The 118822-nt window shown below is 33.5% G+C and overlaps 13 protein-coding genes and 1 non-coding gene across 20 annotated transcripts; 8 read left to right on the forward strand and 6 right to left on the reverse strand.

Annotated features, from left to right (window-relative positions):
- Positions 1 to 1887: 1887 nt before the first annotated feature.
- On the forward strand, positions 1888 to 3954 carry LOC133693432 (cytochrome P450 78A7-like). Its single transcript, XM_062114654.1, has 2 exons — positions 1888 to 2971; positions 3063 to 3954. Exons 1-2 carry the CDS (start codon positions 1982 to 1984, stop codon positions 3672 to 3674), a joined length of 1602 nt encoding a protein of 533 aa, XP_061970638.1. The 5' UTR covers positions 1888 to 1981; the 3' UTR covers positions 3675 to 3954.
- A 13425-nt stretch (positions 3955 to 17379) lies between these two features.
- TRNAL-AAG (transfer RNA leucine (anticodon AAG)) lies at positions 17380 to 17460 on the forward strand. The gene has a single exon. It is a non-coding gene; the product is annotated as a tRNA-Leu (tRNA).
- Positions 17461 to 17573: 113 nt separating this feature from the next.
- LOC133693972 (uncharacterized) lies at positions 17574 to 20524 on the forward strand. Of its 2 annotated transcripts, none has more exons than XM_062115367.1 (10): positions 17574 to 17811; positions 18127 to 18239; positions 18392 to 18466; positions 18817 to 18885; positions 19057 to 19133; positions 19307 to 19395; positions 19485 to 19614; positions 19796 to 19886; positions 19976 to 20041; positions 20294 to 20524. In XM_062115367.1, exons 2-10 carry the CDS (start codon positions 18189 to 18191, stop codon positions 20411 to 20413), a joined length of 768 nt encoding a protein of 255 aa, XP_061971351.1. In that variant the 5' UTR covers positions 17574 to 17811; positions 18127 to 18188; the 3' UTR covers positions 20414 to 20524. The 2 variants fall into 2 exon arrangements, with proteins under 2 accessions (XP_061971351.1, XP_061971350.1); XM_062115366.1 differs by having other exon boundaries at positions 17576 to 17811; positions 18127 to 18222.
- Positions 20525 to 22952: 2428 nt separating this feature from the next.
- On the reverse strand, positions 22953 to 24664 carry LOC133693397 (stress enhanced protein 2, chloroplastic). Its single transcript, XM_062114603.1, has 2 exons — positions 24249 to 24664; positions 22953 to 23520 (listed from the first exon to the last, which is right to left on the reverse strand). Exons 1-2 carry the CDS (start codon positions 24585 to 24587, stop codon positions 23251 to 23253), a joined length of 609 nt encoding a protein of 202 aa, XP_061970587.1. The 5' UTR covers positions 24588 to 24664; the 3' UTR covers positions 22953 to 23250.
- Positions 24665 to 25581: 917 nt separating this feature from the next.
- On the reverse strand, positions 25582 to 26391 carry LOC133693398 (uncharacterized). Its single transcript, XM_062114604.1, has 3 exons — positions 26157 to 26391; positions 26023 to 26063; positions 25582 to 25907 (listed from the first exon to the last, which is right to left on the reverse strand). The coding sequence occupies exons 1-3, from the start codon at positions 26350 to 26352 to the stop codon at positions 25815 to 25817; spliced, it is 330 nt and encodes a 109-aa protein (XP_061970588.1). The 5' UTR covers positions 26353 to 26391; the 3' UTR covers positions 25582 to 25814.
- A 2275-nt stretch (positions 26392 to 28666) lies between these two features.
- Positions 28667 to 29748, reverse strand: LOC133693310 (protein MIZU-KUSSEI 1). Its single transcript, XM_062114500.1, has one exon. It carries the CDS (start codon positions 29634 to 29636, stop codon positions 28875 to 28877), a length of 762 nt encoding a protein of 253 aa, XP_061970484.1. The 5' UTR covers positions 29637 to 29748; the 3' UTR covers positions 28667 to 28874.
- Positions 29749 to 32497: 2749 nt separating this feature from the next.
- On the forward strand, positions 32498 to 35678 carry LOC133694057 (uncharacterized). Its single transcript, XM_062115479.1, has 2 exons — positions 32498 to 33063; positions 34926 to 35678. Exons 1-2 carry the CDS (start codon positions 32794 to 32796, stop codon positions 35133 to 35135), a joined length of 480 nt encoding a protein of 159 aa, XP_061971463.1. The 5' UTR covers positions 32498 to 32793; the 3' UTR covers positions 35136 to 35678.
- Positions 35679 to 37588: 1910 nt separating this feature from the next.
- On the reverse strand, positions 37589 to 50043 carry LOC133693586 (E3 ubiquitin-protein ligase RKP). 2 transcript variants are annotated; one of them, XM_062114821.1, is made up of 11 exons: positions 49664 to 50043; positions 47668 to 49323; positions 46070 to 46894; positions 44646 to 44806; positions 43481 to 43619; positions 42766 to 42849; positions 40772 to 41056; positions 40539 to 40670; positions 39990 to 40189; positions 39278 to 39482; positions 37589 to 38219 (listed from the first exon to the last, which is right to left on the reverse strand). In XM_062114821.1, exons 2-11 carry the CDS (start codon positions 49168 to 49170, stop codon positions 37917 to 37919), a joined length of 3837 nt encoding a protein of 1278 aa, XP_061970805.1. In that variant the 5' UTR covers positions 49171 to 49323; positions 49664 to 50043; the 3' UTR covers positions 37589 to 37916. The 2 variants fall into 2 exon arrangements, with proteins under 2 accessions (XP_061970805.1, XP_061970806.1); XM_062114822.1 differs by having other exon boundaries at positions 47668 to 49329.
- A 12855-nt stretch (positions 50044 to 62898) lies between these two features.
- Positions 62899 to 69025, forward strand: LOC133693966 (protein HEAT INTOLERANT 4-like). Its single transcript, XM_062115359.1, has 14 exons — positions 62899 to 63323; positions 63772 to 63810; positions 63895 to 63948; positions 64037 to 64100; positions 64261 to 64319; positions 65085 to 65209; positions 65334 to 65393; positions 66459 to 66517; positions 66808 to 66887; positions 67089 to 67127; positions 67483 to 67545; positions 67631 to 67678; positions 67761 to 67889; positions 68629 to 69025. The coding sequence occupies exons 1-14, from the start codon at positions 63147 to 63149 to the stop codon at positions 68674 to 68676; spliced, it is 1044 nt and encodes a 347-aa protein (XP_061971343.1). The 5' UTR covers positions 62899 to 63146; the 3' UTR covers positions 68677 to 69025.
- A 210-nt stretch (positions 69026 to 69235) lies between these two features.
- Positions 69236 to 75332, reverse strand: LOC133693965 (protein CPR-5-like). The gene is made up of 5 exons (XM_062115358.1): positions 74591 to 75332; positions 72654 to 72710; positions 72228 to 72263; positions 71365 to 72084; positions 69236 to 70064 (listed from the first exon to the last, which is right to left on the reverse strand). Exons 1-5 carry the CDS (start codon positions 74942 to 74944, stop codon positions 69525 to 69527), a joined length of 1707 nt encoding a protein of 568 aa, XP_061971342.1. The 5' UTR covers positions 74945 to 75332; the 3' UTR covers positions 69236 to 69524.
- A 2475-nt stretch (positions 75333 to 77807) lies between these two features.
- On the forward strand, positions 77808 to 81960 carry LOC133695322 (cytoplasmic tRNA 2-thiolation protein 1). 2 transcript variants are annotated; one of them, XR_009842430.1, is made up of 11 exons: positions 77808 to 78144; positions 78259 to 78373; positions 78464 to 78606; positions 78724 to 78843; positions 79445 to 79557; positions 79644 to 79736; positions 79850 to 79890; positions 80069 to 80135; positions 80524 to 80635; positions 81139 to 81390; positions 81499 to 81960. XR_009842430.1 is itself a non-coding variant. In XM_062117255.1 (10 exons), exons 1-10 carry the CDS (start codon positions 78052 to 78054, stop codon positions 81301 to 81303), a joined length of 1062 nt encoding a protein of 353 aa, XP_061973239.1. In that variant the 5' UTR covers positions 77809 to 78051; the 3' UTR covers positions 81304 to 81960. The 2 variants fall into 2 exon arrangements, 1 of the variants encoding a protein (XP_061973239.1); XM_062117255.1 differs by having other exon boundaries at positions 77809 to 78144; positions 81139 to 81960.
- A 1988-nt stretch (positions 81961 to 83948) lies between these two features.
- LOC133695323 (nuclear transcription factor Y subunit B-3-like) lies at positions 83949 to 84925 on the reverse strand. The gene has a single exon (XM_062117256.1). It carries the CDS (start codon positions 84763 to 84765, stop codon positions 84091 to 84093), a length of 675 nt encoding a protein of 224 aa, XP_061973240.1. The 5' UTR covers positions 84766 to 84925; the 3' UTR covers positions 83949 to 84090.
- A 6515-nt stretch (positions 84926 to 91440) lies between these two features.
- LOC133695321 (somatic embryogenesis receptor kinase 1-like) lies at positions 91441 to 98615 on the forward strand. The gene is made up of 11 exons (XM_062117253.1): positions 91441 to 91945; positions 92829 to 92961; positions 93058 to 93129; positions 94013 to 94156; positions 94991 to 95062; positions 95147 to 95218; positions 95308 to 95420; positions 95787 to 95918; positions 95997 to 96338; positions 96598 to 96992; positions 98020 to 98615. Exons 1-11 carry the CDS (start codon positions 91852 to 91854, stop codon positions 98332 to 98334), a joined length of 1884 nt encoding a protein of 627 aa, XP_061973237.1. The 5' UTR covers positions 91441 to 91851; the 3' UTR covers positions 98335 to 98615.
- A 1529-nt stretch (positions 98616 to 100144) lies between these two features.
- Positions 100145 to 110009, forward strand: LOC133695319 (protein ACTIVITY OF BC1 COMPLEX KINASE 8, chloroplastic-like). 4 transcript variants are annotated; one of them, XM_062117250.1, is made up of 21 exons: positions 100145 to 100782; positions 101606 to 101741; positions 102006 to 102172; positions 102519 to 102639; positions 102799 to 102899; positions 103009 to 103107; positions 103837 to 103947; positions 104047 to 104126; positions 104477 to 104546; positions 105633 to 105706; positions 105807 to 105876; positions 105990 to 106078; positions 106988 to 107112; positions 107616 to 107696; positions 107782 to 107842; positions 107955 to 108009; positions 108131 to 108229; positions 108354 to 108443; positions 109038 to 109097; positions 109197 to 109318; positions 109538 to 110009. In XM_062117250.1, the coding sequence occupies exons 1-20, from the start codon at positions 100294 to 100296 to the stop codon at positions 109311 to 109313; spliced, it is 2295 nt and encodes a 764-aa protein (XP_061973234.1). In that variant the 5' UTR covers positions 100145 to 100293; the 3' UTR covers positions 109314 to 109318; positions 109538 to 110009. The 4 variants fall into 4 exon arrangements, with proteins under 4 accessions (XP_061973234.1, XP_061973235.1, XP_061973233.1 ...); XM_062117251.1 differs by having other exon boundaries at positions 109608 to 110009; XM_062117249.1 differs by having other exon boundaries at positions 109620 to 110009.
- Positions 110010 to 118822: the final 8813 nt, after the last annotated feature.

The following is a 118822-nucleotide window of genomic DNA, read 5'->3' on the forward strand; positions in this document are numbered from 1 at the left end:
AATATGCCAAAATTGAAAATGAAGGACTAAATTAAAAATAAATAAAATTTATATAAAAAGATTAAAGAGAAAAAATCACAGATCAAAAGAATAAAAAATAGAACAAACTTGCAACTTTTTAGGAGAAGAGAGAAAAGAATAACAATAAGAATAAACTGCCACACCTATGATCATAAGCCCCACACCTACTGGAAGTGAATATGACGATGCATCCAATGAGACAACGAGAGGGCTTGTTCGGTTACTAGGAGACACCACACGTATCGTTTAAAAGGTGCGGCGCTTCTTACGCGCTGACTTGTAATTATCGTGCGTCATCATTTTTATTAAAAAAATATATATTTTGAGATAAAAAGATAAAATTACTTCCTGTATTTCAAATTCATCATAAAACCCATTTAAAAAAACTCGAGTACAATTCATCTCTCCTCGAGTGCAATGGTATAGATTGTTTTCACTATATAAAGAAAAAGAAAAGGAAAAGAAAAAAACCCTTGGTTAATTGTTTTAATTTCATTTGAAATTAGAGATGATTAAGTAATTTAATTATTTAAAAATTATAAAAAAATATCAATACCCCGTACAATTATTAATTGACTAAAAAGCCGTATGTAAAAACCAAAATACCTCTACAAAATCAAGGTTTATTATTTTTATTTTAAGCATAAAAGCATCATTTCATTATAGTGCTGGATAGACAGTGAATTTCCTTTGCGTTTTAGCTGTCTTCTATTTTTTTTTCTTGAATGACACATACACTATCGTATCTAGAATTGATTTAACTCTTCCATCATCTATTTGGACGTAAAATCCATTTGGTATTTGATCCTTCAACCCGTATCCATATCGAAGCAAGTTGGAAAGAGTCCCCACCGCCACACCTACCTTTTCTTCCCCCAAAGGAGTCCAAAATAACCATAGCCATTTTTCTAATGGGAGACAACCACCACCAGTCCTTGAGGAAGGTGCATGCACAAAGAAGATGGCATGCAGTAGGTTCAACGCTTCTATAGCGGCTAATAACTAGTAGTCATTAGTCAATTGGCTAAATACAAATTTTTTGCAGTCTTAGATCAATAATATGAGCACCAATCTACCCTGGAGTCCTTCTCACCTTCTCCATGCGCACAATAAATTCAAGCCATCACAGTTCTCAATGCCTTCCTTCAACAGCAAGTATTTACCTCCACTTTTCTTTCCCATTTCGCTCATCGTTTGTAAATAAATCTATGGTCCATCTGTTAATAAAAAAAGAAAAAAAAAAGAGAAGAAACTATGGTCCATTAAATGCCCCTCTCTCTCAAACAATAACTCACCCTCTCCCCACCCCATCCCCATGCTCTTGCCATTGCTTGCTGCAAGCCCACTATCCCCTCTCTCTCTTTCACTCCACGTGAATCCCGCACCGTCCTCTTAAAGAAATTATATTTGGGTTATTTTAGTGTTTTTTATTTATAAATATGTTAAAATAATAATTTTTTTAAAGAAATCAATTTTAAAAAAATAAAAAATTTTACAATATTTTTAAAATAAAAAACAAATATATAGAGTAAATAAAACATTATTTTATTTAAAAAAAACAAACAAAGCACAGTCCCATCAAATTCTTTGGTGGATTTGTTTCTATATTTTAAAACTATTTTAAAAAAATTTAAAATTTTTTATTTAAAATTAATATTTTTTAAATATTTTTAAATTATTTAGATACTAGTATTAAAAATAATTTTTAAAATATATAAAATATATATTTTTAATATTCTTTTAAATAAAAAACAACCACAACACCTCTAAACAGTTCCTCGTCTCTATAACCCAACCACCTCTTCATCTATTTATACCTTCTCCACCCTGCTACCTCACTCATCCTTCCCTAAGACTTCCCCATTGTTTACCCGTAGCTGTCTTAAGAATCTCCTTCTTGATTGCGGTAGGAAACCCCCTCTTCTTCCGTTCTTAGATTCTAGATTCTCTTCTTTACAAAATGGAACTCGATTTGGTGACTAAAGACACGAGTTGGTGGGTGTACACCCTTCCAGCATTTCTAGGTTCCGAAATTCTAATAGATGGATATGTTTTGTTCTCTCTTGTGTTGGCCTTTGTGACACTAGCTATTCTTACATGGGCTTTCGCTGTTGGTGGTGTTGCATGGAAAAATGGAAGAAACCGAAAAGGTCACCGCCTCATTCCTGGACCTCGAGGCTTACCCGTCTTCGGTAGCCTTCTCACCTTGTGCCGTGGCCTAGCTCACCGCACTCTAGCTTCCATGGCTTGTAGCCGAGACAACACTCAGCTCATGGCTTTTAGCCTCGGCTCCACCCCTGTTGTTGTGGCTTCTGACCCTCATACTGCCCGAGAGATCTTGACCTCCATCCACTTTGCTGACCGGCCCATTAAACTGTCGGCTAAGAGTCTCATGTTTAGCCGGGCCATAGGCTTTGCGCCGAGTGGCACTTACTGGCGGCTTCTAAGGAGAATAGCTTCCGGACACTTGTTTTCCCCGCGGCGTATTGCAGCCCATGAATCCCTCCGACAGCTAGAATGCTCAACCATGTTGCGTGACATAACCAACGAACAAGAACTAAACGGTTTTGTTTGTCTAAGAAAACACCTACAGTTTGCCTCCTTGAATAACATCATGGGAAGTGTTTTTGGAAAGAGGTACGACATGGAGCACGATAGTCAAGACCTTGAGGAGCTTAGAGGCATGGTTCGAGAAGGGTTTGAGCTGTTGGGTGCATTCAATTGGTGTGACTATCTGCCATGGCTCAGCTATTTGTATGACCCATTTCGTATAAATGAACGTTGCTTGAAACTCGTTCCTAGAGTTAGGAAACTCGTCAAGGGCATCATTGAAGAGCACAAAATCAGCGAGTCAAGAAAAGTTGGCGACAGTTGTGATTTTGTTGATGTTTTACTGTCTTTGGATGGTGAAGAGAAGCTCCAAGACGATGACATGGTCGCGGTCTTATGGGTACGAGTATTTTTTTATTCATTTACAACTATACCATCTCATTTACTTATTCTTATGGAAACTAAACGACTCGTAGAATTTGGTCTTGCAGGAAATGATTTTTAGAGGGACAGATACAACTGCTCTGTTAACGGAGTGGGTTATCGCAGAGTTGGTCTTGCACCCAGAAATTCAAGAAAAGCTTCATAGTGAGCTAGACATGGCCGTGAAAGACGGAAGCTTGGCTGTCTTGACAGATGCTGACGTAGAAAAATTGCCTTATTTGCAGGCAGTGGTGAAGGAGACTCTACGGGTCCACCCACCGGGTCCGCTATTGTCCTGGGCCAGGCTGTCCACGTCAGACGTCCAGCTCAACAATGGAATGGTCATCCCTGCCAACACTACTGCCATGGTCAACATGTGGGCCATCACTCATGACCCTAACGTGTGGGAAGACCCGTTGGAGTTCAAGCCAGAGAGATTCATAGAAGCTGACGTGGATGTGAGGGGTAATGATCTGAGGCTTGCACCCTTTGGGGCGGGACGGAGGGTGTGCCCTGGCAAGAAGTTAGGGTTAGTGACTGTGACACTTTGGGTGGCCAAGTTAGTGCACTGTTTCAAGTGGAATCAAGATGTGGATCACCCAGTTGACCTAAGTGAAGTCCTGAAGCTGTCTTGTGAGATGAAGTACCCCCTCCACGCCGTGGCTGTGGAAAGGAAATAAGTCAAGGTCTGTAGGGTTTTTATTGGTTATAGGGTCTGTTGTTTGTTGCTTTTCCTATACTAATTTTCCTTTTCATCTACCATATATCCTCCGCAATATGGCTGGTTTGGTATTTCATAGCGCCATTGGAAGGGCTCCAATTTTGTTATTGTCTTTAGAACTAGGAGTCTTTCTTGTACGTGTATCATTATGGTTTTTACTACCCGCTTAATTTGGTGTTTCTTGTATTATCACTCCCCAACTGTTTTGAATGACAAGGGCTCCGAACGTCCGATGCTTAGATCGATACATAATTACCGGGGAACATCTTTAATTGGGCCAACTTAATAGGGTTGCTCTGAAGAAACTTTTTGACTTGCCCGAACACGCGTTGGGGATGTTGTCTCTCACGCCTTCGCCTTCCTTCATATACATGTCAGGTAGTGTAAACAAGTTGCCTGAGTTACCCCTTCGCCTTCCATCAAGGATAGATTTTAAAAAATTTATAGATCAAGTTGGATGGAATATAAAGTTAAATTTATATATATTGTTTTCGTTGAGATCTATATATGACGAATTAATTTACATGGGAATGAAAGCAATTTGTTTCTGTTCATGCTGCTCGCACAAAATTATGTCACGCCTTCGCATGCTTCGAAGTTGGCAGGTGTAATAACTGTTTGAACGACATGGGTTGACCCTAGGGTTCCAAGCAAATTTTCCGTAACGAAGCATCTGATGACATAAATTGTAGATTGTCCATTGCAATTCTTCGAGATAGCTTTCTGTAGACCATATAGTTTGGCGTATTTAGGAAGATAGTTCGTGCCCTCTAAACTTTCATGATAAAGATACTAGAGTTAAGGTTAAAAACAAACCCTGGAATCGTCGATCTGTACTGAATTTGTTAATTAATTACAGAAAGACGGTTGGTTATTTCTCTCCTTGCGTACCTCTCTTTCCAATTTCGTCTCTGTTAGTTTACAAGATTGAATGGCCAATTCTCCTCCGATTCGATTGTCTTCCAAGAATGTCACGCCTTGGATATTACAGTGAAAACTCAACGAGGTTCAAAAAATCTGGAATCGTCGATCTACTGAATTTGGTAAAGACAGGGAATATTTCTTTGTGAGGGGCGTCGTGTGAAACATGTTTCAATTTGAATGTCCTTAACCTAGGGACCCAATAGAGTTGTCTGGCCACAGATTGAGTTTATTTTTGTGTTAAAAAAGTAATGAATTTTTTTATTTTAATTTAATTTTGTTTATAATTTTTAATCTATATATTTGAAAAATGTTTTTGAAAATTATAATTTATTTTTGAAAATATATTTTTAGATTAATAAACTTGTGTTAAAAATAAATTCTAAAAAAATAAAAAATATTCTAATTAGATATATTTATAAAAAATACATTTTAAAAATCAATAGAAATATAATCTCAAATACTACTCTGATGGAAATCACAACCGTAACCATACTCATATCTAAATTGTAGATAAACATGGAATCATGCAACCGCGTCTGTCCGGAACTAGAAAACAAGCTTTTCTGGTGCTCAAAAAGCTTGATAAGAGTTGGTTAGTTAAACCACCTATGCAAGGAAAAGACTCAACGGGGGGTGTTTGTCATCAGTGTTTATCCAACATTTAAATTTTTTATGTTATTGTTAAACTAATAAGTGCCCCACACATAATATTTTACCATAAAAGAACCCTCATTGAATTAATATTCGGAATCCATGTTGGAATATATTTCTTTAAGCTGAAGTTTTATGTCTTTAGAAATTTATTTTTTTTAGTTTAACGTGGGTATTCCGAGTCAGTTTGTATACAACTCAACTAAGTATATGAAATTAGAATATTAATAAATAAGAGAAGGAAGGTTCAAATACCTTGTGTGTTTTAGTTTTAGAAAAAGAAGAGGTAAGTGAATAATTGTAAGAAATTGAAAAGAAACCATGTCCCCTTTGGTGTAAGAGTTTTGGCCCAGGGAATATAGGAAGGATGGATTTACTTGGTTTAAATTGATATAAAATTTGTGCTTGGTTATGTTATATGTTGTATTTAATGAATGAGCATGAGGTCCATTGCTCGAGAAATTGTTCAAAAAAATCCATCTTGTCCTTGATAGGAAGTTTGGCCTATGTTCAAAAAACTAAGTATAAGAAAGAATGGACTGATTGCTTTGGATTAATGTGGTATTTGTGTTATTTTAGAAAGTGTTGTCATGTTACATTAATAATAATAACACTTGAATTATATTTAAAAACATCGAAGAATATAACTTTGAATGATGCATGAAAAACATGTTGTAATACTGAAATTATATGATTTTTTTCATAAACGCTATAGTTTTATATCTTTGACTTTCTAAAAAACAAACCACGCTTAAAATTGAATTCTAAAACTCCAGTTATAATTAAAATATTAAATTTTTAATTCTTGAAATTGTTGTTAATTGAGGGTCTTAACATTAGAAAATATAAGAATGAAAATGAACATAAAAAAAATAAGAGAAAATGTACATGTGTATGAAATTTCAAGGATTTTATTTACTATATGTTGAAATAATAGTTGAATGTTAAAATGAAATGTTGATTATGGCTATGTTTTTTTTTATATATATAATGATTGAATTCCTGGAGATATAGGGGGAGGCTTAAAGATATGGCAATACTAGGAGGAACAACATGTGTACATACTCGAGGTAGATGTTTGGTACGTTGTACTACTTTTAAAGTTTTGTGTACTTTACAACTATAAACTTTTTAATTTATTATTAGATTTTCAATGATGGAAGTTAAAGAGAAGGAAAAAAAAAACAAGTGTCATGGAATAATATTGACATCCTTGTGTAGATGGTCGAGTTTATTGGCATTTATAAGAAATAATTGAATTTATTGGCATCCTAGTGAGGGATGACTGAATTTATTGGCATTCTTGTGAGGGATGGTCGAGTTTATTGGCTCCCATGAAAAATGGTTGAATTTATTAGCTCCCTTTTGAGGGATGATCATATTTAATAGCCTCCTTGTGTGGAATGGCCAGAGATTGTAAGCATCTATACGGGATGGCCGAGAATGATTTGATCTTATAATCATATTTAATGTGAGTATTCAGATTAAATTACACTTGTTTTTACTAATTTTATAGATTATAAAGTTTATAATTATATAATTTCAGTAATTCTAAAAAAACTCAATAAAAAATAAAGTTAAAACTTCATTAGTTAAGCTTTTATCAATTGCTTTATTAACAATCGGGGGTGGTGGGTGCCCACGGGAGACCTATTCCCACTTATTACAACTGAAAGGGAATAGGTCATATTTAATGTGACCTATTCCCATTTATTAGCTCCCTTTTGAGGGATGATCATATTTAATAGCCTCCTTGTGTGGAATGGCCAGAGATTATAAGCATCTATACGGGATGGGCGAGAATGATTTGATCTTATAATCATATTTAATGCGAGTATTCAGATTAAATTACATTTTTTTTACTATTATGAAATTTATAATTATATAATTTCAGTAATTTTAAAAAAACTCAATAAAAAATAAATATGTTGAAAAATAGAAGCTAAAAACCTTTGGAAGATGCACAACGTTTTTAAAAAATTTAATTTTTTTAAGTAAAAATTATTTTTTTATGTATTTTAAATAGTTTTGGAATGACATGCCAGTATAAAAAATAGAATTGCCTGTAAGTTTCATCATGCAATATTTGATGAATTTATTATGGAGATTTTACATAGAACATTGTATTTTTTTTTAAGTAATCCGAGGTGTCCGGGTCAGCTTACGCACCACAACTAATTCCTGGACCTACTGAACACCCTGCAAGCCCAGTAGACAGGTAAAATACCGCGGGGATAACAGGCATGCGCGCTGAGTCTCGAACCCAGATAACAGAAGTAAGAAAACCTTGCCTCTACCACTGGACCAGAAGGCTCGGTGCACATTGTATTTTTTTCTATATAGATTTCCGAGTATCTCTTCCATGGATATTTAGGTTCACTATACAGTGAGCAAGCACTACAACAAATTTTTTCTTGATAGTTGTAATAGCTAGAAGTATGTACATATATATTTAATACATTGAATGCAATAATATGACATGGTTTTAAAGAACATAGCGTGATGGTAAAGAGTTTAGAATTTATATAATATATTTCAAATTTAAATCAAAATATACATCCCTTGTAAAAATCTAGAATAGCTGTGATTTTACTCATTTATCTAGAGTTATAAAATATACATTTTAGGTATAGGTTTCCTCAAATAAAAGAAATAATGACATGGTAATATGAATAAATATAATTAAATAAAACTTTTAACTACGTAAATTATTCTTTTGATTGTGTGGCGTGAGGCCCAACTTTAATACTGATAGCTGTGATGTGAGAAAAGAGAATTCTATTCTACTAAAATTATCGGAATACATTATTTTATATGGGATCATTCTGAACTCATCCTGCCATATCATCATCTGTTATTTTATTTTATTTATTTTTATTTATTTTACCCCTCTCTCCTCAATTCTTTGCACCATGATTTGTTTTCCCCTTTTTGTGTCCCTAGTCAACATGCTTTTATCTTACATTTATCAGCCTTTCCAGTGGAGTTCCCTCATGTTTCTTTCCTGCCCTAATCAACTTTATTGTCGTCGTCTCTGCGCTGCAGGACTAGTTTTCCCTTTCATATCATGCCTAGCTAGTTGCTTTTTACAGGTTTCTAGCAGATGAGTGGCCTTTTCTTGACGATGCTTGCGAATCTAAACTTATTACTTCATCAACCACCATCTCGGCACCATCTTTCCGATGAACTCCTCTTGACATCTCCCTTTTTTTTTCCCAAGCTATTTAATGTTTAGACTTGCCAAAGCAGCATCATTTATGTTTATATACTGCTACTGTTGCTTCTGGACACCATGATTGCTATGCCTTTTAATAAATTTCTCTTTGCTGTTTTTCAATGCGACCCTTGCCTCCCACCCTCATCTTTGGGGGGTTTTTAAAACTTGTGTATTTTTTGTATTTTTTATTTCTCATCTCTTGAGTTCGAATTACTAAATAAATCGATAGCTAGGACTCAACTAACATTAACTTTATATTATTATATAATATGCTAAAAAAAAAAGAAGATAAAACACTGTAAAAAAGGCAATTTTATAATTCTTTTCAATCTTTTTTACGTGGACATTATTTTTTTAATAATAGGTACTGTAGAGGTAGTAAAATTATAGTTTTTTTATTCTTTTACTATAATGGTAAAACATTTATAACTTCTTTTATTTCTTTGAAATTTTTTTGCGTTAGATTTGGTGTATTTATCGTTTTATATTTAGTCTATTTATTATTATATTCTTTGTTCTTATTTTTATTTTATTGTGATTCTTTCAATTTTTTTAAGTTATTTTTTAAAATATTATTTTTTATTTTCAATACTTCAAATATTTATCATTTTATCCTTGTCGGCCGTGTGCATTGATTTTTATTTATATTTCTTTATTAATAGGATGGATGACACTCTATACACAAGCTTGGATCCTTATTTTCTTTATTAATGGAGGCAGATTGCATATCATCCGCTGCTTTACAAATTAGGTCAGGTTGTGGACCCGACTTGGCAGTTAAAGTGGCATTTGATTATTTTTTAAAATTTTTTAATTGATATTTTTTTAATTGTGTTTTTTAAAATATATTTTTAAAATTAATATTAATATCAGTATCTATTCTCCTTTTGTTTTAGATTGTTTATTTATTTTTTAAATTGCAATTATTTTTTAACAAGTATGTATTTAATGTTTTGAATAAATTATTTTAATTAATCAATGATATTCTTATGTTTTATATCAAAATACAAATTATAGGTAATAAAGAACGACCTTATGATAAAAAAAACTTATGGCTATTAAAGGAAAAAATTAGGGTTAAATATCATGGTTTAAATATCCTACATAACTATCTCTTATTTTTATAAAAATAATTATTTTTTTATTTTAGAATTTCATTACTTGATATATTTTAAGATTCATTCTGTTTTGTGTAAATAACACTGTTACTTTTCCTGATATAATAAACATATTTATAATATTATCTTGTTTTTTCATAATTATATTTTTCACTATGTTAAAAGACATGTATATTAATTTTTTTATGACTAACCACAAGTAGAGTTAAATAAATACATTGATATTTTTTTATTAATATAGATAATTTTATATTTATTAAATTAAATATATACTTCAGATTTTATGATTTATAATAAGATTCTTTTAGTCAAAAGATTTATTGAAAAAAGATATATCTCTTTTCTGCAGAAAATTTATTTTATCAGTTCATGGTAAAGCACAGTTTAAACGGCTAGGACAATAACTATACTAGAGAGGAATGGTGGTAGGATATAGGTGCGCTGTCAATCAGAAGCCCAAATTAAAATATTTTTTGATGTTTTTTTAATTATTTTTTTTATATTTTTTATTTTGCTGATATTAAAAAATAATTTTTAAAAATATATATATTATTCTAAATAAAAAAACTTTAAAAATTAATCATTATCATAATACCAATAATATAATTTTATTTATATTTTCTTATTATGATATTTTTCAATTAGAGACTCGTCGTCATCCTAAATCTATGCAGTGAATCTAAAGTCTAAAAAAAATATCTTTCTGAATATTATCAATGCATAGTCAAGAAGCAAATCCTAGAGGGTACGAAGGTCGGTAGGGCACCACCTAGCGCTCAACTCGCAGTCCTACCCTATAAAGGTAATGTTCTCCTACTGCCGCTGCTTGGGGAAATGCCACTTGTATATATTTACTATGTTTATTCATATATATTTCTTATTTAAACTGATAATAGAGCCACATGATTCATATACTATATATATTCGGATATAAAAAATTGGCATATCCTCGAATATTTTCATACAGATACACTTCAGTTAGCAGCATTAGAACACAGCTGGTGTAGTTGAAATCGAACCAGGCGAGACCAAATAGGCTCCAGCTAGCTAGCGGAGGTCAGCACAACATTAATGAGTGGTTTGAAATCGAACTACTTTGTTGGCTGGCTCGCTCTCAAGTAAAAGTAAAAAGATCTTTCCCCTACGTACACATATTCGTCAGTACATAAAAGAATCAAAGATTCGTCAACAGTGACCGTACGATCTCATCAGTACTCTCTCCATGAAAATATCGCAGTTGATGCAGGCGTATCTGTGCTTGGAGAAAACCTGGGTGAAAAGCCTAGACGGCATGAGCTAGTAGTAGAGGACGTACGTTTACATCAGGACTCAGACAGACAGACAGAGACCAGTTAAGCTCAGGCATCAAGAAGGAGCAAAACCACGTGAAAATGGCAATTATTTGCTGAACCCATTTATATCTATCTAGTCATGATAACTGCTGTATCTCTCTTTCGTATATGTTTTCGTTCTGAAATCAAGCAAAAATTTTGCACGTCATATCCTTCGGATTTGTCACAGATTGGGAGTGGTAGTAGCTGTGTCGCATTGCCATTTAAGCAGCAAGTAGTTATTGGTTTGTAGATTTTACGCGTGGTTCTTGATGGGGGCTTGTCTACACTGTGTACAGTAAGATACCCGTTGCAATGTCAGCTAGTGCAATCATACTCTGCCACTTTTGACTGGAGAAAGTTCTAAGCACTCGAGGATGACCACTAATTGATGGCGAGACGAAGTGGGTGCCCAAAGGTTGGGTTTTCCGGTGCATGCTTGCATTTCTTGATTGGTCAAACGGGTGGCAGGACATTGCAGCGGGTACCGGTTTGTGTTTTCCATGGAAGAGCGAGGAAGCAGTAATATGATGATGAACCGTGCTTCGTAAATTTCACACGAGTTGGGTGGCGAATGATTCCCAGTATTCGACACTCCTCGGTCCTGACTCCTGAAAGCGAAACGACACCGGAATGACAACGTTCCTTGGGTGCTTTCCTTCGGTGATATGTGATGGTGAGCCGACCTCTAAGCCAGGTTCCGTTTTGGTATGGGTTCATCCTCTTTTTTAAATTATTTTATAATTGAAAATATATTATATTAATAGAATATATTTTTTAAATAATTTTAATGTATTAATATTAATATTATTATTTTAATATATTACTGTTAAAAAAATGACAATTAGAATAAAATTTAAAATAGAAATTCATATTTTTTTTTATATTTTTTAATTTTAGAATATAAGACACGAATAAAAGTTAAAATAGAAAGAATATCATGACGTGAAGATAAAGTTATAAAGTTTAATTTTAAATCGATTTATTGTTGAAAAATAAAATTGAAAAAAAATTAATAAAAAAATAAAATTAAAAAAAGCTTAAATTACCTTGAGTTATCTTACTAAATCCACAAGACTGGAATAACCCTATAACAAATAAATTGAAAGAAATTATGAAATTTAATTTTAATTCAACCTAATATTAAAGGATAAAATTAAAAAAGTTAATTAAAAAAACACAAAAAATAATCTGAGTTAATTTATCAAACTTATAATTCATGTTGTGTAATTGAGATAATCTTATAGAAATCAAATAAAAATATAACTTAATTCAATTCGGGTTACCTTACTAAACCTGTGACTCGAGTTTTAAAATTATGATAGTCCTATATAGAATAAATTAAAACAAATTATAAAATATAATTCTCAATTAATCTATTATTGAAGAATAAAATTTTAAAAAAATTCAACAAAAAAAAGGACCCAATATAACGATTCAGGTTAATATATAAAACTTGTGATTCGAGTTGATCGAGATTTAATAAAAAGTAAATTAAAACAAATCATGAAATTTAATTTCTAATCAATCTATATTGAATGATAAAATTAAAAAAAAATCGAGGCAACCAAATTAACCCATAATACAAAAGTTATGAGATTGAGATAACTGTATAAAAATTAAACTATAACAAATCATGAGAATTAACTTCTAATAAATCAAGTATTGAAAGGTAAAAAAATATCTAAAAAAAATATTATTATAAATTAATTGGATTAATTTGCTAAACTTGTAATATAAATTATAAAACAAATAATCATATCAAAAATAAACCGTAACAAATCAATGAAAATTAATATTTAATAAATTAAATGTTAGGAATAAAATAAAAAAAATATAGATATAAAAAACCAAAAAAAAATGTACAGAAAAGTGTTTTGTGAGGGGAGTTAAAGTTAAACATATTTTCTTTTAATTTTTTTAAAATTTTATCACTTGTATATAAAGAAGAAAAAAGAAGCAAGAGACTTGGCTACGCATACGACTTAATTATTATTCTGCAAGCAGCATTTCTTTCCTGCCTGTACGACACTTTGCAGACTTGATCGGTGAGATTTTGAGTGGTTTGTTTTTTCTGTGTAAAACTGTTTTTAAAAAATATTTTGTTATATTTTAATATTATTTTGATATTTTAATTTAAAAATAATAAATATTTTAATAAATATTATTAAATAAAAACACTACCGTAATAATAAAATAACACGGGTAAATTTATTTTTAACAAAAAATTTATATCATGTTTTGAAGATGACATGTTTAAGATGACCGTGACATTAGAGCATTTATAATCATAACATGGGGCTCTTTTTGCATGTTCATACATGCAAACGTGTAATGCAAGCATGTGAAGGACAGAATAGGGTGGGGGATTGTATGCACAGGTTTTACGGTGTACACGAGTTTTTCTGTATAACAACATCGTTTGAAAATAAAGGTTACTAATTACTAAATTATTTTTTATACAGCTCTACATCTACACGTGTAGCGCAGGCCCTGTTTATTTGTTTTGTTTAAGTGTTTTTCTGAAAAATAAATTAATTTTTTTATATTTAATAATAGTAATTAAAAATAAGTTAAAAAATATTTAATAGTGTTTAATCTTGCCATGAAAAATAAATTATTAACGTTTATTTTTTTTTCAAGTTTATTAAAAGAAAAAGAAACATGTATTAAAAATTAAAAAGTTGAATGAGAATAAAATTAAAAAAAATTTAATTTTATATATTATCTCAAATAAAATAAATAATAATTAAAATAATGTAGGTCAAATTTGATAGATAAACAAGTTGAAAGATAGATGAAATAAAAATAATAATTACAATTTTATAAATTATTTTAAATAAAATAAATAGCAATAAAAAGAATTAGCATAAAATATGATAGATAAAAAAATTAATTAAAAAAAGATAGGAGAAAAGAAAATAACAATAAAAAAAAATGAACCAAAGTTTATATAAAAATCAAATTTTAATAAATAAAATTGAAAAAAAAAAGATTCAAAACAAAATATATAGCAATCAAAAGTTGAGAACCAAATTTGATATAATTAATAAATAACATGATATTTTAAATTTCATAACTTCTATAAAGTGTTTTCGATTAAAATAAAAAGAAAACACATTTCTGAAAACGAAGTGAAATTTTTTTTAATTGAAAACAAACACAAAAAAATTTAGAAAGTAATTTTTAAAAAATCACTTAACGAAGTTTAAGATAGATATATAATAATAATAATTGTATTATAACACCATTAGAGTCCATGAAATATAATAATAATAATAATTACATAAAACTAAATTACATTATATCATTAAAATAAAATACACTTTGCAGCCTAATAAAAATAATTAAACTACCACTTTAAACAACAGCCTACTATTTTATCATAATAAAAGTGGTAGTTTAATTATTTTTAAAGTAAAAATATGTATTATAGATTGCATTGTCGATATTGTAATGGGTATTTTGGACTCTTTATTTTGAGGATATTTTGATAGATGCTTTACTAATTTGCACAATGGACAATGATACAACCAATGCGCTGTCTGCCATTAGTCATTAATGTAAAAATGGTGATTATAATTGGTTGAGCCGCCACCAAAATTATATGTCACGAAAGTTGAGATCATGAATAACATGTTACTGATATATTCTCTTTTAAATTGATTATAATTTGAAATTTTTTTATTTTAAATTAATATTTTTTAATATTTTTGAATCATTATTTTGATATGCTATATCAAAAATAATTTTAAAAAATAAAAAATTATTATTTTAATATATTTTTAAATAAAAATCACTTAAAAATAAACAACCACAACCACAATTACACCACAGGTAGAATACTTACAATTTCTGCAGCAAAGTAGCAGGAGCATGTTCCTTTAATGGGTTTTTCTAATTTTTCACTACCACGTTTTTATCTAAAGAATTATTTGGAAGGATTTAAACAAACTCCTATTTGTGTATTTTATTTTGGGTGATTGGTTTCGATTATTAGCTCCATTTCAATGATTTCAACGGGTGATCATTGAAGTTTTATAAGCTAGAAACAGACAGACAGATTGCAATTTTTCTCTCTTGTGATTTTCCATCTATTTCACTCTCTTTGTTAGAGGTAAATAAAACATGTTTCTCTCAATTTTATAAAACTGAACTAAATTTTTAAAATTAAATCCTAATTTACTTAGGATTTTGGTTTAATTGTTTGAGGCTCAAAGTCTAGTTTATCATTTTCTAGGAGAAGGTATTGGATCTCTTTCTCTTTAAGAATCTTTTTCTCTATTTATTTTCTATCATTTTATGGGTTTGATGTTGCTAACTTAGAAATTCAGCAAGTATTATTTATTCTAGATGATTGCCGAGATGAAAGGCATGTGAAGAAGTAAATACAGTGGTCTGGCAAGTTCGCTCAACTCAGTCAATCAATCAATAAATCAACTTCTTGTGCTTTGCGTCTCTTTACTCTCTGTTGGGTCAATAAAGAGCATGATTCGTCAGACCAATGATATATTTTTTTGGATTTGTTGTAAACAGTTATTGTATTGTCCCCCCCCCCCCCCCCCCCACCGTCGTTTGGATATCCCATTTGCTTAGTCAATCCCTCCTTTCCCAGTTGCCATGGAAAGGAAGCTCGTCCCAAGTTTTTCTCCAGGTTGCCTTCCTCACGTAGTTTTAAAAAGAGTGGTGAAATAATGAAGAACACGTATAGATACTTCATGTACTTCTTCGTGTTTAGTGAATAAAAATAAGTTATTAATAGCTATATTTTTTATTCGTGGAGAGAGGTTGATGCTCCCTATTATTGTGATAATTCATATTGGTAATTAGCGTTTCTTATGAGATGACATGTGATCATGATATGATATTATTATCGGTGAAGAAAGTGATGTCTTTGTTTGAGTTATTTATGTGTATTTTAATTAATTTTTATGAATTTTAAAATTAATAATTAAATAAATTTCCAGTGAATATCTATATTAATAACCATGGTATAATTCATTCATCTAAAAAAAAGATAAAGATTTACTTTATTATAGAGTGCTCAAACCTCTTAAAATCCATCAGTTTCTTTCATAACAATAAGTTTGTACAAGTTAAATGCAATGTGAAATTTTTTGTTTAATTATACTTACAATCATTTTCCATTCCAAGTCAATAATCTCATGATTTGTTAGTTTTTCCAAACTTTTAACCAGAACAAACGATGAAATAAACCTAAAATATCTTGGTCAGATTTTGAACGAGAAATCCAAAATCATCTAAGATCATGGGTGAAATGAAACTTATTTTATTTTATTTTGTTTTTTAAAATGGTACAAGGTATAACGATTATTCTAGTAGGAAGATAATGAAATTGACAATCTTAATCCTAAGAACATACAATTTTTTTTTTTTTGAATTTGTTGCTCTATCAATTATCTTATTTTTGAAACCTCTGTATGGTCAATATTCGTTACAAAACGATATGTTTTTGTTTTTCTGGGAAACGTTTCCTCATGTTCTGGTTCTATAGAAAATTGTCAAATTTAACATGGATTTAATTTGTGAAAAGAAAAGGTTTATGTGTTTTAGATGACCGAGACCATTTTTAACTAACCTCAAGTCAAGGAGACTTGATCACAAGCTGGGTTTGTTATGGCCTGGTTCAATCCGGGCCCAACCTTTGTTTTCCTATATATGGGCCGGGCCGATCTATTTTAACTGCTATTTAGGCTCTTGCCAGGCCGTAAATTGTCTTGGGCTTTTTGACTAGGTTTCGAGCCGCTATAACATAATCTTAGATGCTTATCTAAGGAAGGAGCTCTTCTTCTGTTCCAAGTGCAGGAAGCTATTGGGAATATGATTGGCCACCTGTTTTTAAAGATTTTATTTTTTTATTTAAAATATATTTTTTAAATTTCTAGATTATTTTGATGTGTTGATATTAAAAATAAATTTTAAAAAATAAAAAATATTATTTATATGCTTTTCCAAACAAAAAAACCACTTCAAAAAACAACCCTCATAATACTTTGAAAAATAATTTAATCAAAAAATTGGGCTCTCCTTTTGGCAGAATCCAAAATCATTAGTTTCAAAATTCAGAAATTCAAGTTAGTGGGGGTGGACATTTTCTTTTCTATGAATGAAGTTAAATTTTATATTTTAAGAATATGATGCATTATATTACTAGTAATTAGAGCATAGACAAATCATTTAATAAAAGAACTATGAGCAATGTTTAATTAAGAGATATTGTTATGATTGAACCAAATAGGTTTCCCCCATTAATTCATGATATTATATGAAAAGGTTGTAACTTCACTTGAATTTAATAATACACAGCTTCTCTGTTCTAAGTAGCCGGTGGCCTCTTAAAAAAAAGGTGATTGATTCAAATAGAACATAGATATAAATAAATTATGAAGGTGGGTAACATGTGTTGAGATGGCCGAGTTGGTCTAAGGCGCCAGATTAAGGTTCTGGTCCGAAAGGGCGTGGGTTCAAATCCCACTCTCAACATGATTAAAATGCTTTTGTGTTTTTCAAATTGTTAAGTTTTAGCCTGAAACTCGTGACGTGTCCGAAACTGATCCGCGTGCGCCAAGCCTAATCAACCTTATCTTCAGTTTTCGAATTTTATCTTCAAGAACACCAACGGCTTGCTTAGTTTCTGCAACTTTAATAATAATAATAATAAGAGCCAAAAAAATAAAAAAAATGCTAACTTCAATGGTTTCTCTGTCAAATACTACTGCATCAACATACACTGCATTTCAGTGCTGTAATCATCACCACAAGCTGCTGCAAATAAGAGCTTCTTCTGCTGCACCTGGTGTTGACCTCAAGACCCTTGAGTCTGCACTTGCTAAGGTTCTATCGATAAGATTTTCATCTAGTTAAAGTAACGAAACTAGGTGCTTCTATTATTTTTGTGAATTTTCAATTATATGTTTACACTATTTTTTAACAACCATGGCAAATTTAGTTCAGGCAATTGATCACCAGTAATCATATTATAGGAGATGAACATGAATGTCGTTGTCACTCTAATCTGACAACTATGAACCAACCCCTTCAGCTTTCAAGAACAAATCCCGATTGACGTACCATAATGGATGCCAGCTTTATTACACGCCTCTTTCCTGTTGCTATATTGGAGCATTGACAAATATGTGTTTGCTGCAGAAAGACAGCGATGCTGTTAAAGAGGCACTTGATCAACTAAGGGAGGTTGGTTGGGCTAAGAGATGGAGCTCTCAGCCATATGTCTCTCGCCGTACGGTCAGTCTCCATCACAAGTATGAAGTTCTGGGATTGTGCTGCTCAAAATATTAGCAAATACTTGCAAAACCATTCATTCATGTACATGAATTATGTATATGTTTTCCTGAATACTGTGTCTTTTTTGTCTTCATGGAACAAATTTCTTGACTGGTCAACCCTGTGCCAGACATCTCTGCGGGAGCTGACGACTCTTGGAATTAAGAATGCAGAGAACCTGGCAATTCCAAGTGTTAGAAATGATGTAAGTGTTGATAATTGTTATGCTGCTACACTAGATGGATTTACTTGGAGGGAGAAAGCATTAACGTAGGCACTGTGCGCTAGCATTAATTACAGCACATCTGCTAAAATCGAATGGAACGAAAACAGGTTGAGAAACTTATAGTGCGACTTGCTTTAATATTGGGCTTCGTTAGCTTCAACTTAAGCATCTGAACCCCTCCTAACTAATTAAATTGCAGTCTATATACTGCTGGAATTTGATTACTATTTTTTTTTAATACTATTTTTGTTACAAATATCACCTTCTGCACAGCGTAAACATGAGGTTCAAACCACCATTCATGTAGTTAATATCTTTCAGCAATACAGGCAGCTTTTCTTTTCACAGTGGTGGGAACAACAGGCTTTTTGGGAGTCCTTGCTGGCCAGCTTCCTGGGGTAAATTCTAAACGTTTCTCGGTGTTATTTTGTGTGATTTGCATGCAAAAGCATATGTTAGGCAGTGTTTGTGTGTCTTCCTGCAGTCTTATGAACAGTCTTTTGTGCGTGTAACATATACAAGAAAAAATTGAGTAGTCTTGCTTCTGATGATATTTATATTTTCTGTAGGATTGGGGTTTCTTTGTGCCATACTTGATAGGGAGCATTTCTCTAGTTGTCCTGGCTGTGGGGAGTATTTCTCCTGGGTAAGATCTTGCTATACAGATATAACTTCACAAGTCACCTGGAATCTTCTAAAGTGCTTTTCTGATGCACTGATATTGCAACGAGTCTATTTTCCTTTTTCTTTAGAAGAGATTTGACAGAGAACTCATGGATGCATATGTTATGGCTGATACTTTTTATCTGTTAATTGTAGGCTTCTTCAAGCTGCTATTAGTGGCTTCTCTGCAGTTTTTCCTGACTATCAGGAGAGGATAGCTAGACATGAAGCAGCTCATTTTTTAAGTACTCTCTCTATTTTATACATCTACCAAATGAATTGAAATGCCTGATTCAGTAGCTGATTGATGAAACAATGATCTTTTGTATTTCAGTTGGATACTTGATTGGCCTTCCTATCCTGGACTACTCATTAGATATCGGGAAAGAGCATGTCAATCTCATTGATGAAAAGCTGGAAAAGCTGATATATAGTGGGCAGCTTGATGCTAAGGAGCTAGATAGGTATCTGCTTTAAAGCATCGACCCCCGAAAACATAAACAATAAGTTGTTCAATGTATTTTCCTGATATTGGGCTAATCTATGTTGCTGCTGGAATATATGGGAAGTTAATTCGGTGTAAGATACTTCAAAAATACATAATGTTCCACCATACACTGATAAAGCTGAACCATGTTTTATCAGGTTGGCGGTTGTAGCAATGGCTGGACTAGCCGCAGAGGGTCTGCAATATGACAAAGTGGTTGGCCAATCTGCTGACCTTTTCACTCTTCAGGTTTGCTATCGCATAGTGCTTGCGCTACTGTGTTTTAGAAACGTTGCAGTAAACTGAAAGTCAGAGGATTTTCTTTCCATTTAATGCAGAGATTTATAAATAGAAGCAAACCACTGATCAGCAAAGACCAGCAACAGAATCTTACTAGATGGGCTGTAAGTAATTATCAACTGACTTGCATGGTCCTTTCATTTCCTTTCCATACGTACTTGTGTATAAATACATGTACGTGTATATATTTGGAATATATCGGTTAGATCACTAATAAATTATAAAAGCTACACAACTGGGACTTTCTGTAGTTTCATTATGGAGTGATACATGACTAAGGTAGGAAACATTGAAGCAATAAAACACCTGTGAAGTCTTTTAATGGTGTATACTGATTCTGGGAGAAAGTAATGCAGGTTTTATTTGGCGGATCTCTTATTAAAAATAACAAGTCACTCCATGAAGCCCTAATGACAGCAATGTCGAATAAGGCGACTGTATTAGAATGCATTCAAGCGATCGAGAAAGCTGCATAATTCTATCGCCTGTACCTTCTTAGACCATCGTATTTACTTCCAACTTTGCTGTTTATTCTCCCTTTTCCTCTTTTCCATGCAAATTCTTAATGAAAGATGATTTTTGAGCAATTCTAGTTCAGCTACCGAGCCATGAATCATTGGTTCAGGGAACTAGATTCGTAGAATATCTTGTGTTTGTATCGCATCGTACACGATTCATTTTCCAGAGCAAAGGACAAAAGTTTAGAAAGAGGAACTTAATCATAGAGAGTTCTACAAGCAAACTGGTCCTATCAGCAGATGGTGGCGACGAATTATGAAGCCAAAACATGTCATTTGCAATGGACGTGGAAAAACAGAATGTGCAGAAACCTTTTTATTCGTTTGAAATTAAATTAACTCTGCATCCGACTTCAAGTCAGACTTGTCTATTAATACTGCAACCAATGTGTAGATTCCATTTGTTCATTTGGATCAGAATATTTCATCCTGCAAAATGAACCTCCGATCCTCAAGTGTAGCCTCTATTTCATCCGTATCAGAAAAAAATCGTACAACAGACTGAATCACTCATCTATGACTTAGGTCTAGCCTCCCTCAAGAAAAAGATCTTATCTCTCCCATGTACAATTGACCATACATTGAAAGAAAATCCTGGAGACTTGTCACTCCATTCTCCAAGTGATCAGAGCTCACGCAGCTAGGTATCCAGTTTCCTAACTGTACACAGCAATTGGAAAGGTATTAACAGAAACGGCCAGCTTATAGAAATCTTTCTTGAATACCTTCTGACACATGTTGTCTGCACCAACTGACCTAAAACCAATACCTTCATCACCAAATATTACAGCATCATCCCACACTCGGCCCAACAAGTTCCATGACAACATCCAGCCCAACCCCACAACTTCCTCTTCACCAAGTAACACCATCTCGTCACCGCTTTTTATGTAACAACCACCTCCTGAAGCCATAATCGACACACTCATGTCATCAACAGTAATTACTTCATATGTAGTTCCATGATGTAGTCAATGAACACCACCCACTGCCACACCTCTAAAATTACCACTACTTCAACGCCATCATGCTTCCCCCCGGTTCATCGTCTTCTAATCGTGGTACTCATCACCTTTTATCTATTTTTTTTAAAAAAAATTTATGATCTCTTATCTTCATCTCACTATTGTTTTATCATTAGTCTTTCTCCTCATTGCAAACCAAAATTCTTTGCACAGATTGATTCCGATCCAAGATGGAGGGAGCTTATGCAGGCAAAATTGACAGCTTTTGAACAAAACAAAACAAAACGTGGACTTTAAGCTCCTTACCACTAGAAACACTAGAAAAACGAGTCAATAAAAAAGTAAATGAGTATATAAAATTAAATACCGCTCTGATGGCATAATTAAAAGATACAAAGCTTATCTTATCGCTGAGGGTTATGCATAAATGGAAGGTCTTGAGTATACCGAAACCTTTTCACCCATAGCAAAATTAATCACTCTCAAATACTTACTTCTTGTTGATGTTGTTTGACATTGGTCCTTGTATCAACTCAATGTTTAAAATGCCTTTTTTCATAGTGATTTGGATGAAAATGTTTATGTACTCTGGCCTTCATTATTAGGAAGTGAATATGATATGTTGACTTCAGAATTCACTATATGATTTAAAGCAAGTATCACACGAATGGTTTTCAAAGTTCTCAACAACCATCAAACAAGTGAATCTCAACAATCTAAGGCAAACTATTCCTTATTTATCAAGATACGAGGTGCATCTTTCACAATAATATTATTTTATGTCAGTGATATGATCATCGCAATAAACAATAACATCATAATCAAAGAGTTTAAGAGATTTTTACATAATATTTTTTGGATCAAAGACTTGATTCATCTCATGTGCTTACTTGGAGTTGTGGTTGCTTACTCAAAGTAAGGTATAGCTATTTTGCAGTGTAAATACACTCTGGATATACTTTAGAAAGCAAATATGATTAGGGAAAAACCAACTAAATTCCCAATAGAACAAAATAAAAGGCTCACATCTTAGATGATGAACTACTCAAATCACAATATAGATCCCAACAATTAGATGATCAGTTACTAGATTTCATGTCTTTTTTGGAGGAGCACCCATATCTTGGAAAAGAGAAACAATCAATCATGTCATGCTCCTCGGCAAAAATAAGAACACAAATTCAACAAGAACAAGTCGTTGCTGCTTGTAATTAAAAAAATTGATAATGCAGAAAAGAACGAGATAGGTTTCTCTATGTTTTCTTGGGTGTCATCACATTGTCACATCCTTCTTGTTGATGGGAGCCATGTATTTATACCATCATCCAAAAACAAGGCAGGTAAAAGCTGAAATTCATAAGAAAAACAGAAATTTGCTGACAATCGTTGGGACAATAGGCAATAAGGACCAAACTAAGGTTATTAGATGCAGTATATGCTCATACCCCTGCTACATAGTATATAATTCCAAGTCGTAAAATGGATATGGTAATGAAAATAATAAGACAGTTGCATGGGAAATTCAATCCCAGTAAACACAAAAGAAATGAGTAAATTTCATTTTACGTGCAGGACAGACGACTTTACGGAAGACTTAAGCACGTGTTTATGTGTAGTATACACTGAAAGTTACTATAGGTATCATTGTAATCGAGGATAAACCACGATCAACTCTTCGTGTACTTGTCAAAGAAAATACAACATGATGAAAATCAAAATCCATAATTTTACAGAGATTCCTGAGATATGTATACACCAATCTGCAAAATAGAAGCACAATTTCCTTAGATGCTCAACTTCTTCTGCATAATGCACTGACACTTCGTATGCTTAAATCTCATCAGACCAGTCACTGGGTTCAGTATCATAGAAAAGGCCATCGACAATCTCATCTATCAGTGAATCAATAAACGTGTTGCAGCCAATCGTGAAGATACGGCCTACTCTGTTGCGAGCGCTAGAGAACCAAGCAAATATTGCAGCACAAGTAACAGCTCCCAGACATACTCCTACTGCTTCTTCAATCCCAACTAAATCCATCTTTCTAAACACAGAATTCCCAGTAACCACCTCTGTTGTTACTGTTGCTGCAAACACAATCTGCAGGAAACATTCATTCCATGAAAAAAGTGATTCTTAGTGAAAGGCTTACAAATTTGCATCAATTGTTCTTATTGCACTAAGGTGACAAGGATCAAACTGAGTGAACAGATTGAGTTTATGTTCTGTAAGTTTCTCTCTGTCTTGGGTGGAATAGGAAAACTGGGGATTTTAAGGTTTTGATCAAAGAAGAGAGGAGCTGGATAGTGTTTTTTTTCTAGCAGGTGATTTGTTCGGCTATATCTGGAGACTCTTCAAACTCAAAATCGCAATAATTTGCACTATAAATAAGAAAACGCAATACTTATTACCATTTAGAATAAGAAAACATCTTAAGGGAGAAGATCAATCTTCCTAAGTTGAATGATCGATATGCTTTATATCTTCAACTCTAGCTAGAAAAAAAAAATGGAAGAGATTAAATCAAGTTGATAAATATTGATTTTGTGAAGGGATTCCTAACTACTGATCCAATATCCAATTACAGGAGATTAAATCCGAGCACAGATTAATTCATGGGATCGATTTGTTTTTTCTCAAGCAACTTGATTCTTTTAAATTATTTCCTTAAATTATGGGATATGGCTACAAATCATATCTTAAATTTCTTTTATTGTTGATTATTACTAGTACTATTAAAGGTTATCATAATCACTCATCAAACAAAATAAAAGGGGTTAATAACTGCGTTAAAAATCAGAGAGACGTATAGAGATGAATTGACTTACCATAGCAAGTCGACCAGAAATGATCTCGAAATCTCGACTTTTCTTAGAGCTTTCAATATACTCAGATAAAGTTTCAAAAAACGGAGACACCACCTGATCATCATGATCTCCACTGTCCTTTCTTGAGCTAGTCTTCACTACCCCAAATCCATCCTGGCCGTACGACCTCAGTGTGCACAGCCTTGGTTGCAACACTATCTTCCCATTCTCGGCTATATTAGCCTTGATTTTTGGAACCGGAACCTGAACTGGAATAGCTGCACCAACTTCTCTGCTGAAAACATCTGGTTTTTTATCTACGAGCTGGCAGTTGATAGCACGCGCTGCCACCCTTGCCATATTAGAGAGACAAGAGCAGGGTTGGTCTACTGATTCCTGGAACCTTGGGGTTACTGTGCTTTTGAGGTTGCCTTGGTGGTGGTAGCTTATGTAGACACGTCAGGACTTTTCTTTGTGAAGTCCAGCGATGACGTGGTGAGCTTTTGGTTCGGTGACGTCGTTTTCAAATGGTAGAAGTGGGTGGGTGGGCTAGTGTAAAGACGACATGTAGTTTTGTTATTAAAAAAGAAAATGGAATATATGACAGGCTGCTTTATGGTTTACGTGTCAAAATGAGCGAAGCATGCCTCTAGGCTTTCATTAATGTTAAGTGACCGAGTCCGGTGGCTAGTGAATAGCCTGTCCAAAACAAGAACCACGTGTCAGAGAGATTATTTTTTAAAATATTTTTTTAAAAAATATATTAAAATAATTTTTTTTATTTTTAATAAATTATTTTTAATATATAAAAATAAAAATATATATAATTTGAAGGAAATAAAAATATAAAAAATAATTTATTTTTTAAAAAAAATATTTTTTAAACATAAAAATAAATAGCCAGAAATGAAGTGTCCAGTTCAGGTTCCGGTTCCACTTTTAAATGACTTTTCAGAAATGAAGTGTCCAGAAAAGATTATTTTCTGGGAACTTGTTCAAGTAGATATCAGAAAAGAGGTTCTGAACTTGTTTTTATCATTTGCAAGCTGTTTGTGCAGCAATATAGAATTTGACCCCTGTTGTGTACAGCTCGGATGGTACCACCCAGGGGCGCTGGCTCTGCAAAGATTTGACTCTGGCTCCGCCCCTAGCACCACCATCGCCCCTTACAGCAGGAAGACTTCAAAGCGGTGGCCATCCACACTGAACAAGCTAGCTAGCTCAAGGTGCAAACCTGCCTTCCTACTCGTTCAACTTTCCCATTCATTATGATTTCTATTTCGTTAACTTGCTGTATTGAATTTATATGATGACTGATAGTGACAATAACTTAATATCATGATGACATGCCGTGGGATTTAAGAGTTTTTCACGTGTAGCAAGAAATCGGCCATAATACATAATTGTGCCCATGATCTTAGGAAGACATTTCCTACAGGGCTAAAACAAAGAGGAGAAGATGAATCCCACCAAATGAAATACAAGTGAACATGGATGATTGATTACAGCACAAGTAACCTCAAAGAAATTATTTGGAGCAGAAATCAAGATTGGGTACAAGGCTTGTGAATTTGAGTAGCAGACTCTTCAAGCATTCTTCGGGGGTGGACCTTTGGGCACCCCTGGGCGTTTTGGACCCCTGGCTGTGACTTTGACGCCTCTGTCTTGTACAGTTACTTCCTGCAGATCAACATTATTGGCAAATCTCTACTTCAAAAGTCTCTTGACAGTATTCTACTCCTAATGACAAATCAGATGATTTCAAGAAGAAAAGAAAACGAAAGAAAAAGTAAACCTCCACTGATTCTGACGCGGCTTCATCCCCGTTTTCATTTCCTGAAAACAGAAAAGAAATGGGATTTACTGGATTTTGCCATGAAAATGCAGTATTACTGTTTTCAATTAATTGATATTAGATGTTGGGCTCACCTTGAGAGGTTCTGCTACCTCTGATAGCTTCAAATAGATTGAGGAATCCTCTCTTCAGATCTTGTGCAAGTTTCTCCATTACACGCACTTTCTTGGTTTCAGCAGTCAAAGATGACCCATAGGAGCTTTTATATATAGCTTGTGCCTGCCAACTTTCTGCAGTCCCTAGACGAGTCAATGGATGATCCAGCACCATTCCATGTGCTTTGGTTATAATTTGACTGATAATTGTATTTTATTGCATGGCATTTCATTGTTTTTGGCTGGAAGGTTCCCAGTAATCAGTACTACTTAATAGAAAATTGATGGATATGGGCTAAATTCACAATCATTGCGAATTTTAGTGCTCGACTTCTTGATGGTGTTAACTTAGTAAAAGTCATTTGAGTGACTTGAAATCTGTCAATAAATTTATAATTCAATCAATAATTATGTTCCTTGAGAAATCTAAAATTTAAATCTCCTTTCTTAACCAAAAAAAAGAGGCTATTTCCCTGTAGATGCATTATTGTGTGTGTCTGATAATATAATGCAATGTTATTTTTTAAAATGATTTTTCATTGAAAATATATTAAAATTATGTTTTTTTATATTTAACATCAGCATATCAAAATCATAAAAAAAACTCTTAAAAAATTAATTTAATATTTTTTAAATGAAATAAAATTAAAAAATAAAATTTACCACAATATCAAATTGACATGAAGCAAGATACATAATATTATGGATTCATATAATATTTCTGTTTATTTAATTTTTTTTATCATTTGAAATTTTTTCACTTTAGTTACCAAAGAATTAGTTTTTTTAATTTAATATTTTTATATTAATCGCTAATTTAGATTTGAGTTTGATGATGATTTGTTTTTATAGGATTATATATGTAACAAAAAAGCCCCAGTGTTCAGTTAACTTTTAATTTTGAAAAATAAAATTTAATTTTTTTGTGTAAAAAAATTAAGACTCGAGAAATCAAATATAAGCAACAAAAAAAGTATTTTTTTAAAAAAAAATTTAGTTTTTATTCCATCCTTTTTAAAAGTTTTAGGCCCATGGAGTTTTTCATCATTTAGAACAACAGAAAAAAAATAGTTTGAGGCTTGAGTTTTTTTTTTTCAAGTTGATCTTAGGGTTTTTTTTTTCAAATTAAAGTTTGTATTGAGGTTATATATATTTAAGTTTGTGGAGTGTTTATTTTGTGCTTTTAAGTAAAAATAGATTGAAAAATAATTTTTTAAATAAACAAATACTCTTACCTCAACTTTTCAACTACTCTCTTGTCATTAAAAACTAAATTAGCAAATAACAGGTTATCTGTAGCTACAAACAAAATATCATCTGTTTTTTAAATAAAAAAAAGATGAATAATATATCTTCTATCCTTTATCATAGAGAGAGAAAAAAAAGGAAGGCCTAGCACGCCGGCCGATCAATGTGTCTAGCTTTTTTTTTTACTATATTTTTAATGTAGATTAATTATAAATTAATTTGAGATTTTTTTATTGAATAAAATTAAATTTTGACTTTTTTTTACTAAGATATAGCCTTTTTCAATTATATATATACATATATATATATATATATATATATATACATATATATATGATGTTGTCGCTAAATTTTTTTATATTATTTGATTAAATATCATTTAATTTTTTATTTATTTTAAAATAAGGTGGTAAAAAAACTTTATAACATTTGCAAGTTTTTTCTGTGCATCCTTCAAGATGATTTTTTTTCTTAAATTTTAATTGTTTGGTTTTTTATGGATATTAATTTTTATTGTCGTATAATTAAATAAAAATTAAATTACAAAAAAAAAAATTAAACCCAGCCTGGATCATGATCCCCATAGTAAATTTGACAAGTTAAATCGAGTCAATCTAAAATATTATCATTTCAATATATATATATATATATTCTTGAAATAAATCAGGTTTTAATTGTGTCTTATTTGAAATCGTTATATTATATTGCTGGGTCATAACAGTTCATCTCATTTCCAATTCAATTTGAAATTCAAAATAGGTAAGAGGATATGTCAAGGAGTTTCTTCATTGACCCACCAGGCAACAAAAAAGCATCCCCTAGCAACATTTACGCGGTGTATTGTTCTTATATTTTTCAATGCAATTGTGTCAAAATTATTAGAAATTTTCTTGAAAAAAAAACAGAAGAAGAAATTTTGTCGTTATAAAACACTTGGCAACGATTGCACATTCTTTTCTTATGTTAAGTTTGTTTTATCCGATGTAAGGTGTAGTTCGGGGCAATTAGCCAGTGACTGGTTTCTTAGAACAGAGCATTCTAAGCTTTAAATTTGGCTTTCATACTCCTTTTCCCCCCACCAAGTTCAAGCTATTACTAGTAGACTCTAGGAGTCCAATCCATGGACAAATTATGAATCCCATCTAAGTAAAAAAGAAAGAAAGAGGAGGGGTTAAAAACAAAGTGAACGAGTGCATGATCACCTCTCAATCTGATCCAAAAAAACATAAGAAAGGGGTAAATGAGCACAAAACAGAACATCATGGCAATTGCTATAAGGTGTTTTTAGAGGTTTTAGTCTTTTTCCTGGAGGAGACTTTACATTTGTACAAATAAAAGATAATGAAAAAATAGCTAGAAACGAAGAAGATTTCGCCAGTCATCTCTTTCGTTAGCAAGAAAACGTCAGTTCATGAAAAGAACAGCAAAACCCCGTTTCAGTAATCTTAGTCAAACCCTCACGAAGAATATACTAAGTTCAGGCCCAGTATCACCCTCTGGGCTTATCATGTATAGTGTCTCGGAATCCTTTGAGCCCACAAGACGTTCAAAATGGGCTCTCATGTAGGCCACCTCCCCATCTGGGCCCTCGACCACAGAATTCCCTGGAAGTACCCCAGCCCCCATGGATACTGCCTTGAGAAGCTCCATGACATTCAAATCCTCCTCCGAGGCATCTCTTTTAACACCATAGCCACCCATTCTGCCATTGCAAAACATTGTCCACAATGGCTCATCTAACACCCTAATCTTATCTTTATCAGATCTCTTTTCACATTCTAGGGCAATCCTTAACATCCCTGTGCTCATTTCTTTCTGTAACACGCTGGTTTGCATTGATAACTCAACAACTAATGAAGGGAGGCACCTGGGGTTTTCTTGCATGGACAAGCTTACCCTACCTTTACGATACCCAAATAAAGTCCCTGTAACTTTACTTCCCGAAATCCCCCGAGCACTCTCTAACAATCCCCCCGAGAGGACAGGAATCTTGCATGCTGGGGACGTTATAATGGGGAAAGTTCGAAAAACCGAGCGTAAGATACGAAAAACTTTGGGTTTGTGTTTCTTTTTTTGGGGTGGTTGGACAAGAGATAATTGTTGGTGCTGTGTTGGGGGAAGTGGTGGTGATGGTGGTGGTTTTGGTGTTTTAGGTGTTTCTGGCAAGTCATCTATGGACGCAGAGCTGCCTCGAGGAAATAACTCCCCCATGAATGGACTTCGATGTTCCAGAAAGGGGAGATTGCCATCAGAGAGACAGAGAGATATTGATGTACGTTTTGTTAGATGCTGGTTTGTGGTAGGGGATAAAGTTGGGAGCCTTGGATATGGTCAACGATCCTATGTTTCTGGGGATTTCGTTGGCTTTTTTGTCCTTAATTTAACACCAGATCATTAGGTTAAAAATGGATTGCTTGTATTTAAGTTCCTTTTCTAATTTGTTAATCTCTGTATATCCCATGCTAGCTAATTAACTAATATAAAAATGAATTGCATTTTTTTCCTCCCGTTGAGGTAAAATTTATCCAGCTATACTACTACAGTCTACAGCTAAGATAAAAATAAAAATGCCTTTCTTTTATTCTTGATTGAAGGTGGTTAATTAGCATAAAATTGATAAAATCAAAATGATTAAGACTCAATTAATAATAGAACAATATATTAGTGGCTAAACAGAGGTTTTTGTGGTATCGTTATCATGAATTGTATTTTGGTTATATCATGCTATATTGCAAATTAGAAGTGGAATTAGTAAAAATAGTGTTCGGTAATATACTTTAGAAAAATTATATCTTTACTTTAGAATAATATACTTTAGGAGTTCAATATATGTTACAAAATATTATAACACTTGGTTGTTGATGACTCGGTTCGCAAATCGAGTAGATTTACAAGTAATCTAGTATAGATTATATTATACTAGTTACCCAACGATATTGGAAGGGTATAGTGATATCACTTAAATATCTAATACTATGAATTAAAAATTTATTAGATATGTCTTTATACTTGGTGGAGTGGCTATGTCATGAGAATCATCTAAACAAATATGTATTGTAAGATCCATGATAAAATCAGAGTTTATTATTTTTGATGAAACTGGAGAGAAAGCCTAATGGCTTCAGAATTTCTTAAAATATATTTCATATTGGACAAAACCAATGCTAGCTATTTGTGTCCATTGTGATGGTCAATCAACAATTTGAATGACACAAAGTAATATGTATAATGATAAATCTAGACATATATCGTAGACATAATACTATTAATTAAACACTTGCTCTTAAAAGGAATTATTTTCATTGACCATGTAAAGTCAAGGAAAAATATTTTGAATTCGCTAACCAAAGATTTATCAAAAGAATTAACTTGTATATAATTCATCGAAAGGAATAAGCTTAAAGCCTTTTAAAAATAAAAGAGTGTAATGATAGTAATCATACCTAGTTGATTGGAGATGTCAAGATCTAAGTTCAAAAGAAAAACTAAATCATCTAACATTGTCAAAAAAATTATCATTTCTTGTTTATTCCTATGATAAAACAAGTGTTAGTTGCAACGTGATAAATAATAAGTTATGCTCTTAATGATTTTATATATTGGTACACCAAGTGAAATATAAAAAAATACTTTAAAGATCACCTGTATGAGTGAATAATGTGGTCGTTTTTTTGAGAATCTTAATAAAGGTTGAATTTTCTAAAGCATTTATAAATCAAGAAGTTTCTCGAGACTAAAATGAGCACAATAATAAGAACCAAAAGAAATTTGTAGATACATAACTATATGAATATTATTGTTTTAGTTTCCATAAAAATTAAATAATTCAAGATATCATATTTATTATTTAATAAGTAAATATGATAGATTTCACCATAAAATATTCAAAGTTAAAAGATACATATATTGATATAATGGTTAACAAAATAAAATATCTATGCAGATCTTGATGCTAATTATTTTTAAAATTTTTTTGAGCATCAAGCAGTTCATCCAGTTTTTTTCATCAGTCGCAGAAAGGTTATTTTATTGACCTAACAGACTTCTCAACCAGGTTCAATGGTTACCTAGCAGCAAGGCATTCATTCTTCTTTGGCAACTGTCTCTCCGAAGTTTCCATAAACTTAACTCAGATGGCATAAAACGTGTTTTGTTTTAAAACACATCAATATCAGGCTATTGATTGATCTGATGGATAAATTATCCTAATCCCAACGTTATTATTGCAAGTAGTTGGAGTTTTACGAGGAAATTATATATATATATATATAAAATAATTAGTTTTATAAGTTCCGGTACAAATGTACGAGGAAATTTAATTTGATTTTCTTACAAGTTAAAATTCAAATAATATTATTTTTATTTTTAAAAAAAACTTAAAATGACATGATAAATTTTATATCATTGCATATTGTAGTGGTTCCCGAGAACAGCAGCCCACGTGCTGTTGCCAAAATACGCAGAAAGAAACACAACACGCGTTTCCATAAATAAGATAAATTTTATTTTTTAAAATAAATAAAAAAATCCTTGAAATAACACAATTTATATATATTATAATTAAAAAAACATGGCATTCATAGTTTATCGGTTATAAAATAACAATATCAAAAAAACGAAATAGATTAAAAAAAGAAAAAATAAATAAATAAACATTAAAAACATATTAAATTTTCTATTACAACACTACCTGTGCCATAAAAAAAAATCTCTCAACATAATAAATCTAGCAATAATAATAATAATAATTCACGTAAATTATGTTATTTTATCAGAAAGTGTTATTAAGCAAAAGTATCCAGGTATATTCACGTCGGTGTGCGAAAATGATTGGGCAATCAATAAAACTCGGCGGAGTCCATTGGTTTAGTTGCCACGTCAACCAGTCTTGGCTTTTATTTTCCATCAGTCACCACCACGTGGACCTGCTTTTAAGTGTACCCGGTCTTTTCATAAATAATTGGCACCCAGCCAATTAAATAAAGAGGATAAAAATAAATTTATTAATTGTTATTTTTTAAGGGCCGGTGGTTATTTTTTAAAATAACTCGAATTTTAGGATTTTCAAGCGTTAGAAAACACAGCCACGCGAAACCAAGAGGGTGGTTTGTACTTGTTTCAGACAAGTAATAGAATCTTATTTCAGACATATCAACGGCAGCTGTCATTGTGAAAAGACGACTTTCATGGCTAGCAAATCCAGAAATATAATATTCAATTTTTTATTCTTTTCTATGCTTTCCACCCCTTGACCTCCTCCTAGCTTAGCTCCTCCCCTTCCCTACATCTCGTCCTGCCCCCCGGTTCTCTCTCTCTCTCTCTCTCTCTCAGGCAGCCGCTTCCACGCCGACCTTCTCTTCTTCTACCCATGTTTGATCTTGGCGACGAGCTTACAGTAGAAGGCCATAGAATTCCCTGGCTGATATGGATCCAAATATTGGTCTTGGTCCTCCTCGTCATTCTCCTTTTCTGTTTCAGTTTCTTTCCTTCAGATCTCTCGGACACCACCACCTCTTCTTCCTCAGCTTCGCCATCTGCTGTTGGTGTCTTCATGCCTCTCAATTCCCATTTAGAAAAGCAAACACTCGAGCATAATGATCACACAACAACTGCCACAGACTGCTTGCAACACAGCCAGGTATGAAGCTAGCTCCTTGTCCGTTTTACTTTTCTCTTATCTCATGTTTCCTTTGCTCTGGCCTTAAAAAGAATTTTTAAACCCCTTTAGGTAAAGTTTTTTTTGTTTACTTGGGAACTACTCGTTTCTACTTTGTCCGTTTTGATATTTTAATATTAAAAATAAAATTTTAAAAATAAATAGAAAATATTATTGTAATATATATATATATATATATATATATATATAAACACTTTTGCATTACCCCCATCGTCACTGTCATATATTCTCTAGTCATGAGAATTGCAGGATTGAGGATTGGTTCTTGTTGCTGCAATTAAGCCGTTCCGCCTTCAAGTTGATATTTAAAGATTTTACCAGCAGAACAATTAACTTAATTCTCATTGTAATTACCTCAACATTGTAAATTAATTACCTCAACATTGTAAATGAATCCGGAAAACAAACATGGATCTAGGCCTCTAATAACAATCCAGTGACTTAATCACCTCACCGATTTTTATTTTTTGCAATCACCCTTCCTCGTAAGTGTTTATGGGCGTTTGTTACTGTATTTGAAAAGCATTTTTAAATTTTTTTTCCTTTAAATTAATATATTTTTGGTGTTTTTAAATTATTTTGATATGTTAATCTCAAAAATAATTTTTTAAAAATAAAAAAACATTATTAACATATTTTTCTGAGTGAAAAACACTTTGAAAAGCAACCACAACTACACTCCCAAATACACGAGTCTTGTATTTTTTTTTTTTTGAAAATACACAAATGCATTCAATTTTTTTTTTTAGATTTCTTTTTTTTTCCAACCAAATATTTTTTTTAATTTTTTATATTTGTATTTTTCTATTCTATAATGCTAACCAAAAACAACTTTACAAATTAGTCATTTTTGCCTAGGATTTTTTTGAACAATAACACAGTTTAACACAAATGTAATTTTGAATATTAGTTTTATAATAACTGCTATTGAAAATGGCAATTGTTTACTAAAAAATCAAATTTACATCTCTTATATAAATTAATTAATATGCCAAATATAAAAATTTATGAAGATTCAATGAACAAGATATGATATTTAACATTCAATGGTCAAGAAATAAGAAAGAAAGACAGGCTCATGTGCAATGAGAGAGAAATGAGAGAAGAAAAATGAGGAAAAGAAAAAAGGGGTAACCGGGTACACATTGAATCTTAGTTTCTTACACACTCGGTATTGTTAAAAAAATATTAACAAGATGATTCTAATCATATCTTGAAAAACCACCAAAAAAGAAAAGAAAAACAAGCTCATGTGCAATGAGAGAGGAAAGAGAGAAGAAAAATGAGGGAAAGAAATAATAGGGTCATGGGAACATATCAGAGCTCTATTTCTTATATATTTAGTACCGTTAGAAAAATCTCGATAAGATAATTTTAACTATACCATATAAAAAATCACCAAAAAATTTTATAAGTGGTTAGCAATTTTGTTTTGGATTAATTTTAGGTTAAGGTAATTTAGATTTTTTTTTTCCTCGTGTGAGTAGTGCGTTATAGTTTTAACATTGTCTTCTTATCTTAACTTAGAATCGAATATGTTTTTTATTTTTAAAAATGGATTTGTGATTGTAATTAAATAAAAAGGGCATTTATGATTCAAATACTTAGTCTTAATTGTTTTTTACCTGCTTCTAGCTAAGGATGTGATAAATTTGAAGGTTGCCAAAATCTACAAGTGTTTTAAAAACTCTGAATTTGCGCACTTCTTGGGCCCTAGAAAGTTAGCATTAAGCAGCACATGGAGAACTTGTAAGAGGAATGAAGTTCATGTATGTAATATAGATTGCATTGTGAGATATCTAACTGTTTTAAGATTTTCGCAGGTGCATCAGAACGAAAGTATAAAGGGAGAGATAACAACAAACACAGGCAGAAGAATAGTAGGTGAAGACAACTTCGGAAATTCTGCAAACTTCATCGATTTCCATCCCTGCAACTATTTTAGGCTTGCTAAACTTGCATTTCTTAAGTGTTTTGGCTTGGACTCCATGTCTGATAATTCCTTAAACTCGGAGCAGAAAAAAGAAAGATAATATATGTTATCGTGCTTCTCTTTAGCTGATCACTTTGAGTCCATCTATCTAGCTTTTCTGAAGTTGTTGTACAGGAGACGAACCTCTCCAGAGAAAAATCTGTACAGGAAATTTGCTGCCATTTGCTTAAGAGGAGGTCGATTTTGACGAGAACCACTGATCCTAATTAAGGGATAGACATCAGGTTGCAGCTTGTTTCAGGTGTATGCTGCTAAAATCATGCAAGGTGTGACCGTTATGGTTTTCAATCAGAGTAGAGGCTGAAAATGTTGATTGGAGCAAAGCTGGTTTCCCATGAATCTCACATGTATTTTGACACAGATCATGGGATTGTGTGCTAAGCATAAATTGCTTTCTTTGACTCAAAAATAAACTCTGCGGCATATTTCTTTTAGAGTAGAATGATCAAGCTCTTTGGCATTTGCGTTCCCATCTCTCTCTCTTTCAAATTTAGAACGCTTTTTTGTGTTCGCTACAATGTACTTCTTGCAAGTTGCAACGAAGGCTAATATAAGCAGATGCAAATTTTGCCAAGGCATTGAATTTAACATAGTTGCATGTAGCAAGATATGCAGAAGCTTTTGATCTAAAGATTTGCATGATGATATCGAGCTGGTATTCAACGAGCAAATGCCCATGCCTGTTCGAAAGAAAAGACATTTCTGTGCTAGCATTTCTATTTTAGTACTTAAAGTAGGCGAGGGCCGAAAACGCTGGCTGCGTTTATTTATTTATTTTGGCTCCGTCATAAAAGACCAATCTTTTGTTTAGTTACACTAGTTTGATTGCTGGGTTATGCTGCAGATGGAGCTCTTTTTTTCCAACGCGTTAACGTTTTGTTTACTATTAAGAAAAGTTTATATGTGTATTTAATAAAATAAATGGAGAATTATATATATTAATAATTAACAATAAATTTGTTGATATTAAGTCGGGTTTATTTCAATTTGAGCCTTTTTTTCCATGTTTTTCCTGGAGGTTTGGAGAAAGCTGCCATCCATTGATATATCCTATAATGACAGGGACATTTTCATTCCTTGTTCACCCGTATTTTTTGTTCCATGGAAATTAAAGAATAAAGAGTCTTTATCATAGAAAGATCAACTCTTGGAATAAAAGTATCTGTCAAAGTGTCAATAACATTGGTAAATTAGATGAAGGAGTGAAAAGACATAGTTAAGCCGTCAAATGCGACAATCTTTGTGGAGTAGCCAAAGAGATTTAAAATCCAAAACGTGAAAGTCCACGCGACAATCTTTACTGAGAGGCCACCTGGTTTACTGTTGTCTGAACAGTGCAGAAACTTCAAGTTTCTTAATGTTTTTGTTAATATATCATGTACAGTTAAACTCATTGACAATCAAGCAAATCAAGGCTTAAGGAGGTATGTTGCAGAAAAATTGTCTGTAATTGAACCCAAACCCAGATTTCTATTATTACCAGCAGCTGCAGGTTCAGTATCTCTCATGTATTAATACGATCGGCAGATGACTCTATAAGGGCACTCGAATAACAAGGTGTCAAGTTGGTGAATTAAAACCACCGTAACCACCACTCTGATCAAGCAGGGGCAGAGAAGAAAGGAAACGACAATCAAAGAACATGGAAACTTCAACAGAGAAGAAGAGGAAGAAACCCTCTGTCAAGACAGCCCTTGCTATTTCTGCCAAAAAGTTATCTGGGTCTTCCTGAAGTGCTTGGGTTGTGACTCAGTAGCTACTTATCCTCCTCCTCCGGAAGCAGAAAGAGAATGGAAATTTTTTCAAGGCTTTCAGATTTAATCCCTTTTGTCTTTTTTTATAAAATCTACTATACATCTCCATCAGAGTTCAGTTATTTTTGTAACATCAGTATGATTTGATTTGCGGCATGGAAAGCCTTAAAAAAAATCTCCCATTGGAAAAAATAGAAATAAAAATAAAAATGATACATGATTGATTGAATAAACACAAAGTCCAAAAGCCCATTGGCGTGATTAGCCCAATAGAACGATAAAATGATCACTGAATACAATTTCTTACATTCTAAAAAGATTTTTTTATGTAAAATTAAGAAAACATGTTTATTTAGCAGTGGATTTTTCTAGTTTATTATGATATTATTTTATACGTGTGCTCTATTGCTCCCACTCATATCAAAAAATGTAACAAGTCTAAATACTTGTGTTTATAATTATTATTTTAGTATTTATTTTTTAAAATATACCTTTAGAGTTGTAGTTATACTATAATTAGTATTAATAATTATGGGATGATTAGTTAAGTTAATATCTGGTAAAATAGGCTATTACAACATAATAAATAAAAAGCTCATTGAGAGCAAGAAAGGGCTTGCTTCAGAGTTGGATTTGTATTATATAAATTCCCCAAGAGTCCCCTCGCCATCATCAGAAAGACAGCTCTATGCCAAAACCAAACTGATGTGGAGTGAATATAAAAGCTGGGGGAAAGAGAGAAGGAGAAGAGATTTTCATTGCCATTTACATCTCATATTTACAGAATAATGCCCTCAGATTTCCACTACAAAATTCTTCATCAACCCATTGAGAATTGTTTCTTTCCAATCCCCATCCACCTAACCTTGCAACCCATAATAGACACTTAGTCATAATTCAAATTGCAGCATCTCTAATTAAACTACCACCTATTTTCAGTTCTAATTTCTTTCTGTCTTGGACAAATCTAGGATTCAAAAGCCCGGGCGGAAACCAACAATCAGTCCATGACTGGATTAAGATTCCATGAGTCTGGGCAACAACACGAGTATTGAGGGGAATAAGACTTAAGCTCTGTTTTCACCAATCCTAATAACCTCCAAGACTGTTGCATTGCAAAAGAAACATCTTGGGCAATTTAACAGATGCCTGGTTATGCAACCATAGCAGGACTTATGTGAACAAGGGACAAACTGGGCATCTGATTCACAAGTATAACAAATGCAGCAGGTGTTGTCATCGGCTTCCGTTTCTTCCCCATATTTCATCCTTTCAATTTGTTGCAACTCAATCCTGCTAATAAGAAGGTTCAAGAAACTCTCAAGCTGCCGAAGTTTCCCACTATAAGCATCCCCTCTCGAGGATCCAGCCTAGCACAATACAACAGAGTAAATTGCAAAGCTTAATAAATGAGATGGAAAAAAGATGATAAACAGCACACACACTGATTTCGAAAGGAAACCTCATTTCAATCTTTCTGTTAATGGCGGTTCGAGCACTTCCAGATCATATTAAGAGAACTATACACCACTGAAAACCAAGCATGCCAGCACCCAATAAATAATTTTTATGTACAAGAGAAAAAAAATATCAGGTACATTTAGAAATTTTCCATTTCTTTAGAACTATATTTTGCTAATGGATATATAGTTTATGTACGCTATATTGTGAATTAAGCAGGATTTTGTTTTTACCAAGATTGGTAGAGTTCTTGCCTTTGGGGGAAAAGAACATTACTTGACAGTTCTATTTATTAGGGTTTTTCTCCTTTTCCTATTTTGTTATAATGATAATTAGTCGAGTTTTTTTCCTCAAAAAATAACAATAACTAGTTCAAAGTTCCATCTTGTTAGACTTTTTCTTCTTTTCCTATTTCGGTTATGACTCGCAAGGCTTTAGTGTGCTGATATAGATACACATACTGCGTATTTTGGAAGGCCATTTGATAAATAATTTTTTTTATTTTTGGAATTTCTCTGTTCCTGTGGATTTCAGAAATCCTAGATTTTGATGGATTCAAGAAGCATCTTTCTAGATTTCAAAGGTTTAGCTTAGTTGGTTCTAGGTGTTCAATACTTTTTCCTTATACCCTTCTTTTTCTACATCAGTCATCTCTAGGCAACATCATACACCTATTTCATTTCTTCCTCTTGTAGCCCCTTTTTTTTTTAATTCTTCTAGCCCATTAAAATTACATGAATTGCAGAACCTTGTTCCTCCATGGAATCGCATACAAGTAGATGCAAACAAAAATTCAGCCACAAGTACAACCCCCACCCCCTCCCTCTATTGCCAACCATAAGCATGAACCTTCTAATCATGATGTTCATAAGCACAGTGGAATAATGAATGAGGTTGTTATCCACGAGATAGAGAAGTTTAAACATGCATATGAAGAGAGATGGGGCTTAAAGTAGACAAAACTAACCCAGTTGTACTCCAAGAGATACTGGAATCCACAATGCACGGTATCAGGGCAGTCCATGCTTGCAAAAACACCCACAACATCATTCCGCTCTCCACATTCCATCTCCACACTTGCATCCAACAAATTCAAGAGGATCCCTACAAGAGGTGCTAATATCATGCCTCGATTTACTTTCTCCAGAGACTGACCATGTCGTCTGAGAGACCTGCAAAGACAGTGGCATAACTATATGAACGACTGTTGAGGAAGCATAGAGGTTGCAATATGAACTTCGAAACAATTCACAGTCCTTTCTTTAATTAAGCATGTATTTTATGCACCAGTGAAGCCTTTATTATTAATATTAGAAATGCCAAAAGCATCGCCAAAAAACCACCTAAAAATGCCCAAAGACACGATAAGGGTGATACATCCACCATCTACAAGTACTTATGAAACATACATAATTACAAAAATCTGAAAATATCAAGCGCAATATTGGATGGTTGTCATAACATAAGCAAACCAACCAAGGATATCCTAAATGTCTACTTGCTATCATCATCAATTCCCTTGTATGTTTCTTCAAGGAAAGCAAGACAAATTGAAGCTCAAATGGCAGAGTGCATTTACACCATGTATTGAAAAACTTGCTACATTTAGAAAGGGGAAATGACAAAAAGTGGGAAAAGAATGAGAAACATGATTCCGATTCAACAGCATGGAAACTCACAAATCAAAAAACTCAGCATCCGCGGCTGAAGTAATGTGGTTGAGAATAAAGACTATCAATTCAGTTAGCCTCCGAAGGTTCGTATCAGCTCCAGATAGGAATGCTTGAGGGATCTCACGAGTACAGAACTCTAAAACCTTTGCAAGGTTGCATGAGAGATCAAATATGACGCAGCATTTTCTTTGCTGAAACTCCAAAACCTAAAAAGATGTTTAAAATTGTAAGAAAATATTTGAAGCAAACTGCAAGTAGAAAATAACAGAAAACTCCATACAGCTAAGCTATTACTGACTTAAAAGCTAAACCAACACAACTGGCATTACTACGTGATAGTAATATGACGACCCAAACAAGTGATCCACTTAAGTCAGTAAAGCAAATGTTATAGAAATGTAAAGTAAACCAAGAAAAATAACTCTCCAGGATATAGATACACAAGCATGTGTGAATGGTAGGGGGGGCTATTTACACTAGTGTAAAGTATAAACTCTAATCTTTTGAAAGCCATTAAACAGCTGTCATAAAATTCTTGGTATCAGTAAATTATACCTGGTATTTTTCTTGCATTTCCCTAATGGAAACAGAGAACTCAGTCATTGTCCAGCTGAGTGTATTAAATAGTCGATTCAGAAAAGCTGAGAACAACTCTTCATCATCGATGCAAGCTTCACGCAACAAGTTCTACATGGATTAAGTCAAAAAGGAGGATAAATCCATGCCCACAAATTGTTCAGTGAAAAAAAAAAGAAAAAAAATCAAATGCAAAGATTGATCATTTTTACTTGGAAAACAATTGACGATGACGACGATGATTCCCCATGCTTTGAAGAACCAAAACGAGAACCCTTGCACAACCGCAAAAGAATGTTGGTCACTGGGATCCAAGATCTGTTGTCAAATGCTGACAATAGAGCTTTTGGCATTCTTTGCGTGGCTGCTTCATTGCTCTCAAAAGCTGCCAAATACTCCTTATACTGTACCAGAACTGAAATAGATTGGAGGAGAAGATCCCTAAGATCGGCACTCAATATCCTTGGATCATTGAAGTGGGAAACGACAAAAGTTACCTGATGAACAGGAGAAATCAATCAATTCTCTGAAGTCCATTGACTTCATGCAGTGAATATATTCAACTTTCAGATTGAAGCATACTTTAAATTGAGAGGAAATCACCAGATTGCATGAAGTGATACATGTCACAAATATTGAAGTACAGAAAAGAAAAGAAAAGGTCTGTTGGTGTCAATTGGTGCAGAGCAAATTACAGCACAGAAGTAGTCAAAATGTCAAATATAAGAACCCAGCTGGTCCCTGGAAATGAATCAACTGTCAGCAATTAATTGCCTCTTGTTTGGAAAATTGGATGGTAAGATTTTGTGATATTTGTAAAAAAAAAATGTGCACAATAATTCTGCTTCTCTCAATCATATGTGGCACAAATTAAATTGGATTGGAACACCACGTTGTGGATCATCAAAATCTTAATCCATCCATAAAGTTGAACCATTTATCATCAACGCTGAGGAGTCAAGTAGTATCATGGTTCTACATTTTCTAACTGAAAACAATCAAACTATTGTTAAATACACATGCAACAGATCTTAACTTTGGTCAACAATCAAGTGTCACAATTACCAAATCTCGGGAAATATAATCAAAAGCATACACTTGCAACTATCAACTGAAACTTCAAACTAGCAATAAATCCAACAGACTTCAAAAAGACACACACAGATTCACAGTAAATCAGAAAAGATGCATTAAAATTAACCATGCAGGAAGCTCATTTACTTTTATAGCTTGTAACATAGCAAAAGGGAGATTAGCACAAATCATATAGGAGGTAAGTTTTTTGGCTTATATTAATATAAAACACAGACTACAGTATTAGGATCTCTAGTCTTTTTTTTATCCAGGACCTCTTGATAACACCAAGAAAAATTAGAGACTTATGTTGACCGCTAGAAAAGGAAAGTTTGAGAGATGGAAAATTCATAGTAAATTCAGTAGTATTAGTTGAAAATGTGCCAACCAGCAAATAATAATAACCAAAGGACTGGGGAGGAAGAAGAATTGTTGTAATACCCAGAATAGTGAACTAAGCATGTGGTTGTAGGCATGAGAATTCTGGAATGTAGAGACTCATTCAAATGTGCTTCAGAGTGAGAGAAACGATCAAACATTCGATGGGTTTAACTTTCTGTGAATCAATTGAAGTTGGTCTTTTCAAGATCATTGTTCCACGAAGTAACAACCCTACCAAGATCTTACTAATCATCCAAATTTTCAAAAATGTGTTTAAGACAATAATTCCCTTCCTGTTAGTATGTTTCTAAGATGCCAAACATGTGTTGCAATGGTGGCAGCTGTAGCTCCCCCTGTTCCATACCTCCTCAGTCAAGGGCTGCCAAGAAACTTATCGACCACATGGCAGGACACATTTTTCTTCCTTTGATACAAAAGTGGGGTCACACTTGGCAATACCCCACCTCTCATGTGTAACAAATTGATGGCGCTATCAAAGAAATAATCGTGCTAGAGCTGTAATAATTCACGCATCTTAAGGGCCACAATCAATTTCAACGATTACACTTTGAAATTATCATTAAGAGACACTTTCCTGATCCACAGATCTATAGACAAAATGGGAAAACAAGTTGCCAAGATTTATTGACAACTTTAAACCCGCCAAAAAGCAAACAGCAGATGACTCAAAAATCAACAAAATAAACTTATGCTCAAGAAGACAAAATAATGTGTAGTATGTGAGACTTACAAATGAGGCAAGTCCTTGCTTGATAAATATTGCAGGGGGTACAAATGGGGGATCACTCTTGCGCAGCACATGGAAGCAATCAACCTGAAATGGCAATAGAACAGCAGCATGTAGCAGCTAGGTATACAAGTTAACATTGCGAACCACATCAATGGCACATTATACAAGCAAAGCACTTAATTTAAAAATACAGGTAAATGATATTTAGATCACATTTGAAACAAAAGGAAACTGTCACCTCAAGGCAAGCACTTAACCAACCAAAAATCTTCACAAATAGGAATTTTGCTAGAATGGGATGTTAATAACACATGATTAGCATTGATATTTTAAAGATGATAAGGGGAAAAAATGAAAGCTTTCATGGCAGATTTAAATCTAAAGTTGCAGCTCTATCAAGCAATACCATGAGGTCCTGATGAACTCCCAAAACAAGACCCTAAAAAGCACATTAATATACTGCATGAAGTAGCTCAACTTCTACAATTGATGTGATAATATATTTTTAAGTGAACAATGGGTGTAAGCATGACTGTAATAATCCCAAATAGATGCAGAGTGTTCTGAAGAGATACCGACCTTGACATACAACAAAACCCTAAAGACAAAGGTAATATTTTGTTAAAAACTGTGATAAACACTATTTCAGACAGACAACGGTTGATAAATACACCCAGTATCATCTTGCAGAGATTAAAGGAAAATATTCATTTACCAGGGTTTCAAGATAAAATTCAGGAATATAAATAAATAAGGAATCCACTCTGCTAAGAACCAGAAGTAGTTGGACTATCCATATGCATGTTGCATACATCGCTCGTTGCTTCCACCGCGAGAAAAGAGAGATGCGATACCTGTTCACATGACAAAAAGGCCAGCAAAAAATCAGAAGATGCACTGAGCTAGCATAAAGTATGTAATACATGTAGCTGATGTTATAACCCCATAAACTTCATCTATATTTAACCAGAAAATAAAGCTAGTAAGTTGTTCAGTATCAATAACCAGCACCAATCAAAGAGTGGCAAAACTAAGGGTATGAGGTGAAAAATTTGGAGATGAAATATCAAGGGTGTAAAAATAAAGGGTGAAGTGTTAAGGGTATAAAAAAAAACTTCCAAGAGGTGAAGTGTTAAGGGTGTTGAAAAATTATAGTGCTATTAGTAGGCCCACAATAGATCAAATCAAATTTGGTTTAGGGTTTAGGTAATTATAACAATATTCGATATTTATATTTGTGGGTCCAAGATAAGTGGTGGAAGAAAAAAGTAGAGAAATGGATGTTCAATTTCAACAAAAAAAATAAAGAGGAGGAAATGTAGTCCAGTATCCTTTACCCCTCAACACACGAGGTTAACATTTCACCCCATTTTTATATGGTTGAGACCAATATAAATAAATAAACTACTATAGAAGAAACATATCCAGCAGTTAGAACTACAAGATAGTAATTCTTTTTTATTTTAAAGATTTGGGAAAATTGACTTCCCACTTTCCCAATTTCTACCAGAAAATCAAAGAAATTTCTTCTTATCACAAAAGAATCTGGTATATTTCCAGAGGCTTTAAAGTAGGAAACCAAATTCCAAATTTGGGCAACTAGGCAATGATCAAAATTTGCAGGTGCTTAGAGTTCAGATTACCTGGAGATAAGGACACAGCAAGGAAGAACTACAACCATAGAAATATCATAAATAGAATTTAAACAGTTCTAGGCGTTGCAGAGTGCATAGTGACAAATGGAATATCGATTTCTCATTCTAATCATGGAAAATGGAAGGGAAAACAGCTTCAAATATTCATTCAATGTTTCATATGGTTGAGACCTAGATAAATAATTTTCCAAAAACTAAGATAAATGTAGTTCAGGGACATCATACCATGCACAATGTCTGACACAATCAATTATGCCTTCACGATAATCATTTCGAGCTTCTTTCAGCTGTCTTAATTTCTCACTACAAACATGTTCTTTTATTTGTTTATCAGTTTCTTCCAGGAGTGATATTGATTGTGCCTGATGAGACATGTAGTGTGATGCCTGCAATCAAAGATTGAAATGTTAAGACCTTCACAAAACAAAATGCAGCAAGAAAGCATGTCATCGGTGAGCACAAAACGATGTTCATCCATTAAACAAAACATCACAAGAGAACAGAAAAACAATACGGTAGTGGTGTAATCCCAGAAAAAATGAAATGTGTACAAGTTTTCCAAGAAAGGTTGTTCCCTTTGGACAACAATCAACAAGTTAGAGCCTGTTTGTTTTTGGGTTTAAAAAGTGTTTTTGAAAAATTTGAAAGTTACAAGAAAATAACATAATGCAAAATTGTTTTAAATACAGCATGTAACTTTCTCACTTTTTATCAAATTCTCCTTTGGGTATCTTGAACAATGATTGAAAGAACAAGTGTTTGATATCATATGACAAAGTATATAGCTTTAACAGGCATCTTAGCTTACATTGGTGTAAATAATAAAAAGATACCATATGTTGTGATCAAACTGACAAATTGACATTCGAGCGTAAAACCATTTGGTAATGGTTACCTGCCTCGGACCCTTAGGAGAAAATAGACACAAACACATAGAGATTAACAGGCACTTGCCTAGGCAAATTCAATTTCCAACCAAGGAAACTACTCATAAATTATTCCTTTTTGCATAATTTTTTTTATCATCAATCATTTCTTATTTCAACAGAAAGGCATATTAAAGTGTGCCATGGTGATTTAACCTCAACTTCATCATTTCTATACTTTATCCCAAGTTACTGTCTTTTTGGAGGAACCAAGAACAACTATTGGAATTCAGAGGTTTTGCATGATCATTTGTCTTTGGTTTTACTCTACAGATTCCACAAGGGATCCTTCAAAACTTAAAAAGGTTTCTCCAGCTCCACTACAAATTTCATCAATTTTTCAGGCTTCAAGAAATGCTTTCATTTATCGTAGTTGATCTAGCTGCCAGTAGTTAATATCTTAACTCAATAATCATGTTCATCCAGGATAGGGAAAAAACATTGTTAACTTCACTTCCTAATACCTTTCCATGTTTGCTGCAAACTTCATTTTCTATTGTAATTCTAAGGGAAAAGGGAGTAAATGCATTTCAGGCAGCACAAAGCCCTTCACCAATAAGATCAAAACGGATACCAAGTCTTGTATAGCAAGCTTGTCTTGCTCTTTTTGATCTATACAATACTTACATTTGATAAAAAAAACGGATACCAAGTACACCTGATTGCAGTAAAGTGAAATTAATAAAAAGAAAAAAGCAAATTTCATCCAGAAAATTCTCTTACCTGCTTAAAGTTTGGTGCGACACCTATGTGATACAACAATAGCAATGTATCTAGCAGTTCTTCTTCTCTCAGTGTAGCTGAAGACACATCACTCTCCCTTTGTACAATCCTAATATCCCGCATTGGACGGTAACCAAAATCAGGTTCAGATTGATCACTCGTACTAGGTTTGTCGGCTATCTCATCATTCAAACTTCCTTCACTGCATTCTGCAGCAACATGAGCAGACCTGTCTGGAATAGGACCACAATGGACACGAGAACCTTTAGCATTGTATCTAATTTGATGCTTTGAGATTTTTGACAATTCAATGTCATAACTTGAACAGCAACATGGTTTCTGGGCGGTTTTATGTGTTACTCTGGTTTCTTCATCATCCATACAACCTTCCTCCCACCGGATTACTTCTGCTTCTTGATCATATACAGGATGAGATTTTGAAAGATGACTAAATGATCCCCCAAGTCTAGAAATGTCAGTTCGATGAGGATCATTTTTGAGAAATAAATCTACAGGGAAACTTTGTTCACCACCTCTGTGGAGAAATCCAACATCATGACCACAGGGTTCACACCTCTTCAACCAGCCACAAATGTCTCTCATGGCAAAGCCTTCAGATAAAAAATGAAGTATAACTGTGTACAAAGAAACAAGAACAGAATTGCTTGAAACTCCAGGAGGTGGCACACTGCGATCTGCTCCTCTATTCTTCAATAGAATATTTTGTAAAAATGTCCTAAACACTGAGCCAGGTAATTGGGCAGGTGCTGTAGGTGGTACAAATTGCATGACCAAGAGACATAGGTCCCTATGCTTCTCCTCTATCTACAAATCATCAGTATTTTTAGGGTAAGAATTAATATTAAATTGCATAAAGCTGGCTAAATAAATTCATATAATGCTGCAAAACAGAGAGAACTACAGAATCACAAAATGTATTTTATCAACAAATATTGGTGTACCACAATGTCAGTCTTCTCACTCATGAACAGCCAATCTACACTCACCCATGATCTCCCCATAGTCATCCATGAACTCATCATATAAGTACATGTGCATGCTCCATAAATATAAGATATGTTAATATTCAAGTAAACAGTCGACTTGATCCAGCCAATCATCTTTTACTCATTGTGCATGAATTAAATAAAAAAGCAAATGGGAGGTCAAACTCATGATATTCAATTCAACTGAAAGAATTCTTCTCTTTCTTTCTTTCTTTCTTTCTTTCTTTCTTTTTGTTTTTTGGAGCTTTTATTTGAATAATCTTTTTCTTGATTAACTGTGAATGATCAAATCTTCACAAATTGCTTTTTATAAGTGAAATTAATGAGGACAAATTGAGCATACGGGGAGAGAAGTTATCGAATAGAGAGGTAACAACAACGAAGGAAGTTTGCTTGGCCACTTGAATTTGATAGTATTTCACTATCTATGCATCATTCTGGTTACAAGTAATTCCATATGGAAAAATGATTTTGAGGGCTTTTCATTTATTTTTTCACCTCATCATACTAATACCTATGGATCTACAACAGTATAGGACTCAGATTCTACAAATTTAATGTGAATTATCAGGGATCCACGATAGGATATACCTTATTGATAGCTTCAGATAAAGCTGTAGTTGTCAGCATCATGCTTCTTCCATCATTATACATGTCCTCACCTGAACTAGGCCACCAAACAGAAGGCACCATGCATTGAAGGTCCTGCTTGTTTGGAATCTTTTGCGATAGAAAACCTTCAAACAATAATTCAAAATCAGCCAACTTCCACCAAAGAACCATCAATTCTTTCCGTCGTAAGATATGGCATACCATTGCAAGATAAGAATAAGATCCGGAGTATGGGCATTCAGTTAAAACCAAAGATGCTGTTTTGCAGCAACTTGAAAGGGCATTGATAATATGCTCAAACATCAGGTGTGATTCTTGAAACTCTAGAAATACATCAATAAACCTATCCAAAACTGAATAGTCATGTGGTGCTTGCACTCTGAAGACCTCCATCATGAATGAAAGAAGTGGACCCCATGCCACATACTCAGTGCTCCCGGAATATCCCTCAAGTACAGAGAAGAATTCCTCACATATCCCATGACAAACAGGATAAAATACTTCTTCGAGTGACACAAACCTCTTCAATCTCCTCAGTTTACCAACTAAAGAACTCTCAGCCCGCTCCACGCCTAGCGTATCTGACAGCCTTGATAAGCACTGAAGCAGCTGCACAGCCAAAAGATTTGCAGGAGGAGGCGCTTTAAGGGGAAGAAACCCCTGAATGGGGTGCTTGAAGGGACGCGCCCCAAAATTTAATTCGCAGCGTTCACCTTGAGAAAGAGAGATCGCTGGGTAATACCCAGATCCAGGTCCCATCTTGCGGATACCACGAAAGGCTACTCCAAGGGATACGCCATTTCTATAGAACAATATCTCATCATGATCCAGATCAATGCAACATCCAATGACATCACCAACAACCCATGGCTGACCGTATGGCTCAGCATCCTTATTCCACTTCCTAACCCTTTTCCCGTCAAATGCATATGAATCATCTGCATCACCTACACCCTTGTGATCAGTAAAAGGACAAGAACGAGTTGCCCATCCAAGCTGCTGTACACCAGAAGTTTCCAATAGAACTTCATACATCCATTTCCCTTTCCAAACATAAGCATTGGACCTAGCACTACTGAACATTGCTAAGCTTTCTACAAGCAAAGGGGGTTTAATGATTCTAATATCACCACAGATGCTCAATTCTTCAAGCCCAACCAGCTGAGATTCACAGCCATCCTTACTAATATGAACCCCATCTCTGTTATCAATCAAATCACCAGATTTGACACAAAATTTTGAAAACTCATTCTTTATAATAGAGCTAACTAATTTAGCATCAACTGGACCGGTCAATTGACCAAGTGATCTGTTTGAGAGACCAAAGATATATTCAAGAGCTCGCTCCACAGGCTGATTACCAAAATCATCACAAGATGAAACAAGTCGGGTTTTCGATGAATTCTCTTTTCTATCTTCACCATTCAATAATACAGCCAAGCCAGAAGAAATCCCTCCAACCCGTTTTCCCTCTTCTGCCATTTGTAATCAAAAGAAAAGGACACTATCCAAATGATTTAGCAGGATACCAACTAAACACTTTTCAAATGCAAGATCACTCCTCCAAATTCAAACTTCGATTTCCCCTCTTGAAACACCGATCCATTCACAACAAACCCTAGCCATCTCCCATCCCTGTAACTTCAAAAAATTTGCAGAACTTAAATTTCCGATTCAATAACAGCAAACAAAACCATTGAATTCAAAAAATAATGCAGCAAACAATAACAACTAATTAAAACATCATTTTCCCTCCTTTTTTAAACTTATCATTCACTAATCAAATAACTAACTTAAATTCACTTATCACTAACAAGTCAGCACACAGAAACACTTCAAATTTCACATTGTTGTGCCTCAAATATCTCAAGAACCAAGCAAGACCCGAGAATTTTTCCTTAACCGTGATGATTTCCTCGTGCAACAACAAAAATTCACAAGTATCTGTAAATTTCAAGAAATTGAAAGTGCTTACAAGGGCGTGGGTACGTGATTGATGATGGAGATGTCGACGACGAAGATACTATGCAGCTGTAACTCGACATAGCAAAGGCGGCGAGCTGAAGTTAGGGTTTTTTAATGCCATTTCTAAAAAAAAAAAAATAGAGAGAGGAACGAAGAGGAGAGTTTTGATTTAGTTTGCTGTAGAGAGAGAAAGTATTTTTTATTATTATTATTGGTTGTAGTATTAGCAAGTAGGGAAAAAAATAATTCTGGAGAGTCAGGGTGGAGAGGAGATTTTCATTTCCAAATTTTCTTTTTTTTCTAGTTTTTCTTTTTTCTTTTTTCTTTTTTCTTTTTGCCAGATTTTGTGGAAAGCACAAAAGAGGGAGTGATCAGGGAACGCAAGGGATGGGTGAATGATCCGGGACCAGGTGCAGCGCACAACAAATCTAGAGGAGTATAATACTCTTTAGTCCCTGAGAATTGAGCTCGGTTGTTTTTTACTCCTCTTTTTTTAGGATCCTATAATTTAGGGCCCATTCAGTATTATTGCTGTTTTAATGTTTTTGTTTTAAAAAAAAATTAATCTCTTTTCAAGTAACTAAAATAAGAAATAATGTTATAATAGATTTATAACATATACCAAACAGTTAGCTAGTCTTTTAATTATTGTCGATGATATTTTTATTGAAATATTTATTTATTTTCTCTGCATCGTAGATCCAAATATATCATTTTATGATTATTTTTTATAGAAAAAAAAACATAGTGAAAGTTTATACGGTAAAAAATACATAGAAACACACCTTATTCATATTTTGCACACAGAGAAAATGCAACATATTTCACGATATGTTTTGTGTATAACATTTATTTTAAGGGAAAAAAAAAACAAAATGTTATAGTAAATAAGGCAGCTACTAACAAGAGTGAAGGGACAGAATGATAGATTTTTTACAAGTTAATGGACCAAGCTGCAAATACGTTTAAAACCAGGGACTCGAGAATAGTCTACTCAATCCGGAATGCAGGGCGAATTTTGATACTGACACGTGTCAGTACTCTATACGCGATGACGTGGCGTTGGTGCGCCTCTGGTAGGAAAAACCAAGGGACTCGAGAATAAATCGCTCAATCCGGAATGCAGGGTTGTTTTTGTTACTGACACGTGTCGGTACTATATACGCGATGACGTGGCGTTGGTGCGCCTCTTGTTGGAACCCAGAGTTCAGAAGCGAACCGCCAATTTGAAATGCGCCGTTGTTGGTTGATGGATGACTTTTCCATTTTGTGCGGTGGGTTTCAATGACTTCGTCAATGATGGGGAGTTTCTAGCGTGTGTTGTTCATACCACAATTACGGTGCAGCAGGTATGAGGTTTTTATTATCTTAATTTCACGGGTAAGAATATTCTAGGTCCAGTTTCTTGGATTATATTATATTTATATTTAATTTATAAGAATTAAATTCATTGTTGACTATGTTAAAATCCAAATTTTGAATTATGATAAGATTAGCGATTTTGTGGAGTTATTATCTTCTACCAATGAAATGGACAGTGAAGAAAAGCTATGGCTGGACCGCGCTACGAGAGGCGGGTGCTATGCGATGAATTAATATGCCAGCTGCCGTGCCATTTCCTAGATTTTATGGGAACTAATTTAGTACACAGCAATGGATTTCATTGGTCACCGTCAGCTACTTTTCAACCAAGGCTGTTTGTAATGAATTTGTTGACTAGAGTTATTTAATGAATTGTTGTGCTGCTGTGATCGGTAATGTATTTGAAATTATATTTGTGTTGGTTTTAAAAATAAAAAATATATTAAATTAATATATTTTTATGATTTCTAAAAGTTTCCACGGAAAAAAATATCTGGAAAAAGACAAATAAAAATCCAGTCTTGGAATGTAAACCTTAATATGTCACTGTCATTCATGCCCAGCAAAAACTTACTTTAAAAACGAGGGTGAAAATGATTTACCCACGCCGACATGTCGTTTTCATGTGACTCCACGAGCTATTGTCTAAGCAAACATCCACACGAACTTTCCTCGCCTGCTGATATTATCATCGAAAAGTATTGCAAATGGTAACGCTACAGTTACAACGGGATGCTCACATCCAGCTTTTTCAAGATTCTCTTTATTTTCTTCCCTCTAAAAGTATTCACGTGCCAGATTTTTATATATAAGTTAAATTTATGTCTAATCGAATCCTGTTTAATATTAAAATACTATTTGAAAGTGTAGTTATTGATTTTTAAATTATTTTATATTTAAAAATATATTAAAATAATATTTTTTTATTTTTAATATTAACATATCAAAATAATCTGAAAATATTAAAAAATATTAAATAAAAATAAAAAAGATAGAAATATTTTAAATTTTTTAAAATTTATTTTAGAGAAGCTAAACAAATTTTGTATTTTAGTTTTTATATTCATGATAAATTATTTTAATATTTTTTTCCTTAAAACTCTGATTAGTTTATTATATCACGGAAAATAAATGAATTTGATAAAGGCCTCGTGGCGAAACTAGGCCATTGATTCCTTGGTTTGGCTCGGCTCGGCTTGCACCCTTTCTGAATCATCTAAAGTGCCGGCGCTGGATGGTGGGTGCCCATCTGGGTCTTATCGCCTACCTCTCGGCCACATGCACAAAAGCGAGTCAAATTTGAACTGTATATAGTCACGGGATAATTCCCAATATCCAGCAAGAAGGCTTGTTAGTTTCGTACTCGCTTTAAAATTGTGGCACGTAATTCTCATGAGAGCTGTGTTAATAAAGGTTTCCACGGGACACACGTGGGAATTAGGCTCATAATTGGTTATGATTATGGCATGTGGCGCTCGAATGGGCAAGGGGTGCTCGGGACAGCAAAGTTGAAAATAAGCTACACTTATGGAGCGTTTGGGAACGCAGTTGCGGCTGTGGTTGCGTTCCCAAAAAATGTGAAATAATTTTTTTGTTAAAATTTAATATGATTTATATATTTTGAATTATTTTAATATATTGATGTTAAAAATAATTTTTAAAAAATAAAAAAACATCATTAGCATGTATTTTAGCACGAAAAGTTATTTGAAAAGCACCCGCAACCACACTGCCAAACACGCTCATATTTTGGACACAGGTAGATCTATATTGTTAGGCGCGTGGCGAGGCAAAAATCTATAAGGTTAGGTCATAGGTGCGTAATCCCACCCCGATGGTGTCACGGTCAAGAGTATTTAAAATTTGATATGGTCTAGAATTTTACAAGTTTTATCTAGCTAATTATAATTTTAAGTTTGAATTATTTAAAATTTAATTAAAATTCTAAGTTATCAGAGCCAACTCACTAGATTAGGTCAGATTTTATACACATGGTTAGGTGTTTATTTAGATAAACTTGTATAAATTATACTATAAATTAAAATTATAACAGGAAAGGTTTGTGATGATTTTATTATGGTGCAAAATGTCAGCGCATTGAAGACACGTTGCACTCTGGATCGCTGTCGTGCAATGATGTAACCAGCTTTAATTACATCAAGCAAATGGCCTTTTAATGGGGTAACAAGGCATTTTCCATGAGATTTATTTGATATTATGCAATTAATTGATGTTATTATGGTCCATTGACTTTTTTATGGTTAAATTACATAGATATCCTTAAAATATTTACACATAGACAAAGGATGAAAGGGCCTTTTGTGTCATTTCTTGTTTTTTTTAAAATATACAATTACTTTGTTACCCTTCAAATAAAAAAAAATAAAGAATGAGTCAAGGGGTGTTTTTATATTTTTCATCATGGTTATTTTGTTGTCGTCTATTTGAGTTATGAGCAAATTAGTATTTTAATGTCTCCAAGGGACATAGCGTAGTGGCAAAAAGCTTGAGATTTGCACAATAGGTTTCGAGTTCGAGTCAGGGCGTGCACCTCTTGTAAAAGCCTGGGACAGCCGAGTTTTTTCTCACTCATCTGGGCCCACAAAGTGCCCTTTATGGAGGATGGGGTTTTCTCGAATTCAAAAAAAAAAAACTAGTATTTTAACATATAATAATTAAAAAAAAAAGCTATTGACACGTATTCTGATGGCCATGTCGTTTGAAGCATTTAGTGACAGTGAAGCTGGTAAGGTGACATGCATATCAAAATCCGTGACGGTTTGGTGCCGATGGTGTTTTTTTCTCCTCTCTTTTTTTTCTCTCTTATCTCCTTGTAATTCATGTGAGGTTAGCTAAATTTCAAAGTTATCATCTCATTTAATTATTAATTTAATTTTGGTGTGCATTCTTTTGATTGATATTCATTTATTTATTTATCTTAGATTATTTATTATTTATTTTCATTCATTTTTATTTACTTTTTATATAAAATATAATATTCATTCTCGTGATTGATGTTTTTTATCCTTTTTTGATTTGTTTATTTTTTTTAATATTGTCCCTCGCCATTATATTTCATTTATTTAGCTTGTTTTTAAAAGCTAAATAAACTCTTTATATGTTTTTTTTTGCTTTGATCTCTTTTTCTAGGTCATTTTTTAAAATTTAATTTTTTTTAATCCCAACCTCATATCACGAGTGATGGGTTGGGAGAGTTAACCCGGGTTGACTCAAATTTTTTAAGTTGCAGGTTAACGAAGTTAAATTGGGGTGACATAGGGTTTTTTCCAATATTTGTTTATTTAACTTTTATTCTTTTTTTACAGATTATTTTTAAAAAATTAATTTTTTAATCTCAATCTCATGTCGTGGGTGACATGCTAGTATCAAGTCAATCTATATTAACTCAAAATATCATCATGTGGGGTCAAAAAAAACAATCTCTTTAAAAATATAATGGGACAGGTAAACAGTGATTGACGAAAAGCTAAGACTAAAACTTAAATCCAATACAACATATCATCAGAACAATTGACAAAAAATAAATATATGTTTTTAATTAAAACGTGCGAGGAAATAATTGGGGGGGGGGGGATGAAAATTTGGATGGACGTGCCAATAATCTACTTTTTTGGAAGGAAAAAAAAAAAGTGGAAATGGCTAAGGAGGGAATCAAGGAGGAAAACTTTCCTACCTAGTCCCATCAAATTAGAGAGTAACCACTAGCTCGAGAAAAAACAAAGACAAAAAGAAAATCGATCCAACTTAAAAGAATGTGAAGATTATATTAAAAAAAAGGTCCAACCCGGTTAATACTTTGAATTTTTTACATGTTATCATTTTAAATTTTTTTTTATTTCAGAAAATCTCATTCTCAAAAGTGTATTTTATGAATTTAGATGAAGGAGTAAAATCTTGATTATCCTAGATTTTTATAAGAGATACACGTCCTGACTCGAACTTGAGACATGTTATGCAGATCTCAAACCTTTTGCTACCGCGCTACGTTTCGTAAGAACACAAAAAAATCTGTCAATTTCTCATCTTAAAACATTATATAGAAAATTCTATATAACATATAAATCACACATTTTATGTCTATATGGAAAATCCTGAGGAAGGCATAATTTCCCTTTCCTGACCAAATATACAATTACCAATAAAGAGAAGTTAAAACTGTCCTCTGATTTTTATAAGTTTTGTATGAGCGATTTTGTTAAAAGGAAACGAGCACTTTTATATCACTTGTTTTTTTATAAGTTTTGTATTGCACTTTTAGTTGTTTTTTTAAAGTATATTTTAATTAAAAATATATTAAAATAATATTTTTTATTTTAGTTTTGATATTAACATACCAAAACAATCTAAAAACACATATTTTTTTTAAATAATTTTTTTAAAAACATAGTATCAATGCAAAAACAAACACCTTCTATCTCGTGACCTGCTTTAAAATATCAAACAAACTTTCTTAAAAAATGAAAAATAACAATGATGCTTTTGAATCATGTTTTTGTGTTTGCTGGGAATAGCTTGTATTCACCTTTAACACTCCTCAATCACTCTATATACTGTAAAATTCTTTGCCTCCCATGAAAAAATGGAGGTAATTCATCGCTAGAAAAAAGAAAATCATGACTCAGTGCCTACTGACAAGCATATTCATAAAAAGGATTTGTAAAGTGAAATTAATTTTTTTATTTTAAATTAATATTTTTTTAGTATTTTCAAATATTTTAATGCTTCAATGTCAAAACTAATTTCTTAAAAAATAAAAAAATATTATTTTGATATTTTTTCTGAATAAAAAGCATTTTAAAAAACAACTGCAATCACACTCTGAAACACCCTCTAAAATCATCATTAATTTCACCAAAATAAATAAAAAAATATAGAAAGTTGAGGAAGAGTTATTCACCATGAAATTTAATTCTAACACACACAAGTCACGAGAGGGGGTAAGATGAATAAATAATGAAAAATAAAGTTTATTATTTATCAAGTAGTGCCGGTCCTGCAGGATAATCATTTGTGCAAGTCAGCATATATATATATATATATATATATATATATATTTGTTGGATCTACCTTGTGAAGCATCATTAAAGTTAGAAACCAAATTCATTGAGTTTTCCTAAACGAATTCAAAAACACCAAAATTACAGTTATTGTAGTCAAAGCCAAGTTATCCAAAAATTGTATTTCCTTTTTTTTCCTCATAACTTTCTCTCTCTTCCTTAAACATTTAAGGATTAAAGCGTGGAAAAAAAAAACTTAAAAGTGAATCGTAAAATTTCTAAATAACATGTACCGGAAATGAAAAAAGTGAAATTTGAAGAATCAAATTGAATGTTTTTATGCTATTGAATAGTATAGCATGAAAGTGTTCTTTATAGAAAATCGAGTCCTGGGTTTTGAAACTCCAGAATAATTTTTTGACCTATTTTTACTTCAAATCAATTTATCAACTCAAGATACCTTTTAATTTGTTCAAAAAACACAAATTCAAACCAACCCAATTTCCTTTTCAAGCTGTTTGAAATTCCATCCGATTCAAAAAATATTCAGGAATTAATTATATTCACAGTCCTTCTTGTTTAATATTTTAAATCAAACATAAAATGTAAAAATCACTAGATATACCAGCATCTTTGAGTTTCAACAGCCGTCTATCATGTAGTTGTCATGCAAAACCAAACATTCTCAGTTATATTAACAATTACTATGGAATTCTTTTTCATAAGCTGTTTGAAATAAATGTTAACAAAATAATAAGAAAATACTTTCAAATCGGTGGGAACAGTAAACTATTATTTAGTTATATTGGTTTTGTCCAAATAACTAGCTAATTTCTTTAATTTAAAAGCCCCATTCTAAATTTTCATATTTTTAGATTTGTATATAACTTGGCCTCTGGTTTTCAAGAGTGATGTTAAACATTCATAAAAAAAAAATAAGCACTTTACAGCTACTCCCTTTTTTATATTGTTTTTATTTTTAAAAAAATTACAATTTACATCATAGATCAATATAATTTTTAAATTTGAATAGAAATACTAAGCTGCCATCATATATATCATACTAGAAATACCTAGCATATCAATCAAACAAAATCTCTCATCATACTAGAAATACCTAGCATATCAATCAAACAAAATCTTTCTCTCTCCAGACATGATCTTCTCTCTTCTCATGATAATTTGAACTCAAATAAAAAATTAATCTAGTTTTTTTAATTGATTTTTCTTTTCTTGTGATGTATAGAGTTTTTTCATACATGATTTCTTTCTTCTCGCATTGCTAAGATCTCTCTATTGTTTAAAAAAAATCATTTTTCCTTGAAACCCTAAAAAAAAACAAGTTAAAGATTGTAGAAAACCTTGATTTTTTATTATTTGTTTGATTATTTCAATACATTAACGTTGCAAATCTCTTATTATTTGTTAATGATTAGATGGTTTATGATTTTTGTTTTTCTTCCATGTAGCTCTTTCTCTTTTGTGTTTGGGTTTTTAAGACTTTTTTATAGTGGTCACCGCTAGTTTTTGTGTAATGATCAAATAATGATTGTTGCTACATGTGAGAGAAAGGATAATGGATTGTGGAGGCGTGTGAATGTTGTTAATGTGAGATTGTCAGTGTAGTTTTGATCTAAAAGAGACGAGAGTTGATCAACGATAATAGTTTTCAGAGTAGAAAAAAACAGTGCAGGGTGGCCGTGAAGGAGGGAGTGGGGGCTAATTATACCAGGACGAGGTTTCATGTATATACTCATGACTTGTCACCTAACTTAGTAAAACTAGCAGGTCTTTGTTTTTTTTTTTTATCTACTTGTTTGCAATCATATTCAAAATGAACTAACCACTTTAAAAAGTCTACAAGTATTGCACCAACAATAACAACATACATGTTTTGAGATCCTCTACGTGCATGATCCGTCACAAGTGGATTTATAAGCATTTCATAATGCATATCTTCTCCATTTATAAAGATCAATCAATGAACTTGATTCATAAATTAAGTCGATAATGAATTTATTATAGATAATTTAGTCATTTTAAGGCCTGGTAGAAGGAGACCTTGTACAAATTGGGGAAATTAGTTGGAACAATCTCTTAAGGTCGAGGGTCGTTGTAGATTTGTAGAATCATTGATTATTAGTTTTAAAACTAAGAAGCTTGGTTTTATGTCATGGGCTAGTCTCAAATATGAAAAATTTAAGGACTTTTATATCTTCATAAAGATTAGGATCATGTTGAAATTGGTTGTCAAATGTCCATTAATAAATGATAATGGTTTGCATCAGTAAAAGATTAGAGTAGCAAAATCTTAGTTTGGAGATATAAAAGGTAGGGTGACAAATATAAATCTAGATTGGTTTCATAGATTTGGTGGTGGTCGATATCAAGCGGAGTGAAACGTTATAAGGAGTGGTGTATGAGAGTGAAGCATGAGCATGATCAATTACAAAGCGATTCAAGAAAAAGAAAAATCTATAGTGGAATTGACGCAGATAAAAATACAAATAATAAAACAATAAGTTAGAAAAACAAAATTAAAATTGAAAAGTGTTGTCACACAAATTAATAATTCATACTTTTATTACTGGATATTTATCTTCAAGTATTATATCCCGTCAAAAGATTGACAGCTTTTTTAAATAAATCCAAAAATAAATGAAAGACAATAAAAATCCTTAACAAACTAGTAAAAATAAAATTACCAGGTATAATATTTAATTTTATAAACTAAATAAAAAAAATAAGAAAACAAATAACTTTTCACAAAATCCCTCTAACACGGGTCTTCATGTTTTGGAAAGAGCTTGTCCTTAAGTTTGAATCGTTATAATTTAGATATTGTGTATGTTCACTTACGACTCACCAATTCATTTTCTTTTTTTATTTTCATGGGCATAACAATTTTAGATATTAATTTCAATCAATTCACGTTAAACTTTCATGAGAAACAACAATTAACATATTATTTATATTTTATTGGCTTGTGGAGTAATGAATTAGAAACCTCAAACTTGCTTCTTCAATTTGTGTTGCATCTGTATAATCTTTGAACAAGTTTATTTTTGTGATAACAATAAGCCTCTAATTAAAATAATCAATATAACCTAATTTAATTAAAAAAAATTTGTTGAACACCTTCTATTTTCTTTTTGCACTTAACTTTTAATCTGTCAACGAGGACACTATTAATAACATTATCATTACCCTTACTATCATTGTTCATGACATCATCATCATCATCAAAATAAAAATGATAAATTGATAGAGTATATCAATCTACATTTATTTCATCACAAATAGGATCACCAGAATCTCCATGATACTTATCTCAATTAAGAAGTTGTTTTATTTACGGTGTGTTTGGGAACGCGGTGCAAACCACGTTCCTTTAAATTTTATTTTTTTTGCTTAAAATAATTTTTTTATATTTTAAATTTTTTTTCATGTGCTAATGTCAAAAATATTTTTTTTAAAAAAAAAACTTTATTTTTATGCATTTTTAAGCGAAAAACACTTTGAACCACCACCACCACCACAATCCCAAATGCACCCCTACTCACGCTTATGAAATAGGTTCTTAAAATTACCAATGGGCTTGTGATCAATTTCTCGCGATCCCTTGGGCTCGTCACCTCTGCTAACTTATTAGTTAATTTTGCAATTTGTCTTTGTATCTTTTCTATCACTAATTCCTAAACACCTTTCTTCAATCATGCAATCTGTATTTGCATGTTTTCTATCGCCAATTCTTAAATGTCTCTTTCTTAAAAAGGAACCTCCTCATCTTCTTCTGCACAAATACGTCTTATTCTGCTACATCTTCCAACAATTGTTTTTCCAACACGCAACAAGAAAATAATCATTAGGATTTGATACCAACTTACACAAATGAAAAAAAAAGATAACAAATTATAAAGGTAAAATTAAGGCCATATTGGGTCATCACACAAAATTTCAATTCATGATTTTACTACTATATATTTCTTTTTAAGTAATCTATCTTACCAAAGGTTTACAACTTCTTAAATAAATAAAAAAACTAACTTGAATAAACAAGAAAACCTGAAAGTAAAGTAAAGAAAAAACAATAAAAGTCATAGACAAGTTAGATTTTTTTTATCAAGCATGATATTTAATTTCTTAAGCTGAATAGAAAAAAACAAAAAACAAATAACATTTCTTAAAAATCCTCCTGTATCAAGAATCAAGTTAGCCTCCTGACCCAATGCAGTTTAAGTTTCTTTTTTGTTGTTGGATATCAAGGTTTGAGTTAAAATGGTGGTGACTCATTTTTTTTAATGATAAAATTGTAATTTTTAATAAAAAAAGATATCCAATCATTAATTGAAATATAATAAGAATCCTAAAAGTAATTTGATATTTTTTATTGATTCCTTTTTTGCGCTCGTTGATAAAGATGCAATGTGTTATAAACTTTTAAACTTTATGATGTAACTTGTAATTTTTGAAAACAAAATAGAGATAACGTGGAAAAATAACTATACTATAAGATGCCTGGTGTGATTTTTCAAAAAAAATAAAAAATAAATTCAAGAGTGCGTATAAGCAACTAGTTTTATGAGATCCATTATCAGGTCTTACTAAGTGCTTGTTTGTCTTTAAGGTTACATGTGTAGTGCAATCTCGAATACAAATGGGTCTTAAAAATTACAATAAAGGTTCATGAAAACAAATGATGCACCGTTTACCTTCATAAAGACCTTTTGACCTTTATACCCGTTTCCATTTATATTGGAAGCAAATCTCAATATAGTGTTTAAGAGTGTGAAAGTTTATGCTTCTAGGTGTATTCTTGCTTTTAAACGCGTTTTAAAAGTGAGTTTCATTTAAAAAAGCATTAAGATGATAATTTTTAAGTGTTTTTCGATAATTTTGATGTGGTAATATAAAAATTAAATAATTTTTTTTTAAAAAATCATTTTAATATATTTTTAAGTGAAAAGGTACCATGTATTATAATACCAAACACACCACATCCATTTCCATTCCCATTGAAGAAAGGTTTTTTTTTCTATTTTCTTTTGACTGACATCCATTAAATGAAGTAAATAGATCATAAAAAAATAAAATTTTATGTTTACCAAACAATGTTGATCAAAATAATCTTAAAAAGAAAATTACACAATCCATTTTAAATATATATCTAACACTATAGGTGTAATAAATTATATATATATAAATTTGGGTATGACGGTCCAAGATTATGCCACCTTCACCTCCATACTTGAATAATTCGGGCAATTAATAATTTTATCAATCTTCACCTCTTTTTTCATGGAGATAGAAGTCAATCCACCGCCGTCTTCATAAAAGCTGTGTTTGTTTCCTGAAAACTAGTTTTGAGGAAATTATTTTCTAAACTTTCCTGTATTTGTTTGCCATTAGAAAAGTTGGTCAACGAAAAATACTTTCTGGTCAAAGAAAAATTTGGCTTGGTTTCTATAAAAGTGTTTTCCTTATATTTTGGACGGAAAACACTTTCCACAAGTTGTGAAAAATTTAGAAATGTCGTATTATTTGCTGATTATATTAAATTTGGTCCTCAAACTTTTAATTGCTATATATATATATTGAATATTTGTTTTTCAATTTCACCCCTTAGAATTTAATTTTTATACTAATTTTGGTCCTTATTTTTATAATTGTTATTTGCTTTTTCCTTATCATTTTTTAATTAAAATTTTTGATGTATCAAGTTTGATCATCGTTCTTTTGATTGTTACTTATTTTTTTTGAAATAATTTATGAAATGTTTATTATTATTATTTTAATTTCTTCATATTTTTATTTTTTTATTTTTTAGATTTGATCTCTATTATTTTGATTATTATTTATTTTATTTGAGATAGTTTATAAAATTATATTTTTTTTCAATTTCATTCTCATTCAACTTTTTTATTTGTAATATTTGTTCCTCATTATTTTAATAAACTTGAAAAAAATAAAACATTAATAAGTTATTTTCTAACTTATTTTCTATGACATAACCAAATACTGGAAAATATTTTCCAACTTATTTTTCATCACAATATCAAACATTGAAAAATAATTTATTTTTTTAGAATTCACTTTTTCAGAATTTACTTAAAAATAAAATTACTTTCTAACAAATAAACGGATTCTAAGTTAAGTGGAGACTACCCCTGTATCTTTTATTAAAATAAAAACACAAACACTCCTAGTTTTTTTAAAATTTGTTTTCATTATTCGTTCTCTCATAATTTTATCATTTTTTTAATGCACCCTTCATTTTATTTTTTAAGTTTTTCAATTTCGTCGGCTACAAAAGCAAACCTGGCATTTTGAAAGTAAAAACCTAGCTTTTTTTTTTATAAAAAATTGCAGTTAATTATCTATCATTTCCTGTTCTATCACAATTTAATCATCTTTTCCCAATACACCCTTCATTTTTTTGAAGTAATTCAATCTCATCCACTGCAACAAATTTGGCATTTTGAAAGGAAAATCTGAGCTCTTTTAAAAACATTATAGCCAACTCTAGTTAAGTAACTGATATATAATTTTTAAAACTAAAAAATCTTAAACACAAAATAATAAAACCGACAAGAACTAAAAAATATCACCTACCTTACATATATAAGGATGTTTGTTTACGAGGTTGAATTGTATTTTAAAATTTAAGTTAATTTTTTTAAAATTTTTTAATATATTGATATTAAAAATAAAAAAATATTATTTTAATATATTTTTAAATAAAAAAAATTAAAAAACAAGTTCGAAACAGTCTCACAGTCTTCCTACCTCGTGTTTTCGGTTTTTTTTTTTTCACTACTTATTGCCGACGTTGTCCGTACACCACCATCAGTGCTTCATTAAAAAAAAAAAAAAAAAATTCCAAAAAATTCAAATCTTTGCGCCTCTCTAGAAACTGAAATTTCAACCTACCGAAAGAGAAAAAACCCTATCTCCCCGCGTCAATTTCACGCTTTTAAAAAACAAAAACACACACTGTTCCTCCCTCCCTCCCTCTCCAAGACTCGAATCCGGATCCTTCGAGTTCGATCCAAAATAACCAAGCTCTCTCGCCATCACTTGGTTAGTTCTCTCTAGAAAATCAATCAATCAATAATGAGGAAAGGAGCCAAGAGAAAGAGAATCCAGAAAGATTATAGTGAAGACGAAGCTGCTGCCGTTCCCGCTCAAGACAACCACAAAACCACCGAATCCACGAAACCACCTACTAGAGCTAAGCCAGTAAAGGCATCCAAACCCGAACCCGAATACTTCGAAGACAAGCGCAACTTGGTATTCTAATCTTTCACTTCCTCCCATTATTTTGTTTCAATTAGTTTATTTTGTTGGATTTTAGAAATTAATTAATCTAAGCTTTTTCTTTCTATATATTGAAAAATATAGGAATAATTTGTTCAATTTCTGTTTGTTAATAGGTTTTTAAAAATGAATGAAATCGGATATTTTTTCGTAGGGTTAATTATATTGTTAACCAATGAGTCAATTAATTAAACAGTGGAAAAAGCTTAGCTTTGAGTTTAAGGTTAATAGCTGCAGTTTGTTAGTTTAGTTTAGTTTTATTTTTTTCTTAATTAGGTTAAAATTCTTGAACTGTGTAGTAGTGCTTTTATAGTAAGGGTAGTTTGGATTTTTTTTGTTGAATTTTTTGAGTACCGTATTTTTTTTTTTTTAGCTGGTCAATTAAAAAAATTAAGCATTGTGAAATTGTTTTCTTATGCAGGAAGACTTATGGAAGGAAATATTCCCTGTCGGTACAGAGGTTAGATTTTTTTTATCCTGTTCTTTGCTTTGTTGGTTAATTAATTATGTTGCTTATAGCTTACAATATTTCTTTTTTGAACAGTGGGATCAACTGGACAAGGTTTACGGATTCAACTGGAATTTCTCTAATCTAGAGGTGGTTGTCATAAAATCACCTATATCTTTCACTGCGTAGATGGTTTTTAGTATGTGTGTAAACTGAAACTACTGCTCTGACTGGTCAGAATGCATTTGAAGAAGGAGGTGTTCTACATGGGAGGAAAGTTTACCTTTTTGGGTGTACAGAGCGTGAGTTACTTTCTAACTTGAAACCTTAATTTTTTTCTAAGTCTTTGTGCCCAGGCTTCTTTAAATAGCCAAACATTACTTTCTTTTTTGCTTGATTTTCCCATGCCCTGTCCTTTTCTTTTGCCATATGAATCTTATTTTGTTTCTTTGGTTTCTTCAGCTCAACTGGTCCCTTTCAAGGATGATAGCCTATTAATCTACATACCTGCAGTCGTGGCGGTAAGTTTACTGAAACAGTTACTTTTGCATGCACTCTGATATATGTATGTTCACCTATGAAACACATTTTCTTATCACATATTTTTACGTTGGTTTGTTTTCATGATGAAAGTAACATGGGTTTTTCTTTACTTAATTTGATAAAAGGTTTAGCTGTGTCCGGTTATGGCTTTACGTTGTCCCCACCTTTACACCTACTTAAATCTCATATAACAAGGATCTCAGGTTTCAGAAGCCCTAGATATATATGTCCGAGAAGTGCTTCCATGCATTAAAGCACAATCCAGGAGTGAAAAGGTCATAGCGCTCATAGACATTCTACATTTCCTTTATGGTAATAGTGGGATCACAGATCTCTCCTTTTGAACTTGGCAAAGTGAGAATGGTGGTTCTACAATTGTCCCTACCTTTACACCTAGTTAAACCTTTTATAAGATGAACTTAAAAGGAAGCCTATGTTTTACTACGAAGATGTCCATTTTGTGCTGTTCTCAAGGCCAGAGATTAAGAGCTTGAGAATTTACCTCTTAGATTGTTACTTTTCCCAACACCACATTTTTTCTTCCTAAGAGTTGTTTCATCACATATTTTATTATCTGTTATAATTTCAGAAGTACAGTTGCAGATTGGTGTTGTTGTGAAGACAATATCTCTAGTCTTTGTTTCCTTGAAAAAGAAAATAAAAAAATAAAAATCCTTTATATTAATCGAGGCGTGTCATTTCTTGCTGCTGCCTTTCTATTTATTAAACATCTTCTTTTACAGGTTGCATCTCCTTTCCCTCCTTCTGATAAGATTGGAATTAAGTCGGTTCAGAGGGAGGTTGAAGAAATAATTCCCATGAAACAAATGAAAATGGATTGGGTTCCTTATATACCTCTGGAAAATAGGTATCCAAATTTTATATTCCAACTTGCATTTCTATATGATTTCATGGAGTTTCTCTTTTCCCAATTTTTTTTTTACTTGTATATTTTGCTCAATGTCTTTTTTGCATCTCAAATCCTTCTCCAGAGAAAGTCAAGTTGACAGACTGAGACATCAAATATTTATTCTGAGTTGCACTCAGAGAAGGTACCTTGCTGCCCTCTCAATCTTCCTGTACACACACGATATATCATTTCTATTGTTTTATATGAGGTTGTTTCTTACCCTATAGTTATTACTTAAAAGTTCTTTTGGCTGCCTTTTTAATTTCCTCGAGCTGTATGTATGGAGAACTGTTCCGATTGGTTTTTGTATGTTGATTTTTTATGGAGCTCTGCTCTGATTTGTTTTTGTATGTAGATTCTCGGTTATCAGGACAAACTGCTCTTTAAGTTCTTTATTGCTGTCCATTTTCATTGCATATGTTGATATCACAGTTTGTTCTTAAATAATCGTTACAAGCATACATGGTGCTCAAATGTCTCATGGGCATTTCTGGACAACTTGTTTGGTACTTTTTTTGGATGATCCAGTTCCCAGATCTCAGTTCCTGCTTTTGAGAACCATTATCACAGTTTGGTCTTAAATACATGTTATAAGCATGCATGGTGCTCACATGTCTTAAGGGCATTTCTGGACAACTGGCTTGGTATTTTTTTAGATAATCCAGTTCTCAGTTCCTACTTTTGAGAACCATTATTATATTATTTATTTAACAGAAATAACTTCACTTTTTGCTATATTTTGGTTTCTCATTTTACATTTTTTCTTGGTTATATATACCTTTTCTTATGGCAGTTGGATGACATTCTGTTCAATAGATGTTTAAGTGTGATATGAAGAAAATAATGAGACATAAAGACACATCTGGGCTTGTTTTTTAGCAAAATAGAAGCTAGAGGAATCAACATTTTTATGTTCATAGATCTGCTGTTAAACTTACAGCCAGCATGTTGTTATTGCACAATAAACTTGAGAACTTAAGACTCCGGCTTCCTTCAGCAGAATATTTTATAACCTTTTCACTTTTTAAACTTCATTTCTGGTTCTCCGATTCATTAATCATTGGAAGTTGATGCACACATAAGCATACCATATTTTATGAGAAATATTCAGGTTTGTAGTGTTTTGTTGAAATTTTCAGATACTATGATGTTTGTGTATCCTTACGTGTGTCTATTCCTGTTGCCTGTGCACATGGATTGCTTGCAGGGCCGCTTTGAAACATTTGAAGATAGATCGGATCAAGAAATATGAGTACTGCTTACCTTGTGAGTTTTGAGGAAATTTCAGATATTTAGATTGCTGTATTCCACACAAACTTCTTTTTACGTTAACAGTGTTGTGAAAATAATGGAACAAAGTGCTCTCTAAGTTCTGATGAGTAGAAAAAGTTTGTGGCCACAACTCTTATTTTCTGAACAATGTTTGACTGCTTGCTAGATTAATCAGAGCAGAGGATAATACAGCTCATGTATTAGATTTTAGTGTTCTGTCATCTTTTATTGCTAATGTATAGGGAACTGTTCTATTCCTCTGACATGCTTCCCTTTTTTGACAGATTTCTACAACCCCTTTAAGGAAGATGAGCTTGAGCAGAGCACCGAGGTTCAGATAATTTTCCCATCAGAACTAAAGCCGGTAAGTGAATAGCATGTAAGAGAAACAAATTGATGGAAACCAAAACCTTTGGATGTTGATGGATTGCATGATTTGAGATTGGTTCAGAAATTACAGTCTATGGTTAATTAAGCAAACTGCTGTGCTTAGTTTAGTTGTGATGATAAAGGTAGCACTGATATACGATTCACTAAATTGACCTTCTATCATTAATAACTGCAGATTTTCTGTGAATTTGATTGGGAACTTGATGAACTTGAGGTAAGAGTTCTATTTCTGATGTTTTTTTCTTTGTTTAACCTGGATGGTTTTTCATGAAGTTTCTCTTTTCACGTCTTCTGTCTTTTGAATGTATCATAACCACTGTGACATTTGAAATCATGGGAGAATTGGTTTGAACATGTGGTTACACCACTGTGGAGCTGGATTCTCCTGCATATTTGAAGGAATGATGTAGAAATGGTGTTATGCTTATGATCATATTCTCACCTCCTCTTGTGATTATTCTTGTCCTATCATTGCTCAACTTTGTCAAAATTCTTTCCCGAACCACCACACTACCCCCTGCAAAGAAAGTACAATTAATTTATATTAAGATTTACCTATCAATCTGCAGGAGTTCACTGATAAACTGATCCTGGAGGATGAATTATCTGAAGATCAAAAGGATGCCTTTAAGGTGAATTTTGTTAAATATATTTGAATATCTCATCATTTCATCTTATTTTTGTTAATAATTGAACCTTGCATTTTTGCTTTCTTAGGAATTTGTTAAAGAGAAAGTTCGAGAAGCAAAGAAAGCTAACAGAGAGGTAACTTGTTTGGTTCTGTTTGGTTTGGGAGCATAAGTAGGCAGTCTTTGATCTGCTTTCTAACAAGTTTTCTTTGATGCAGGCAAGGGAAGCCAGGAGAAAGGCCCTGGAGGAAATGAGTGAGGAAAGTAGACGAGCATTTGAGAAGTTGAGGTTTTACAAGTTCTATCCCGTGCAAACACCTGATACACCTGACATATCAAATGTGAAGGTAAAGCATTGTCCACAAGGACATGCAAAAACAGCTTTTGATTAATCAGAGTTTGTTTTTCTATTCTGATTGTAGTTCAATAGCTAGCAACCTTTGTGATTGCCTGTTCAGTTTCCAAGTAGTTGGAATACAAAGTTATATGAGGACATTATTCAAGTCAAACATATTATCCCCTTGTCTATCTGTCTAATTAGCTTATTTTGGATTTCATATTCCAAATATGAGCCTCTTTCAAATCCTGTGTGCCTGTTTCATTTTATGATCAGAGCATGCATATTGTCCTTGAATTAGGCATACAGGCCTGTCTTACCTCTATGAGTTTTGTATTGTTTCTGGTATTATCTCTGGTGTATGCAAAAACACCCAAATAGTCAGGGTTCCATTATTTAAAGCAGTTCCATATTGAATATGCTTTCTGTGGGAAAATTCTGTGGACCAAGGTCTTTTGTCTTTTGAATGCTACAACTTTTAGGGAATGAGAAATTATTTATGCGTGGGTTTCAAGTTTAGATTGTATGATTAAGGTTTCTTTTATACCCCATCACGTCCCACAGTTTTGTCAATCTACCGTTCCAACTTCTCAAGGGAACATCTTAAATTTTCCATTCATTCTCTCAATTTCCAAGTATTAATAGATTGTCCCGGGTCAACAAGGATAGTACATGCAGACCTTGCATTTTCTCTTTCCAGAAAGTGGATTATCTGATTTCCTTGTGATTTTTGCAATTTTTCCTTGCAGGCATCCTTCATAAACAGGTATTATGGGAAGGCTCATGAGGTTCTATGAGTGGATACATCTAGGACAAGCGTGACAGTTTGAAGCCTGCTTTGGCTGCAAAGAATCAAATTTGAAGATTTTGTTCACTATGAAGATGGGAGTCATGCCTCTGGGGCCTCGTTATAATCTTCAACTTTATCAGTCTAGGTGTCTCAGGGCATGTAAACTTTTTAGTTTCAGAATTTTTTTGACAGTCAGCACATGGTACTCTAGCAGGCATTTGTAAGATAACACTGTTGAGGGCTATCACATTTTCCAGTTATAGAGTTGCAGGTGGTGAAATTCACCTGTTGCTTGGATCTCTCGGTTGTTTCCCCCCATACATTTTGTTCTGATATAATTAGTTTTATTACCAGAAGTTTAGTCGCGAAACAATATGATTTATAGTATTTCAACTCTCTGTAATAAATGACCGCAATGCATTGGCTTGCGTTCTAAATTTGACCGGTGGTCTGAGGACTTGAGCAAAATTAAAATCTTATTGGTGTGTTAGGTGAACCATTATTTTGGCTATTAGGCCTCGAGATTTATACTCTTAGAGTTCAAGGGAAATGAATAAGATACAGGATAAAGTAATATATCAGTTCACGAATATTCTAACATTAAAATGCTGCTACCATGATACAACATGACAATTCACTTAACATTACAAACGACCTGCGATGCAACTTCTGCTTTCTTTTTGTAAAGCATCCCTAGCTAATTTTGCAGTGACTCAAGCATACAAAATGAATAAATAAACCCAGCTGCCCACATAATTTATTTAGCCCAAGCACAATCCTTAGGCAGCTTGGTGTACAGTACAAGTAACATACAAATAGACAGGAGCTTGCCCGGTTGCGATATGAATGGGAGCCTCAATCACCCGTTTTGGGACACATCATGTTCGGTTTTAACAGACAAAAATGATTTGTCCATTCACCTGGGCCAGCAAATGGCAAGAGACCACAGCACAATGGTAGAAACAGGACGGAAGTAGCGTAGAAGAGTAATTTCCGGAGCCAATATGGAAATATTGTGTTGGGTTTTGTCCCTTGAGAGATTGCAACGACGGGGCCATGAAGCATACGGAACAAAGTTGGTGTACATACATTTGAGAAGAACTGCAGCGAGCATAAAGCTTCCCAATACAGAAGCCAGAGTGATCCACTCCCTCCCAGTGTATCTACACAAAGTTTGCCAGTAAAACCACAGACAGCTCCCAACAGTAGCAGAATGAAAGTTATTGGCATTGTCCGGTGTGAACTCGAGGACCGTTGTACAAGCAAAAAAGCAACTGCGAGAATAATTAGGATTCCAAACGCCATTTGGCTCACAACTTGAACTTGACATATCAGTATCTGCAGCCAGGAATTTAAGGATGAAAAAGGCCTGACGAACCACCCGAATTTGGACACCTGAAACACAGCCAGCAACATAGAATTTTTCCTCAGCATCTGATATGAAATTAACAAGAAAACATAAAAGGAGTATATAGCAAAAAGAAATAAAAATCATTTGTTACCAAAGGTATGGCATGGCAATTGTCTAATCCATAGACCCACGGTTGGTGCTAATCCCACCCCTTATTTGTTGTTCCCCGTCAATAATTTCATTAAGTGACAAAACCAACCTCAATTTAATTCCTCAAAACTTCAAATAATTAAACTAATTAAATTCTTTTACATGTACATGCCAAAAAAAAATAAAACATAATTTCACATTAGCAGTGCAATTTTCTATTACACACACAAATAAATGTACTTAAAATTCATGAAAAGTGTTGTAAAATGTATTTGTATTTCTAATTGTTTTTAATATACTATTTTTGTTTATGTTAAACATTGTTTAGATGACAAAACATTACTATTATCACAATGATATCATTAAGAGTATCTATATTATAGCAGATACAAAGTGTTCTACATTTTATTCATTATCATAAAAATATCATAAATTTTTTTAAAATCTAACTTGTAAATTATAAAATATTTTTTACAATAATGATTTTGAACAATACGCTATATATTTCAATGAAAACAAAAATACTATTAGCATGTTCAATTTAGATTTGAAGACAGTATTCTATTATAAATTTATATTACATTTATAGTGTATTGAATTGATGGTGTTTTAATTATATATGAGAACATTCTAAATGAAGGTTAATTTGGTCACCTCATAATGTTAGGGAGTGGGAATAGTGTCAACCTAGACCCAATATCACAAAACTAGAAAGGGTTTAAAACAAAGACATGGTATTAGACATCGAAACAATGATAAAGAATTTTCTTTCTGCTCGTGATTAAGACTATTTTGGATCAAGATTGCTAAATCATGTTTAAACTTGAAAAGGAGAATCCGGTCACAATTTGCCCAATGAGAAAGGTTGTCCATCGTTTCTACTTCGTCAAATTTCAGACATCAAGGGATGATTAGAATATAAAGCCTGCCCAAGCCCTAACCTTTACCAACTACCTCAAGGATCGAAGTTACTATGCTGCTTATAATATAATAGTTTTAATTAAAAATACACCTTTAGTAGCCTCTCTCTAGTCTCCCTGTTATTTCTCAAGGAAGCACCTTTGCTAGTACCTAGTACTAGAAAGAAAGCATATAGAACCAGACCAGAATACCAACAAATATGATAATTACACACATGTCAAGAAACTAAATCAAATGACATTAGCAAGAAAAGCAATAAGACATGGTCCTTGCCTTGTGTGAATGAGAGCAGGATGCAGTAGCTTCTTTGATCCTTCTGTATGAATAAACATATGTACTGTATGAAAGCGAGGCTGACATAATGAACAAACCAGCAACAAGACAGTCAATGCAATTTCTATGCAGCTCAGCATGCCTTGTGTCTTCTAATTGAGTCTTGAACTTGTCAGCTTTAAAGGATGCCTTTGACATGCCCATTACTAATTTTGATCTCTCCAGATAGTTTGATTCTGAGGTGAGATTCAACAATTCCTCATCCAACTTCAATCTTTTCATTGCAACACCAATCTCCAATGCCTTCAGGTCATTAGAACGGACTTGCTCCACAACAGATTTCTCAATATTGCTATACATGTTAATTAAAGGGTATGAACTAGGAGCACAAGCCAGTTGGTTGGCTGGCCCGTGCAGGACAAGTTCTTGACCCAAGCAACCCACTGATATGTTCTCTTCTACCTGCTCAGGTTTATGGGTTTGACCCTCGGTTGAATTATTGGGCAAGTCTGTTTCTGAATCAGAGTCTTTCATACTATTTGTGCAGCCATCTCTTTTATTGAGAGTCCTGTTTGAAGCAGAAATTTCTAGGTTCTGGTGAATTAAGGCATGCGGTCCCCAGTTGATAGACGATTCATTAATCAATCTAAGAGTACTCAATGTGCTCCCAAATGATTTCTGAAAATTCCTTGCGAAGAAATCAAATTTGTTACCAAAGACCTGTTGCAAATAGGGTGTAAAGAATGAAGCGCATTCATATAAGTCAGCATTTTGTGGCCTGTCTGATGTTGACAAGTACATGAGGAAACTTGACTTGTAAAACCAGAGTCAATGGATGAGTGAGCAGTTAAGGTCTGGCTTACACTGGCTAAAGATTCTCTGACAGCTGAAGAGCAGATCTGCACAAAAGTAGACAAATTAAGATTGATTTAATTCCCAATATTCCAAACATCATTAATCTTAGAGCAAACAGATTCAAACAGATTCAATATCAAAAGGGAAAGAGCCTATCAAAAAATTAAAAAAAAACCCAAGTATGCTGTGGCAAATTTTTCTGTTGCAGTGAAAAATTTATTAGATGGGCAATTTCATTGATCTGATTGCATTGTTGCCTAAATATGAACTGTATAACAAGCAGTCCATTTGAGTTAAAAATCTAGTATGTTATTCAGTATGCAGATAAAAGATGTACAGCAGAAGGGATGTAAACCATAGTGATGACATCATAGATCTATTTCTGAGAGGTGAATATAAAGTTCATGTTAGGCTAAAAAAAAAACAAAACTTACCATTGAAAGATGATCAACAGACATCCTTTCACCTGCAGCATCTTTCCTCTCCAGAACCTAAAATTAGAAGAAGAAAAAACAGCAACAAATGAACAATATCAAATGACAAATACTAATGTGAATCCAAGAAAATCTTGACAAATGTGCACATTATTTACATTTATTTCTAAGACTAGAGCATAAAACTGGAGACTTTGCCAATGGAGTCTTAAGTGGTGATGCATCACTTATTTTGCAAATCTCCTCTGAACAATGTTTTGATAATATAAAATTATCAAAATTCAAAACTATTCAGATCTGGTAACATAGCATACTTCAGAAAACATTTTTTTGAAAAAACAAAATTGAATAAAGTATTAAAACAGTTAGGTCTGAAATGGGAAATTTTAATTTCTCATGTCCAAAATGATTAGCAAGTGTGATAAAAGATGCCTGAGACCTTGCTAATTGACAAAAACTCTCCAGTGTCTCCATTCCTGTAAGAATGCGATTGTGTACTTTTAATGAGACATTTTTCATAGGGCAAGCCATTTCATTTGAAAGTTCAGAAAACCCACAGGAGAGTGCCGAAAGGTACAAAGGGGATACTGAAAGAAACCATAGGGAGAAAAAACCTATATATATAAAACAATTAGAAATTGAAAATAAAACCTTAAAAGGGAAGAAAATAGAGTTCAAGTTTTTTTTCAATGCTTTGTTTTTACAAAGATGGAAGACTATAATAAAATTGGCAGGTCAAGACCAGGAAGACTCAGTGTTCAGGCGAGCTGCTCGGTATCTCAGGTTCAAACAAACAGCTGTGAAGATGTTTGAGGGTTAACTTTATAAACAATCACCAATCTGTTTGGTATACTTAAGAGAAGGCAGAGTCCAGTCCACCTTTTGATTCACCAAAGATAACATGTTACAAGAATACAACTGATGCCATTAACGGACATCCCACAAGAACAAAAATTCTCATTGCATGAGCAAATATAAACTGTCAACCTAATATCAAAATTAATTTGACAACCAAATGATATTAGACTGCAAACATGGTGTTGAATAAAAAACTGGACACTGCTTTGGACACACTAATTATACATTTATCGATGTATAAATCAAACAAGGCCATAAGGTATAGACTTGAATGTATTAATGTAAACAAAATAAGAATTATGCAACAAACGATATGTGTGCATGCAAGTAAAAGCATGTAATGTGTATGCCATATGATACGCAGATAGCAATAAAACATCCACATTAAGCATCACATAACAGGCTTGTCTCTATCCCTACTGCTTTCCCAAAACACCAAAACAATAGATACAAGGTAGATATCTATCTCAATGACGTTTATATACATAGCCACAATTGTACATCAAATGTATACATTTTCTATAGGGTTGCTTAAAAACCTTTTATTCACAATCCATTGATCATTTTAATGCCAACTACCAGAACTTAAATTCAAGTCAACACTGAATTTCATGCATAATATAGTTGATCAAAAGCTAAAATCCAAGTGCTTGTAACTCATCTTTGAGTTCCATAGTTGCACGTCTAAATCAGTACATAAACTTAAGGGCATTGAAAGAGATAAACACTCCACAACATCAAAAATTCATCAACAATCTCCTTAACCTTACATAAGTATCTATCTCCATTCCAACAAATCATCAAATTTTATCTAGAAAAGCAATAACCAATAGCAAACAAATCCCAAACCCGATTAGACAGTTAAACAAACGCCAATCAATTTGAATAACATATAAGCAAATTGCCTTAAAAAATTTCCCAATGTAAGCAGATACAAACCCTAATTGCCTTAAAAAAACTAGACAGACACAAAAAACAAAAGAAACCAAACTTGAAGCTACATCAAAATTCCAAACTTTATGAGCCCAAATCCCTAATTTCAATCTACATCGCATAAAAAAACAGAAAATTGAAGAAACCTGAGCAACAACAGCAGCAAAAGACATTCCAAGAGGTAATGCAATAGCCTCCACACCATTATCCCCTATACCACCCCTGCGCCTGACCGGAGCAAAAACCACCTTAGGGCTTCTGCGTTTGTGTGACACGCGCGGACTTTTATTCACAGAAGCAGTAACAGAAGAAGAAGATGAAGAAGAAGAAGAGGTTGGTTGTGATGGGGGCGGTGTTATGGCTGTGTCTTTAAAGACTCTTTTTTTCTTCCTCTTGTTGATGGTTTTTGGGTTAAAATCATTCTCCACAGTTGGATCTGAATGATTAGTGGGGGTCGGTTCTTGGGTCGAGAGGGAAGGCGATGGAGCGGTGCGATCCATGGAGAAGTACGGACTACAGAGTAGGAGGCCTCAAGGACCGATTTTTAAAATCTCATAAATAACAACAGAGAGAGATAGAGAGGTGCGTTTGGTAAATATTGGAGCAATGGAATCGGATCCACAAAGCTCGTGCATGGGGGTTTGACTGTTTTGTAACTTTTGGACCGTGTCTGTACTGTTTATTCATGACATAATTAAACCTAGTACCTGTACTCTTAATTTTCATTTTCTTTCTGAATCCCGTGCTCCTCCTGGATTTCTTTTACTTGATTTTTTCCACATTCTATCAGTAATTCAAGATTGTGAAACAAGAATCAAACACTGGATAAGGACAGGATCTTGAAAAATCTTAAGCACGTGAACTTAAATGGAAAAAGTACAAAGGTGTAAGTGGTACAGATATTGTTAGGATGCGTGTCGGCGGGCGTGTTCTTTACAAAAGAGGCATTCCAAATCCAAGAAATTCGGTAAAATGTCCGTTTTTTTTGTTTTACTTATAAAGGTCATGTATGGAGGGAATAAGTGCTTGTTGGATGGTTGTGAGATTGTGCTGTCTGTTAAACAATCATGGCAGACCCACTTGCAAGTTGTAACCCAACCCAATAAGACAACAGTGTACAGTCACATTCGACCCTGTAAAACTGTAAAACTACCCTGCAAGGCTGCAACTATAAAAATCCTTTTTGATCTGTTAACTCACTATTCTTTAAATCGTAGCTATAATGGTGAAATTGCATCATTATAATTATTATTGTTAATAATAAACCAAAAAAGGTGGTGATTTTGTTGCCCGTAGTCTCATTTTATACTATTTATTATAGCAGTTCTTTTCTAGAATTATATTTATTTTTCTCATTTTATATTTTAATATTTTAATATTTAGTTTATTGAAAATTAAACTCCATAATTTACTGGAGATTATTTTTTATGAGATTATCTCAGTTTATGATTCAAGTTACATATTAACTCAATTGAATCAGATTTTTTTGTCTTTTTCATAATTGATTTTTTTTCAATCACATTATTTGACATTTGATTAATTATGAATTATGTTTCATGATTTATTTTAGATTGTTTTCTATAAAGTTATTTCGGTCTTATGAATCAGGTCATGTATTTTGTGTGTTAATTCGGGTAAACACAAGTTGTTTTACTCATAGTTTTGAAACTCGGCCTAACTCGGCAAGCCGACCCGGGGCTGAAACCGGGTCGGATTGAAGAAAAAATAGAGGGAAAAAACTCGGTGCGACTCGGTTAACCTAATGGATTGACCCAGTGACCTGAAAAAAACCCGGTTGCAACCTGTTGATTTTTTTTTACTAGAACGACATCGTTTTGATTAAAAAAACTGACCCGGGAGACCCAGTCAAAACTCGGAACCTGGGCCTTGGACTAGGCCGGGTCTAAAAACTATGGTTTAACTATTTCATGTTTTTAGATTGAATATTCTTTTTTCAATTTCATCATTTGGTGATGAGTTTATTGAAAATTGAGTTTCATAATTTGTTTTAATTTACTTTATATGGAGGTTATCATAATTTTACGATTTTGATCGCGAATTTGACAGGTTAGCCAAGGGTAACTTGGATCATTCTTTTTTTGTTTATTTTCTACGAGGTTATTTTAACCTTATCATTCAGATCGTGAGTTTGACAGGTTAACTTATGTTATTTCTTTTATTAAATATTTTTAATTTCATCCTTTAACGTTAGGTTAATTGAGAATTGAGTTTTATAATTTGTTTTGATTTGCTTTATATGAGATTATTATAGTCTTGTGATTCATGTCATGAATCTGGCAAGTTGATTAGGGTTGGTTCAGGTCGATCAAATATGTTATCGTTTTAATATTTTTTATATAAAAAAAGATGTTGACTTGAATTCTTAAGAGTTAAAGTATGTTTTTACTGGTTGTCCGGGTTGTCTTTAAACCCATCAAGTTGACCAGGTCATATCAGATCAGCCTTCATGTGATTTTATTTTATTTTTAATGTAAAAGTGTTAGCAATGTTTAGATATTTCTTTCATGTATTTTTAAAAAAATCTAATCTAACTTGTAGCATAATGCAAGGTAGTGATATATCGAACCACTAAAATGATTTCAAGTTGAATGCATTATTATATTTCAATTGTCAAAGAAAGAAAGAATTCGACAAAAGAATATCAAAGTGTAAAATAAAAAGAAATCTCATGTCCAATCCAAAACTCGTTAGAAAAAAAATTATACTTAGTCCACTTTCTTTCTTTCCTCTTCCTTCATAATTCCTTTTTTTTTTTTTTTGCAATTTTATCTTTGATGCAAAATCTTATTTCCTTGATATTTCATTTCTTGAACTTGAGAAAGGATATAAAGTTGTTTAAAAACAATAAAAAAGAGAAAAAGTCGAAGATTTGACCATATTTTAATATAAAAAAAGACTGATTCTAATATCAACAAATTCAATTGAATAAGAGAAATTTATTGAGGTGTTTTGAATTTTCTTCTTGCATGAAAAAGTAGATTAGGGGTGAGAGAGAAATTCTTTTTTGTTTTGATTTTTGATTTTTAGAGTTTTTTTGGGTTGATAAATTGCTTTTTTGATATTTTAAAATTATTTATTAGATATTTTAAAGTAAAAATGACTTTTTTAGCTAAAAAAACCCGTTGATTTTCTAGCTACTGATTTCTAGTAAACTATACAGCCTGCCTTAATTTTTTTTTCTTTTTTTTTTAAAAAATAAGTGTCGAGGCTTAGATAAAAAAAAAATTCAAAAGAAACGAAAGCCCACGCGCGTGGGCTTTTATATTATTGGATCAAGCGTGGTTGTACACCCAGTCCCAGGCAGGTCCAGTAGTTCTCGATGATCTCTCCAAGTGTCCTCGTGCATTGCTATATATATATTCTCACCTCGTCGCCCGACATTATTTAATTTAAATTTTTCCTCGTTTAATTTGTGATATTCAATTTGATTTTGGCTCAAAATTCATAGAAGCTTCAGAATTCCCTGGAAGCATTGAAAAAAATAAAATAAAATCACAGCTTGTTTCAAGAGGTTATCTTTTTTTTCCTCCTCAAGCGAAGTTTGAATAAAGAAGGTTTTCAATTTTGTTACTAGCAAGAGTTATTTATGGCGGAAAATCACAAGAAAGCTGCGGGTCGCCTGTGTTACCTTTGCAACCAAAGAAGGGCTGCCCTCAAAAGACCTAAAACCCTAGAGCAGGTAAATTCATTTTTTTATTTTTTTTAAATTAACTATTTTAGCCCTAACTTACAAGTACTGATAGTTGAACTTGCTATTGTGTCTTTTGTGGTTGAATTAAAATAAAAAAAAAAGATATGCAGGGAGTGTTTCTACGAGGTATTCGAGGAAGAGATTCATCAGGTGATTGTGAAAAACCAGCTGTTTAAGCCCGGTGAGCGGATTGCTATCGGTGCCTCCGGTGGAAAAGGTTACATACAATAAAAAAAAAGACACTTTTTTGGTTATGTTGGTTGCTTGTTTATTCATTTTGTGATTTTGTTTTGTTTGTTTGCTGCAGATTCGACAGTGCTTGCTTATGTTTTATCCGAGTTGAATCGTCGACACAATTATGGGCTGGATCTCTTCCTCTTGTCTGTTGATGAAGGCATTACTGGATATAGGGATGACTCCCTTGAGACGGTTAAAAGAAATGAAATTCAGGTAGCTAAGCTTTAGCCTTTGTTGTTTGATTTGGATTGGAATGCGCGGGTGATTCGATTTTTGCAAGGGCACGCTAATTTTGAATCCAAATGTAATGGTTGTTGTTATTTTTCTTAGTATGGGCTGCCGTTAAAGATTGTTTCCTACAAGGATTTGTATGGATGGACGATGGATGAGATAGTGAAGATGATTGGTTTAAAGAACAATTGTACATTTTGTGGTGTTTTTCGTAGGCAGGTATTTATATCGCTCTTTGTTTCCCCAACGCTCCTGATGCTTTCTGTTTTTGCTCTGTATCTAGAAGATATGTCATTAGGCTCCATAAATAGATGTTTGCAAATGATTATCTGGTGCCTGAATGACATGTTTTGGGGCATCCTTCCTGAAAAAGAAAAAAAAAGAATTAATAATTGAGTGTAGAAAAAGGTAACACTAAAGCAACTTTGACAATAATAGATGTACAATTACTTAAATTCATAATAATGATGTTGGAAACACCCTGCTTTTATTCCAAACTAAGTTCAGAGTTCAAGTCACTGATTCGGTTGTTAGTCAAGGCAAGCAATTAATGCTTCATACAGCCTGATTTATGTCATTCTTAAACTGCTTTATTCATGCATCACTTATTTTACTTCAGTCAATTGAGAAATAGAATGCTTTCGTTCATGCTTAAAAAAGAATTTTTTTGAACTGAAACTTATGCCTCAAATGGTATTTGAAACCACGCTAGATATTAGATCGTACAAAAAGTTTTAGCATGCAGTTTGATATTGATATTTTCATGTGAAGAATAAGATTTATGTATTTGATGGGGTTGGTTTATTTCTTTGTCTTCAAGGCCCTTGATCGTGGCTCTGCATTGTTGAAAGTAGACAAGCTGGTTACTGGACACAATGCAGATGATATTGCCGAAACTGTACTCTTGAATATATTGCGAGGGGATATTGCTAGGTAATGCATTCTGGTTGGAGGATCTTTTTTCTTCTTATCTTCCTCTGATTGTTTGGTTACTTGAGTAGATTTAACTTTCCTTGCAGATTGAGTAGATGCACATCAATAACCACTGGGGAGGATGGACCAATTCCAAGATGCAAGCCATTTAAGTACACCTATGAGAAGGAGATTGTTATATATCCTTATGGTTATGGTGTTAAGTTCCCATGGAGATTCTTTATTGCTTATTGTATTTCATTGCTACCTGTTTCTTAGTGGTGATAGTTGAGAACCTTAACAAGATGCTCACGTATGCTTATTTCAAGAGGCTGGACTACTTCTCCACTGAATGTACTACCCTTTCCCCCGTTTTCCTTGGTTATAATTTGCTTTTGTTTTGTTTCTTTATTTTTCCTTCATGTCTTCTGCGGGAAGTTGGGACTTGGTGTCTGAAGTTTGTGTCTATCAATTGGATTTTGTATAAGGTATTGAGCTTGTCTGCCTCTATTCACAGAGTATTTTGTTGCAGGCATATATTCACCTAATGCATATCGTGGTTTTGCTCGTGAGTTCATCAAAGATTTGGAGAGGATGAGGTTTACTATTCTCTTTATTCTCCCTTGTCAGCATCATTGAAACAGGATTCTATTTTCTATTTTTGTGAAATTTCTTTTTCTTCCTCTTATTTTTTTTTTGTGTTGGGAGGGGGGCGGGGATGTTAGAAGTATAAATATGCCCATGGATTAATGATCTTCTTGTTGCATTTGCTACTACATGCAAGCAGAAACTGTATGCTCCAAAAATTTGGTTATTTTCCTCTTATATCTCTCTTTGTGTTACCCTATTAATTATTGGTTGATTAATGATCTTCTTGTTGCATTTTCTACCACATGCAAGTAGAAACTGTATGCTCCAAAAATTTGGTGATGTTCTTATATCTCTCTTTTTGTTAACTTATTAATTATTGGTTGATTACTGATGCAGACCAAGGGCGATACTTGACATTATCAAATCAGGGGAAGATTTTAGAATTTCCACTTCTACGAAAATGCCGGAGCAGGGGACATGTGAACGATGTGGTTACATTTCAAGCCAGGTGAGTGTTGCTTTTGCTTTTAAGCTAGATAAGCATGGAGTTCAGATTGGATTAGTATCCGGCATGAGTTTGGTGGAACAACTCATCTGATAGACTGAATGTTGTAGATGTGATGCATTTCATGTAGGGTAGTCCCGACTTAAAATTTTCAGAGATTATCCTGAAAAGCTATAAAACCCATGGATTGAAACAAATGAATTATCCACCATGAAATTAAAACTTACTTGGTTACTAGTAAATTGATAAACCAATCATCCAAAGTTTGCAATTGTTTTCTAGCATATGATTTAAACCAGTAGTATTAACCTGATATAGCAGGTTTATCTGACACATAACAATTATAAATTAATCAGGTATTGATCCCAAAGTTATTATTTCAGGACCATAGATAAAAACCTTTCATCTAATATATATAAACTCCTTTTCTGCCAGTGCCTAGAATGTTTAACTGTGCTTCTAAACTGCTACAAATATTTTGTTTCATGGTGATGTTCCATGCACAGAAATGGTGTAAAGCCTGTGTTCTGCTTGAAGGACTGAATAAGGGTTTGCCTAAGCTGGGAATTGGACGAAGTCGAGGCCTAGATAACGACCATAGGAAGGATGTGAAACAAAGTAATGGAACAAAGAATATTGAGGGCAAACAATGTGGAAGTTTGGACTTCTGATGTAGTTGTTTCATTTGAGTTTTGGGGATTTCTTGCAATTGATTCATGGTGTCAACGGAAAGTCACTGAATAGAGTATACTTGGAAGGTAATTTCTTGAAGAGAAATGCATATTTTAGATGCCAGGGACCACATGGTTACTGGAATTGATTTGATATTTGAGGTTATTCAGGAGAGATAACGTTTGCATTTGAAGGTACATCAGTTGACTGCTAATACAACAAAAGAATGAAGAAGTGAATGGTGGAATATATGTTGGCACATGGGGGCTGAATAAAAAGTGCACAAGCATTTCTTCTCTTTTGGTTTGTTGAGTTAATTATAGAAGTAACAAACAGTGTGTGTGTGTGTGTGTGTGTGTGTGTGTGTGTGTGTGTGTGTGTGTGTGTGTTGGGGGGGGGGGGATTTGGGAGGAGTCTTTCATTCAACAGATGGAACTCATGCTGTAGTGGAATCCATTTCATCATTTCACTGATCTTGCTTCTTGTTAATGTTTTTTGTTCCCAGGAACGAGCCTGGGAAAAATGTCATTGCTTTGTATTAGAATTAGAATAGCAAGGATTGCTTATTACATGGATGTGCTACTTTTGTCAATTCCCAGCGTCTGTTTTACCATTTCGTTTTGGCAATGATAGAATATTCCTCTTTTCATTTTCTATCATTATCTTTTGTGTTCTTGTTAAAATTAAATGCCTAATCGGTAATTGATGGCTTTGCTTTTAAAAAAGGCTGTACTTTTACTTAAGAAAACAATGCATGCCCAATAAACTCTTTATTTGTGGGTGATGATATACCATTCCCACCAATTCACAACGGCAAATTCAATAATTTATATTTTGCTGTTGTAAATTGATGGAGTACCATCATCAAGCCCCTTGTTTCTTTTTTCAACAGTTTTGTGTCTTGCTTTGAAAGCAAAGCACAATTACATCTCTTTGTTATTTTTTTGGCCGAAAGCATAAAAGATCCAATGCCCATCTTATCCTGTTGATAAGAAGCTTTTACAAGGATGTTTCGCTTCTTTAGTTACGAGGGCTTCCCTTATGGTAGGTGCGCTGATTTAATGACGAAACGGGCATCTCAGTGTAGGTTGTCAGGAAAATCTCACTGGTTTGCTAATGCTAACAGAGTTAACACAATTGCCTCCTGACCACATGGCTTTCTCTCGGCCCCAAAGTTAAATCACTAGAGCTGGAAGGCACCCTTAGAGAAATCCGTGAAAGAGAGAGAAACACAGAAATATACAGCTTCATGCCGGTCCTCCAGTGTCTGGTTAATGCAATCACACCTTGTGGTATAAATTAAGAGCATTTCTTGTATTTTATGGTGTTTATATGGTGGAATTCATGTGATCATGAATCAACAGCACTTTAGGAGTGTTTTAAAAGCTACTTTTCAGCCTCTTTTGGTGATGCCCTCATTAAATAAAAAAGAACTGGAGAAACGAACTACTGCGGATGAAATAATTGTTTTGAAGAGAATTATCGGTAGCTCCCAGTCTCAGTTTGGGGTTTATCAATCCACCCTGGCGCCAGGACTCCCAGTTGAGCTGGAATCTCCCTGTGGGGAATCTGGCCTCCCAAGAGTCCACAACCCCATGTTTCGAGGTGGCAATATAGCCCTCAACTTGCTGTGGTGATCAAAGTGATTCCTAACATTCACAGTAACCATTAATTCTTGTGCTTTTCTCTTGAGTTAAAAAAGCTACTGTCTACTACACTACTGGATAGCTCTGGAACTGGAAGCCCTCACGAGGAGGCAAGTGACGCTGTTTTTGAGAGTATTCGCGTGGCCATGAGAAGACCATCCATCATAACAGGATTTTGACATTTGATTGATTATTTCTTGTTTTGACATCTAGAATCCCGTTTCCAATTCATTTTGTGCTTGCTTTTGAGGTCTCATTGGATCATTGACTCTCCCTCGGATTTATTTTGGAATATTTAGGATGATGCTATTGTTATCCTTTGACGAGATGTAGTTGGACTCAAGCATTTGGGGATAGGGGCTCAATTCCCACCTATGTAATGGCAGCTTCGGCTTTTGCTTCGTATTTCTGTGGTGCACTACTTCTCTTTGAGGTTTGACTTGCTGGCTCAGCTGGTTTGGGATTGATATTGACATTTTTTACTTTATCTGTCACCTTTGCACGCACCATGCACCGCTTTACTTGACTGCAAAATCCTTACACCTTGGTTTTCAGCTTCATTCATGGGCTGATGTTCTGTGTTTGGAATACTGCGAAGATAGACTACTTCAGTTCTAAAATCACAAGCTCTGTGTAGGAATGACAGCCGTGCAGAGTTCACAGTGCCTACCACCTCTTGCTTGTGTAATTGATTGAGTTTAGAAATAATTAATCTATACTAAGAGGTCATATTCTCCAGGTCGATTTTTTCTTCTGTATAGTATGCATAGCCAAACATCTTTGATGAGTTTTTAGAGGCAGTCATATATATGGGTAACGATTGTTTCTGTGAATGAATCTGTAATATATATCAATTATTCATCAATAAAAAGAAAGGTACCACTTACCACAAGTATAATATTTTCCTTTACGTTCACAGTTGTAGATTGTAGTGATTGAACTCTGTGTGTGTGTGTGTGTGTGTGTATTAAATGAACAGGCATAAGATTTCATGGAGATTATTCTAAGCTCTACGATGTTCATACTTTCAGAGCACAATCTGCAATTAACTTCATATATGTGGACATGTAGATGTAGATAGTTAATTGATCTAACAAAGTAAGAGATAAGCTTATATAAATATATAAGATCAGTATATCTCTACCACCGAACCCCATGATAAAGCTGAGCTGCCCTAGCTCTATCGCAATTCCTGTCTCCGTTTTCGCCTATCCTATTCATGTTGAAATCACCGGCCATAAAATTCTCTTGATAGCCAAGGAGCCTTGTGTTTTCCCCATAGCTCTTGGCTGTAACTTCTGTGCCAAGTGAGTAGAGTCCATTGTTAAAACTTTGAAGATCCATCTCAGTTGACGGATCAGTAAGAGTACCATTGACTTTGTTAGTTTCATGAGTACCGACAGTGCCATGGTTGGTGGGGGACAACTGGTCTTCTTGTCTAGCCATGGAATTTTTCTCTCCCTCGGTCTCTCTATACTTGTTGAGATAACCCTTTAAGGACCCAACATAATTTTCAAACCCTAGTGTGGTCATAGCCCACAAAAGATCATCACCGTTTATAGTCTTCCTCTTCTCTCGTTGACACTTGTCGGATGCTTCGCCAGTGATGAAACTTATGAACTCAGAGACACACTCTTGGACAGTTTCCTTGGCTTCTTTGGATATTTTTGCATTTGCTGGGAGGGATTTTTTCATGATCCGGCTTACGTTGGCGATGGGGAGGAATCGGTCTTGCTCTAATTTGGAAGAGCTGTCTGAGATGTTCTCAGACGAGGGGCTTCCAATTGGGCTGCTTTGGGTCACTTTCCCAGTCATTTTAGGCAACCAAATATGCAGGAGAAGAGAAGATGCCAAGTGCCAAAAAAAAAGGGTAGGTAGGAGAGGGAGGGTTGGGTGAGGACACAAGTGTTTTGCTCTTCAAGTTTTTGTTGTGGGATCCAATGAGGGGGCTCGGGCATTTAAGCGAGAAGCAGCGGAGTAAAGAAGCCAAAAATATACAGAGCGGAAAGGCGGTCTTGACGCGGACAGAAAAGGGAAGAGACAAGCACTTGAGGGATCGGTGGAACCATCACAAAGAATGGTTTGTGAAGCATGGAATCTAGGTTAAAAGTAAGAGCTATTAATTTGTGGGACTCGCAAAAGATCAATGAAGAAGCTATCAGGTGGTGCATGATTCTCTCGTAGAAGGAGTTTCATTGGTGGTTGAGTACAAGTGGGGTATGAAAAACAATGGCAAGTAAACTACTTTTGCCTCTATATTCTTTGATACGCAACCGTTGCAGGTTTTTTTTGTCAAAACTCAATTAGAAATGTTTTTGGACCACAAACAAACATTTTTATTTTTCAACCCAAATCGTTAGAAAAAGTGCATGCAAACATGGTAAAGTTCTCAAGGAAAATGTGAACCTCGACATCAAGTCACTTTCTCCTGTTCCTACCCTCTGCAATTTGATATGTTCCGTAAGGTGGGTAATAATATGCAACAACTTGGTTAACTCCTTCAAACATAGGCAGAGTTTGATGTCAGATGATGCATAGAACAGTTTTTTATTAAAAAAAAATCGATTCTGAAATGTTTTGAGAAGAAAGAGAGAAAGAAAGGTATTACTGTCTGTCGAGTACTGCCATTAACTGTATAGAACAATGTTAAGTGGCGGCTTCAATGACTAATATAGATCGATAAAAGTTAACATCCCCTCACATTTACTTGATAAACCTGATCAGATAACTGTTATTTAATTAGGTCACCCTAGCTATAAAATTAATGGTGGAATAAATCCTAGCTACATGTGGATGGGACATCCATGGAAGCAAGCAACCCCCCCCCCCCCCCCCCCACATTCCTGTCTCCATGCAGATATATATTCGTATATGAAAGCTCCATGATCTATTTTTTCTGATTTTGGATCAGGGTTCTTGATATATAATAATATTAGCCTTTAATTCATATCATTGGACATGGTTTATAACTTTGCACCGCTTAAGAAAAAGGTGGTCTTGTAGGGGTGGCTCTGGCACATATGCTTGACGATCACTTTGCTTTTCTTATGCTCCTTTTATGTTTCTCAAGATTCTCTTGCATCACATCCATGATATGCTTCAAAATATCAACAGCTATTCTCCCCAGGCAACCACTGTTTTTTCCTCAGTGTTCTTTCTTAAGTCTTAAGTATACATACTCAAGACACTGACAACCAAAAGCCATTAATTCCCAATATGCATGATTGGTAGAAAGAAACGTCAGCAATATTTCACCATTACACACGCACACAGCGGACACACATCGGAAGCCACCATTCCTTCCTTGTCATTTCCTAGATCGGCAAATTATACTTCTTCTTCTTTGTTTTTAAAGAAAAAACCTAAAAGTGGTCTATGAAAATTCCCAAGCTATTCAGAAAAAAAAAGAAATTCACTTCAAAACTTCCTCTTCGATGATTTTTTTATAAATTTCTAATTTTTCGTGGTAAACCTTAAATATTATTTGTTTTCTCCTTGGAGTATATCTCTTACTTAAACATAGTACGTATTCGTTCTTTGAAACTTCAATTAATTGAACCTTGAACTATGTATATACATGCTTGGTGGGAGGATGTGAAGAAATTATTCAATATTGAACCTTGAGCTATCTTCTTTCAGAATTATTTCTTCGCATTCAAGCTTGTTATGCAATTTGCAAACTTTGACTAATAAGCCTGTTCGATTTAGCACTGACCATGCCTCGTAAAGTATATCAGTCAAACCCTTGAAATTTCATTTATATTTTAAATTCATGAATAAATTTAGAAAAAAATAAATAGTTTATAACACTCTGACAGGATCATCACAAGTGGCTTCTTTGGCACCTACCTTTACCTGTTTATTCCACCATTACATGCATCATGATTTTAAAATGGTGTAGACTGTCTTTAACTTGCTGTCTCCTCAATAAATTAAGAACTTAAGTTCCAAGTTCAACATACAACTTGCAATTATTTATGGACTCGCATCATATTATCTAAATCACAACCATGTTTTTTTAAAAAAACCCTAATTGATTAAAAGATGAGCTAGGGTTTGACATAAGTTTTCAGCTTTTCCAGCATTAACATGCTTAATTAACACATAAAATATGTTGTTGGAAAAGCTCAAAACTGTCAGGATATTGGTGAACGGAGGCATCCAAACAAAAGATATATACTGATCACCTAAGACAATCTTAGAATCTCATCAAGGCAGGCTTTAATTTGGTGATTATATGATCGATCATAGGATTAAACTCTCACTCTTTTATATTGCACGAAAATGATGTTTCGATGTAAATTGTGATCATATATTCTGAGCATGCACTGTTTTGACCATTCTGAATGTATCATTCTCTGCTAAAAGATGCACGAAAGAATTACGTAAGGTGCATGTAATGGCTTATGAGCTGGGCAAGTTCTTTATTCTGGCTCATATAAGAGTTAAGATTGTTGAATCCACACTTTCTAAAGAACAGAAAGATGAACTGAAAGGCAGAAATCCCTACCAATACGAGCCACTCTTGATTTGATTTTTTCTATTGACCATTGAGAGGGGTTCAGATATAGCCGGCTTCACAGAGGTTGGAGATTGTGATCAGTTATACGACAATACGCTCCAAACAGATCTTACAAATAATTTAATAAATATTTTTATGAGCTAGTGGGATATATCTGAATTCAAGAGAAATTTTATTTGTATCATACTGAGATAATAGCTTAAAATGAAAATAACAAGATATTTCACTTGAATCATATTTAAATTTCTATAAGAGATCCTATCAATTATTTTTTAATTAGAAGCAATTGCATCGCTCATCAGAATGTTATATCTCTTGCAATTAAGTTTATAAATTGTTGTTTAGGCTGATTTTGTTATTTTTCTTAGTTGTTTTTAGAATTATTGTTTATTTTTGAATTTTGTGTTAAATTTTTTTATGTGTTATGATTTTTATTTTATTTTCTAGTTCATTTAAGTTTTTATAGCCTATAAAAAAATATTTAAACCTCTTTAGAAAACATCTTTAATCATAGTATTAATCTATTTTTCATTCCGTTAAAAATCAATTTCTTGATATTTCGCTTCAGATCCTCAACTTTGTTTGGTAGCTTTTGTAAGAAGGGAAAATGTTAAATTAAGGATTACATTAATTTAACCTTAAAAAAAGAGGGTGTAAACCTCGGTAAACATAAACATGTACCATTAAATACAATTTTTTAACCTAAGAAAAAAATATTATTTTCATCTTTTTAAAAAATAAGCATTTAAACTATGCCATTATGAACAGCCAAATCGAAAACCCAATAACCTGGGCAGGCCCGCTTTTGTAAATGAGCCGAAATTGCATTTAACCCACCCGACTAAACAAACCAGTTCGGACCATCCAAAACCAATGAATCCAAGTTGGCATGAGAGGATCATTTCCAACCATGTCTCTTAAGAAAAGAAAAGAAAAAAAACTCGTCATTGATTCGTGATTTTCCGTGAGCTGGGCTAAAATTTGTTTTAATATAAAAAAATAAATTTGCAATCATTTCCAACATATTTTTGACATAAAAAATTATTTATAAATTGAAAAATTAATGCATGCTTTCGTATTTTCTGAGCATTTTCAAAATATAAAAATCCTAAAAAAAATATACCTTTGAAGTTTGATCAAATTTTATCATTTTATAATTTTTTTATTTGTGTGTATTTATTTATTTTTGTGAGAAGATTAGAAAAAAAAATAAAAAAATTAGAGAGTGGATCAAGAAGAAAGAAAGAAAAATGAGCTAAAAAGTAGTGACTAAAAAAAAATAATAGTGGAAGATTATGCAGGATAGAAAAAAATAAATACGATAATCAAACAAAATTATTTTTTTTTTTTGAGATTTTACATATTAAAAAAAGAAAATTTAATTAATTAAAATTATACAATTAAAAAGGAAAAAATGTAAAATTTTCTAACATTATTATTAGTACTTTAAAAAGTAGTTGCAAAGCCAAACGAGCACTTTTTTGATGATTTTCTGCTAATTAAAAAGTTAATAGCTATTTTTTTTCTTTTAAAAATAAATTTTGGATGTATTTTCAGAGAAAAATGCCTTTAGTTTAATCAAACTACAAGAGAGGGAAGATAGCAAAATGACACTGTTCATCATCATTAAAATAACACCATTCATCATCATATTTTTTTGAAAAATAAATAGAAAACAAACTCATTATCACCTTTTCAATATAACAACATTCCTCACACACTAGCGTATGAGTTACACATGTTAGATATTTTTTTGTTTAATTTAATCATTGACTCTCTAAAACCTTTTCAATCCAATCCATAATTCCATCTTGTATTAGTCCAATAAAAGCTCAATTAGGACGAGAAGAAGGCAAAGGAAAAGAAAGAGAAAAATGGCTCAATTGGGTTAATTCATTATGGTTGTGTTCACGACCTAGGTTGAGAATATGACAAGTTAATTCAGATTGATTGGAAATGATCCAATATGTTTTCATTTCAATATTAAAAAAAAATGTTGTCTTGAATTTTTTTAAAGCCAAATCATGTTTTTACCTATCATTCAAATTGTCCTTAAACATATTAAGTTGAGTGCGTTATATTGGGACAACTCACACATAATTTAATTTGAAACTTGAACTAGGCGATGAGTTAGGTCGGGGGATTTCGAGGTTGACCCATTGATTAACGTTTAATGATACTATTAAAGAGTTTCCTATGACCTGAACATTTTTTTTACGTTAACAAATAATATCACTTAACATTTTTTTTTATATAAATAAGTTCGAATAACATTATCTTAATTTTTTTAGTCAGATCGGATTTTGACCGTGTTAACTTGGTATTTTATGAATTTATACATGTTATTAAAAAAATTGTTACTGACATTTCAAATCAGTTCTCACAATGGAGCGCGTGCAATGAAACTAGTAATGATTAATATCATTACTTATACATCTAAAACAACTAAGAAATGATCTAGTGATGAAAAGTGAAGCATCTCCTCTTTTTTTCTTTCAATTACATCCCTTTTCAGCCTAACAAGATTAAATTAGGTGTGGAATTATGGTAAAAGTACCATATTACAAGTTAAAGGACTAAAAAGTAAAATGTGGAGCCACAAATTCACAAGAATTTTTATTTTAGTACAAAAGTTTATTTTATTTATTTTTTAATTTTTATATTAAAGAGAGGAGAGATAAACTTGCCAAAACATAGGTAGAAAAAAGAGTTGTCAATTGAGCCACTTTTTTGGCTATGAAACTTGTTGTTATCAGTGTTAATGAGTTTTATTTGATAAAGAAATTTTAATGACGGTGGTTATTGTCTTCAAACATTCCTATAAAAGGAGACCAGACTTTATTTAGATATTTTTATTTGGTTGATTTTTTGTTTTTTTAGGTGATTTTGGATTTGAGGTTATTAGATGGTTTGTGAAGGTTTTTATAGTATTTAATAGGTGTTTTCGGGTGAAAATGAGTTAGAAAATGAATTTGTAATTCAAAAAACCCCTTCCTTGTTATTTCAATCATCATTGTGATGGTTAAAATCTAAAATATAGCCCGACAGAGAAAGCATTGTTTAATACTTATTTTGTTATTATTTTTTAAAATAAAAGTTGGACAACTTGTTGTCTGGCCCCTAAATAAGAAAAAAATATCTGGCCTAATTGAGGGAGCCTACCTCGGGCCCACGCGCCTGGTCACTCAGGCCATGAGCTTTTTTTTTTTATATTTTGAAATGACTTTTTATTATATAGTAAAATAAAATAAAAAGAAGATTAAATGAAGTGGAGGCCATGAATAGAATAGAAATTTAATAAATTAATATACATAAAAATAAATTTTGCATGATTTAATTTTATAAAGTGTTGGGACATTAACTTTCATTCAATTTTATATCATATGGCCGAGATATCATGTTCTTACATTCAATTTGTTTTTATCCAACCCCGCAAAGTATGATGAGAAGAAAGCTAGTAGTATCATATAGTGGTAATAATTGATTGTTTCGATCAAGAGTGTCATGAAAGTTTGTTTGACTGAATCCGAGGTGGCACCATGTACCCCACCTTCCTTTTCCTTTGACTCTCAAACGTAGTTCGCTTCAGAGTAAATTATAGGCTGGTCCCTCTATTTCTTATGATTTTGTAAGACGGCTTGTGTTGTCATAAAAACTATATATTAGTCCCTCCGAGGGAACTGCAGTTTACTGTCTTCTTCTTAAAATCTCCGAGCTACCCTTTTCTAAATGTAAATGGCTTGTTTGTAGTGGGTGGGATTGGAAAATTTGATAAAAATGAAGGACATTTTAAGAAAAAAAATAGTGAAATAAAACCAAGTCACAAACACATATAATATAAGATTAGAGAGATTCAATATTGGATCCCTTAGAATAAAGTAATTAGCGAAAAAAACATAGGGAATTAAATAATACTTTACTCTTTTACCTTTTGCACTTCCTCCTTGCCATTTGCATGCTTTGACTGGGGCCCAAGCTGTCGCTGCACCACTGCACGCCACCTTCTCTCTCCCCCTCCGTAAAAAGCTTGACAAAAAAAAATAAAAAATAAAAAAAATACCCCAATACAAATCCATTTTCTCTGGCCAAAAAGTACAGTAAAGTTGAAGCATTTATTTGAAAAGAAGATTTTCAAGGATCTTCTTTCATCACATTAACAAAAGAAAAACCTCCCTACTTAATGTAAACCACTTTTTTGACATGAAGGCTACTAGACTTACTTTTGAAAACTACCCTTTTGTTAGTCTTCCTTAATGATGGTCTTTTGGGTGGGTAGTGGAGGGTTATGAGTGTGAAATTTTACTTCTTTATGTGTTTTTAAAATGAGGTGCTAAGGTTTGGGCTTTGGGTTTGTGTCAGTGTTCATTTTGTCAATTTTAATGGAGAGAGAAACTGGGGTTTCTGTGATTACTCTGTGGATGATCCTGGTGGTATTCATACTCCCTCTTTCAAGGATCTCTGCCAATATGGAAGGTTCCTGCTGGTTTCTTATTTTCTTGAATATTTTATTTGTTACTTATCAATAGATTGTTGTGGCCCTTTGTAAGTCTGTGGAATTATGGATTTTGTTTGTTAAGTTGTTGTGTTATTGAATGCTGGCTTTATAGAGTTATTTTGAACAGTGATGGATGGAATTAATGCTTTATTGTTGTGTTTATGGAGCTGGATTGGTCTGGTGAGTTATTTTTAAGGTGTTTTATTGATAGGATGTGCAATTAAGAAACTTTCTTGTATTAGATAATGACAGGCTCTATATAATAAATTTGACTCTCAGAACTTGTTATGGTAGTGTCTTATTAAATTAAGGTGTCATTTTCCTATCAGATCAAAGAGAGTGTTAATTACTGTCATTTTTTGATGTTAAGTTATTGCACGAGAAGGATGTGGTAGCTCATTTTCTTTTTGTGGGCTGAATGTTTTAAAATTTCAATTAGTTCTTGCCTGAGTTCAATTTTTGTTTGCTTCAAAGTGCTATGCTAGGTTCTTTTGCTTTGACTTAGATAAGAAAGGGGGGTTTCAATGCAGCGGGAGATGGGCTTATAGCATACGGAGATTTGATTGAGACATTAAGATTAGACAACACAAATACAAGATTTGGCTTGTAATTCATATCTTTGAAAGCAATCCTTTTCTCATGTCATTAAGCTGGTTGAAAGAGCACATCTTCCCAAACTTATAGGACAGAGTCAGGTGTAACGGGTCATTTAATGCTTGTTAGAGAGTATCAGAGATGGTAAAATCTAGTGCTGATGCGAAGTTGAGTAACTTTACCTCCAAGCTTTGGAAATCTGCTTTATTTTCTTGGCTTTTTCTTCCTTTGATTGACCTTCTCGTCTCAATATTGCGGTTGAAGCAGGTGATGCGTTGCGTAATCTACGGGTAAATTTACAAGATCCAAACAATGTCCTGCAGAGCTGGGATCCTACCCTTGTCAACCCCTGTACATGGTTTCATGTTACATGCAACAATGACAATAGTGTTATTAGAGTGTAAGCAACCTTATTTAATCAATCACTTTGTTAAGTAAACCATGCTTGTTTTATGATCTTCTATATGCTAAAAACACCATTTCTTGTCTCCTACAGTGACCTTGGCAATGCAGCCTTATCTGGTCAATTGGTCCCACAGGTTGGCCAGCTTAAGAATTTACAGTACCTGTAAGTCATCATGAAGAATGTTTATTAGAAGCACTCTGTTTGCGTGTATTTTTTTGTGGCTAACTGCTACTCCTCTCTATGCTTCTATTAACACTGAACTGCATTTTTGTTGTGCATTCTTGATTGACAATTTTTATGTTCAATGTTCGCTACCTCTCCAATCATCCTTCTCTCAAGAAAAGGATTCTTTTACGTGAATTGTAGGCATGCATTTATTGGTGATGCCTGACAATATCCAGTTGCTGTCATATCAATTATTACTTTTCTTTCCTGTTCTCAAAAGAGGGGAGGGCAGCTTGAACATGGATAAATAGAGATTGAAGTCTTAGGAAACTTAGTTAACCTTCCTGATTAAAATTTGTTGAGTGGAAGTTTTTTATATTGTATATACTATACACAAGTACTTCTTTCTTGTGAAGTTATTTTAGCTAATTATTTTAACATGCTACTGAGTTATCACACAACAAATCTGTAGTGTTTAATTGGATTAATGACTGGGTGAGTTCCCAATTAAGTTTGCTATTGTTTTATAGGAGAAATGGATTTTGTGAATGCAATGAATCAACTAGTTCACTCAGAGCATAATGATCGCCCATTATTTAATGTTCTTTTCTGTGTTTTGTTTAAATTTGGAGGTCATCACAATGCACAGCATTTAGAATCAAAATTTGAATGATTGCTATATTAATAACAACATTAAAGGGATACAAGTTCAATACAACAGAGATGAGCACACAGTAGTTTCTTTTTATTATTGTTGCATGTGGGCACATGCTCTTAGTGGTACTCTTTTATTGAACTATGTTATTAGTTTGTAGTGTTTTACCATCATAAATGTTTTCTTTAAAGTTTTAATGTCTTATGATTCATTTTTAACATGCAGAGAACTCTATGGTAACAACATAAGTGGACCAATTCCTAGTGATCTTGGGAATCTGACAAACTTGGTGAGCTTGGATCTTTACCTGAACAGTTTCAGTGGTCCTATTCCAGACGCATTGGGCAAACTGACGAAACTTCGCTTTCTGTATGAATAAACATCCTTTTCCTTGCCTTCTATAATTTTTGCTCTTTGGGATTCATTGCTGCTTATTAGAACTTCATTTACTCTGTTTGTTGGAAAAGACTGCTTAGCACAAAGCTCGTTTTTTTGAGCCACAAAGCTTAATTTTTCAAGGAACGGCTAGCATCATAATTGCCTTGCTATGCAGCATTTTATCCATGAACAATAGTACAAGGGTCCGATATTGCTTAGCACCAAGGAATTCATAACTACTTTCTTTCTCTGTTTGTTTTTTTCATTACATTCAATTTCCTTTCCTTTCATTTTCCTTTTATTTTCTTTTTCTGCTTGATATGAGGAAGTCAATGTAAAAGCAGCAGTGTAAACTCAAATAGTATCATGTTGCCTTCCATTTTGAGACTGTTCTGCAGATTGAACTAAATTATCCTTGATACTGGAGCACTCTCCCTTACAATCATGAAAAGTTAATTGAAGGTTGTTTATGTTTAAGGAAAGTAGCATGACATTCCATTTATTAATTTTTAACAAGGGAACTTTGTGTGCTTCATTTGCTGCAAGCTAGCATGTAAGTAATTGCAAAAGGACTTCTTGACTGGTGTAGTTCTCAAGTTGTCCTTGAGGTGATTTCATGATTCTATTTTCTGCTTGAATGGAGTAGAACTTAAGTGCTGAGCCATTCCTTTTTCTTTCCTAATTTTATTAATTTCTAACTTCTCTATTGTTTGTGCGCTTGAGTGCTTGTGGGCACGTGTTGGTTCCAGCAGGATTTTAATAATACATGCTAAAGTGGTAGAGGGGAAACTTATCATTTTTTTTGGTATGTCTCTGCAAGGATAGCCGACTCAACAACAATAGCTTGTCAGGTTCCATACCTTTGTCCTTGACAAACATCACTGCCCTTCAAGTCTTGTAAGTGCTTCTTCTGTTTTTCAGCCATCAGTACTGTCTTGGTTGTAATGATGTGATATGAACTTTTTGCAAATTTGGTTGTAGAGACTTGTCAAACAATCGTCTCTCGGGACCTGTACCAGACAATGGCTCGTTTTCACTATTTACTCCCATCAGGTTTGCCATCTTACAATTGGAACTTTCTATACCTGAAATTCTGGATGTCCAAAATGGAACCATTAGCTAATTGGAATCACCTTTAACAGCTTCGTGAATAACTTGGACCTCTGTGGCCCAGTTACGGGGAAGCCTTGCCCTGGATCTCCACCATTTGCACCACCACCTCCATTTATTCCACCATCAACTGATTCTTATCCTGGTAATCTCCTGCACTAATATTGAAAATACAATTATTTCATACTGTCATCTTTTCTCATCTTCAGCTTGATGATCTTCATATTGTTTCTTACGAGGGCATAGTTGGTGTTTGATTTACTTATTCTGTCCACTACAATCATTCCTATAACTGCACATGCATTTCAAGATTTGTTTTTATTTAATTTTGCAGCTGCCACTTGTTGCACTAATAGCCTTATTTAATTACCAAATTCTCAAAAAGAAGTCCTTCTTTTTAAGCGTATTCATATCATCATAAGGTGGAAATTACTGTTGAAATCACTGTTTTGGAAGTTAGTTTTGTTCCAACAAATTTGCATTAGGAGACTGAACTAAATTATCATTTCAGGAGAAAATAACCCCACTGGAGCAATTGCTGGCGGAGTGGCTGCTGGTGCTGCTTTACTGTTTGCAGCCCCAGCCTTTTGGTTTGCATATTGGAGGCGAAGGAGACCGATTGAGCTTTTTTTTGATGTACCTGGTTTGTGTTTCACCTTCAAAATAGACTAGTTTTAATGATTGGACCTTGAATGTTCTTTTAACTCTGTTGTTTCTCCAGCTGAAGAAGATCCAGAAGTCCATTTGGGACAGCTCAAAAGGTATTCTTTGCGAGAACTACTGGTTGCAACAGATAGTTTTAGCAACAAGAACATTCTTGGCCGAGGTGGATTTGGTAAGGTGTACAAGGGACGCCTGGCTGATGGCACATTGGTGGCAGTAAAAAGACTGAAAGAGGAGCGGACACCTGGAGGGGAATTGCAGTTCCAAACAGAGGTAGAAATGATCAGCATGGCTGTGCATCGGAATCTCCTGCGGTTGCGTGGGTTTTGCATGACACCAACGGAACGGCTGCTTGTTTATCCATACATGGCTAATGGAAGTGTTGCATCCTGTCTAAGAGGTACTACTTGTTGGTCCTTTCTCGTGCTCTTAGGTCATGGAGGTCATGTCTGCTACCCTTATGCTACAAACCTCATCCAACCACTTTGGTTTAGTCTCATCTGTGGTTTTTATACTGGAGTTAAATGCTCATTCTAGTTTCTGCTGCTTTCATGCTCCCATCACCTCACTAATTCATTTATATCAAATAGGAATTTTAACTTGAACACCTTTTATGTGAGTAATTGGTACTCATGATCCTTTTTTATGTATTCTTGTAGAACGCCCCCCATCAGAAGCCCCTCTTGATTGGGCAACTAGGAAGAGAATTGCATTGGGGTCTGCAAGGGGTCTTTCTTATTTGCATGATCACTGTGACCCAAAGATCATTCATCGTGATGTGAAAGCTGCAAATATATTATTGGATGAGGAGTTTGAGGCAGTTGTTGGTGACTTTGGGTTGGCTAAACTTATGGACTACAAAGATACCCATGTCACAACTGCTGTGCGTGGAACCATTGGACATATAGCCCCTGAATATCTTTCCACGGGAAAATCATCTGAGAAGACTGATGTTTTTGGTTATGGGATCATGCTTTTAGAGCTTATCACTGGACAGCGCGCATTTGATCTTGCCAGGCTTGCCAATGATGATGATGTTATGCTACTTGATTGGGTAATAAACTCACTGCCTTCCTGCTTGTTATTCGCCAGATTCTTCTGTTATGTGTTAAGATGCAAAAGTTTATTTTGTGATGTTATAATCTTGCTTCAACAGTGTTACTCTGGATATATATATATATATATATATAGTATATCTGGAATTGTTTTGTTCAGGGATGCACTCCATAACGCTCATGGCTCTGGTCAGTTGAATCCGTGTTTCAACCTGCTTCACTTTCTCTGCTTGTTTACTTCTCTTTTTCCATACAAACCATGCCCTTTTTTTTAACTCCATGTTTTCGTTGATTCCTTGTTACTCCAACGTGTTTCTAAAAGAATTTTAGCCTTCCGAGATTTATTGGGACGATAGATAGGAAATGGTATTTTGTTCCTTACCACCTTTTATCTCTTAGCTTAATTTCTTTATTGTCTTTGGCTTAGGAGAAGCATCATAGTTCTGGCCTTAATATTCTATTCTTGAAATACTAGGGATCTTTGGTTATCCTATGGAATTCATCTTTAAATAGCATCTAGGGTATAATTTTACTATTAAATGGCTGACTCAAAGGTAGTTGCTGCTATATCATCATATGGTGATTTGTGATTAATGAAAACTGTCAACCTAGAATACCTCTTATTTCTGAATCTCTCTTCTTTCCTCTCCAATGACAGCTGGTACTCTTGAACTGATCTATCATACTGATTACTGAGGGATTTGTTCATATATTTATGAGGAGAGAACAGAATGAATTTAACTTTCTTGTAACATCCGGATGGGCTTCAACTACAGCTCATCTTGATATTAAATAATTTCAGTTTTGTTTACTCTTTATATAAGTTGCTGGAAGGTCGTGCCTTTAGTAATTATGTTGGCTAATTAGGCACAGCATGGACAGTGCATATCTTTTCACAGATGTAAACTTCCTGCTTGCAGCTGGGTTTAGTCATACACTTCTCTGATATTTTTCTCATTCTTACTGCTGGACTTGTCTATGCCACATTTGTTCATTCACTAATCAAAACTTCTGCAAGTTCTGCAGGTTAAAGCACTCCTAAAAGAGAGGAAATTGGAAATGCTGGTTGATCCGGACCTGCAGAACAATTATGTCGACTCTGAGGTAGAACAACTAATCCAAGTAGCATTGCTCTGCACCCAAAGCTCCCCAATGGACCGGCCTAAGATGTCCGAGGTGGTGAGAATGCTTGAAGGTGATGGATTGGCAGAGAGATGGGAGGAGTGGCAGAAGGTAGAGGTGGTCCGCCAGGATCTTGATTTGGCTCCATGTCAAAATTCTGAGTGGCTCCTTGACTCCACTGAGAACCTTCATGCTGTAGAATTGTCCGGTCCAAGATGACCATACCATTTCAACAAATAAGAAAATCCATGATTTACCTTTTGTTTTTGTTTTTGCAATGCCCCCTTCTGCAATCTTGTCTCTAATATTCAAGTTAACCCAATGTAGTCCCCCTTAGGAATATATATTAAAAATCTGTGCATATGAATCTTTCTGGGTTACATTTTGGATCTTACAAGGCAAACTGCAGGGCACTATGAATATACCCAATGCCTTGTGCTCTATTATTCTTGTAACATTAATATAGTTCAATTGCAAAAGTTGGTATGATGATTTCCGAACCCTCCCCCCACATGCTTTTTTCTTCTTTTCTTCGAGGAAAATTTTCAATTCGTCTAAAGTTTCAGAGTGGTGTTTTAAATCATTGAAAGTTGTGCACTCAAACCTATTTGCTAGTATATATGTGCGTGTGAAAGTGTTTTATGTTTGAAAATATATTAAAATATATATTTTTAAATTTTTTATCAAATTATTTTTAATATTAGCATGTGAAAATATAATTTAAAAATATAAAAAAATTAATTTTAAATAAAAAAATTAAATTTTTATGAAACGCATCCTAAAAGAACATCTGAACTCATGGGAGTCGAATGCTGTGGTGATGACTAGTGCCAATAAATGTTTGATGGATCGATTTAGTAGTTACCCAATTATCTAATTTTGAAGCTGAACTGGGTTTGGTTTTTTTTTGAATTAATTTTTTAATTAAAACACACAAAATTAAATTAACTAGGTCATCTTATGAAGTTATCAGCAGTTTCAGCACATTAAAATGAAAAAATTTCGATATAAATATATATATTTTTATTTTAAATACAGTGTTACTGCAAAACAAATGCTGCCTTGAACTGTTCAAAACCAACCCAAAATCATGGTTACAACTTACAAGCATTCGTGTCTAGAGACCTGGCAATAAGCGTTTTGCTGCTGGCTTCATTCACCAAACCAAGTTGAATACCATAAATAAAAAGAATAAAGAAAAAAAAAACAGATCATCTTGCACCCAAAATGGTGAAAGGGTGACATTTTCTTTGGAAGGAAAAAGGAAAACACACAAAAAAAAAAAAAAAAAGAAAAGAGAGAAGGGCAAAATATAATAAAAATACCTAGATTATTTCTTGTCAAATAAAAATAATAAAAAATCCTTAACGAAAGACACGTAGGCCAAAACGAGTCCAAAAAACACCTCCAAAGCCAAAATTATCCTTTTGTGGCTCTCTCACCCAATAAGAACCGCGCTATCTCCCAACTCTCATCTTCCTGCTTGCCACGTGTCCTCCCCTCCTCCACCCCTTTCCCTCCCTCCCTCCCTCTTTGTCTCTTACGTGGTTTCCTAATTTCATGGAAACCTATAAAACCGCCATCTAACTACTCAGATACTTTCAATTAGGTCTTCAAAGTCCAGGATTATTCAGAAAACTCCTCTCTAAAATCATAAACTCCACTATTTAATATATTTACACTTGATATTTTCCGATTCTACTAGCAATCATATAAGAATATTTTATAATTAATTGGTTCTAATTAATTAAATTTAATTTTTTTATCACATGTTGTTGTTGCTGTTTCTATATGGTATCATATTTCCATCACCATACCTTAAATAAAATGCTCCTAATTCAAACACACACATCAACCCTAATAACGGATTTTGTTAATTATAGCACTTCGTTTTAGGACAGTGTCTCTCAATTTTAGGATACAATTGAACTATATGAAGAGTTGAGAGATTGATATGTAGTTTCTCAAATTAAGAGTACCATTGCAATAATTTGTTTTTTCCTATTAAAAACACACTCCATCCCTGTCTTGTTCTTCTCCTTGTCCAAACTCCTCTCTGCTTCATTCTCATACCACAAATCTCTTGAGCACAAACACACTCTATACAAGAAAAGAATAAAAATAAATAAATGAAGATTGGGGTTTTGATTTGAAATAATAAAATCAAAATCTCCATTAATGGCTTCTTCTTTACCCCTACCAGAGCTCACTTTCATCTCTCCACAATCCAGAACTCGGAAACATCACCACCACCTACTTCCTCTCTCTAGACACTCTCTTTCTAAACTAAATGTTTCTAGTAAAAAACTTAAATTCAATATTCCTCTTCGGACTCCAGTGGTTCGAGCTTTGAGTGAGGATACTGCAGTGATCGATGAGAGAGAGCGAGAAATTTTGAAAGAACTGAATGGAAATGGGAACGGAAGAGTGAATGGATCAGTGGAGAGGTATGTAAATGGTAGAGTTGTGAGTGTGGAGGAGGGAGAGAGTAGTAGTAATGGGAGTTTGATGAAGTATGCGAGTGGAAATGGTGTGGCAGCCACGGCGACGGCGAAGATTGTGGGGGAGGAGGAAAAGGAAGGGTTGAAGGAGGATGGAAGGAAGAAGAGGATAGAGGAAATTGGGAAAGAAGAGGCTTGGTTTAAGCGTGCTGGTCAACAAGTTGAGGTTTTATTTCTTTTATTTTCATCATTTAAAGAAGTTTTGCCTGATTGTTTTGTTTCATAGGAAATAAATGGGTCTTAGAATTTACGTGCTTGATTTGAATTTAGTTAAAGAAAGAACTGATTATCGCTAACTAACTAGTTTAACTTCTTACTTTGTTTTGTGCTAAGCAATCTTGATTAAAGTTTGGCTCATACCTGGGCTGAGAGGGTTAAGGGAAGGAAGAGCAAGCACCAATGATCTCTCAATCTAAAGGAAAAAAAGGGGGAATACCATCATTTTGGTTTATAAATAGTAATCTTGCATGCATCGTCACTTGTTAGTAATACTTGTACGCTTAGTCCATAGTTTCCCTTTGTATCATAGATATAACATGACACAAGTATGAATGGATTCCTGGAGAACTTGAGATTAATGTCCATTTTAGGAAATGTGCCCTACCATTTGGCTGTTTATCAGCAGATTATCTTTCTTAGGATGGTAATTCAAGCATCGGAGAATACAGTTGAGCCAGTAGCAACTCTGACGGAAGGGATCTGGTTTGTTGTTAAGCAAGACATGAGGCTTTGTGATAGGAGAATGACTGAGGAACTTTAGTTGAGCAAGATTGCAAGCTTTTCATTTCTGGATATGTTGTCTTTGCAAGTTTCTAGTCCTGTATGGTCTTACCAGAGGTCATGGAGATAGAATTACCTCAATAGTATATCCCCCTATTTAATTCAGGCTTCATCGTGCTACCACCTCATGGCTGAGCACAATTGCATTTCCCATGAAATCTGGGTTCTGAAACACTTTTTGTTTGGGATGACAATTCATGGTCTTGCAGGTTTCTGTTGCACCTGGAGGGCGTTGGAGTAGATTCAAGACCTACTCAACAATACAAAGGACTTTGGAAATATGGGGATTTGTTTTAACATTTATCTTCAAGGCTTGGCTGAACAGCCAAAAATTCTCTTATCGAGGTAAGTAATTTCTAGTTGATTGGTTTTGGTTGAGTGGTAAAAAAATATAATTTAAATTTTGAATCATCATCGTGTAGTTTTTGCATTTTGTTGCTCTTGTATTTGTACTTCAGGTCTGATTTGTGTGACTGGAGCTCTCAATAACCCATGAGTTTTATGGAAATTGTTAATTTATCAGGATGATCAGCCTCTAGATTTATCTTGCTAAGTTTTCCCTTTTTTTCCTCTGCTGGTCAGTCTGATTATACAAATGAAAATATGCAGGAGGAATGACAGAGGAGAAAAAAGTTGCAAGGAGGAAGGCCCTTGCCAAGTGGTTAAAGGAAAGCATATTAAGATTAGGTCCAACATTCATAAAAATTGGTCAGCAGTTCTCTACAAGAGTGGATATTCTTGCTCAAGAATATGTTGATCAATTGTCTGAGCTTCAGGTCAAGACTTTTCTTTCGATATTGGGTGTTTGACATTGAGTTTCAACCTGTTTTTCATCAAAATTTGATTTTATTTTTGCTTCAAATTAATATTTTTTAGTGTTTTTGGATCGTTTTGGTATGCTGATGTCAAAAATGAATTTTAAAAAATAAAAAAACATTATTTTGATGCATTTCTGAGCGAAAAACACTTTGAAAAACAACCGTTACCACACTTTCAAAAACCTTCTTAACAAAAAAGGCTTTTCATTGTATGTATTTTTCAGTTGGTTCAATTTTCTTCTATAGCCATTTTTTTGGAGTTCATGATTTATTTGGGATGGTCTAAATTGATGTATTCTTTCAGGATCAAGTTCCTCCATTTCCATCAGAGACTGCTGTTTCTATTGTTGAGGAAGAGCTTGGAGCTCCAGTGGATGATATCTTTGATCAATTTGACTACGAACCCATAGCTGCCGCAAGTCTTGGTAATTGTTATTTCATTTTGGTTGTTTTTTGATGGGGAAACTTTTGCAATTTGCCGTTTGACGTTTGTTTTCTGTGATGCAATTGATGATAAGAAAGTAATATCTGATGTTGCAATTTCTTTCTTGTTCTTCCCTTTCCCCCCTTGTTTCTTAATGTAGGTCAAGTTCACCGTGCAAGATTGAAAGGACAGGAAGTTGTGATTAAAGTTCAAAGACCTGGTCTCAAGGATCTTTTTGATATTGACCTAAAAAACCTGAGGGTTAGTTTCCTTTATACTTTAGAAATTCCTTGCATCACTTTTGGTGGGGTCATGAGGGTTTAAAAGTCTGAGATATATGAAGCATCGCCTAGTTGCTGATTGTTTCCAGGTAATAGCTGAATATCTTCAAAAGATTGACCCAAAGTCAGATGGTGCAAAGAGGGACTGGGTTGCAATATATGATGAATGTGCAAGTGTCTTGTATCAGGTAGCAGTGTTCCCTTTATGGCCTCATCTTCCTTATTGCTCAGAAAAAAACAAGTGGCATCTATTCTTTTACTCCGATTTCCCAAGTCAAAGTTTTTCTGTTTGCAATAATTAATGTTTTTTCCTTAAGTTGGTGTTGTAAGTTAAGCATTGAGGTTTTTGATAAATTTGAAATGAATTAAGCACTAGGATGGTCATGCTTCTTGAAACAACATTCTCACCATCTTAGTCAAATTGAAATCAGGATGTGGGACATAGATGAGTAGGAGGACAGAAGGGAAGCCCCTCATTTAATGTTGGTGGTTGTTGCAATCAAACACATGCCTGGGATAGAGTTGCAAATTAAATGAACATTAGGATGGTCATGCTTCAAGAAACAAGATTTTCAGTCTTTAGTCTACTTAAAGTCAGGGTAAGTGACATGGACGAGTAGGGAGATAAAAGGGAAGACCTCAAGAAATGAGTGATCAAATACATGCAGCCTATGATTTAACCATATAAATGAGCTCTAACAGCATGCAACCAAGTACAAAATGACTAGTAATGCCTTTTTAGATTAATTTTCTCTACTTCAAAGAAATTCAATAAAATTGTAAATTTAAGTTTTTAAATTTAATTATGGTTTAACTTGCAGGTCTTGTGTCCAGGGGTCATTAACATAATTTATTATGGAGCTGCATTACAGTTCAGTTTTCTGATTGCAACGGCTAATAGTATTTGACATTTTCAGGAGATTGATTATACTAAGGAAGCTGCTAATGCAGAACTGTTTGCAAGTAATTTCAAGAAGATGGAATATGTAAAAGTCCCAACAATAAATTGGGAATACACCACTCCACAGGTTCTAATTATGAACTTGAGCACTATTTTTTTCTTATAAAACACTATTTCTAAAGTTATTTGTAACCTCGTGCTCCTTTATTTATTCATCTGAATGTAGATTCTGACAATGGAGTATGTCCCAGGGATCAAAATAAACAAAATTCAAGCTTTAGATCAATTGGGTGTTGATCGCAAAAGGTTAAGATAATCTCCTGCTATTAAGGGAGTGACTCGCGTTTCCAAAAAATTCAATTTGTTTTTTTGCTAAAAATTAATTTTTTTGGGTATGTTTTGGATCGTTTTGATGCGCTGATTTCAACAATAATTTTGAAAAAATGAAAACACATCATTTTGATACATTTCGGCATGAAAAACACTTTGAAAAGCAGCTGCAACCACACTCCTAAACAGGCCTTAGCTTGGTGAAATCATATTAACATTGTACCTTTAACTCTTGTCCTTTCAGTGCTTGTACTTGTGTGATTTAGTATAGTAAAAAAATTACTTTATTGTCAGCTAAAAATCTTCATCTTTATCATGCTTTGCAGATTGGGTCGATATGCGGTTGAATCTTATTTGGAACAAATTCTATCTCATGGATTCTTCCATGCCGACCCTGTGAGTTTACTGCCATTTTCAGTTTTTATTGGTAATTGAAATATTTGCTATTTAGGATTCTCAGTATGACAAAATTATTTGAGAAAGTGAACCTGAATTCTGAGCTTACTGTACTTTCATATGAGGATAAACACAAATTATTTCAAGGGCACGCAAGGTCTTTATTGAAAGGCTTACCTCCTAAGTAAAAAAAGAAAAAAAAAAACAGAGATCTAGAAAATTCTGCTGGAGATGCTGAAGGTGCAAGGTTTTTAGATTCCTTGGATGAAAAGCTTGATTAACCATATGCCTTGCATCTTGAGGTGTAATCGACATGCATTGACCTGAAATCTCAATTTTCATGAGAAAATGTTCTTAAAAGTCTTATTTATTGTTGTTTCAAAATTTCAGCAGGTGATGCTAGATAGTCATCTGAAGAGGGGTTTTTAACTTTCTGACTGCAGTGTATCATAGGTTACCTTGATGCTGATAGGATTTAGAGTTTCTTTGACATGCTTTTGTTTCCCTTAATTCAAAATAATAGCATCATTAATTTTTAAAATGATGTTGCATGAATATGGATAGTGTCTTGAGTTGAATCATGAAACAGATATGATTTTAATTTAGTGCTTGCTTGTGAAGACGATTCTGCATTTGAAATATGGAGGGATGTCAGAGACATCTAGAATTAGAAATTGATTTCACACTCATCACAGAGAAAGTGGGACATGGAGAGTTCGTTGAACTTCATCTGAAACCTCATAGAAGAGAGAGGTAAATTAGACCAAAAGCAGATGTAGTCACTGTATTTGACACGTGCATCCCAAAAACGTTGAAGCTACATTCCTTGGTGGCTGTGCCAATAAATTTCTTGTCCAATCAAATAGAAAAAGAAGTTGTCCTTTTGAACAATAAAGGAAAGTTTGGATACAATCTAACAGCTTTGACATGTGTTGATAGTCAGAGTCCTCAAAGCCTTCCTAAAATTGTTTAATGATTATTTCTCATTTTAAAGATGAGGGATATGTGATCCTTCTATTTCATGATTCCTTAAAGGCATCTGAAGTTCGTTGAGTATGTGACTAGATCTCATTTATTTCTCTGCAGCATCCAGGAAATATTGCTGTTGATGATGTCAATGGGGGAAGGTTGATCTTTTATGATTTTGGAATGATGGGAAGGTACTGTTTGGTCCTCTTCTGGCTACCTTCAATTAGTATACCAACCAAGTCCATTATCGAGTTTCAAATGATGACTGTCCTTTGCCTTTGCATATTGCAGTATCAGTCCAAACATTCGAGAAGGGTTGCTGGAAACATTCTACGGAGTTTATGAAAAGGATCCAGATAAGGTGATTGTGTGTCTTAAGTATGGTGGTCCATGGGGCCAGGTTTCCCTTTTCTTATTTGACAAACTTAGCATGCCACAGTTCACATGGTCTGATGGATTTCTATGCTAGTGCAGGTCCTTGAGGCAATGGTACAAATGGGTGTCCTTGTGCCTACTGGAGACATGACAGCTGTCAGACGAACTGCACAATTCTTCCTCAACAGGTGCTTTGAAAGAAAAGGATAACTGGTTGGGTTATCTTTCATTTATTGTTATCACTATCTTTATTGTTTATTCAAAATACGAAATTGGGTAGTTTTGACTAATTCCTCATCTGCTGATTTGGGTAGCATTTGGAACAATCTCAAAGACAAAAATATATATTATGAGGGAGGATAAGGCTATTGGTAATTGTAGACACTTTCGGATGCTAAATTAGAACACATAGGGATCATCTAAAAGTTTTTCTTGATAGGAAGAAAATTCTGCTCAAAGTTGTCTGTGCCATTCTATTCCTATAATAATGAATAATAATTCAACTCCAACGAATTTACAAAATCTTCCAAGGTGGGAAGTTCAAGGATAGGTTAGAGGCTCGGCTGATCAACAGAAGGAACCTAGGCTGATGGCTTAGATAGATTAAGGGTTGAGTCTCTAGCCCAGATTGAACAAGGAGAGAGGATCTTGACTGAAGTATTGCTCCTGTCTTTACTGTTATTAAGGTTTAGCTGCTCAGCTGGTATGAGAAATATCAGAGATCAAGTGTAAATGACAGATGATTGCCTCATTTGGTGGAAGAAGGCATAACTTTTCCATCATGCCCTTGTTTCAAGGTCCCAAGGTGGATATTGAATTGAAAAATTGAGAGGGAGGTTCTTAAGATTGTGGCATTCCCTGATGAAGTGGAACTGGGGACAGTCATTACAAGAGACCAAGAAGAGAAGCTGGGCATTCATTTTGAATCGCATATACTGTGATGCCAAAAAGCCTGTCAATTTACTGACACTTCGATAGGTTTCACAGTGAAGCAAAGTGGGAAAGTTGAAACTACCTTAGGATAATCTAATAAGTGATGTATTGATGTTGCTTTGTTCAACCTCTAAACAAAAAATTCTAATATCAAAGTTTGGCAGTTTTGAAGAGCGTCTTGCTGCTCAAAGAAGAGAGAGAGAAATGGCAACAACAGAACTTGGATTTAAAAAACAATTGACCAAGGAGGAAAAGATGGAGAAAAGGAAGCAACGTCTGGCTGCAATAGGTAATTTCTATAGTGTTGTTCTATATTTGAGTTTCCAAATTCTTTGACTGAAGTCATGGAAATGCCCATTACATATATTGGTATCTAATATTAGTAAAATATATTTCCAAATAGGAAGGTGGTGAGAGCTTCTCACTTTCTGTTGGCATCTGCACAAAAGCAACTGTTGTTAATATATACATACAATTAATAGGTGTCTATTAGTTTAACACTTATCATTCAAGTTTTCTTTGTTTTAATTTCCTTTCTTTGTTCTCAATCTTAGGATATGGATCCCCAACTAGTTTTGGATAGAGGTTTAGATGAGTTGAAATTGTTTCTCAATCTGGGATACTTAAATTCAAGTCTTAGTAGAGGATACACCTGCTCTTCCATTGAACTTCGTTGTCCAATTGATTGTGCAAATTATCTAGTTTGGATAAGATATTGCACTTCGTAGCTTTCAACTCATTTCCACGAACATTTAGAAAACTGCAGCTCATAATGCTACACTCTCTTAACAGGGGAAGATTTATTATCCATTGCAGCAGATCAACCTTTCCGTTTTCCTGCCACTTTCACATTTGTTGTGAGAGCATTTTCAGGTGAAGTACTGTAATTTGGTGGGATCATTGTTATGCAATGCTATGCCCAACATTAACAGTAGACAAGAAATTATTTTCTCTGCAGTATTGGATGGCATTGGGAAAGGCCTTGACCCTCGGTTTGATATTACTGAGATTGCCAAACCGTGAGTGATGCAGCTACTGCTGCAATTTTCTAAATGTTCTTAGGAGATTTCTAAAATTAGGTCGGGTATGTAAATTATATGCCTAACATATCCTGCATGCGTTATCTTTCAGCTATGCACTCGAGCTGCTAAGATTTCGTGAAGCTGGAGTTGAAGTTCTCTTGAAGGTAGAGATTTTATTTTTCTGTTTAGTTCTCTTGAAGTAGGACCATCTTGCTGCAGTCTAACCCTGTGCATTGAACATAATATGTGGTCTTATTTTCATAACCAATCCAGTAAATGTTTCAGGACTTCAGAAAGAGGTGGGACAGGCAGTCTCGTGCATTCCACAACTTATTTAGACAGGCTGATAGAGTTCAAAAGCTTGCTGAAACTATCCAACGATTGGTAGGATTCAGGAGTCCCTTGTGTTTTTTGAATTTGAGTATTTTAATGATTCTACTCCTTCATAGCAAGCCTGTGGATTCCACTTATCCATACTTGTTACTTAGCAATCAACCCTACATTGCAGGAGCAAGGTGATTTGAAGCTTCGAGTTCGAACTCTGGAGGCTGAGAGGGCATTCCAGCGTGTTGCAGCTGTTCAGAAGACAGTAGGGAGTGTGAGTTAATCTGTCTTATGACTTTGGGGAAATCATGCTCATCGAATTCTTGTTTATCTTTCATTTAGGTTTCATTGAACGCAATGTTAATATTTCCTCATTTATCACTGAATGCTTAACATATTTGAACTATGCTTCTGTTGAAAATTTGCATGTTAGTTGCTTCAGGACATGACACATGTTTCCATTCATGCCAAGAACTTGTATAAATAGTGATAGAGGAATTTACCTTGGTTGTGATTTTTTGTCAAGAAGCTTGAACAAGATTGTTATCTTTAACATTTTCACCATCAATGCTGTTTCTGCATTTAAAAAATACTGAATTTGCATGTATAGCAAAGAAAATTAAATCAGTGAACTCGTGCATTTATGGCATTTTAGCTTGTCTAGAATTATAGTTGGCTTGCCTGCCACTTCATTGGTTAAGTTGAAACACAAGAACCATGCTTGTATTTATTTTTTTTATTAGTTTTACAGAAAAATAAATATTTTATGGAGTTGATACTGAAACATAAATATTTTACGTAATATGTTGCGATGTGTCTGGATCTGAATATGTAATTGTTGGTAACATCCTTTTTAACCAATCAACAGGCTGTAGCTGCTGGAAGTCTAATTAACCTTGCAACGATTTTATTTCTCAACTCCATTCGAGTAAGCCATAAGCAGTAATTTGTGTTTGCTATGGCATTATTTTGCATCTTTCTTCTTGATCTTGAATAATCATTTGTTTAAATGTGTCATCTTTCCTAGGTACCAGCCACTGCAGCATCCATCCTTTGTGCATTTTTCAGTTTCCAAGTTCTCTTTGGCATTATAAAGGTGAAAAGTTTAGATCAACAGGAAAGGTTGATAACAGGAACTGCTTAACCTAAGTAAGTATACTTTCTTGTATTGTGCATCTTTCTCTAGGTGTTCTTACTTTGATACAAAATTGTACAATGAGCGAGACTAGATCAGATGACATAGAGAAGGACTTGCATAAAAACGAAACATGGGTTGCTGAGTGATTTTCTTTCTTCTTCAATTAAGACCTTTTTTTCATCAATTCAATTGCGTCCTTCATCCATCCCTCCTCTCTTGTCATTTTCTAGTGAAACAGCCTGAACAGATCGTTATGGTACTTACCCAAGTGCTTTAACAAGTGAAATCTGCTTTTTTGAGCAAACTGTTCAGGAATAAAGCATCGAACACCATGTGGAATTACCATAAAACAGAGATGGTCAAAGTGACTTGCAAGGGATTATCTGCAGTGAGCTGTGTGTTTTCGTATATGATGTTCCGCACAAACATTCAGCTGCAATAGAGTTGAGCGGAGGACAGGAAGATTGTCTATTCAGCTAAGAGACTACATATAGATTACACCAAATACCAGTTGCACATGGTTCTTAATCTCAATTTCATTCACCTCTCTGTGTCTGTAGTTCTCCAGCTATGTACATATAATCAGTTATTCTTGGAAATTTAATATCACACTCAATGTAGGTGGTGGAACGTGATAATTAATTCTTATTATGATAGAAATTGCCAATAAAAGCTGACTGACAAAGACCTTAAGAATGCGAATTTGAATGCTGGCCGTGCTCAATGACTTGAGTTGCTGGGGAAGCTGGCTGCTATCACTTAAACTTGTTCTAAATGATATCTTCTCTAGGAGTGATAGCTAAGAGAATGATAGATATCCTGGTGGTAGCAGTAACTCAAATTATATTTCTTTGCTGAAGACGTTGCGTCGACAATTTCTTGTCTAGAGTATTAATATTTTTTTCAAAGCAAGCCATCAGAACTAGCCTGTATTGGAAACTCTTACTAGTGAGTTTCAAAGATTCAGCTGAATCAGCTTACGCTGAAACTTACGAGAATCCTAGAGGATCTTATAATTTTGAACTTGATTCCAGGTTCAAAACTTCAAAATGGGTTTGTAGAAACATCTATGATATTTGCTTCAAACACATATTTTCTTTGGAGGTTCTCTTGTAAATCATCCGTGGTGAACAATGATAAGATCCATATCGAAAGTCTAATTGTATTTTCTTAGCCTCTGCTCTGCTAAGAGATGTAGAGTAGACTGGATCCCAATTTGGAAGAAGTAAAATACACCGTGGATTATTATTATTATTATTTTGTAAAAAATTTTCTTCTGCACTCCTGGATTATCATCCGTAAGTGCTTGTCCATTAGTTAAGCATCAACTTCTGAGGTGTTCTGGTATCACAGGCTTCTAAAGCATCTAAGCACATAACTGGTCACTTCAGATTAGCTTAGGATTTTATCACTAATAATGCTGTTCTTCTGCTATAGAACCATCAGCAACCACATATTATAAACGCTTGTACGTAGTTAAGCATTCCATCATAATTCCACGAGGTGGTATGTCCATATACTGTGTATAATACTGTAATATAATATAATGCAATCTATTTTTTCGTGAAGTATGAATCTAAAGATTTATCCAGTTGGAAATTTCCACAACAGGGTCTGAGTTATGTGGACTCGCGTATTGGAAATTGAAGAGAGTTTATGTTAGCTTTACAAATTTCATGTCTCTTTGTAAGACTTCTGAATCTATCACTTTTTAGGCTGCATACGTATCATTGTAATGGTTAATGTGCTCCTGTTCTTCTCATTCTGCAGAAGTGACCATTTATAATTGCTAGTGTTTAGCGCAGTTGGGACGAGAGCTTTTACCAATCACTTCAAAATTAAAATCCTTAAGAACAATCTCAGTATACCAGATCACAGTATGCATGCATGCAAACAATCTCACCTGTATACTAGTATGCATGCATGCATGTACATGTCATCCTAAAAGAATAACTTAAGAAATTAATGTAATGGCAAAGATCAAGTTATCCATGGTATTATAGATGATATTTACAAGATGAGTATCAAAATAAGGAAGCCCATGCGGAGAAGTGTTGGATATACCAGCTTAGATTATAGACAAGAAACCTTCTTGATAGTTTATATTTTATTAGGGAACACATACTGTATATTTGAAATATAATGATGGGTATTTCACAACTCAAAGAATAAATAATATCAATATTACAAATAGGAGATTATGTTATAATATGATTAATTCATTAGGTTCATATACGATAACGTATAATTAAAAATACCAATAACACATAAACATAGTTCTACAAGTAAATTTTAAAAAGATCCCAAAAGAAAAAAAAAATGAGGATAATAATTAAAATAAAAAATCAAATAAATTTTCGGTTCAAGAATGAAATTGAATAATAAAATTAATTTTACAAAAGAACAAAAAAAAATAATCAAAAGAATAAAAATTAAATTAAAAATAAAGTAAAAAAATAAAGTTAAAATCCTTGTAAATAAAAAGATAACTTTGAAATTTTATTTGGTCACCAACAACCATACTATCCACCCAAAATAAAAAGATATTGGTGTGCTTTGCATGTGCTGCTAGAAAAGCACTAGCACCTTTCACATGTTGGGAGGTGCATTATTATATGTATCAATAATTTTTTTATTTTTAATTATATTTTATATTTATTCAAATATAAAATTACTCATTGTTCGTTTTTTGTTTTTTTATTAATATGAATTTCCGGATCTACTTGTGCGTATCTCGACTAGTCTCACGTACTCTGAAGTTAATGACCATATAAGTCTTTAATGGCTCTGAGATTTATAAGATTCGAATTAGTAAGAAAACAAACCTAAAATTTAACCAATTGAGTCACAACCGTCAGGATTTGCTCACTATCCCTCTTGATTTTATATATATAATTGTATATGAATGTGCTCTCCATGGATAAAACTACATTATCTAGCTATTCACGTTCCCCTGCCATGGATCTGTTTTCCACCCATGATCATCCGCTTTAATATTATGTTTTCTATTACGATCCCCAAAAGCCACCATGGAGAAAAAACAGAACCTATGCAATGATTAAAAACATCATCCCAAACGCATGACAAAAACACAAGAAGGAGAGATTAGAAATTAATCTCGATCTTGGAATTCTAAGTTCATGATTTTCATCATCCTCTGTTTTTTTTCCTTAAATAAATTCCAAATTTAATCCTCAGATGGCTTGCGCATATTTTAGACCATTATTACCCTCGCCTCAATTCCAAAAAGCAACAGGCGAACCAATTTGGAAAATCATTCACTATGGAAAGAGATTTGGTGATGGATCAACAAAAAGGGTACAGTGAAATAGACTTGCTAATTCTGCAGATTCGAATGTTCAATGGCTGAGACCATACCCTAGCCAACTAATACCTATGGTCTCAGGACTAGATTGAGTGTACATGGAGTCCTCATTCTCATAAAGAGTCTCTTCTGACCCTCCATCTCCTATTTTCTTGCACTCTCCCCTGTCCTTGCCGCTACTACACTCATGATCAGCTTTCCCCTGTGTCATCATCTCAAATCAAATACAGCAAAACACGCAAATCTGGAATTTTAGCTTTCACTATTGATTCAAATAAGAAACAAGACCCACTAAGAGTAATGAGTGATGGATTCAATCGGGGTAGAAAAGCACTGAATATTAACTTGGGGGCTATCCTTGTATTAAAAACAAAAGAAGGGATAAACTTGGTGGAAGAACATAACAAAGAAATATCAAGAACAGACCATATTAGCAGAATTTCCATTTCCCATCAGCAGTTGACTGGTTTCAGTTGTCCCAAGAACAAAAACACGAAATGGAAGAAGAAAAGCAGAGAAACGCAGAAGGGCATAAGAGATGTGCATACTAGCTATACAAGAGTACTTCAATCAATATTACATATGCACTACGTACATGAAGAAGAAAACCTTATTAGAAAAGAAAGAAAAAGACAGCACCGACCAAGAGATCTTGAATGGCGTCTGTATAAAACCAGCCATTTAGCACTGATCCAATCTGTATATTGAGTCACAGTTTTCATCTTCCTTGACCTGTCTCCTGATTCCTCAACACAAGCTCGACATTCAAGACCAATGGGCTGGCTATTTTGGTGTCTTCTCACCAAATTATAAATCTTGAGAGAAAGAGAGGTAAGAGGGTACGGGAGTTGCTGGCCTGTTTGGACGTCTCCAGGATTCTACATGGCTGTACAAATTTATAATAATAAGATCCTTACAGCACCATACACCAATTAATGCCAACTTAATTAGTTTTGTTTGGATTTGCTGCTAGTTGCAATGAGATTCTGATCAACCATCATAAATAAACTCTTTTTTTACGTAAATTATTTGACATACGATCTCATGTGCCTCAGGTGCACTTGTATGAGTTCACCAGTATCATCGTCAAATCTCATGTGGAATCAATAGCCGGCCGGCCGGTGACTTGCCTGACCGGTCCAATTTGACCGAGCAACACAAGGCATATGCTTGAATGAATACTCTACCTATCCTCCGCATGGTTTGTGCCGAGTATCAAACACTCGCAAATCCTTTCAATGATGACGTTAGGGGATGTTCATATCAAGTGGATGACCCATATGACGCCTTCCTCTCTTTGGATAGGGAACCACCAACTATTATAGACTTTAAGGTAGGCGCCGCCATGTTTTCCCTCCCTTTCTTTATCTCCATAAAAGATGGTGTGGCTTGTGGCTATATAAGCATCCACGCATGAGTTATCAAGTAAAGGGTTACAATCTCTCAACTTACGTGTTCTCTTCTTCCAGGTAACAAAAAAAATTTAATAATCCCATTTCCTTTTATCTTTTACATAGCAAACCTAAACACTGTATACTTTTCCTTACACTAATTAATTAGCAGTCATTAGCTGCCAAATAATTAATTAGCAGCCGCACACTTAATTTCTCTTATAATACTAATTAATTATCTATATTTAACACCAAACTTATCTAAATATAAATAATTAATTAGTTCATATGTTTTTTAAGTAACTTGAGGTTTTAGCATTTTCTTCTCAACAATATACAATTTTAGTTTGGATTTTGAAGAAGAATCTATACAGAAAACCACAAGAGTTTAAAATCACCAGGTAAGAATTTACAAGCCTTAACTTTTCATTTTGAATTCAATGTTTCACATTCATTATAGTAGATTGTTAGTGAAGTAAACAGTAGAATATACCTTAGAAATGAATGGATACTAACACACTAGTACTAATAATTTACTAGTTATTTCAAAGTTAAGTTCTCCAAATCTCCCAGTAGTCTGCATCACTAGTTTATCCTTATATATTCTGCATTTCATGAATATTTTATTGTGGTATTAGTATCTTTTTATCTTGCACCTGACTTCCCTAATCCCTTTTACTTGAATAGGTTATAAATTATAATGGAAAATCAAGGAAGCAAGAAAGGAAAAACTATGTTTGCATTTTTTAAACCAAACGAACAAACATCAACCAGTAAAGGACATTCTCTATTCAATGTTGATGTCTCAAATCGTAGTGAACAACCCTCTTTCAAATCTCAAAGAGTTGAATTGATGTTAATACTCTTGAATGAGTTCTTGGGTTACGAATTCCAGTGTGGAAACATCTTATTAATCAATAAGATGAAATTAGAAGAGCTTATATCAAAATGAGTCCATATCAACCTAAGTTAGCAGAGTATCCAAGGACTGAATCAGGAAGACAGTATCGTCGATTAATTTCAATACACTTGGTTTGATCAATTTCCTTGGCTAGAGTACTCTCCATCAAAGGATGCAATATTTTGTGTTTCCATGCTTTATCTTTGAAAACAATGTGCCTCGTCATCTCACATTCACCATCGAAGGCTTTAAAAGTTTGAAGAGAGTTAATGATGGGGTTAGATGTGCACTTTTGATGCATGTGGAAAGTCCCACTTCACCACATAATAATGTTGTGAAATCTGCTGAAAATTTAATGAAAGTAAGTAGACATATTGATAAAGTGTTGAATGCACACACTGTTGAAGAAGTTCAGAAAAATTGGTTGAAACTTACGACAACAATTGAAAGTGTTCGATGGCTTAGCTTACAAGCATGTGCATTTAAAAATCATGATGAATCTTCGGCTTCTAATAATCGAGACAATTTTTTGGAGATGATAAGACTTATAGGGAGACTGAATGTTGACATTGATGATGTTGTCTTAGAAAAAGCTCCAAAAAATGCAAAATATACCTCGTCGACTATTCAAAAAAAGAGATTTTGCATATTCTCGCGAACAAAGTGAGGAAAAAGATTTGTGAAGAAGTTAGAGATGCAAAGTTTTGTATTTTGGTTGACGAAGCCAAAGATGCATAAAATAAAGAACAAATGACTATTGTTTTGAGATTTGTTGACATTCAGGGTTTTGTATGAAAGCGTTTTTTTTAGTATTGTGCATGTTTTAGATACTACTTATTCAACATTTAAAAAAGAAATTTGTGATGTGCTCGCTCGATATAACTTATATATTTTTAATATGCGAGGTCAATGGTATAATGGTGCTAGCAATACGTGTGGCGCATGGAATGGACTACAAGCTCTATTTCTTAGATATTGTCCTTATGTATATTATGTACATTGCTTTGCTCACCAACTACAACTAGCATTAGTTACAGCAGCTGGAAATGAGATTTCTATTTGGTTATTTTTCTCAAAATTGACAACCATTATCAACTTTATTTGTGCTTCTCCCAAACATCATATTGAGATACATTATGCTCAGGCTATAGAAATTGCACATATGGTAGCTACTAGAGAATGTGAGACTGGTAGAGGGGCTAATCAAATCGGTAATTTACATCGAAGTAGAACTACTCCCTAGAGCTCTCATTTTGATTTTATTTGCAGCTTAATAGATATATATGGTGCAACTATTACTGTGCTTGAAATTATGGTTCAAGAAGGATCTTCTAATTCTATACGTAGAGAAGCTAGTGGTTATTTGATTGTGATGAAATCTTTTGAATTTATATTCATCTTATATTTGATGTATAAAATAATGAGGATTACTGATTTACTTTGTCGAGCTTTGCAGCAAAAATCTCTTAACACCTTAAATGCAATGGATCTTGTATCAATACTAAAGCATTATCATTTGATTGACAGGTTGATTCGTCTTGTTTTGACTTTGCCCGTTTTCACTGCCACTATAGAGCGGGCATTTTCAGCTATGAAACATGTTAAAAATATGCTTCACAATAAAATAAAAGAGGAGTTCTTAGCATATTCTATAATGATTTACATTGAACAAGAACTTGTTGAAGATATTGATTCGAATTCAATTATAGATCAATTATATTCTACAAAACATCGAAGAGTGTAACTTTGATAGTATAATTTATTTTTATTTTTATTTTGAATTTTATATACTTTAAATTTTATTTTTTTTATATTTTGTGTTTTGTATTTGAATTAAAATTTTATTGTAAACTTGACAAATTTATATATTTAAATGAATAATTAATTTTAAAAAATAATTTATGTATTTATATCTTAGGACAGGAAAAATTTCTAGCTCCGCCCTTGTTGTCTCTTTCATTGCCTATCTTGGCTATAAAACCTAGTTTTTTTTTTTTTTTTGGTATTTAGCCATAGGGTCTCCAACTCTCCATAGTCCATAACCTACGCAGATCAACTATTTCATCTCTAAGGTGGAAACTTATCTATCTTCGAGGATTTATACCATTGTTAGTTACGTTGTGTTTAAGGAAAGTAAGCCAAAAGTCAACCCTTCATCTCCATCTTTTTCTCTAAAACTTCCAATCTTCCATAGCTGACAACTAATCTACACTAGGCTTAATTATACCGTGTCATATACACCCCCACACTGGTGTTCCACCGCTGCCTCCTCACTTTTGTTACGCCACGGGACCAGAATTATTTATTATTATTATTTTTTTGTAAAAAAAGATTTTCAGCTGCAGGACACATGTTTTTTTAAAAAAGAAAAAATTACGAGTAGAAGAGTTATATAAAGTTAAATAAATTGGTTTTCTTAAAATGTTAACCCATGTTAATTTACAAACTCATGACCCAAATTACCGAACCTGAAGGATTCCATTTGAAAAAATCATGAAGCTCAATTTCTAATCAATCAAATATTAAAAAATTAAATTAAAAAAGAATTTTAATTATACAAAAGAATTCAAAAGAAAAAAAACAATAATTAAAATAATAAAGATCAAGATTATAATAGAAAATAATTTTATTTTTTAAATAAAAAATCAACTTAGCAAAAGGACAGAAAAATAATCAAAAGAATGAGAATCAAAATTAATATATAAAATTAAAATAATTTTTTTTATTGAAGGGTGAAATTGAAAAAAAATCAACTTAGCTAAATAATAGAAAAATAATCAAAAGAATGAGGATCACAATTGACACATAAAGTTAAAATAAATTTTTGAATGAAGGGTGAAATTGAAAAAAAAATAACTTTAATAAAAGAAAAAAATCAAAATAATGAGAATTAAATTGGTAAAAACAATATACTGTAAATTTGAATAAAAAGATAAAATTGAAAAAAAAAACTTTTATAAAAGAGCCAAGAAAAAAATTAAAAATCAAAAGAATAATAATTAAATTGAAAAATATAATATATGACAAATTGAGATTAAAAAATGAAATTGAAAAACAAATATTTATAAAAGGGCCATGAACAAAAAAAAAGGACTAAATTTGAAATATCAATAACAAAGATGACTAAACTATCATTTTTAGGGGAGGAAGTGAGGGAAAAAAGCTCCACTAGTAACAAACTGTCCACCTAACTCCGACACGCACAACCCTAAAATGTTACAATTTAACCTAATAAACTCTACTAGGATTACTGGGTTTGTTACAATTTGCATCATAACATGGTTTTCAAGTGTCTTAGATCTGACAACCATACCATAACCAAAAACCTTAAGTCTAAAAACCTTAAGTCTGGCAACCATATGCCAGGTCCAAGCAACTTAGGTAACTTTGTTTAGGTGTGCTAGGTTCGGGTCCAAGCATATTTAATATATATTTTTATAGATTTTATATATGGATTAGGAGTAGTGCTTATTAGAATATGTTTACACGTGATAATTCAAATGTTAAGACTTAAAATATTTTTTTATTTTTTATAAAAAAACATTTAAAATATGTATCCTAAATAAAAATACAAGTTCAAAAATTATTTATAAACCACAAATCATCACAAAAATTTAATCTAACATTTTAGATCTAAAAATTTAAATCATATCTTCCTATTAAAATAGTTCATTTTTTATGTTTATGAATTTGTTATTGCTTCAATATAAATTCTATCTTCTCTCCTTTTTTCTTTCTTCTTTTTTTCTCTACATCGGACGTAATGGACTTGGATATGGAAAACATATCTAATATGACAAACATAGATAAAGAGGACAATTGTGCACTTTAGTTGTCAAGAGAGAAAAAAAAAAGAAAAAACATAAACAATCGATCACCAATAGCAATCCAACCGTTA

This window comes from Populus nigra, chromosome 5 (genome assembly GCF_951802175.1).
Source record: "Populus nigra chromosome 5, ddPopNigr1.1, whole genome shotgun sequence".
NCBI classification, from domain to species: Eukaryota; Viridiplantae; Streptophyta; class Magnoliopsida; order Malpighiales; family Salicaceae; genus Populus; species Populus nigra.

Coding starts and splice junctions, on each gene's coding strand:
- LOC133693432 (XM_062114654.1), top strand. CDS start 1,982: ATGGAACTCGATTTGGTGACTAAAGACACGAGTTGGTGGGTGTACACC. Junction 2,972..3,062: donor ACATGGTCGCGGTCTTATGG/GTACGAGTATTT, acceptor TTGGTCTTGCAG/GAAATGATTTTTAGAGGGAC.
- LOC133693972 (XM_062115366.1), top strand. CDS start 17,659: ATGCTAACTTCAATGGTTTCTCTGTCAAATACTACTGCATCAACATAC. Junction 17,812..18,126: donor TTGAGTCTGCACTTGCTAAG/GTTCTATCGATA, acceptor TGTTTGCTGCAG/AAAGACAGCGATGCTGTTAA. Junction 19,615..19,795: donor GATGCTAAGGAGCTAGATAG/GTATCTGCTTTA, acceptor ATGTTTTATCAG/GTTGGCGGTTGTAGCAATGG.
- LOC133693397 (XM_062114603.1), bottom strand. CDS start 24,587: ATGGCAAGGGTGGCAGCGCGTGCTATCAACTGCCAGCTCGTAGATAAA. Junction 23,521..24,248: donor TTTCTGGTCGACTTGCTATG/GTAAGTCAATTC, acceptor TGTTTCCTGCAG/ATTGTGTTTGCAGCAACAGT.
- LOC133693398 (XM_062114604.1), bottom strand. CDS start 26,352: ATGGTGCTGGATCATCCATTGACTCGTCTAGGGACTGCAGAAAGTTGG. Junction 26,064..26,156: donor AGGTAGCAGAACCTCTCAAG/GTGAGCCCAACA, acceptor TTCTGTTTTCAG/GAAATGAAAACGGGGATGAA. Junction 25,908..26,022: donor CCGCGTCAGAATCAGTGGAG/GTTTACTTTTTC, acceptor GTTGATCTGCAG/GAAGTAACTGTACAAGACAG.
- LOC133693310 (XM_062114500.1), bottom strand. CDS start 29,636: ATGGGGGAGTTATTTCCTCGAGGCAGCTCTGCGTCCATAGATGACTTG.
- LOC133694057 (XM_062115479.1), top strand. CDS start 32,794: ATGTTTGATCTTGGCGACGAGCTTACAGTAGAAGGCCATAGAATTCCC. Junction 33,064..34,925: donor ACTGCTTGCAACACAGCCAG/GTATGAAGCTAG, acceptor AGATTTTCGCAG/GTGCATCAGAACGAAAGTAT.
- LOC133693586 (XM_062114821.1), bottom strand. CDS start 49,170: ATGGCAGAAGAGGGAAAACGGGTTGGAGGGATTTCTTCTGGCTTGGCT. Junction 46,895..47,667: donor TATCTGAAGCTATCAATAAG/GTATATCCTATC, acceptor GATGATTTGTAG/ATAGAGGAGAAGCATAGGGA. Junction 42,850..43,480: donor AATTTTATCTTGAAACCCTG/GTAAATGAATAT, acceptor TTGCCATTTCAG/GTTGATTGCTTCCATGTGCT.
- LOC133693966 (XM_062115359.1), top strand. CDS start 63,147: ATGAGGAAAGGAGCCAAGAGAAAGAGAATCCAGAAAGATTATAGTGAA. Junction 66,518..66,807: donor ATATGAGTACTGCTTACCTT/GTGAGTTTTGAG, acceptor CTTTTTTGACAG/ATTTCTACAACCCCTTTAAG. Junction 67,890..68,628: donor CTGACATATCAAATGTGAAG/GTAAAGCATTGT, acceptor TTTTCCTTGCAG/GCATCCTTCATAAACAGGTA.
- LOC133693965 (XM_062115358.1), bottom strand. CDS start 74,944: ATGGATCGCACCGCTCCATCGCCTTCCCTCTCGACCCAAGAACCGACC. Junction 72,264..72,653: donor CTGTTGATCATCTTTCAATG/GTAAGTTTTGTT, acceptor ACTTTTGTGCAG/ATCTGCTCTTCAGCTGTCAG. Junction 70,065..71,364: donor CCTGCTCTCATTCACACAAG/GCAAGGACCATG, acceptor GCTGTGTTTCAG/GTGTCCAAATTCGGGTGGTT.
- LOC133695322 (XM_062117255.1), top strand. CDS start 78,052: ATGGCGGAAAATCACAAGAAAGCTGCGGGTCGCCTGTGTTACCTTTGC. Junction 78,145..78,258: donor GACCTAAAACCCTAGAGCAG/GTAAATTCATTT, acceptor TAAAAAAAAAAG/ATATGCAGGGAGTGTTTCTA. Junction 78,844..79,444: donor GTGGTGTTTTTCGTAGGCAG/GTATTTATATCG, acceptor TTTGTCTTCAAG/GCCCTTGATCGTGGCTCTGC.
- LOC133695323 (XM_062117256.1), bottom strand. CDS start 84,765: ATGACTGGGAAAGTGACCCAAAGCAGCCCAATTGGAAGCCCCTCGTCT.
- LOC133695321 (XM_062117253.1), top strand. CDS start 91,852: ATGGAGAGAGAAACTGGGGTTTCTGTGATTACTCTGTGGATGATCCTG. Junction 91,946..92,828: donor GATCTCTGCCAATATGGAAG/GTTCCTGCTGGT, acceptor CGGTTGAAGCAG/GTGATGCGTTGCGTAATCTA. Junction 96,993..98,019: donor ATGTTATGCTACTTGATTGG/GTAATAAACTCA, acceptor CAAGTTCTGCAG/GTTAAAGCACTCCTAAAAGA.
- LOC133695319 (XM_062117250.1), top strand. CDS start 100,294: ATGGCTTCTTCTTTACCCCTACCAGAGCTCACTTTCATCTCTCCACAA. Junction 104,127..104,476: donor TTGGGTGTTGATCGCAAAAG/GTTAAGATAATC, acceptor CATGCTTTGCAG/ATTGGGTCGATATGCGGTTG. Junction 107,843..107,954: donor ATTACTGAGATTGCCAAACC/GTGAGTGATGCA, acceptor GTTATCTTTCAG/CTATGCACTCGAGCTGCTAA.